This window comes from Pholis gunnellus (genome assembly GCF_910591455.1).
Source record: "Pholis gunnellus genome assembly, chromosome: 22".
Classification (NCBI taxonomy): domain Eukaryota; kingdom Metazoa; phylum Chordata; class Actinopteri; order Perciformes; family Pholidae; genus Pholis; species Pholis gunnellus.
The window spans coordinates 9,948,836-10,070,731 of NC_136549.1; the positions used below are offsets into that span (position 1 = coordinate 9,948,836).

The 121,896-nt window shown below is 43.6% G+C and overlaps 8 protein-coding genes across 12 annotated transcripts; 5 read left to right on the forward strand and 3 right to left on the reverse strand.

Annotated features, from left to right (window-relative positions):
- Positions 1-747: 747 nt before the first annotated feature.
- gpr37b (G protein-coupled receptor 37b) lies at positions 748-12,374 on the forward strand (the record flags this gene model as incomplete). The annotated part of the gene is made up of 2 exons (XM_079183604.1): positions 748-1,809; positions 11,559-12,374. The coding sequence occupies 2 exons, from the start codon at positions 748-750 to the stop codon at positions 12,372-12,374; spliced, it is 1,878 nt and encodes a 625-aa protein (XP_079039730.1).
- A 53,214-nt stretch (positions 12,375-65,588) lies between these two features.
- Positions 65,589-68,731, forward strand: tmem229a (transmembrane protein 229A). The gene has a single exon (XM_079184182.1). It carries the CDS (start codon positions 65,684-65,686, stop codon positions 66,770-66,772), a length of 1,089 nt encoding a protein of 362 aa, XP_079040308.1. The 5' UTR covers positions 65,589-65,683; the 3' UTR covers positions 66,773-68,731.
- Positions 68,732-70,984: 2,253 nt separating this feature from the next.
- On the reverse strand, positions 70,985-76,183 carry LOC306713860 (hyaluronidase PH-20-like; the record flags this gene model as incomplete). Its single annotated transcript, XM_079183699.1, has 9 exons — positions 70,985-71,422; positions 72,109-72,198; positions 72,648-72,806; positions 72,898-73,116; positions 73,211-73,379; positions 73,472-73,638; positions 73,861-73,915; positions 74,100-74,305; positions 76,178-76,183. The coding sequence occupies 9 exons, from the start codon at positions 76,181-76,183 to the stop codon at positions 70,985-70,987; spliced, it is 1,509 nt and encodes a 502-aa protein (XP_079039825.1).
- A 3,246-nt stretch (positions 76,184-79,429) lies between these two features.
- Positions 79,430-96,795, forward strand: LOC306713817 (actin nucleation-promoting factor WASL-like). Of its 2 annotated transcripts, XM_079183656.1 has the most exons (11): positions 79,430-79,807; positions 85,181-85,315; positions 85,560-85,646; positions 86,308-86,404; positions 87,741-87,764; positions 91,013-91,196; positions 91,720-91,762; positions 92,510-92,663; positions 93,323-93,867; positions 93,954-94,059; positions 94,459-96,795. In XM_079183656.1, exons 1-11 carry the CDS (start codon positions 79,703-79,705, stop codon positions 94,518-94,520), a joined length of 1,542 nt encoding a protein of 513 aa, XP_079039782.1. In that variant the 5' UTR covers positions 79,430-79,702; the 3' UTR covers positions 94,521-96,795. The 2 variants fall into 2 exon arrangements, with proteins under 2 accessions (XP_079039782.1, XP_079039783.1); XM_079183657.1 differs by lacking the exon at positions 87,741-87,764.
- A 1,376-nt stretch (positions 96,796-98,171) lies between these two features.
- Positions 98,172-103,421, reverse strand: lmod2b (leiomodin 2 (cardiac) b). Its single transcript, XM_079183883.1, has 6 exons — positions 102,864-103,421; positions 102,088-102,591; positions 101,463-101,723; positions 101,166-101,384; positions 100,609-101,061; positions 98,172-99,176 (listed from the first exon to the last, which is right to left on the reverse strand). Exons 1-6 carry the CDS (start codon positions 103,137-103,139, stop codon positions 99,150-99,152), a joined length of 1,740 nt encoding a protein of 579 aa, XP_079040009.1. The 5' UTR covers positions 103,140-103,421; the 3' UTR covers positions 98,172-99,149.
- A 442-nt stretch (positions 103,422-103,863) lies between these two features.
- asb15b (ankyrin repeat and SOCS box containing 15b) lies at positions 103,864-109,723 on the reverse strand (the record flags this gene model as incomplete). Of its 3 annotated transcripts, XM_079184275.1 has the most annotated exons (14): positions 103,864-105,593; positions 105,684-105,837; positions 105,957-106,059; positions 106,205-106,360; positions 106,458-106,602; positions 106,821-106,981; positions 107,403-107,574; positions 107,689-107,827; positions 107,973-108,079; positions 108,383-108,550; positions 108,658-108,789; positions 109,002-109,054; positions 109,282-109,390; positions 109,653-109,723. In XM_079184275.1, 14 exons carry the CDS (start codon positions 109,711-109,713, stop codon positions 105,445-105,447), a joined length of 1,809 nt encoding a protein of 602 aa, XP_079040401.1. In that variant the 3' UTR covers positions 103,864-105,444. The 3 variants fall into 3 exon arrangements, with proteins under 3 accessions (XP_079040401.1, XP_079040400.1, XP_079040399.1); XM_079184274.1 differs by lacking the exon at positions 109,653-109,723 and having other exon boundaries at positions 108,383-108,547; positions 109,282-109,496; XM_079184273.1 differs by lacking the exon at positions 109,653-109,723 and having other exon boundaries at positions 109,282-109,496.
- A 1,036-nt stretch (positions 109,724-110,759) lies between these two features.
- Positions 110,760-116,468, forward strand: LOC306714292 (uncharacterized protein). Of its 2 annotated transcripts, XM_079184276.1 has the most exons (7): positions 110,760-110,899; positions 111,838-111,945; positions 112,069-112,125; positions 112,220-112,378; positions 112,527-112,686; positions 113,070-113,170; positions 114,098-116,468. In XM_079184276.1, exons 4-7 carry the CDS (start codon positions 112,286-112,288, stop codon positions 114,260-114,262), a joined length of 519 nt encoding a protein of 172 aa, XP_079040402.1. In that variant the 5' UTR covers positions 110,760-110,899; positions 111,838-111,945; positions 112,069-112,125; positions 112,220-112,285; the 3' UTR covers positions 114,263-116,468. The 2 variants fall into 2 exon arrangements, with proteins under 2 accessions (XP_079040402.1, XP_079040403.1); XM_079184277.1 differs by lacking the exon at positions 110,760-110,899 and having other exon boundaries at positions 111,419-111,945.
- A 305-nt stretch (positions 116,469-116,773) lies between these two features.
- LOC306713653 (uncharacterized protein) lies at positions 116,774-121,534 on the forward strand. The gene is made up of 7 exons (XM_079183425.1): positions 116,774-116,910; positions 117,622-117,830; positions 117,947-118,039; positions 118,142-118,234; positions 118,487-118,597; positions 118,692-118,815; positions 118,903-121,534. The coding sequence occupies exons 1-7, from the start codon at positions 116,886-116,888 to the stop codon at positions 120,609-120,611; spliced, it is 2,364 nt and encodes a 787-aa protein (XP_079039551.1). The 5' UTR covers positions 116,774-116,885; the 3' UTR covers positions 120,612-121,534.
- The last annotated feature ends 362 nt before the right edge of the window (positions 121,535-121,896 follow it).

Consider the following 121,896-nt stretch of genomic DNA (forward strand, 5'->3'; position numbering starts at 1 on the left):
GTGATGGATGAGGAGTGACAGATCGGGGTTAGCCGCCAGGGGAGACCATTTTTTTCCTCCAGCGCACGGTCCTATACCCTCCTAGAGAAAGCAGAGGAGGTGAGGCACTGGACGCAGAGGAGGAAGGGACGAGAAACGGAGCGATTTCAACCCCTCCTCTCTCTCCTCTCTGCCACTCTCTCTCTCTCTCTCTCTCTCTCTCTCTCCACTCCCGTGCATCACAACCTAGGGGGGCTTTACCCGGACTGCACCGCATTGACGCTGCTTCTGCTGCCAGCCGACCCAACCCACCAAACTAAGGCACTGACACACAGCGCGAGAAGGAGACGGTCTCTCTATAGCTGCAGTTACCCACAGCTGGAACCTGGGTGAGGTCCGGATTGTGTTTCGTGGACATGCAGCGATACCCTCTCCCACCTCTCCCTGCTTCTTTCTCTCCGGATCGGGACTCTGATTCGCTGTCCTGCTCGGTAATGTCAAGACTTTGGAAACGGGAGTGACCCCTGGGAGTGAGCCGGCGATTTTGAGATTACTGCATAGTGGCAAGACAAGGCGTCGGGATATAACTTACAAGTTTGCAGAGCTCACCGAATGGATGGAGCTGTATTCCTTGAAACCGTGAGCTCCCCACTGTGCCGTTTCCAACATGGGTGTTGACTGAATGGAGGAGTGTATTCCCCGCGCTGCCACCGAGGTATGAAGATGCACTTGTGAGGATTAAAATCTGCGCTCAACCATTCCTGGACCATGCAGATTCTGCCGCCTAGGGCGTTAGTTGTGTTGTTAGCCCACGCGCACGTATTATTATCTCTGAGAAACAATGGAGAAGTACGCGCTAAAGAGGACAGCAAAGCCGGCGCGTACTCTGCGAGGACTTTCCACGGGTCGCCACGGGAGAGTCGTCAAAACAAAGCCTGGGACCGCGCGCTCTCGCTGGGGCACGCCACAGGTGCGTCCTCGGCGGAGCCTCAGGCGCAACGGGCAATTATCCGAGGGCCCCTTAACTCCACTCATCCCTGGAAGAGGGTGATGGCAGGAGAAACGAGGCGAATTGGACACAACAAGCGCGACTTCAGCAGGACCGTGACACCCGTGGAGGATCCCAACGCCGTCTCACATTGGGACCCGACGCGCCACCACAATAAGAGGATAAAGTTGAATGGCGCTCTTAGTAGTACGGGGACGCCAGCAGGTGGACACTACAATGCGGCTAAGCCCTCCTCAATGGGCCGGGGAGACGGAGGAGGGGGGCCCGAGGACGGCGACAGGCACAAGAGGGGCACAAAAGACGAGCAGAAGAAAGCCTCCAAGAGGGGGAGAAGCCGGCTGAACAAAAGCTCGGGGGTTTTGTCTCTGCCTCACGCGTCGCCGTGGGAACCCATCCCCAAGCCGGTGGCCCTCACCTCCACCGACCTGCCCTTTGACCTCTTCACCAGGAGGACCGAGTTCTTCACTTTCAGGGAGGAGAACCCCTGGGACGCCACGCCGATCACCCCTCCCAGCTCGCAGGATTTCGGGGACGAGATCAAGAACCCCTTTTACCCGGTGACAAGTGAGACGTACGGCGCTTACGCCATCACGTGCGTCTCCGGGGTTATTTTCCTGGTGGGGATTGCCGGCAACATTGCCATCCTGTGCATCGTGTGCCAGAACTATTACATGAAGAGCATCTCCAACTCGCTGCTGGCCAATTTGGCTGTCTGGGATTTTGTGCTCATCTTGTTCTGCCTGCCCATGGTGGTCTTTCATGAACTGACAAAGTCCTGGCTGCTGGGGGAGTTCACCTGCAAAGTGGTGCCCTATGTGGAGGTAAATTCACTCTAGATTTGTATTCTTCTCTCATATTGTAATGCATACAGGCGGCATTGCCATCTGGAGGGATGACAGATGATTAATACGGCTCAATCAGTGTCATTTACACACCATCCACCTGAAGTTTCACACTCGTGTTACCTGAGTAAATTGACTTAAAGAGTTGAGTTTCAGGTTTTAAGCCCTGACTGGCCCGATAGAGTACAGGCATGGCTATAGGATGTCGCCTCAGCCAATAACAAGGAGACTCTGTTTGTCACTTGTTGTACACCTGCTATAGAGAGAGAGAGCCTCACCTGACCCTCAAGGCGTGTAGTCAACATATTATCTCCCATTCAGTCTGACCTATACAAAAACACTCTTCTCCTGTTGCTTTCACTGTATACAGTCGATGAAACGTTTTATAGCTAACCCATATTCCTGCCCACACACACACACACGCATACGCTCTCTCCTCGTCCTTGTCTTTATTCTGTTGGTTCAGTTCATGAGAAATGGATGGAAGCTGAGATTGTTGTTTTTTGTACACCATGTTGATACCTTTCCCTTTGTGTGCTCACCGTAATTACACCAGTGTCAGATTCACCAGCAAGGTGAATGTCTTTTGTATGCAACAGGGGTTTCCAGCTCATGGGTCTTAAGCTTGTGTAGCCATTGTCCCAACCTGGCTGAAGGAGGGACAAAGAGGGGAGGCAGCACACATGGTTTTTCTTTTTTTTTGGGGGGGGGGGGGGGTTAACCCAAATACATCATGAATTAAACATCGAACCAAATTGGAAGCAATACACTTACAGTACGGGTGGCATCTAAGGTGCATGAGTAAGTGAGGGGTGTGCTGTGCGGCGGAGTAGAAAGAGGACAGCAAATGTAATCAAACTCAGAAGAGACTAGATGTCAGGGGGGAGAGACGGGCAGTGAGCCAGAACAGGTGACGCCCTCCGGAGACCACAGAGCCGGCAGACGGGGAGGGCTGCCACATCATGAAGTGATGAATATGAGCAGGTGAACCATGTTATTATCTTCAAATCAGATTTGATGCAAGAATGTCCATGCCTGAGTAATTTGGGGGATGTTGAGGCTTTGAGTTTCGCAAATTGTGAAGCTCCCATCGCTTCTAATTACAGGACAGATGTGAAGACCAGCTTCTGGAGGCTGCATCGTATGTTCATATTTATTTCACCAAAGCCAATCCTTTTCTCCGTTCTTTTGAAATACGGCGTCTTAGTTAAAGAATGATACCACTGATAGTTCAGCAAGAAAATAGGTCACAACTAGAAATATGAGTATGCTTTGGAGTCACAACCTCAAGTCTGCTCATATTCACATAACAGTGGGGTGGAGTTATTCAGCTGTCTATGATTCCAAATTACTATCAGTTAGAAATTGCTTGCATTTGCACCTTCGTCTCTTCTTTTCTGCAATCTTGCTAGCCAGGTTTTGTCCTCACTGACCACTTACAGTAGTACAGACTGTATCTCATTTGCTATTTCTTTCTTTCTATTGCACACGGTTCGTTTTAACGATTGGGGGAGAGAGAGAGAGAGAGAGAGAGAGAGAGACGGAGCCCCTGCCTGTGTTATTGCATATGAGCTGCCCAAGGTCTACAGGATATTATTCAGTAACTTTAATAACATACTTACACTGCATGGACCGATGGCTATTCTTAATGCAGGGTGTTTGTGGAGGGGTGGTGTTCACTTGTCTCCGTGCATTTATTACTGCATGTGTGTTCTACAGTGAAGATCTATCAGGACGTGTGCACTGGGGCCTGACTGTGTTCACAGTGCCTTCGATGTGTGTGTGTGCGTGTGTGTGTGTGTGTGTGTGTGTGTGTGCGCGGGCATGTGTCAAAACAGGCCGTGAGTAATGCAGCCTGGGGTTCACTCTCTCCCTGTGGAACATTCAGAGAAACACACACACACACGGTCACCCCATGAGTGACTTTATTCTTCACTTAACCCAAATTCAGTCATGGGGAATATCAACATTAGGCCTGAAATAAAGACACACTTGCTTGGATGTACACACAACACTCTCACACAAACATGAAACCTAAACTTCACGTGTCCATGCATGCATAATCAGAAGATGGCACAGATAACGCGTCACCGTCCCCTAGGAGAGCAGCTTCCCATCGTGCTGCCTTCAGTAAACCTTGTTTTATTCAGTGTTTAGTAGAGCATGGAATCGTCCAAACCTCGGAGATTAAGCAATTATAGGTGTGAGATGTGACAAAATGTGACAGTAAAATTGAAAAAGAATGCTGCACAAAATAAAGATGTGGGTTACAGCCCGTCTGCATCATTTACGACACGCTCCTGTTTCATGCTGCCGTCGTTGCAGACAACCTTTCGAGGCAGTGGTGCACAGAGCAGCAAATTCAGGCAAAACTAATGGGCAATAATTAGCTTTTTGCACCTGGCAGTTGATTGGAATAAGACTGGAAAGTAGGCTAAAGTAACAAATAACCAGTGCAGTAAGCATTTTATAAGCCAGAGGGGGGAACGAGTCATTTGTCAAGGTTCGTTCAGAACGGTGCTGCTGTAACGCAGGGATTTTTGTCTCATTACCCCTAAATAAAGAGATGCTTACGAATCACTGTCTAAAAAGGCAAGAATAGAAGGGTGTGCTTTCATAGTAATCCAAATTGTGCTCTTTATTGGCGGATATCTATAGTTTGAGTTTACTACAGCATAAAAAAGAATATAATGATGCTGGTAGTAAATGACACATACACTGCAAATGTTGAACTGAAAACATTTGTGTATGAATTATGCAATTATGCATAGAACGTGTAGATGTAAGTCTTAAAGTATGAATATGTGATATGTAATGCAATGTGGAGAATTTAATTGCTCTACGTCAGCGATGTAAAACCCTATTCATATGGTTATCATGCATGTCTCTCAATTATTAATGACTATGCCCATTAGCAGACAGAGATGGCTGTGTTCACGGCACACCTTCTTTTTCCAAACCTGATTAACAGCTAATTGCAAATCCCCATCATGGGACATAAATCTAGTGACTCTCTACAGACTCATTGTCTCCTCAGTGGTTTATTGGTAATTCCACTAATAGTGCTGCCATATCACTGTTATGCTATAAAGTGTGAAGAATAATGCCTTTGCTCATTGATAGTATGTGCAAAATATTTTCCTTGGTCGTAATATATGTCCCCAGTGTAGGAAAAAAATAATGTTATCGCAAACATTTTCTCTTGTGCATTATTCTTTTCTGTAATACATTACCTTATTAACTGTCTGGGGACTCCTTTAGCTTGTGCACCATGTATACATCTGGCTTAATGTAATGTACAACGCCCTGTAGTCTAAAACTAATGGCGGATTTTGCCGAGGGACTTCAGCAGGCAGAGAGAAAGAAACGGACTGTTGGAGCAGAGAATGAAAGCGGCTGAGGAAAGTGAGAGAGCCATAGATTGGGAGAAGGAGAGAGAGAGAGAGAGAGAGAGAGAGGGGGCTGCATGGAGCCACAGAGGGCCGGAGGTAGACCCATTGAAATCAGTGGTAATGGCAGGACATACATCAACTTGACACATTCACTGTTCCAAATCTGTCTCTCACACACACACGCTTTCAAGTTTGTAATCAGAAATACAAATTCGGTCACTCTGCATGGTTGTGTAACATCCAGGAATATATGGCCATTTCACAGGACCAGGAGGGCCAACGTCTGAACACTGTTTTCTTTCTGGTGTTCACATATTCCAAAACTATAACTTCCCAAATCACCAGATAGAATTACTGTCACTTTCACTGAGATTTCCACCTCCTTGTATCAAGAAAGTTGTTGAAAAGAGATCCAGTCTCTCTCTCACCATGTACACTTATATACATTCCTTGTCTGTCTATATATCTAGCCTGTACACAAACACACACATGCACAAAGTCAGGGTGTGCTGATCCACCAGATGGGTGGGATGGCCTTCTCTCTACTGGTCACTGCCTCTCTCCCTCTCTCTCTCTCTCTCTCTCTCTCTCTCTCTCTCTCTCTCTGTCTGCATCAGCTATCTGTGATTAGAAGCAAGCCTCGGGGGAAGACACACTCACACCCACTTACATACAGTATGGGAGCATTTTGGCACGCACACATTTGTGGTAAAACGCTGAATGCACACATGCAGTTACAGCATAGACACCACGGTAGCACATCGACGCAAAGCAAGTGCACAAACACATACGGCCTCACGCCCTCTCCGCTCCTCCGCCCGTCTATCAGACATGCGAATGATAGTTAATTGGAAGATGTGTAAATGTGTCAGGGTATATAATTAGTGTCTCTACATAATGCATGATGGCGAGGGCATTCAGTCAGCTGAGTAGATATTGTGTTTTGAACGATGAGACAAGACCACACAACAGCACGGAGCAAAGATTAGGCTTGCTGTTGGATGCAATTAACCAAATTGGTAATTATCCACGTAAATATGAAATATTCATCGGATGATTACCATTATGAATTAGGTATGTTGGTGAAATGAGTGTGGACTGCGTTTCAGTTTCGGATCAACACGGAACAGGCCGGCCGGTAGCCAACCTTAATAGAATATAGTAGAAGAGAAGATAAGACTTTTGGGCGGGTTTCCAGCAGCTGCTGTACACTGAGAGAGCGGAATGAATTTTGAAATGTCCGGGGGAAATCTGCCACAGGTCAGGATATGATTTAATGGAAGAGAAATGTATTGTGCAGAAGAAACTCCCTCAGACACACTGTAAAAGACTTTAAATAGGCAAAAAGCCACAGAATAGAGTTGAACACTGTAATGGATGGTTGCTATTAATTGAATTGAAGCAGGAAACATGATGATTTATGAGTGCCCGCCCTACTTATTGGTGCATTCTATGGATCTCCGTTCCCGGCTGGTAGAGACTGTTCCTTTTGTTCATGGAGTAGAATAGAATTCGATTGACTGAAAGTCTGATCTTTACTTTGGAAACACTAGACACATTTAGCACAAGGTCCATTGTGGAGCTTTCGATCACATCACACAGTCGTTCCCGGCCGGGTTGCCTGGCAACCTCCCGGTGACAACAAGACTCCAGGAAGTTTTCGACACATCGCATTATCTCCGAAAAGACGCTTGCACGATGGTTTCTGGGAGGTGACGTTTGTGGCCTTTGGAAAGAGCCAGGCTAGCTGTTGTCAGTCAAAAGTGGAACTTGTGTTGAGAATGTTTTTGACAGAGTACAATACAAAACAAAACATAGTGTAACAAAGAGAGATACAGGCTTTTAAAGGTCTTTGCTCTGACATAATCACAGAAGAATCTTTTTCAGCCCACAACGAAGGATTTGGCCATGTGTCGGTTTGCCATAATCCCACACACACACACACACACACACACATCCACCAACCACACTTCATATGCACACGCCCACAATGAAATACACATTTTAATAATTCTGCATGAAGGTGGACGCGCATACTTATAACTGTGCATGCAAGCTCACATACATCAGTGTCCTGTCTCTCCCAGACACACAGCCCAGCTGTTAGACGGATGGTGGTTGTCAGTGGCAGGGTCTCTCTGGTTAGAGTTATGGTCTGCTGGAGCCTGCACTGGGTCACACACTCAACCTAGAAATAGGACTGCAGCTGGAATAAGCCTTTGTCTCGATCGGCTCGTTGTTATACGACTGTAGGTGTGTGTGTGTGTGTTGTTTTTCTGTCTCCACATTCATCACCTGATAACACCCATTACCCCTGACAGTGGCTGTATAGTCACAGTATGGCCGCCCAGGCTCCACCAGTCCTTGTTAAAACCCAATTAATAACACGGGGTCTTTGTGCCACCAGCTCACGGGACCTTTAATCAGGAAGTTAATGGGCCGTTATTAAAAACAGCACATGTGGAAATGTCTCTCTCACCTGCTGTGCAGATAGACGGCCAGACATGTGTTGTGGATGAAAAGCCTTTTTATGTTCTTTTTTTCCCCCCTTGGAAGTCCAAGGTTGAGAAGAAATGTATCAAACATCAAGTGGGAAAACGGTACTTCACAAGCGTTTATTATCGTTTTATGAGTTGGTTTGAATTGAGAGTGTCAAAAAAATTGTTTTAATGACAACACAATTTACAGATAATTCACAAAACTATAGTAAGGGCATATTTGGGAAATACACATAATTGCTGAGGGTTAGATGAGATGATGGATACCACTCTCATAGCCGGTTAGCTTAGCTTAGCATAGAGACTGGAAACAGGGAGAAGCAGTAAGCCTGGCTATGTCCAGAAGTAATCGTACACAAATAACACCACAACAAGGAATGAAATCTGACCTGTTAATAACTAAGCTACTGCTATGCTAAGCTGCCTTGTATTCAGTTTACAAACATGAGAGTGGTATCTTCTCATCCAACTCTTATAACTTAGAATTCCTAAAATGGGGGCGTAAAAACCATGAAAAGCAAAAAAAGAAAACTCACTCTGGAAAAATGCACACATTTTTTTTAGAACCATCTCTTCCACCCTGAGGCAAGCATGCCTATCATCTTGCCAGCAACTAAATTGAACATGACGGGGTCAAGGTTACTTTTTGCAAGAAATGCCACGTTAACATTGTTAATCATTCCGAAGATGTTGGCATATTTCTCTCTTCCTGTCACATCGGACCGTCTCTAACTCACTGATGTGTTCCCTTGCTATTGTCTCCCGTTCACTCATTCCTTTCTTTCTCCCACTCTTTTTCCTCATCCATTCTTCTGTCCCCGTTTCTCTGTCCCTCATTTGCATAACCCCCTTCCACAAACACACAGCTTCATCACCCTACCAGACCTGACTCCTGGACTCTCTCTCTTTCTCTCTCTCTCTCTCTCTCTCTCCTCCCCTCTAGTACAAAGCTATGCTTGTTCATCCTGCCCTTGCTCTCCACCCCATCACGCTGATCAAAGCTGGGTTTCCAGGTCCTCCATGACAGCCTTTAAAACTGTTCCAGCACTGTTGTTCAAGCTATGAAATATTCACTATGTGCAAGAAGCACCTGTCCGTGTGTACTGGATTGTGTGTGTGTGTGTGTGTGTGTGTGTGTGTGTGTGTGTGTGTGTGTGTGTGTGTGTGTTCCCTTGAAGCCACCATATGAGAATACAGATGTGCAGGTGTACAGGGGAAGAAATGGGTCACAAGTAGATGCGTAATATGATGCATGTTTAACTATTATAAAATAGAAAACTATTTTATTTCCTAGGGATGCAATGCCACTCTACTGATAAGAACCAGCTGTCACAAACACCTCATTGTTCTGCATGAAATCACAGACATGTATTCCTAGCATGCAGTGTTATAGTGTGTTAGCTGTGGAGTGGAGTGGGGAAATAAATAGAGAGCAATTTCACTGAATGGTATATACGGCAACGTGTGAGTCACGCGAATGAAGTGAGTAGAATCTCCATGTGTCGGCATCAGCAGGTTTGTGTTTTATTCATGATGGAGATGAGCTGATGCTGTCAAAATCCTGTGTAAACGTGAGTGCCATAACGGCTCCAGACTGACACTTCATGGCTGTTGCACTAAACACAATTGGATTGGATTTTGATCTTTTTCTCGAGGTCAAGGTACCAGCAGTATAAAGGGTTCATTTGAAACTCTATGTTGTAATCAATTCAATGTTTACGACATGTCAGATAGTGACAAAAATGACTGTTTACTGCAATGCCTACATGCATTAATGCATGATTTAATCAGGAGGAGGCTTTGTAACAACCGGCCTTACAGGATTTCTGTCACTTGTGCAATCAAAACGAAAACAAACCCTTTACCTTAACATGAGCGTGATTGACTCTTAGCTCTTTATAAATTACCTTTTCAAGACTGCTGCACAGTCTCCGGCATTTGTTCGAGTTTTGGTGCCTGACTTTCCAAATGCACGGGGTAACGAAGTGTAAGATGGCAACATCTGCGAAGTGCACTCAATATGTTGACACCTGCCCAAATCACCTGAAGGCTTAATCCGATTAGTGTGAATACACCACTCACATAAATATGCTTGGCTTAAGTCTTCTCTCTGAAAAAAAAAAAAAAATGCATCGCTTAAAAAGCTATTGAATAACAATAGTACTCGCTTTGGCTAAATTTCCAAACAATTAACTACAATGACAGCTACAAGATTGTGGCGTAATGGCACGTAATACACACCGTTACATTGATAACAGCTACTGTCCATAGTGCTGGAGTATGTTTATCTACCCCACTTACCCCTCACTGTTTCCTTCATTAGTCTGATTAGGCAACCATGTGTGTCAGAGGGTCAGTGTGTGTGTGTGTGTGTGTGTGTGTGAGAGGCCTAGATACACAGAACATGTTGCAGTGTGTACATCTGTATCTGTCCAGGCAGTATGTGTTTGGAGCACTAAACCCGTGGCTCACTGGGGCCATCTGGAAAGCTGGCTGTTGTAATTAAATTTGATATGAACAGAGGAAAGGAAGGAGGGATGTATAAGGGGGGCACTGAGGGTGAGGAGCTAAAGGAGAGTAAAAAGGAGGAGAGATAAGGGAGAGTCAGAGGGAGAAAAGGTAAGCAACGTGAGACAGGACGGAGGATGGGGGGGGGGGGTCAGTGGCTGTTCTGGCAGATGTTGGTGCTGGAGGCAAAACCATTGAAAAAACACACATACACACATGTCACACACACTCCAGCTGCAGAGAAATGTTTTGCACTCTGCCAGAATGACTGATAATCCAACAGATGCTTTCCGGTGCTGAGAAATGTTGTGAGCTCCCTCACAAGTTGCAGATAGTTTCACTTTGAGAATGCGGAGGCAATTAGTTTGATAGCATGAAGGTTTTGAGTGAAGCAGGAAAACAGTGGAATGTTTAGAGTTTGTTCATTAGTGAGACTCATTGAACAGGAGGTGTGAAAACACAGGAATGAGTGAGTGCAATGCTTTTAATCCACCCTGTCGCTCGCTCGCTGCGTGTGTGGTCTCTGTTTCTGTTTGTCTGCTTTCTCTTCTCTCTCTCACACACACACACACACACATTCAGGGATGCTACACAGTGTTAATAGCAGCTTACAGCCTGTGCATTGTGCTTCTGTTGCTGCACTGCTTGTAATTACACCAGTGTCAGGTGCACCCGAAAGGCCAACGCCACTCCTGTGTGCCCTGACGTTTATTTTTACGTGGCGTTTGGGCGACTTGACAACTCGCAGAAAGGCCTTTGTTTGCGTTTGATGCGAAGGAATCTTCTTGTTTACTTCACCGCCAGCCCTTCCCTTAAGATTCTGCAAGACACTGTCAGACATTTTATTACACAGGAGATCGTTTTGTCAGTGCCTTGTAATTATTTTATTCATTTAAGACGGGGGACCTGACAACCTCGACATGCTCATTTGGCAGTTGAAGTGATTATAGTGAAGTTTATTTATAGAGCAGATTTAAAAAAACGTTGACCAAAGTGGTTAACTAAGAGATTAAATGAAACACAGGAATGGACATTAATAAGAGATTATAAGTAAACTAATAAAATCCTAGAAGATACAAATAATACTAGATTATCTCTAGTATTAGACTATTGTTAGAATATCAGCTCTCTGGATCATTATTCTCCCTGACAGTCCTGTGCTGTTTCATAGAGTTTAAGATACAAACAGCATTTTTAAGGCGCAATGATTCAATCAAGTAAAGCCTCTGCAAGCCACCAAGACCTGTACATTCATTGTACGCAACGACTAAAAGGACGTTGATTCTGATGAATGATTGTTGTAAGAATTTGTCTTTGTCTGTTCCCTCAGGTGGCCTCTCTCGGCGTGACCACCTTCACTCTGTGCGCTCTGTGCATCGACCGCTTCCGCGCGGCCACCAATGTCCAGATGTACTACGAGATGATCGAGAACTGCACCTCCACCACTGCTAAGCTCGCCGTGATCTGGATCGGCGCTCTCCTGTTGGCCCTCCCGGAGCTCCTCATCAGGCAGCTGGTGGTGGAGGAAACGGGAGTCCCGGACGAGCCTCCCGTTGAACGCTGCATTATCAGGATATCCACCTCACTTCCCGACATGCTCTACGTGCTGGGCTTGACCTACGAGGGCGCTCGGCTGTGGTGGTGCTTCGGCTGCTACTTTTGCCTCCCCACCCTCTTCACCATCGGGTGCTCTCTGGTGACGGCGCGCAAGATCCGGCGCGCAGAGCAGTCCAGCGTGCGCAGCAACAAGAAGCAGATCCGACTGGAGAGCCAGATGAACTGCACCGTTGTGGCGCTGGCGATCGTCTACGGTGCGTGCGTGGTGCCTGAGAACATCTGCAACATCGTTTCGGCGTACATGGCGGCAGGTGTTCCCGAGCACACCATGTCGGTCCTCCATCTCCTCTCCCAGCTGCTGCTCTTCTGTCGGGCCGCCGTGACGCCGGCGCTGCTGCTTCTCCTGTGTCGCCCGCTGGGCAGAGCCTTCCTGGACTGCTGCTGCTGCTGCTGCTGTAACCACGCTCCCTCCTCGGCCACCGCCAGTGACGATAACGAACACGAGTGCACCACCGAGCTGGAGCTGTCGCCGTTCAGCACCATCCGCAGGGAGCTGAGTAACTACACACCTGCTGGCTCCAACTGCTGAACAGACATTCCTCAGCGGGGATGAATTTACTAGCCTGCTATTAGCCTTTGGCAGACTCAGCTAGGAGAGATTTGCCTTACCTAGTCTAGTCACGTTTTCAAATGGGTGCATGAAGGAAGTTGGACACTGAATAATCACATTCAGCCAGTGTCCTCCATCCTCAACTTTCATTCCTTCCAATAATTCTGTACACTTTACAGTAACTTTATAACCCAGGAAATCTAACAAAGAGCAAACTCTTCTTTCATTCGGGCCCTGGTGTGCTCCTAACACAGGGTCAGTACATATTTTTAGCAATCCTGCCTGAAACCTTTAAAACTGACAAACCTCCCTGCTGTAGACCTTGTATGCCTAAATATCATTGGACAGTTGGGATGGCCTCCTGGCCTGTCTCATGTCTGGGTCCACACAAGAATTTGAATCAAGTTAGATTCTTTAGATTACATAAAAAATGATTTCCCACAGGCCTTGTGCTATGAGCGGCAGGTAAAGGTACTATACTGTACAATAAACACATGGACATGATTGTACAGAATATGTCCCAATATTATCTGTTGAAATTAACAGAATAGTTTAAGATGATAAGTGGGTTTGGCCGCCATAAATAATATGTATGTACTGTACTGTACCTGTATCTCAAGGGAGATATAATCAATGCCAATCACCTTCCAAATGTGTCACGGTTGAAATGATGGGGACTTGGCTAGTTAATCATAGAGTGCAACCTTGTATAATAACTCAGATACGGCATCCAGCCGTACGCGTGGGCTGATAATGCAGTAATCTGCAGTAATGACAGTTTGCAAGAGGGAAACACAGAGAGGTCGGCGGATTGTAGGAAAAAAAAATAATGTACACACCAACACTTACACTGCATATTGTTAAATATTGCAGGTGACTTAAACATAACTGGGCTGGTCTCAGAGATACAAAAACACGGACCTTGAGTGGAATTGAAAAGTTTGGAACGGACGAATTGAAATTAAATTAGAGTTGAATGGAATCGAATGAAACACTACAGATTAAATTGAATGGAGAGAATATGAATACAGTGGAAAGTAATGGAACATCACACCGTGGAATATAATTGAAAGTGATGGACTCAGCGTGGACTGGACTGAAAATAAATATCTGCACTACACTGTTGCATCATGTCACGCCTTACACTTTGGGCTGTATATATATCTACTTTACACTTTCTTTGGTGCTCGTATGATGAATGCGCTGTAAACAACAAATCCATCTGTTCGACTTAGATTCTCAAGTAATTGAGCTGCACGCTATTTTTTTTGGGGTCAAGAAGACAGATTGCAGTTGTGTGTTGAATACATGAACAATGGTGGGGTAAAAGAATAAAAAAATAAATCAATGTAGAGTTTCACACAGCTGCCAGACAGACAGTTTGGAGAGATTGCCTTTATTAACAAGGATGGTAGCACTTTATTTTACAGTGCAGTAATTACCAAGTCCTAATAAATCAAAATCTAATCAACTGATATAAACATTGTAGAGACTTGAATAGATTCAATAATTAAGTTGCATTTACATATTTTTATTATTACATTGGTACAGAAATATGATTACTGGGTGATTTAATTATTATCACAGCAAAGTGCCAATGCTGCATTGTAACAACTGCAACTGTGCAACTGCTGGACTGTCATTATAAAGGGAATTTATCGTAAATACAAAGTAGCTTTTTCATTTTCAAGTTATTTATTTACAAATTCCTGTAATAACTAGTTACAGCTAGCTAGCCAATAGTTGTCGAAAGTTGTCATCCGGCAAAATCGACAGTCGCCAGCCGGCCATCTGTGGCTGCTTTTGTCTACTTCTGTCTGAAATGAAGGACCCACTGTATCAATTAGAATTTTCGAAAAGTGGTAAATCTGCCACCGTTATCTGCAGGCGTCGTTTGAGAAAAGAAAGCTTCACAGGCGTGACGGTAACCTCAGGGGGCGGGGCTTTACGGATGCTCAATTTGACAGTGTTGTTTTTTGACCTCTAACACCCTTTGCAGTTTCATTACTTGAGTTTTTAAGGAGAACCAATGAAGTGTTTTTTCCCAGTGTATAAATTTACAAGTGTATTGTACTGTAACTCTCTTTTCTTAATCCTACCGATCACATCTGGGTCAAATCAAGGTTCAACCCACTATTACAACGTAATGCGGTGCAGGTAATTAAAGTCGTACTGAAAACTGAACTGCCTAACCATTTAATACTTACGATATCACGGCAGAGGAATTTTGCTTGTTTAACCGTCATAAAAAAATCCAATTTCTTTTAATGCTTATGACAAAAACGAATGGTAGAGCACTCTGTAATGACCCAGGTGTGATGTTCATTAGTATTCTGTATATTGCGATGAGTCTTTTGCATACGATTCTGCACTGCCAAAACACCTAATCTCTGTCTGTCTCTCGTGCTCTTTGTGGTAGTAGCACACTATCTCTGGGTGTCTTCTCTCAGCGTGGAGGTCAGTTTGCCCTCAGAACCATCAATACAGGAAGAAGAATTTTACTTAAAAAAAAACATAAATCACAACAGGTTTGACAGCACCCGGGGCCAGTCGTACTAAAAATATATACGCATAGGGAAAAACTGTGGATGAAGGGTGTTCCATGCACACAGCTGCAAGCAGCAACCCTTTGGCTTTAATGAACTACAGTTTATGAGCTCCAAGAGATTTCGGGTGGATGTAGCCTCTGGTTGGCGCTGCGTTCAGTTCTTCGAGTTAATAGAGGAAATGGGCAGAAACAAAGCACCAGTGCAACATAATGCCCGGCAGCCTGTTTGACAACTCTTTTTATTACCAACACTATCAGGCTATCGTGGGCCGGCGTGTAAACCCGTCCAGGGATCTCAGTTTGTATGCCCTTGCACCAGCTCAGTTTTTAACCATTAAATGACTTCAAGATGTTTGGGTTTTTTTGTATTTAGTTCGGCGAGCGTAAGTCTTTATATCCCACGTGTTGTTGTTTTTGATGTGACAAGTGTAAACTGACCTCCTGAAATGTGTCCTCTTTCTCTGCATCTTTTCTGGGAGTATAGCTCATTCTAAATGGCTCAGTGTGTAGTAACGTGGTTCAAACTATTGATGAAGTGATTCTTGTAAATCAGTCAGTGAGACGTTTATTCTGAATTGTGTGAGTTTCCTCTTCACTCTGAGCAAATTGTGTCTGTATTTGATACCTGAACATGTAAGCACACAGCCACTATTGTCTCTAAGTCTAGTCACTGGTTTCTAAATAGCTTTTTATATAGCCAAAAAACTGTCCCTTTGTTTATCAAAGAACTTTATCTTGAAAACTGTATATTAAAAATCCTAAATGTACTATTGCTGTTGTGTTGATTTATTGTGTGCATTAAGGTCATCTTTGTCTGCTGAACTATTTCTGTTATGAGAGTATACCAAAGAAAAGTTGAGCGCTAAGAGTGCCATCGTCTTTAATCTTTTATTGTTCCCCTTGACTAAAACAGAATCCCATCATCTCCTCCGGCACAAAGCAAAGAAAGAATCCAGACTCCTGCCTCGATGCCAAATGGTTGTTGCCATGGATATAAGTGTTGTTAAAGGGATACTCTGGCAATTTAATATTGCTACTCCTTAAAAGCTCGAGTTGTAGAGCATTGAAGCTGACACATTTTTCCAAAGTAGCATTTGTCAATAAGTGTTGCTCGCTACTTTAGACTTAGCTTCTCAGGTCTAGCTTCTCAGGTCTAGTCTGTCCAGGATTCTCTTTGTAGTATTATAAATAAACCAAGATGAAGTCACATGGACGGACTGACAGGTGACACAATGTCTGGACAGTTTTGGTGACCTGCCAACGAGTGTACACTTAGTTATCTCCTCATAGTGGTCTGACCTACACAGGGGATGAAAGAGCTAGATTGTGCATCAGTGTTGAAATAACAAAGAAGGACGACACACAGTGACCACAAAGAATTAAAAAATTCTATAACTATGAAAGAGGTCATTTCACAGTGCAATAAGTGCACAGGTTTTGAGTCTGAGTATGACATTTTCGAGCAGAGGTCTCAAAATAGGCCTAGGGTTTAAGAGGCACATTGAACATTCTGTTTTTAAAGGTGCTATATATATATAAAGTTATTTTTAAAGGGAAATTTACCGTTTGAAACATGAAGAAACTCTAAACCGGTTCCTCCTTGGGAATATGTCTCAGTGTGTGTCCTCGTGTCCTGATTTCTTTAAGATCCTCCCACTACAGCTGTACTACAGCGAAAAAGTCTCTCCATTTCCCTTCCTCTTCACATAACAGAGGACTCCCTAAAATATTCATCAGCGATGTATCACCCTGCTCTGTTCTCATCCAACACATCCTACACACCCTCTCTCTCGCTCTCCTCTGTGCTGCCTTCTCTTTGTCTGTTGCATCCAAAGAGTTATACAACGATGACGATAGCGGCCGACGTCCTGGGTCTGTGTTCGAGATAAGGACGCAGACCAGAATTGTTTATACCTCCAGTAACAGCATTAGCTGTCGTGTCGGAACACTGAGCAGATGCCAGAAAGCTTCCGCAACCACCAAAGACGTCCCCCACCCACCCCACCCCTCCCGCATGGACGCTGCGCACTCCCACTGCTTGTGAGGAGGTGGTCCCTTTTGTTTTCTCTCCATTTTTCTCGCTCTGTCTCATGTCAAGGCAGAGAAGAAGTGAGGGGTTGGAGGGATGTGGGGGATAAGTAAGATGGAAACAGAGCAGTAGATAAAAGGAGATGTTGTAGAATTTGTCTCCAAAAACAACACTTTTGTGACATTCAGAAGAAAGCATAATTCATCCTTACAGATCTAATAAATAGTATTATCTACTTGAGGTGAACTTGGTTAATATTCTTCAGCACCCTGTGAGCTTCAGTTGGGCACACGCTGTTACTGTGTGGGGAATCTTGGAACAGAGGAAGGATCTAAATGCAGTAGACAGTAGGAGGTGGCAGGATAAATTAGATGTTTTATTGTGGAAGAACGGATAGCGGCTGACAGGCATCAACAGCCCAAGCTGGAGAAGGAGGTCCAGCAGACAAATAGCAAGCGAACAAAACGCCACATAGTAACAGTGACAAAAAAGGAACTGGGCTGGTGTATGCAGAGCTGATCTAATCAGAGGGAATGGAAGGCAGCTGGGTGATTGGGAGATGCAGGCGAGCAGGTGGGCAGGGACGGCCGGGCAGAAGCAGATGAGGAAAGTGGAGTCAGGTGTGCAGAGGGCTGAAAAGTCCGAGAGCCTAGTGGATGGAAGTGAACAGGAGAAGATAAAAGGGCACAGGGAATAGGGGATGTGGCTGGAGCGGAAGCACAGAGACACAAACACAATATATCGAAATGACACGTCAAGCACATGATTTTAAGAGTCTAAAATGCATTTGGGATGTCTTATTTTTAGTCCATTCTTGTCAAATGAAGCGCTCATTTTGCACTTTGACTCAAATCCACCAACTCTCCGTGATTTATCTCTCAAACAGAAAACGAGAAAGCCCAATTATGAGAGGAATTGTTCACTTTGAAATGCATCATAGTTCTGGCTTTTGTCTGCTCTCTCCCCTATCTCCTCCCGCCTGTCACAAGAGAAGCACTGCATGTGTGTTTTCTGTGTTCCAGTGTGTGTGTGTGTGTGTGAGTGTGTTACGGGCATCTCGTCCCAGAAAAGGCTGGCAGGCAATGTGCCACTCATCTTAGTAATTTCCCCAAAACAGTTGGCCTCCTGCCAGTGCACTCGCTCACGCTCAATCAGCCTCAATCAGCAACATACTTGTTAAAGTGTGTGCAGCCCCGTCTGTGTGTGTGGCTGTTTGTCTGTCTTTTTTTGTTGTTTCATTATGCGATTGTCTTCAAACGCCCTTTTCCCCCCAATTCAGCTTCCTATTGTAGTCTTTCCATGATCAAACACCGGAAAGTTCTGATGCAGCTTTTTCACTTTTACTCTAAATCTCCGTCATTGTGCCTCTATTTTTGGGCTCTGAAGGACTAATTCTTCTCCTTGATTATAGCAATAATTTGCAGCAGTGTGGTTGCAAACTGTCTGGATTGTCCCACTGATGTCCTTGTAGTGGGATTGTGAAGCATACAAAATATAATTTCAATTTTCAGAAAATGGAAGAGAACATTTTCCTTTTGGGGGTTGTTTTTTTTTTGCCTGTAAATACACTGCATATAAATCATTTAATTATTTCGACCACTTTCATATTGAATTATGGAATGAAATGAGTCAACAGAATTTACCGTCAGCATCAGCTGCTGCAAAGCAAAATGGGGATAAAAGAGCGGATAGGGTTACATAAATGAGGTGGCAGGTTTAATAATCTGTAACTGAGCACCTTCCTTCCACTGAAACCATCCGATCGGAGTATTCAACCCCATGATGATGTACAATGTGTTGAAATGATTGTTGCCGATATACAAGTCAGTCATCCAATTTTCCGCTTAATATCCATGTTACAGTATTTTCTGCTTTCGGAATTAGACCTGTGCTGTGGAATGACAGACTAGGAGAGCAAAATGGCTATACATACATACATACATACATACATACATACATACATACATACATACATACATACATACATACATACATACATACATATATACATATATTTATTTACCCAAGTACACAACATCAAAACACAGTCCCCAGTCCTGCTGAGCATCCCTGCACAGCTTGTGTGATCTTGTATTTGTTGTCTCAGTCCACAGAGGGAAGAGTCCATAAAGACTATTTTAAGATTGCTGTGCTGAGATTCTTCTTCTCGCTGTTGTTCAGGCACACTCCCGCCTTTCTGTTTCTCCAAGTGTAACTGGGCATTCATTATAACAGGAAGTCCCAGCCAAGCAATCTGGCTGCGCTAAGGTTTTTTTTTCTGGCTGCGCTTTATGAATGGTTGCTAGGTAACGAGTGAGAAAAGTTACCATCTTTCTAACTTTCTCCTATTTTCCTTTTATCTGTCGTGTATATTGCCTTGAAACAGGCCCAGCCGTTCAGGAGCCATGCATTAGTTATCCATATATGACAGTAATGCTAGTCTTTTCGATGTTATGTTGTTACAAATCAAGGTTACGTCACTTTGAGGTATTGTAGTATTAAAGCTGCACGAACCAATATTTTTATATCAACAACAGAATGGATGAATATATGTTTGACTAACCAGTCTTCCCCTCGGCTATATGGAGTGTTTTAGCAGACAGCTTTACTGCTTTGGTTCACTCTCACCGCTTTCATCAACCTTACTTTCAGACGCAGCAGGCAGCTGTTGTCAGCGAAAAACATCGGATAATCTACACAACATGCCAAGCATCAAAATGGCAGACAGACACACACACAGATACAGCAAGCTGTTGGCGGAAACCAAAACAGAGCTAAAAGGAAAGTGAATTTACAATTTTAATTTACGTTTGTCAGGGAGCCAGAAAAGTGATTTCAGATAAACGCTAATGTTGCTCTATGTTTGCTGGATGCATGAATATGTAACCGTTAGCTGTAACATTTACATTGTAACATTTTGTGGTGATATTGTGACAAAAATCAATTGATACGGATTCAAACAACACAGAAATAAACTGTCACAGACAAAGAAATGCAGTGATAAAAGTTGTTCGAGTTTGGGCATTTTGCATGCAAACTGTTGATACATTATGAAACTCAAACTAACTTTAAATTCCATCTTGTTTCCCATCCTACTGATCTGTTTGTAAAAACACTAGAGGCAATGGAAAAGTCAGCCATTGGAAAAGAAGTAACTCGTAGAAAACTCTTCCTTTTTATATCAACCACGCACACTCAATAAAGAACCGGCAGGGCATGCATGCACGCAAAGACAATCATACAGACACATGCAGACAGTCAGGCAGTAGCAGGGACAGATACATGCAAAGACAATCGTACAAAAACATGCAGACAGTCAGGCAGTAGCAGGGACAGATGCATGCACACACTACTCAGGAGATGAGGGTTTAAACCGATATTACATTTCAGTATTTACGAAGCAAGATTTTGCTATTTGGAAAATTGTGTTATATTGCAAAGATATATTGAGATAGTCCATTGGGAAATGCTCAATAATACCCCGCCCCCCTTCTCTCATCCTCCCACTCCCTCTCTTTCTATACCTTTCCATCTCCTGCCCCTCCATCCATTCATTTGTCATCTTCCCTGAGCTTTATCCTGCCCTCTCATACATTTTCATGGCAGCAGTTTGATCCGCCTGGTCAAAAAAAAAAAAAGAACATTCAAATGCATCCGCTCGTATTGAATAAATACATAATTCAGCAACACAACGCAGCCACTGTTCAGCGTTGTGGAAAAGACAAGATTAATATTGGGTAGAATGGGATTTAATCAGAGATGAGATGCTGAGTCGTGTGCGGTTGCTAAATGTGAGAAGTGTTGTTTTTTTTAATGCAAGAGAGAACCACTGTTGGATGACTGCTCATCACTTGTGTCACGGATACAATTTTACATAACAGGCGCAAGAAAATGGTTTAAAATAAAAAAAAGGAAAACGTGAGCATATGGTAGATGGAAATGATGCCATTCAGTTGGAAACTGCACCACCAAGATGTATGCATGCATGTGTCAAACTGAGGAACAGCAATACATTAAAATAGTGTTCGAAACAAACCGATTACATTACAGTAGCTCTGTCCATCCATCCACACATTTTCTCACTGCTCATCAGGTCCAAGCTAAGCGGAGGTAACCCATATATCCTTCAGCTTTCCTCCAGTCACTCCCTCCTGGGGGATCCAAAGGCATTCCCAAGCCAGATGGGATGTATAAATCCTGGAGCGTGATCTGGCACTGCCTTGAGTGTCTCCTCCTATAGCTGTATGGGAATGGAATACCTCTGCAGGGGATCAGACACCCCAACCACCTCAAAGGCTCTTTACAAAGCAGTAGAGCAGTTCTTCTATTCCATGTTCCTTCAAGATATCTGAGCTCCTCACCTTTTACCTGAAGAGGGGCCAGGAGGACACCTCCGTCCATCAGTCACTCTGTTGTTCTTTTTCTAAACTCTCCACATGGCAACTTGCTCAGTTGAAAAGCGTGTGTATTCACATTTTAGTTGATTAGTTTTATGTACACATGATGTGTAAGCTTGTCAGGTCCATTAAACTCAACATTTTCCATTTTTACACTGCATAATTACCCTTTTTCCAAAAAATGCACATGTCACATTGAACAAACTTGAAAACATGAATTTCCAAAATAACATTGATTCTCAAGTTAACACGCAACGTAAAACTTAGTTCCTCAGTGTGCAGTGCAGCAGCACCCTTACACAGATGAGCACGTGCACAAAGCCGGTTCAGGTCACACACACACTGTCTGCTCATCATCTTTATGTATAAGACAGAGCCAGGCGAGATGTGACTCGGTGGGTCGAAACCTCATCTCCTGCTCATTTCCAGTCGACATGTCAGTTGGATGTAAGTTAACGCGGGTGAGAGCGAGAGCAGCGCTGTGTCACTCTGCGCAGTGTGTCTCTTGATTGTCCACTTTGTTCAGCTAAAGACAATCTTCCTGTCCCTTCAATCTTGTCCTGAACTGAAAAGAAAATGCACTTCATAGAGCAATATATATGGACACCCATCTTTACATCTGTTGGGGTATTCACATGCCGGTGCATGATATTCATAATTCATTTTTTTATGAGAACAACAGCTGATAAACCTAAAGAGAAATGTATAACAGACGCCTGTGCTACAGTCATTACTATAAAAGAGTGGGGTGACGGGTCATAATCACAGCCACCTACTTTCTGCTTTTGGCACCTGATTACTCTTGTTGCTATGGATACTATTCAATGCTGTAACCACTACATCTCATCCCAATTAAGGATATATTCAAGAGGCCTCGACTCGAAGCAGGTTTGTCTCCCAGTTCAGTATCTCTTCTGAAATTGAACTAGAATTGAAAACACAGGCAACTGCATAATATTTTTCTTTTTGTCAGTTTGAATATCATTTTGCTTAATATCTCCACATATACACAGTCTTTGCTTGATGACAGACTTCTTGACCCTCAAAGAGGAAGAGAAAGGAGTGAGCTACAGTAGCTTTTGTTTGCCTTGTCATTCATTTCTAGGTCACTGGGAGAACTGAATGCTTGGCTGAGCTGGAGACGTGCTCAATGAAGGATCTCCACATCACCATTCCTGTGTGTGTGTGTGTGTGTGTGTGTGTGTGTGTGCGCGCGCATGTGCGTGTGCAGTGAAGCAAAGGACCTTCACCCAAAATCCAAAAGGCTCAAACACTCACACACAAATCTCTCTGATACACAATTGGGTTTTCATGTCTCACGCTCGTCACACACGCCGCCTATCAGCCTTTAGTGCAATAAAAAGAGCTCTTTCTTCACCTGCATGCTGTCTCTTTCCATCTTAGAGCTTTAAGCTGTTACTTTGTTAAAGCACTGAGGCTGATGGGGCTCCGTTTCACTTCAAAGCTCTTTTCTCTTCCCTCCTCCTCCAGGGCCGAGGATGAACTGCATGTCAGCACATCTGGGACGGCTTGTTAGAGAGAGGGCATGATGGACAGCGACTGAGAGAGTCACGGTCAAATGAAATGTAAAGACCTACTGGCATGGCATTTCCTGTAGCTCACACACTGCAAACATGCATGTTCATCTTGACTGGCACATTTAATATCAACGTTATGCTGATGACACTGAAGACTCTCTGGTTGTCTCTGTTTGCACGGTGAGGTGAAGAGACGTATCAACCGCAACGTTATTCGATTCACAGACAGCTAGCCCCCCTCCTTTGTGTAATGCAGGGCGAGCAAGCTAAGCTAACTAGCTTCCACTTTCCAAGCAGAATGCACACTTGATGCAGGATGGGTCCTCCCAGATGGTGAGATAAAATCGCTAACGGCACACAATATGTGCTATGTGAACTTAAATTCAAATTTCATTTTAAAAAAAAAAATAATTTCATTATTTTAAGTCTTACATCATTTATACAGTATATTCAGTGGCGGGCCGTCAGGGCCTGCAAAGCCTTCTCTAAGTTATAGCTATTTTATAATTTAATATTTTTTCGTAAATACATTTAATTTTTTCTTATATGTATTATAATTTATAAAAATATTTTTCCCATTATCTTATTTTCTCATTGCACAGCTACTGTGCTCCTCAGTTGCTCTGCTTCCAGTGCAGCTTGTTTTAAGTAGAGCTTTTATCCAATCAGATTTCACCTCTGTGTCTCTAGTAAGAAGAGAGGCCCCAGCCTGCAGACTCACCCAGTGTTGCCATGTGCAGTTTAAATTGAATGGGGACGATATTGTTGATTCAACCAATCAGATCTTTAGTTTGGGATTCATGGCCCCACCAGAGCAGTTTGCAGGCCTAGTTACGTCAGCTCAGAGTCCAGATGCCTCTCTGCCAGCAAGGTGCAGAGTGTGCTGTGATTGGTCAGTGGGCGGGCACGTGATTATGTGCCCGCGAAACATGATTGCTAGCAGAGCTTTGTAGCAGACAGAGTTCAAGTGGAAATATTTGAAAGACATTTTACCTAGCTTTGTTTTTTTAATATGAAATGGCGGAAGGAGGAGAAACGGATTTAGTGGCGGAGTTACTGGGAACGCTTTTCTCAGGACATTTCTGAACAAACTGGACATAGTAAGAAACGACCCCACAGCTAGCAGCCCTGACCCAGCCAGGAAAAAGATTTATATGCAGCCAGAAGCGTTGCACATGTTATGGCTGTGAATGTGTTTCATTTTAACTGAGCGTCGGTACTTTTGGAGAGACTCGAGTGGATCTACAACTCACAACCGCGGCCCGCCCTTCGCCGGTCCACGGCCGAAGACGACCACCGAACGCGGTCGAAAACGGACCACCGACCGGCCGCGGAAGACGGACAAGCGACCGGTAGCGGATCCGGTTGGACTTCTTACTGTAACTGATGCACTGGGATTAAACTCTTTGTCAGCATAGACAGCATTTGGTAAGTGAACTTCGTTTGTTTACCTCTACTGTTCATTTGTCTATCGTGGCGTTTTTATGAATAGTATTTGAATGGCTCGTGCTCGTGTGGTGGAATGCGTGGATCCGCTGCAGGTCTGCTGGATTGATTTGTTGCGTTGTTGTCATATGAATATATGCGACTGCTCTTGTGAGTTTGTCATTGTGTTACATTGATTTGGACTATATTGTCCGTTAATGACGCAGCGTCCCGTCATGCTCGTATTCATGTATCTGCACATTTTATTTCATTTGTCAAATGTTGCAGTGTTATGTGAATATGCGGCTTTTACACGAAACAAATAATAACCCGTAGCTGTGACGTCATAATGAGGTTATTAGAAGTGGAGAACAGCACTGAAGGCCCAGGTATAAAATCCACGGCCCGCCACCGAGTATATTCAATACAGTTGCCCATAATGTGAATCATAAAATCGTATTGTCTTGAAGCGAGAAAAGTACTAAAGAAATATTAGTATATCTTATTAGTTTAAATATGTTTTTAACATGAAACAACATTATTTCTAGAAAGAACATGTGCCTTCATCAGTTTAAGATGTTTTAACGCGTCGCTTTCCTCCAGCAAGGCACAATACCACATTTAAATTCTGGCTGCAAATGATGGAAGTCCAGCAAGCAAGTTAAATATGCAAGCCTTCAGCACGACAATAATAGATATTTGAATTTCTACTCAGCCAACATTTTATTGGTTCTCATGTTGGAGTTTTAAAATAAGAGATATCTGCTGAATAACAAAAACACTTCTTCAAACTCACTGTGACTCTTCCTGGGATGACTCCTATTTCACAAAAGCACGAATAAAAACGTTTAAGACAGGAAAACTGAATTTCCTCCTGCTAAGGCACAATGTTCTGAATACGTACAGTTCTGAAAATGATTCCAGCTGAAGAACGTGAGGAGAAAAATGGAAAGAAAATGCAAATGAGCAGCTGATTAAGCTCAAAGTAAGTAAAAATACATAAATTCAGCTAAACTAAACAGTGTATTTTTTAAACGGGATTTTCACCCACATTTTGAACGGCTGTTTTCTATGTGATTTTGAGGTATTTGTGACTGAGCCCGTCACACTTCAATGACAAAAAACAATGTCATCCACTTGACCCCGTTTAGATTATGGCAATAGGAAGGACTGCTCTGTGCAAGCAGAACTAAAACAAACTACCTTGAAATCGTCATTCCTTCAGCAGATTATCCTTGTTTAGCTCAGAGGGTTGGCTCAATGAGAGCTTTGTCTGGTTTAGCTCCAATTAGCTGAGGTATTCCAGATTAAGAGATCAGAGGACAAACTCCCCATAATATACCCTGGTTTTATGCCAAAGGCAGAGACTAGGTTGTGCACGAAGTCTCTCCAGACAAAATGCAGAGATTCTGGAAAGCCTCTTAGAAGTAAGAGAGTAAAGTTTTGGCTGCAGAAACTCTGAATCGACACATTTGGGTCACATCTGTTGGTTTTAATGGTAATGCATTCACTTGAGGGAAAACATTTTGCCCTGCCTTCTAAATTTCCATTAAAACCTTTCTCAGAATTCTTCTTTCTCAGACATTAACATTGTTAATTTGATCATTTTCTCAGCGTTCTTAATATGGATGTAATAATAATGTTGATTCAGAAATACAGGGCAAATTGTTTTTGGTTTTTTTATTCTTCCGTATCAATATACCTGTAATTGCTGCATTCAAATTTGGGGCCCTTGGTGTTGATCCAATGGCACGGTTTAGTAACACACCTGAGTGGAGCTGAGTCACTGTTCATGTTTTGACTCACGCCTGTGCTTCCCCTGCTATGACCGCTTTTTGATCATCAAATTACTTATGAGCCGGTGACCGCTTCGTCTTGAACGTAAAACGGATTACTGTAATCAGCAGACAAGAAAAATAGTTGCACTCTCTGCTATGTGCAAGTCAAAATTAAAGAGGCAGCGCACTCTCACCGTGTCAGTGTACCACAGTGGGCTAAAGTACCACGTCAGCAAAATATGGGAAAAAGATCCAAATCACCCCCAGCAGCTTGAATAGCTAAATCTAAAGTGTGGGTCCAAATGGTCGGTGTTTAACGACATTTAGCTGGCAGATGCTGCCTTCCAGTGCTATCAGACAACTTTGTTTTGCCTCACCATTATAGGAAATTATTTGGGGATATAAATGAATGCACTAACCATGCTTTGAGATGAATAAAATGCACTGCGTTAGGGCAACATAGAGGTGGAAGGGAGGGATGCTGCAGTGTTGTCCACCCCTTCAGTCACTAGAATGTGGTTAAGATCAGCATAACAGACATTATCCATACTGCAGCTACACTTGCTTGCATAGAATAAAAAGCTCAGCACTTGGAGATAAAATGCTGTCTCACACAAACGCTCAAATAATATGGGCTCCACTACCTCTTCAGTGGCAGATACATATACAGAGAGTTGGTGTTTGCTCCTGCACAGCTGGTTCCAGACACATTGATATTTGGTTACTGTGTGCAGCACCGACTCTGTCTAAACTGCATTGCCGGGGAGGAGGGAAACTCACGGGCACGAGCAATAAAGCAGACGTCCATGCATGAAAGCACACTGAGATTACAAAGCACAACACACACGTGCACAAGCAGCAAACACGTGCACACGCACAAAGAGTCCCAGGAGTTATAATTACAAACAGTGTCAGACTACATATACTCATCCCTGAAAGGTAATTACTTTACTCTCCGCAGTCATCTTACCCTTTGAGCCTTAATATAAAACCTCACACTGTGACAAACTACTGTATTTATTGTTTAAGGCATCCCAGCTCAGTCATATAGATAGAGAGCCGTTATATGGGAGGCTTGAAATTAAAGTTCGACCAGTGCAATCATACTGTGTCGCAAACTGAGAAATGGACTTATTGTTCACATGTGGAGTGGCTCTATCATACCCGAAGACATTCTATTGCTATTCCATCAATTTTAAATCAATACAGTGTCATTGTCATTTAAGAGAAAACTGAATTGATTTTGTTTTGACTGCAGCTATTGGAAAGTTATCGTTCAGCTTTTACCTAGAGTTCATAAAAACAACAATACAGAAATATTAGTTTTTCTCTCTCACCCTTCTGTCTTCATTCTGTGTCCAAGATTGCCTGCTACAGTTTGTGTCTCCAATATTTTGTTTGAAAAGGGATGTGGAGAAGAACAGCTGTAACTTTAATTGCTTGAGCAAATATTTGTATCTGTATAGTGAAAAGTCTTCTTGCGGTAGATGTGCTGCGGAGTTCTACCGAAGTTTGCCTCTGAACGAATGGTTGATTACATCTTTGGTGCTTTGCGCCATGAAATTAATTCAATGTAATACTCTTGAGGAATTTAAGTACTGCTGTGAAAGCAATGTGTGACCGTGTAAGAGTCTTTAAGGGCTTGTAAGGTTTGCGGCATCTTTAATTGTACTTGTAGCTGTTAATACACAGTTGGATATTGGCTTTGTGCTGTGTTTTAATGACTCTCTCCAGCAAGCAATCATTGCTGTTCCAGGTCGGTTTTGAGAATCCTGGGAGTCTAACATGGTTACATAAAGACTAAAACAAATCAAATAAAAAGGATTAGGAAAAAAGGACGTCTTGGATGGTGTAACTGTAAGAAAAAATGCTTTTCTTTTAATAGACACCATAACTTGCTATTTCCCAGTTGTTTCAACTGTTGTTTTGAGTCAAATAACTAGGCTGGACTGATCATGTCTGATAAGGGCAGTTCAGAGCAAATAGCTAGTCCACCCACGACTTGTGCATCAATGTGAGGCCGCATACAAACAGAAAATATAATGGACTCTTCAGCTATGATCAAGAATAAAGAAAAAACTGTACAAAATCAAGTTTAGTGTTTGACAATCACATCACTCCGCGCAGAATATCTCTGCTCGCGCGAGCAAAATTGTAGCCGGCGAGGAGAAAACCATGCTGGGAGCGCTGGGACACGCGACTTCCGTCATGCTCTTCTGCTCGCAAAAACTTTCACCTGCTCGCTCGTGACAATACGTGGGCGGACCCAGTCATCATTGTATCACTACATTTAATTGGTTACAATCCTCGTCTTTGTATTGGCCGGATATCACGCTCGAAACAGTAGCTAGGTGACGGTTTAAAGTTGATTTGCAATCCGCCACTTTTTTTTTTCACAACATAAAATACATCATTAAAAACCTCTTTTTTGTGTCTTGAAGAAGGTGGTCGCTAGCATGTGGCTAAATGAGACTGCAAACGTCATCACGCCCAACCAGGTGGTAGACTCTGGTTCTGCAGAGTGAAGCCAATGCAGAAGTGTCTTATAAAACGTGTTATTTTCTCTACTGACGAGCAAGGGGCGAAAAGAAGTCAGATTGTATAGAAGTCTATGAGAAAATGACCCCACTTCTCACCTGATATGTTCCCTTAGTGAACAACAGTTGTCAGTGTATTTATGAAGAGGTATACAATGTCAATGTGAAGGTTCCAATAAAAGTACAGTCAGGTAAAATGCTAAATGTGAATTAATTCTATTCTAGTTTAATTTCATTGGCTGGAGAGCTGATGGAAGGAAGCTCTGCTGCACAAACACACAACCTCCTGTTCCGGCTCAGTTGTCCCCGCCTGCAGTGACAGAGGGGATTAAGGGAGAGTGTGCAATGCTGTCTTTCATGAACTCACACACACACACACACACACACCAATACCAATGCTCATCCCTTGCTGGACCGAGATGGGCTCAGTGTACTGAGAAACTAGTTGATGTCGAAGGAGTGTGTGTCTACCAGTGCTGTTCTTTTGTTTCTTCTATTGCTTTATCTTAATTGGTTCATAAGAACTCAACAGGCTAATAACTTTAACAGCCACGTGCACGTTACAGACTGATTGATGGATATTTGTTTGGAGGGCGACCACAGACGGACACCTGCTGCTGACTACCTGATGGACCCTCTTTAACGAGCTGCACTTATTGCCATGGCAACTCCCCTACGCACATGCATGCACTCACACACATACAGTGGAGCCTGCAGACTGATCATTAGAGTCGAGTGATCTTTCTCCTCTGTGTCCTCTTCTACCCCCACCGGCCTTCCTTTGAGAGCCAGGCAAATTGCAGCCCTCCCTCTCTCACGCCCTCCCTCTCTACCTCCCCCTCTGTCCTTTCTATCCGTCATCAGCCCCTCCCTCCCCACCCCCCGTTTGTCTCTAATGGTCCTTTATCTCCTCCCTCTCACTTTCCATTTTATCCAGATTCTTATCTTGCACCTCCATCCCTCATATCCTTTAAAACTCTCTCCCTTCATCCGTCTATCACTTCCTCGTTTTCAGACACAACCTAAGTTCACCTACCCACCTCCCCTCGTTCCCGGCCTCCCCCTGCAATCCATCCATCATCCCTGCATGTGCCTCTTTTTTTCCCCCTTCCACCCCTCCACCCATCCATCGCCTCCAATAATTACCCGGCTGGAGGTTTTAATTAGCGAGAGAGGAGGAGCCGTCTGGTGCGACAGAGCTCTAATTGAAACCCCAATTAGCCTCCTCTGGTTGTCTGTATGCCGAGGGAGCTACCACTCGGCCGAAAATCTGATTTTCATCAAGAGGCAGATTTTCTGAAGTGATTACTTTGAGTTCTAATAAAAAGTAATAGGGCGGTAAATCAAAAATGCAGACAAGAAACAGTCTCCCTCATTGCTAACGTTTATAATTGTCCAAAGCAATCTGCCTCAATCTACTCTGGAAATTAACAGCAGGAAGCTGTGGCAATTGGGTGAGACAAACAAAAACAATAAAAAAAAGTCACTAAGGTAACTTGTTGCCTTGGTGATTACCATAGTGATGGCAAAGTCGCAGGAGAAAGCTGCCGCTTTAGTTTGGGGAGGAGGGAAGCGTGGTACGAATGCAGGGATTGAAAATGGTTTGTGTGTGTGTGTGTGTGTGTGTGTATGGACCCAAACCTAACAAAATGCACCAACTATGGTTTGTCTAACACACACACACACACCACCTGTCTCAGTCTCACTCAAGCATACAAACATATCCTATAGATCATCAAATCCTGCACACACCTAACGCCTGATTGACATAAAGACAAGCACACACTCTAGCCTTCTCTGTGACACATCCAGCAACACATTTGCATGAATGCTCCCATCCACACACACATACATACACACACACACACACACTTGTTAAGCCTTCCCTCCTCCACCCCCTGTTGCGTCCAGTCCAGACAGACCCCGTTCAGTCCTATCTGCCTCTGGATTCGGCTGCAGACAGCCACAGAGCACAGCACATCCTGATAAGCTCCTATTGATTGGCTTCAGACTGGCTGAAAGGCTGAACACATTGTCGCCTCTCTCTCTCACACACATACACACACAGTAACATGCACACATATTCGCTGGGGCTAAAAGAAGGGAGGGAGGGAGAGAGAGGGAGAGAGAGAGATGAGGGGAGAGGGCTTGATGGAGAAGAAACAAAATTCACAATGACAAAAGCGAGACAAATCAAGACTAAGGGGGAGGCTGACTTGTTTGGGCAGATAGCCTACTGCTGCTGGAAAGACAGGACGGGAAAGGGAGAAATGGGGAGAGGGATGTGAATCTGAATGTGGAAGTTTTTGAAAAGGAGCTGAGGATAAGACCATACGCACATTAGAGCTACAGAGACAGAAAGACGGGCAGGAAAGGAAACAAACAGGCGGATGGACAGCTAATCAGACAGGCCGACAGTCGGAAGATTTGAGTTGAAAAAACCCATTAAACAGAGACAGAATCAAATGAAAACAAACATGTCAAGGCTTACTAATAACGCAAATCTGACGAGCTGGTGAAGCTTTTGAAATGTGTAGTTTTGTAATTATAGCTCCTTTTTCAGACATAAGGTTACACCACTCGATCGTTAATGACTGTGTAACACGTCGAAAAAATTGTTCTGAGCATCAATTAACATTATATCAGACAGGTACGAATACCAAAAATGAATGATCTCTTTGGATTTCACCAGAAGTAGCATTCTAATGTAGCAGCTATGGTCTTTCAGTGTGTGAGAGAGGGGAAGGAAATCAAACGAGACAAAGCCAGACTCAAATCCTCGACCTTGTGAAAATGCATTCTGTGCCGTCACCCGCTGTGTCACAAGGACGCCTCCGATTGGAAAGATGGGTTTGTAGCAGAGGGAGCTGGACCCCTTCTGCTGCCGAGGTGTGACTGCGTGATTGTTCCACTCGGCTGCAAGCTGCGGAAGACAGAGTCCTCCCGGGAAGACGGCAGCTGATGGAGGGACTAACTGCTTAGTTGCACCGGCAGGACAGGGCAAAAGGGAAGCATGATGGGAAACTGGGTAGAAATTCAGGATTTGTGAGTAATTGTTGTAGTCGTGATGGCTTCAACATATTGCTGCAGTTTATATGCTTTTCCTTGAGTAAGTAGAACATTTTATGTAATTTAAAATCAACAAGCAAGTTAACATCCACACTACCGTGGTTTTACAGCTGCTATAATCAATGTTTTTACATTAACAATGGATCAAATTATGAACACCATGGAGCAATTTAGCAGCATTTTAGCCGCTAAACAGATATTTCCCTCTGGAGTTGGGGTAGATCTAAAAATGTCAGGTGAGCACAAACACAAACGATTGCTGATGTTGCACATTGTCTGCTCATTGTGTAAGCAAGCCGCTGTGTGGGAAATCCCTGCAATGATGTTCGCAAATATATCAGATAATGCAGAGGCAGATCCCTGATATCCCTGCAGTTGTGGTCCATACCAGTCTTTAAATTAAATCCGGAGTCCTCATTGTCCAAGACCGAGACCTTAAAGAAGTGGTCTTGAGTACTACAACAGTGCCTACACAAACAACCTTTATCCTCCAAAAACACATCATCACCTGCGTGCTGTTTTCTACGCTGACTGTAACATTCACTTCTGTTACAGTTTTTCAAACTGGTTGTGTGCATTTACAGTCGGTAATTCAGGTTACTGTGGCATCCAGGGAGCCACTGTTCAAAGCCTGTGTGTGTGTGTGTGTGTGTGTGTGTGTGTGTGTGTGTGTGTGTGTGTGTGTGTGTGTGTGTGTGTGTGTGTGTGTGTGTGTGTGTGTGTGTGTGTGTGTGTGTGTGTGTGTGTGTGTGTGTGTGTGTGTGTGTGTGTGTGTGCGCGCGCGCGTGTGATAAAAAGACTCGTACAGAGAGGAAATGTAGCTGTGCCCTGCAGTCAGAGAGAGAACAGCAGGGTACCTTTGCATCACCTCTCTTCCTTGCGTTCTCTCTCCTTCCCTTAAGACATCCCCTCCCTTCTCCTTCCAAATCACCCTCTCCCCACTCCCGCTTACACACAGGTTCTTGTTTTTTTTTTGTTTTTTTCTGGCACACAATGTCTCTTAAAGAACCTGCCAAAAGGTACGAAGACAAGAAATCCCCAAACACTGTCGATACAACCGAATGTAATATTCTGCCGCTCCATGTTGTTTCTGCTACTTTGTGTAGCAGTTGTAGTTGGAGGGTTACATCAGATTGTCCTTGACTGTCCTGCTCAACTGTCCCTGTTTTGGTTCCAGCAAAGCCTACCGGGGGTTTAACTGTTTTATATGAATTGTTAAGCTGGTTTTACAGTATATTCGATTGGTTCTCATGTATATATAATGTTATATATGTATTATTACACTCACACTAGCTGTGTCAGTCAAATACTCAGTCTTTTTACAAGACTGTTGTAAGGTGAAACCAGAAGATTACCTCCAGGCTTTTCAGATTGCAGGTGTTTGAGAAAAAACCTGCGTATTGCTTGCGAAACTCATCCCAGAATGCCTTGCAGCGCCCCTGCAGCACTATGCTGTATTGTAATGTGCTTTATGCAGTGTCATGCATCATAGGGCATGAAGCAATGCTCGACCTCAATTTGGATAAGTGCTTTTTAATCCACTGAAACTTATAAATGCATCATAAAACTCGATATTATGTGCCGTTCCTTTGACCGAGCCACGTTTTTGCATCCTTTGTCCGTATGTCGTTTCTATTAGGAGCCGATTGTAATGCTCCGTTCCCTCGTCACGTTGATAAGGACCCTCTTCTCTTTCGTCGTCACAGTCTGAGGGTTATTCATTCCAAGGCGAAATCGATGTCCTCTGTCTTGCGTCGTCACAATTTCCAGACATGATATGATGGTCTTCAGAGGCATTGGCTGGAATCATTACAGAAGTGATGGTGCACTGATAATGCTAATGGCAGTGATTTTTATTGGGCTGGCTGAATGGCTGTCAATATTACAAGAAGTGCCCAGAGACTGGATTCCCATATTTATTCACAACAGGATACAATGGCCTCAGTTTAAAATCAATGGAGAAATCGGTTGATGAGAGTCCAAGAAATTAATGTCCCATCAAGAGGTTCTATATTTATTTTTTTGGCCACACTAAGGCCATAACCTGGGACAAAGGTTTACGAGCACAGACTATATTTTAAGGAGTTGCAAGCCAAATGGGTTGGGAACTATTGCTTCAACCAAATAGAAATTGTAATATTTAGTGCATAAATATTATATAACACTCTAAAACTGCACTGATCTATATTGCATTACTGTGGAAATAAACTCTAATATTGCCTGGGTTTCAAAAACAGACAGTGAACCGTGACGATGGCGAGTAAGCTCTTAAATTGTCCAGAACATGTGTGTAAAGTAGGACGATGGCTACATCTTTCAGACAGCACGATGTTTATGCCTCAAATAGTCTGTCGTATGTTCTCCCTCCTTGCTCTTTCTTCCTCACTGCTCCCAGGCTTGTGTCTCACACAACTGTCTTCACGTGCACACAAGGACACGCACGCGCACACACTCCCTGAGCACAAATGTCAGCCAATATTTCACATTCTCTTCCCCAAAATGTCAGTGCCTTGGACAAAGCGTGCCTGCCTTCCTTCCTTCCTTCCTTCCTTCCTTGCTGGCTGTCCCACCTAAATCGGTTGTCACTGCCTGACATTTCACACGCTCGGAGGTCACAGGACAAACTTACCGGCTGAATATTCCTAAAGCGTGTCACGGAAGGTTAGGTTGTGCGTACTAAGGCATGAAAGTAAAATAAACTGAATGCATAAACTATACAGACAGTACTTACTGGTTTCATGATGTGCACTGATGTGGCGATCCTTAAGTGATATCCCTTCACGAAATCCACGGCAGTTGCAAATGTAGAAAGAGAGATATTGGTAAGCAGAGCAGAGGTTTTACTTTTAAGCTCTTCTGGGCCAGAATCTACCTGAGAGGACCGAAAAGTACACTTAGCTGCAGGCTGTCAGGTTTTAGTGCCATGCATTGTTACAGCTCAGCTTCTCTGGGGATTATGTTCATATTGGAGGAATCTGCAGTGCACTATTTCAGTCCAGAGCCAACATTTAGTGCATACGCAGGATGTAGTGTGTTGTGTTTGAGTTTACGAGCTAAACTCTGATGTTAATCCTTTCAGTATTGATTCATGTCGTCTATCTTTACTGTCTTTTTCTTCTTTTCCCTATCTCCAGGTTTTTTTTTTGCAGAATCATCCACATTGGTGTTCTGTTCTCACTCCCGACTTGTTAAATATTGTGGCACTCAGAGTCAGATAGTGACGCATTCTTGAGCGTCTGTAGAGGCACCAGGCTTTCGACTAACTCCAATGTAAACTCCATCCGCATTATTATAAGACGTCAGAGCCAAAGACAAATTTCCATTCAGATAGTTGGTTATTATTTGGGTGCCTTACTGTATGTAGCACTTTATTCTTTATTAAACAGTTTTTTAACAACATCAAGTCTATCTCTAAAAAGAGATACGTAGTGTTAATCTGAGAATGTGTTAGTGGTTATGTGCATACAAAGTATTACATCTCTCAGTGTTAACTGAATATTTTCAACACCCAACCAAATTAAGTGCTACACCTAATTTGCCTCCTCTGGGTTGGAATAAAGGATTGAAAACTGCACATCTGATCCAATTAACAGTGTTGCTTAAAGTTCCAGGCCGGCTCTGATCAGGTAGAACTGTCTCCACTGCTCTGCCAATTAGCATTAAGACCTTAATTGAATCAGAGGTGGCGGGCTGCAGCAGGAAGAAATGATGACGACAGGTTCTAATTTTTTGCAGTCCATCTCAAAACAGTACTGACGAGCCCATAGGAACCCTATAAGAGTTTTAGGTTGCTGTGTAACTCAAACCCTAAATGGATGTGAGCCATCATTAGCAACACCTGTGCTTTTCCTTCTGTAAGATATCTGCTGTGAAACGAAGCTCCAGTTTAGGGATTTAATATTATATTAGTCGTCTATGTGTAAGGTCCGACATTACTTTGTTTTGTTTTTTAAATGAATGAAAACGACAGTACTTCCCACAAGGCTGTATTTTTTGAAAGTCATGAGCGATTGTCTCATCATCCGCTTGATTGATTTTCTCTCAGATCATGATGATGATGAATGCTTATTTTTGTTTCCCGCACAGACATGAGATTCAGGTCTAGATCACTCATAACTGTTATGACAGAAGGAGGAGAAATCTTTCTACTCGTCTCCATTTTTTCTCCTCTTTCAGCCTCTCGATACCTCACGCCCACACCCTTTCAGTGCAGTGCTGCGGTTTTTCTTCCAGATTTGGACACTGATTTCTCCTCGAATACGCTTGTTTGATGTACATTTGGCTGAGAGATGCATGACCCTGCTGCAGTGCCTACAGACGCTTTGGCCTCGACTGAGATTTTATTTTATTTTCCACTGTCTGTGTCCCTCTACTCGCATATTACCAATTTTGTTTCTCTCGTTCCTTCTTTTTTCTTCCTCCTAGTTTGTTTTTTAAATAGTTTTGCTCTTATAGGCAGTAAAATAAGATGACAGACAGCAGGATGATGGGAAGCAAACAATAGTGTGAGTAAAACAATTAATTTGTTTGTTCCGTTATCCACCATAATGGTACATGGAGTTTAAACCGGGGCCTTAGCATCAGGGAGATCAAATATAAACCATCATAGCTCAACATTAAACGATTCATTTCTGAGACAAACAATACTGCACACATTAGAAAAACACTGTGAAGTTCTAATTGAAAGTCTGATTGTAATTTTGATGCTAATTACAAAATCAGGATTTTTTTTCTTTTTTATGCATTTGCACAATTCATGCTGAAGTGATTTGGATAATCAGAAACATTAAAAGCCACTCAAAGACAGAAAGCATCCCCTCTATGCCGGGCACAAAGGGGAAATGATTTTAGCCAGAGCCTGGGAAGAGGAACGTGCCATCTTTGCAGGGTTGGCACCAGAACAAACCAACCCTGAGGGTAAGAGGAGCGCCAATGTGTGAGTACAATACAAATGAAATATACAGTATTCTTAGTTCATAGCAGGTCATAGAGTGCTCAGCAGACATCTACTTTAGGCAAACGACAAGAATAAACAAAATGTTAGCTCACTGTACAAACTGCGTTGTAAAATCGATAGCATTTGCGAACATCACCCACTGCATCCATTTTTTTAATTCAGTGTTAACAGATTAAAAATGACAGAAATAACTAACCAGGTTTTTTCCCCCACTGTAAGTAAAAAACATATAATATAGAAAATGTTAGGTTTTTGGTTCTTGGACCATGCCCATGTAGCATCTTTGAATGGTTTTTAAACATTTTAGTTGACACTGGAAAGGCGTCCTTGACTTCTCTTCTCATAATGTTCTTTGCCAACGTTATGAGTCTTAGTGTTTGACATCCTTAGTCATCTAATACGTGGGATACACAGTATATGGAGGCTCTTCTACCTGTAATCATTACTGCATTGCAACCCTTTATTTATATCTGTATTATTCTCTATGCATCCTAGTTTATTTTTTCCCACATCTGGAAAACTGTTAAACTGATGGTTACACTCATGACTAATCCTCCATCGCTGTTTAATTCTCAGGTTTCCTTCCACCTCTACCTTTAAGTCACTGTTGGAACGGATTAGTCTAATCCGAACACACACACACACACACACACACACACACACACACACACACACACACACACACACACACCTCCAACACACTACCACGACACTTCAAAGCACCATCATGCACACACACAGAGACGCACATGTTCACTCACACCCACACATTAGTCTAATCTCCTGGTCATACCTTCCAATGACTCACCTAAAATGGATCAGGGAGTGAGGGACTTTCTTATTTCCTCAGTGGCAGGAGCAATAAAAATCACTTCGTAGCAACACACACACACACACACATATACCCGCTCAGCAAGTCAAGCGGTTATCCATTTTTAATGACGCACTGACAGCTTGACCTAGTATTGCTGGGCTCTGTAGTTTGTGTGTGTGGTGTGTTGTGCCAGTCTGTGGATACAAAATTGAATGTGAGGTCCTGAAAAGTGTGCGTTTGTTTGTGCGTGCCACCTAAATAGCGCGTGCGGCTTGCAAAAGCCATACTGAAATGAGTCATTTCCTGTCTGCTCACGCACACGGGGATGAAATTAAACACACACCAGTGGACAACAACATGCAGAGTGTGTAACCTAATATATCCATATTTCCTTGTTTCCCATCAGCCCCACCGTAATGTATGACAATGTAGGTAGCTTTGCAGCCAGGTAGCTAGCTACCTAGCCATCCTGTCCAGATAGAGGTCATGTACATTCACTCTGTGTCTCACTTCAATAGTATTAGTCATTCACCCAGGCACTCTCACACACTCTCACATGACACACTTTTCTTTCTGTGCCCTCTGAGTGCCCTCGGTGTGTGTCCTCCCTCTGGGCCAGCGTTCGCCTGCGTCGCTCTTGTTCTGTCGTCCATGCCAGCTGTTATAGTAGCAGAAGAGGTCTGCCGTCAGTACAGAGTCAATTTACAATTTCTGATTCGCTGTGATGATTCATTGAATGTATACATTTCTTCAATCATTGTCAGGCATTCTTTTAAATGATGGGTCAACTGTTGCATCATATACTGCAGCATGGTATCCTACATTATGTATCGTGATTGCATCAGTGCTTCGGCAGAACCTGTATATATTATACATGTTGGTCATATGCAACTACCGCAATGTCCATATTTTGGGGGGGATTTGAATGTAGTCTGATGAAATGTATGATGCCAGTGTTAAAGGGAAACACTCCACTCCAACCTGTGAAGCCTGAAAGACTCGGCATGTTGAAAAGTACGATTTTCAGATTCTTTAACTCAACTAAAAACCCGTTTTTTGACAGTGGAATTTTGGGGCTTTCTGAAAAAGATTAACCGACAACTATGTGCAGGGATTGACAAAGTACGGAGAACTGTGAAAGCAAGGTGGGGACTTGAACTTATCTTTTCCCCCCCCATTCTTCACTACGTCCCTCTTTTTTTTAATCTGTTTGACTAAATTTAAAACCATAAATGCCTTCGAGGAGAAACTAAATGGACAGAATAGGATTGGAATGTATTCGTATATCCTGACACACACACACACACACACACACACACACACACACACACACACACACCTTGTAAAATTCATCGAGGTCTCAGATTCAAGACAAATGTTGCATTAAAATTGTATGTCAGAGTACAAGGTTATTTGGTTGTTCAGTCTACTACAGTATGCACATAAAAATACTATTTACACAAGGATTGTGGCCATGTGTGTGGCCATGTGTGTGTGTGTGTGTGTGTGTGTGTGTGTGTGTGTGTGTGTGTGTGTGTGTGTGTGTGTGTGTGTGTGTGTGTGTGTGTGTGTGTGTGTGTGTGTGTGTGTGTGTGTGTGTGTGTGTGTGCGTGTGTCTATAAGCCACAGGAAAAATGAGTCACTGTTGTCATGGGGAAAGCAGAGCAGCGAGACTGGAGGGATTTACTGAACCATGTAAAACACACAGTCGGACACATGCACAATTAAACACAACTTAAATTGAGTATATCGTTAGAATAATCAAACTACATAATAAAGTCCTACTAAACCGCTGCAGCAAGGTTAAATGTGCAATCTGCAGACATGTACACAAGCACAAATAAGAACAACAAAAAAAGGAGAAGGTGAGCTGATGCGCAGGAACATTCACAGACCTGTGAATAGCACACACTCGCTCACACACACTGAGCATCTGCGCCAGGTTGTTTGCAATAGCAGTGAGCAGATCAGAGACGCAGATGCTCTCACCACAAACTAAACAAACCAAAACAACACACACACACACACACACACGCGCAAGAGCATTCAGAAGACCATGTTATCTTCTGCCTGTCTCACATGCGTGAATACACACAGCACAGTACACAGTGATTTAAACAAAATCCCTGAACATGGCGCGATATGAAGACTCACATGCAGCATGGAGGACATCTCATTAGCCAGAGGTGCCAGTCACAGAAACTGCAGAAAATCTCCAGTATTTCCAGTTTAGTGGTGCTTTACCATGAACTAAAAAGGTCTGCATTGCTCTTTTCTGTCTGTGGTGAGGACATTTACTCACCTTATATCTTGTGAAAACAAACCAAAAGCTGTGATAGTTGAGAACTGCATTAATAATCAAAAAATGTTTTTTGTTTAATTTCACTTTCATTGTTAGTTGCTGGCGGGCAGATGGATTTCGACAGACGGGGAGGCTTCAGAGAGTGTCTGTAGTCATGTGATTTGATGTGAACATTGATTCAGAGTGGTACATAACAGAGAGAAGAATGAGAGTGAAGATGGAGGGAAAGAAAGGGTTCATTGTCCGCCATGTTGATGTGAACATAGATATCTGGAAGGAGAGGTGGATGACAAAGGAGGAGGAATGACGCAAAATCTGAGCGCGGAAAAATAACTCAGTCTCATCCAAAAACAAATTATACAAGTTCTGACACTTCAGAATTGTTTTCTTTCGATGCGTATGCTTCCTTAATTCCCTCATTGTCCAGCAGAAGTAATGCACACACCGTCGCAGCCTTTATTTGTACAATTTCAGTGTGTTTCACCATCATAACTCTCCAGATATAGGACACTGGGGAACGACACACTCCTCGCCTGGAGCCTACAGTACAGCAGGAGGGATAGAGCCACACGGAGAGAGATGGAGAGAGAGAAAGATGTGTGATGATGGCCAAAGACAAAGCACTGCGGTACAATGAAGACATAGGCTTCCCTTCATTACAGTGAGCTCATTGTACAACTCTGTGTGAAGTGTTTGTGCAGAAAGACTAACTGAGGAAAGAGAAAGGGATGGAGGGGGTCATCGTTCTGGACATAAAGGAGAGAGAGAGAGAGTGTGTGTGTGTGTGTGTGTGTGTGTGTGTTTGTGTGAGTGCATGGTGGAGAGAGAGAAAGGGAGGGTCACTATTCACTGTCGTCTCCCTGCTGTTTGTGTTCAACAGTGTTTGCGTGTGTGTGTGTGTGTGTGTGTGTGTGTGCGTGTGTGCACTACTATATGAGGCTCAGCAGCATGTGTGAATGAGCTGCTGGATGAAAGAAAGAAAGGGTGTGGTCGAGTGTGTGTGTGTGTGTGTGAGGGGTGTGTGTGAAAAGGATGGGTCACTCTGGGTGTCGTCGTTCATGTGTTGTGAGATGTAAAGTATTCTAACTGAATGGACCAGGCTCATATTCTGCTCCTGTCCTACAATAACGTCTCAGTTCAGATGAAGAATCAGCTGAAGATAAACTAAAAAAGATATTGTCCTAATTTAGCACAGCGGTGGCGTTCCATCTCGCCCTCACGCAGTAGCTAAACCCGACACTCATGTGTTCAGAAGCTAACAGGCATTGTGGAATGATTTGTTCTGAATGGAGCCTGAAATAGAAACATTTAATTAGAAATATATATATATATATAATGAATTGAGTGGAAGGTGTGATGGAAAACTAAGAAAAAAATAATAATTCCACAGAAAATAAAATATGAACTGACTGAGTGAATAAATTTAATATTTTTACATATGAACATGAGCTTATGGATCAATCTGCTGGTAAAACCTCAGAACTCACTGGCAGATGGAGAATAAAGCCTGGAAGAGAAGCAGGATCAGATGTTATTGAATTAATGGAGAAACATCACATATTTCCTGCCCTAATGGTCTGCATGTCCTCCAGATTCACTCGCAATCTCATTCAACCATATGATGCATGTACCACCAACCACGATTGTGAATGTTTGTCATACTGTGCAGTTTAAAACATCATGTTGTGCATGCATTAAAAAGGCAATGTGTTGCATTATGGAAAGTCTGTTTACTATCAAACAGCGCAGTTTTAAATGAGCTGCCTATTATTCTGTAATGTGAGCTACTTTAAAAAAGGCCTTTCATGTGAATTCACACTCGGCTGTAGCTGTTTCTTAAGGTGGCGGAAAGAAAAAGGAGCCATTTGCACGTCACACGGGCAAGATGGAACAATAGTTGCAGTGTGTTTGTGTTGCCTCGGTGGTGTGATGGTGTGTGGGAGTGATACGAATGGACCAGTCGGCTCTGTGTCACAACATCGTCTGACCGGCAAGCTCACCCTCCTACATACACAAGCATATGTGCACACACACACACACACACACACACACACACACACGTAGATATTCAGATTCCATACTGTGTGAACGCACACACACACACACGCACACACAACAAGATGAAGGCAGGCAAAGTTATACAAACGCACGTTCTTTGAAACAAAGTTTGTATAGTTCACTGTGTGGCACACACACACACACACACACACACACACACAGAGAAGACAAACAACAACGGGAAGGAAGTGAGGAAAGTTGGAGCATTCAATTTAGGGTTGGCCAGCCGGCAAGAGTTTCTCTTAGGTCTTCAGTCGTGGCATATATCGTCCTGTGTGTGTGTGTGTGTGTGTGTGTGTGTGTGTGTACTGCCTTGTGTCCTGTGTACGTCAGTGTGAATGGATGAATGGAGGAGGTGCGGCCAAGGTCAAAGTGGGCGGAGTCTGACACGCTACAGCCTTGCTCTCTGTCCCTCTGAGTATCACGCCTCCTCACTCTCTCTCTCTCTCTACATTCATGTGCGTCTGCCTCTCCGGCTCTTCGTCTCCATTTCTCGCTTGTACTGCGTTCTCTCTTTTGTTCTTGTTCTTGCTGTCTTTCTCAGAAAGCTCAGTGGTCACACCGTTTCAGTCGGGATTTCAACTCCCAGTAGGACTACAAATGGCCAAAGTCTATTCCAGCAGCCCCCAGTCATCCGAAGAAATGCCTGGAGCATACAGGCACCGGCAGCATACACACATAGAAAGGCTTTGATGGCGGGCCGTGGAGGTTGTTTTGCAGCTCCTTGTTCCATAAAGGGATGAATAATCATCTAAATATATCTTTATAACTGGACTGAGTGTCAGTGTGTGATTGTAATCTATAAAACCGGAGGTGTTGGTACATGAGGAAAGTGACCTCGACTTATAGTCATCGTGCATTCTGCACCTATAATGGTCATACATATTTTACATACCACTGATTTTATTCACACCAGCAAAAAAGTTCATAAAGAGTTTCTCCATTATTCCACTGAGGTTAGTATTCTAATTAAGATAAAGTGTTAATGAAAGACATATCGAGTGCTGTTTGTGATTATTGACATTCTAAATAAGGGTATTCTTCATCAAAACACGAACATAGTATTTGTTGGTCGGGAGTCCAGTTACCAACAATAACTGGAAACACAATTGATTTTTTGTAAATACACTTAATCTCATATAATATTATTCCGTTATTGAAAAAAATACAAATTGAGACTCGTCTAGCACACATGAGATGCTTACCAATATAAAAAGAATGAACTGCAGAACGTTCAGCAGATGTTACTTCGTAACCAGATGTAGCCAAGCGTGCTTGTATATGTAGACACAAAGACCTTTCCCTGAGCACAGTGATGCGGATTTGACTACAGTACGTTTGTATTCCTCTCTCATTAGACTAATGGAGGTGGAAATACATATGGTCTCCCAGATGGTCCCTCGAACAACTTCAAGGTGAAAGACAGATACTTTAACACTTATGTGTCCAAGTAAGTTAATCAATTAAATGTTTTTTTTATATATTTGGGATAAACTGAGTACATATTTTTCATATGTTCATATGCAAAGGGTTAAATCCATCACTTTCCTTCTACATTGATCATGTCCAGGGCCCCACATTGAGGGCAACTTAACCCAAGGGATGCTGCCAGAGACAAAGTTCTGTTTTGCCTGAAATTCATCTCATTGTGAAGTTAATTACAGGGATGCTTGTCAAGATGGATGAAATCCCATCTAAAGCGCCCACCGATCAGCCCCGGGGCATTACTGCTTGTTCTACAGAGAGGCTCCTCGAGGTATACAAAGAGGTCTTGAGACATAAAGCACTTTAAAAATCAATGCCCGGTCCTCACTGAATGAGCCCTGACATGAAAATTAAGCAAATTATGGTCTGCCGTTGATTTCATGTCTTGTGCAAATCCTGAGAGGAAAGGAGAACAAGCAGGAAAGAATCATTTTATTTTTGAAACATCAACAGAGAGGTTTCAGGTCCTAAAACCTTCTTCATCATATCAGCTGCTGAGAGAATTCAACATTTAATACAAGTCCATTTATTTTCCTGATCCTGCATCACAGGATGAAAGACTGGCACTCCTGATTTGGGTCATGTGCTTAAAGAGGCTGAAGAGGTTTCACTGTCTGGTATGTGCCCTATTTATATTAGATACCACCTGGAGGACGCAACACAAGAGCTCACTCTCATCTTCAATATGTAAAGGAAAGGAAGAGAACCACCTCAATGATGTCCTCTCCACTTTGACAGGGCGACAAAATCCTGAATGATTTTAAATTATTATTTATTTATTTTTTATTCCAGGTAATGCGGAGTGCACAACTTGCTCTGCTATTTGGTTTCGTTGACATAATCCCCGTTTCCTTGACGTGGACGAAAACACCAAAACTGCAAGGAGCTACAACAGCAATGTGAAGCTTGGTATGCGCTGCTTGCTTTTCATATATTGTGAAATGGTCCTTGGCTTAAGATAGCAGCAAACACATGGGTGAAACAAATTCAAAGGTGGAATGTGAGGAATTTCACAAGTGCATAAATGTTGCAATCCAAAACATTTTTACAAGTTTACTAGAGTTTCACTGTAACTCACGAGAGAACCTTAAAATTAGCAGTATTAGGCGTGTTCCCCGCTTTGAATTACCAATTTAAATTCATAAATAAATAAAGATAAAAACATCACTCCAATGCCTTTTATCTCCGGTCTAAATTTAAATTCCCTCCCTGTTTATGCAAAAGCTAGGCGTGTCTGTGAGGGCATATGAGAAAAATATAAAATCATATTCAGATGGCATGTTTGTGTGTGTGTGTGTGTGCGTGTTCGAAAAAGAGAGAGAGAGTGTGTAAGCTAATACAACATATTAAAACTAAAGGTCACTAGCTCTCCATTTTCAGAGCTGTCTTCATTACACTTATAATATTAACTCATATGAACATGGCTGAGGTGGTGGTGTGTGTGCGTGTATGTGTGAGTGTGTGTGTGTGTGTGTTTGTGTGACAAAGCAGCGTGCACAGACAGAGAGAGAGAGAGAGAATAATAGCGCATGGAGAGTCTATGTGTGTTGTGCATGGATTTGAAGTGAGCTCTCAACCCAGGTATAATTACATGGAGATGTGCTCAATCTGACTGCATTTACGAGGAACCTGTCACATTCATATCGTTGTCATTGCCATAGTAACCGAAAGGTCTCTTTTTGAATATCATTCTTTAGAAGCTTTCACGCAGCCGAGACCCACGTCATCAGATCTGCTTAAAGACCAGCAACAGAGGAAGTGTGTGTGTGCCTGTGCCAGTATACCTGCATGTGAATTAATCTCCTGTATCCCCAGTCACAGCATGGGAGGGGGGGGGGGGGAGATGAGAGGGGGCAGAAAGAGAGAAACAAGAGAGAGAAGTGTGCACCGTGCAGGCTGTTGCTAGGTGGAGCAGGGTTGATGCTTTGAAGCAGAAGTGTTTGTAACTGCACACAACCATTTCTCTCTTGCAAATGCATGAAATGTGCACACAGTGACAGAAAATATGACGGCACGCCTATCTACAAACGTACCGTCACTATCAAACACAGCATCCACGCGATCCAATGCGCAAACACACCGAGGCCCTGTGACTCAAACAAGCAGCGTTGAGGATGGAGCGCTTGCACAGCGAAGGAGACGCAGAGCCGGAGAGGTGAGGTGAGAATGAAGAACAGGAAGAAGTCCAAGACAGAATAGCTGAGGGAGCCGATAAAAACAGTGGGAGACATTAATAAAGAGGAGATAGTGAGAAGACAGTGAGGTAGATAAAGTGAGCGGATGGGGAAAGATAGCTATTCACTGGAGAGGATGGTGGGGAGAAAAAATGTTTCAGACGTTCTCACAGAAAAGGGGAATGGAGAAGGATTGGAGAATAGGGACGAGCTTAGGCTGTGTGAATATAACAGAGGGGGAGAGTAGGGAAGGAGATATGAGAAACTGTCTGAGTAAAGTGGTAAAAGGAGAAGAGGAGAGAATTAAAATAAGGTATTAAGAATAAGAGCAGGTGAAAAAAAAAGGATGACAGAGAGCTCATTCAGCTCCCAGAAAAAAGGTCGAGTCTGTGCAGAATAATACAACTGCTCCGAGTTTACTATTGTTATTAAGGAAGTAGAGTCCAATCGTTTTTCATCCCAAATTAAATACGCTGTAGATCTGAAAATATGACAAGAAAGTTAAGCAAATAAATAAACCTGGTACAATGTATATACTACAGCAGTGGTTCTGAAATTTTTTTTTTTTTTTATGTTGGCCTTCTCCAGCTGTTTTCTCCATTTCTTCCAGGTTTGTGTGAAATGGTTATGGGATGTTATCTCCATAGGAAGTCCTACGTTGATGGTGAAATTCACAGCTATCTTCACTGTGAGCATAAAGGTTATATTTATTGCAGCGCAGGCCTATAATCTACCCTCAGCCTGAGCCTCTCAGCCCGTCTGCCTGTCCTTGTGTCATCTTCCCAAGTACCTGCATGACTTGGGAGTACAAGTGTTCAGACACGTGTTCACAGGATTCAGACTAGTGGGACAAAATGTCATCACCTGTCAGTCTTCCTTTCTGCAGCCTCCTCTGCTTCCTGAAGCGACTGCGCCTCACCAGCTGTTTGTTTTGCCTTCAATAACGACCAGTTCTCAACGGCTGTGTTGTGAGGACGCCTTTCTGAAATGATCGAACAAATGATAAGTTTGTCCGTCATAATTGTCTTTTTCGATCGTGTGACGGATTAGTGAGACGTCATTCAACCGCCTGGTTATTCATCCACCGTCTTTGTCAGCTGTGGGGCCTGTGACAATAACGCTTTGCTTTAACAGTGATCAATGCAGTACTTCATGCCAAGAGCCTGTGTAAAAAGAGAATTTATTTGAGGAGAGACAAACAGCCCGACTGAAAGAGGACAAGGACCTCTTACCTACCACAATCTCTGAGTCATCGCACCCCTCCTCCCACATCTGCCCTAATACCCGATCGCAGAGGACGCGTGCACACAATAAAACACAGGCTGACACTCTCGATGCAGAAGCACATGTGTGCACGTACACAAAGCACGTGTGCACGTACACAAATGGTCACAGAAGCACTTGGACCTGCGTAAGTGCACACTGCTCTATACAGCCATGGATACACACACACACACACACACACATTTGTTAAAAGCACAACACGAAGTTGTACACACGAAGAGAGACGCCCACACACACCTATGCACTCGTTGTAGGCCAAAGGGAGTTCACCATGGCAACAGGAGAGTGGGGCAGCAGGATGCAGCCTCTGACTGACACAGGTGTGTGAACGGATAACACATGCACGCATATGCACGCACAGAGGCAATAAGGGGGGGTATGAAGTCAAACTGCCGGATCAGTTCACGATGTCAGTGAACAGTGGAAGCCCGCCTCTCCTTGTCTGTCTGTTGTAACAAGTGTGAAGACATGTTCAGATCTCTTTCGGCACAGAATAATGTTGTATAACTGCTACACAGCCGTATGTGAATACCGGATTAATGTAATTGTCAGGTTCAGTCTAGCCACACTGGGATATGCAGAAGAATGGTTCTTGAGAAAAACAACTTCCCAAAGGCCAAAAAAGTGCCCAAATGTGGCAGTTATAGAGACTATAGAGCCTGGAAGCTATAAACGTGTCCGATATGTGACAGAGCAACATATGGGCTTACATCCAAAGTCATCCTGACTAAACGTGATCGTGTTGTCACTCAGTGATCGTCAATCTATTTCCTGGATATCAGCCAGGTCTGTATGAGAGAGACAGAACAGCGAGGATTAAAGGTGAACTCACAGCGGTGTGACGTGAATATCAGTAATTAAATAGAAAGTGGAAACGAGGTGCTAGGTTTCTATCTGTCCTGTGCTCTGATTTGTGGGCACCCAGCTGTCCTAAACGTGGAGATCTATCCTGTTAGCTGCAAGTAAACTCCACCGGTGACATCATATCAAGCAAATATAATCTTAGCAACCGATCTCTGGGTGTTCATTTTTTTTTTAAACGTGTCACAGAAATGGTGTTACGGTGTAAAGGAGTCTGTGAGAATTACACCGGACATGATGCTGACTTCAGCTCCCTTTTGGCTGACTCGCTTACTTCTTGCAGGCAGATAAGGAGGCAGTAAGGAAAAATGAGTCTTGTGCGAGGCATGCATTTTGAAGGAAGGCGTTTTTATCTATTTCAAGAGAAATATGTACCGAAATAGGAATCTCCGATATGACACCAGTATTTATGTTCTCACCACCGTTGTAATTATGCAGTGTGTACACCAAAAGTCCAGTCGGGACAAAAAGTCTCACGAATGTAAGGTTTTTATTTCGGGTTGTACTTTGTTTTCCTAAGCGCTATAGAGCAATTCATTTCATATTAAAGGAATACACAAATTCCCTTTATTGCCCACTCGGGACAAATAATAAATTGACTCGACCAAGAATTAGATGAGAAGCCCACTTTCATGTCTCTGAGGTCTTCTGAGATAAGGCTACCACCAGCAGCCGTTTAGTTTAGCTTAGCTTAGCACAAAATCTGAAATCTGTCCTAAGGTAACAAGCTAATAAGCATATTTCCCAAAAGTCAAGCTATTCTGTTAATGAACAATATTCAAAAGGAGAGAGAGAGCAGTCTCTTTGACCCTGCATCCCTACAGGGACCAACCAATAGAGCAACGCACAAATGAATAGGAGAAGATAGAAAAGGTGCCCAATAAGGAAGTCAATATAAGTACATGGTCAGGTTTCAGTGATTACTGCCATAATATGAAGTACATTTAGATGTTAAAGATACTCTCTATAGTTTTAAGAGAGAAACATGAATGTATAAGTGATGGTACTGCTAAAAGAGCCTGACAATCTCATACTTGGAGATTGGATGTAAGATACATGAATTTACTAGTTATGTGTATGGATGTAACCACCTTAAAGCCACTGAACATATCGGTGTCAGTGGAAGAGCTCCCGCTTCTGTGTGCGTGTGTGTGTGTGTGTGTGTGTGTGTGTGTGTGTGTGTGTGTGTGCTGATAGGGGTCAGGTCCACATGTATTGATTGAACTCGCCTTGGTAAGAGAAGCGTCACGTGCGAGTTAAGTTGAGTGGTGTTCCACTGTAATGCAGACAAGCAGATTGGATATGATGATAGAGAGAATCCATTACAACCACACGGTGACTCTGAGACAGCCAGAGAGAATTGGGTCACTAGCTAATTGGACAGAAATACATCAGCCCGCCTTGTGAGTACACCTACTGGCACATACGCACGCACTGTGCACACGGCTGGCGCGCTCACACATTCGGACCTGCATGAATACACACGCATTTCAAAAGACTTGCACACAGATAGCATAATGGTAGATCAGCATTTAATAACCATTTAATGAATCGCATCCCGCGGCCCAGACAAGACCCGGGGATTTTCATTATGCATGACCAAGTCTGACACACAGAGAGATACACTCTATACCATTAACCGCATTGATTATTACCTCATATACAGGATGTGCATGCACACACACACACATGAATGACATTTCTATACACTCAGACTTAGAGGCTATAAATAATATTTCGCAGACACTATCAGAATTCTGAATAAATTCAGGAGGATTGTTCACCCCTGAGTTTCTCTGTTGCAGGGCAGAAGAGAGTGGAGGGGCGTGGGGGAGAGGAGAGAAGGAAATGAATGGAGAAAGTGTGGAGCTATATCAAGAGAAGGGAGGGAGATGAGGAGAGCAAAAGATGAGAAAAGGCTTGGAGTAGAGGAGAAGAGGGGAAAGGGAGTTCATTATATCGCCCGGCGTGACGTCAGAGTGTGTCCGAGCTTCAAAGGGGCAAAGAAAAGGACACGAATAGTCCCTAAGACGCACATTTACTGCCATTTGACTCATTCAAGGTATTTTGCATTCTGCTGTATCATGCTACTCATTACTGAGTGAGGAAGGAAGAGAGAAAAGAGAGGGAGCACACACACACACACACACGCACCTCGACTCACACTCGAGCCTTGATGCTGAACAGCACCGAGGTTTGAAGCGGCGACACTTTGATCAATCCGATTTCTGAGGATTGTAAGATGCCGACGATAACTGTGAGATGATCACTGAAAATGACGGCGTCAGTGTTCTTGCCTTATTTGTGTGCCTCTCCTCTATTATCTCTTCATCTCGCACGGTCTGTCAACTCCCTGTCTCCCTTCTTACATTTCCTACCTCTTCATCCTCTCATCCTGCACTTCCCTACTTCTTTTCGGCATTTCCTTCCTCCCTCTCCATTTGGATTCCACGTTTTGATAAATCAACGTCGTCCAATGTTCTTTAAAGCTTGTTCATTATGGCAGCAAACAGTACATTTGTACGGCAGTTCATAAATAAATAAGGCATTATTTTGTGATTGCATGCATAATTTATGGAACACAGACACATTAGTTGATAGTCTCTCTGTTTTAAGTACCAAAACAAGCAACAAAATGATTTAAAAAGTCGACCAGAAGGCAGTCGTGTTTCAATGAACCTGCTGCATTTACTACATTTGGAAAGAATTTCACTCGGACGTCATATTGTCACAGAAAGCTATAGATCACATATCTGCTGTGCTTTAAGACCTGGTCGCATCAGCATTTAAAACAGAAAATCACACCGAGTATATATTCATTGTAATGGGAGTTCATTACTGCTGATCTTTGAGGAGACAGAGGAAGCAATTAGTCTGCCAGTGACAGTATTCACCAACAGAGTAGTTTATACATCACCAAATTCTTTGAACCGACTGTTTTGCAAAGATGTACAGGTGGATTTCATTGTTCCACTTTCTGGTGTGACCAGGTCTGTGTTCTTTGTTTCTCACTTTCCAGACTTCTCAATTATGCAGCTTTAAAAGCTCAGAGGCTGAACTTTGAGAGTTGAAAGACGTGTTTCTCATTTACTTATGCATGAGTGAGTGAGAGAGTGAGAGAGAGAGAGAGAGTGAGAAGACATGCAGAAAGGGAGAGAGGGGATAAAAGATTTAACAAAAAGCAGAAAAATGAGGTGAGAGAGAGAGAATGCTAAGACAGATAAGGGTCAAAGAGACAGCGGGGAAAGAAGATGAGAGATCATAATGAAGAAAAGAAAAGGGCAGCATGGAGGGATTTGGATTTTTTCCCCTGGATGTCTTGTACAAATTAACAGCAGGGGTTGACAGCACACCGCCGGTACCACTGAGATGGCAAAGTGTGTGTGTGTGTGTGTGTGTGTGTGTGTGTGTGTGTGTGTGTGTGTGTGTGTGTCTGTGTGCATGAACAAGACTGAATAATTCAGAAACAAGCTGGGTCTCACTGAGTAAACATTAAGTCAACATAGAGATGCAGCCTCACACACACACATACTCCAGCTCCCCCGGTGTGCAGGGAGACTCTTGCCTCCTCTGGGTGCCACAGACAGATGGGACAGGAAATGTGTCACTGGGTCAAACTCAAGGCAGCGGTGGCCATCTTGGTACCTCTGTGCCAACTGTCACCTCCGTTAGCTTCGGATTTTTTCGATTTATAGAGACAATTAACTTCCGGTCACGGAAATTTGTCCATCTTCCTACTATACTGAGTGTTAAACCCTTGCCTGATGATGTCATAAAAGATGTGAAACCGAAGTATTGACTGGATTGACTTGACATTTATAATCAGAATAAGGGGAAGTGAAGTAAATCAGACGTGAGAAATAAGAAATTAAAATCTGAATTTTAGTAAAATGGAAACTCTTCTGACTCTACATTTATTTCAATTTAAAACGTGCAAAATGTCCTCTGTGGCTCTCCAGGAGCTTTGTCAAGTCTGAGAAATTGATGACACCACTTGAGTTACCTCAGCTTGAGCTCAGAGACCACACGTTTTTAAAGTAGATTAAATCTTGCCTTCTTACCAAGAGTAAGACAAGATGAATGCACTCTTATGTCAGTGCATTAAGTAGGGAACTAAAGCAAGGAGGAAGCAGGGGTAAACAGCCGAAGTGCCTCTAAAGCTCACCAATTAATGTGTTGTATTTCATTTTTTTCACTCATTCACAAATAGAAATGTAAAACAATAATTTGGGATTTAAGAGGGAGTTAGGTATGGAACCGTTTCTTGACAAACAGATGTTCCGGCTGTTGTTCGTTAAAGAAATACAATGCATACCTTGAATTTATGAACTTTAGAGTTGCTTTTAAGGATCAATCCTTAAGTGAAAATGTGAGTTAGTGTGTTTCCCAAAATGTTGAAATATCACTTAAGCATAAGGGAGGATTTGACAAAAGTAATGGGAAGTGCAGGATTTGGGGTTTTGGAGCTGAAGTCCAGCATCATGACAGTGCACTATACTGCTGGTGTTCCCGTTTAAGTACATATTAAACCACAGTGATCGATATTAGCAATTTGGCTAGAACCATTTACTATTAAGGTTGTTCGTGCTTTCTTAAATTCCCAATGTTAAGCTGTCACATTAGAGAGTCGTACTGTGTTGGAACATGCCAACATTTTACATAATCCGTATGTTGAGGCAAAAATAATTAGCTCACAGTGACTGAGTGACACGTTTAAACAAAGCTTTGATCCGTACTTTTTATTCTTCCTTTATGCATGAGTGACAAACGGTTTCGCTTGCAGGCTCACTTTGATAAGGAAATATCCTGAGGTTCAGACTAATTAAAAATGAGTGATTTTGCCATTAATTGTAATGTTCCAAGTAAATGAACACCGCCGTCTTTATGCTTACCAATCCAGAAGTGTAGTGTCTTCTGTGTCTGTTTTGCAATTTATTTTCCATCTGTATTCCATTCCATTGATAATTTCTAATTTATATTAATGATACTTTTTTTCTCATTTCCATCGTATTTCTTGTAATTTCATTTTTGTTTAATCATTGACTTTTCAGCTCAACTCCTCCTTCTGTGTGCGACTCCGAGAATAAACCATCAGCTATTCTTTATCTTGTGTTTTTTCCGCTCGGGTCTGTTGGAGCAGTGCAACATGGGGCGGCTGTCTAACCCCCATCACCTGTCGAGATACGCGGGATGGATGCACCCCGTGGAAATTAGCGCCAGGATTATGCAAATCCAAATTGAACTGTGAAGTTAAGAGGCTCGGCCCAGTGACCTCGTCATCGAACACAGGCAGGGGATGGGTGTACAGACAGATCAACATACAGTATTCGCATGCATGCACACACTCGCACATCAATGCGGGTGTGTGTGTGTGTGTGTGTGTGCACTAGTGTGAGTCCATTAGCCTGTACTGCCTGTGTGCATGGGCTGAATTAGAATTTGGTTATTAGTGCTGTGTCCTAAATTACCACACACACACACTCACAAACACAGACACGGTCACGTGTATGCACAGGCCACTGGTTTCTCCAGCTGTGACTGCAAGAGTTTATTTGCACTCTCCAACAAAGAAGAATTCTATTTATTTATTTTAAAAAACACATACCTTAAACCATTTAATGAGGCAGCACAATACCATACAGGGACTTCAAAGTATGTTTTTCCAGTCTCCAAATGGAAAACCACAACATTATACAAAGACTCCAGATTTAAATCTACGTTTGAATCTTGTCCGATCCAAAACCGAGTTTGTTATGCTTATCAACCTGTGCCAAAAGTCTGTGCTGCAAATCAGGACCCACTCTGCATCCGAGCATGTAGGCAAATAGATAACAAAATATGAGCATAATCGTACTAAACTCAGATGTAATTGGATCATTTATGGCAGATCCAGGCTCAGTGATCTGTAATACATTATTAACATTGTTAACATAGAGTGAATAATCAGGCTGGTTTCAAATCAGCGCCGTAACATTTCACTGTCGTTGGAAAAACTGAATTGATGAGTTTTTAGATTACACAAAGGGCTAAATTATTGTACAAATATGATCATTATTGTGCTAATACTACTTCAAAGATTCCTCAACACATAGATTAGTTTTAGTCCGACGAAGAACATCAATAATATTGCGTCAAGCTCAAAAGGTCCTAAATGGAAGATAAGAATATAAGAGGAAAGCATAAGAAAAACCGAGAGATGGGATGAAGAGGAAGACATCCTTTATGTCTTCCTCTTTCCATCCGAGATACGGTCCTTCTGCCTGACCTCTGTGACAGATGATGGATCACAGATGACAGATATTTATATACACACACTGATACATTCACAAGTGTGCTAATGCAATAACACTCGCATTCGCACAATCATACCCATTTGCTCACACATCCTTATCTTATTTAAGGTTCACAGAGTCTGCCAGGTTTCCAATGCTGGTAGAATGTAATGCTTGGCATTAGCTCAGCATTCCCCTGACATTTCACTGTAAAAGGGCTTCAGCTGCTAAGTGTGTGTGTGTGTGTGTGTGTGTGTGTGTGCGTGCGCACAGGCAGACAGCAGTGAGTGTGGGTGGTGTGAGGGAGAGAAAGAAAGATGAGAGAACGTTGGCGGAGATGGAGATGGAGACAGGATAAGAAAGGGAGAATTACAGTCAGATAGCAAAACTGAGAAAGAACTAAAAAGAGCAAAGGTAAGTCATAGAAGGAGAGAGAGAGAAGCTAGGACAGTGTGAAAGAGAAATATCTATCCATGCTCTCCCAGCGGCAGCTTGCGACCATCAGTCGCCATCATCAGCATCGCCATAAGCCAGCCTGCTAATGTCAAGGTCCGTGTCTCAAGTATCCAATTGATTTCTACTGTCGCCCCGCTGTGCATCACAAGTCTCTATTGCAATTTTAGGAATTATTGTCTGATTTTATTGTGAATAAGGAAGTTCCTCCTTAAAGAATAATTCCCGTTTATTGCAACTTGAGTTCAATTTACATAGTTTTGCCCTAGACACAGAAATGAACCATGATACGATACTATTGTACACCTGTCACTGATGATGCAAAATGACAAAGATTCATTTTGCTCCAAAATCTCAATTTACTCGTCGCTATAGAGTAAACTACTACCGAGTGTCTTTTATATCGAGTTTGCCATTTGTTTAAAACCTGTACGATTGTTGGAATTATTTCTTCTTATCGTAGACTTTCAGGAGTCTGTGATATGGATTAAACTTTTGGGGTTTTGTCTCGACATGCGTGCGCATCAGTCTTCCCTTCATCCTCTGCAGGATTTGCTCATTTGATGTGACACTCATGTCTCTCCCTTCACATGCTGATTTTTTTTCTTCTGCCTCCCTCCCTCCCTCTCTGAACCCCCTCCCATTTCTTTGCCGCTTCTCCTCCCCCACCACTTCCGTTTACCCTTCATTTTCCAATGACACATGGGATCATATCCTCTCTCTAGGGAAGGCGGTGTAACTTAATACGGGTCAGTGATACACAGAGAAATGCCCGGCCCCACCCCTAACCCAGTTAGTCACTGGCACTGAGTGTGGAGCTCGGGGTGTGTTTGTGTGCCTTTGATTCGTAGATATACTGCATGTGTGCATGAGTCTGTGCAGTTGTACGTATGTCTGTATGTATGTATGTATTTATGTATGACGCCTGCCAACTGCTAGCATTACTCATAGACAGTCGATACTGCCTTCCACGGCACGCTAAAAGGGTCATTATGACCCGTAGCGCACACTTCCTGACCTCTGAAACGCTTCTTTAAAATGCTGACAGCGTGATGCATGATAAGGATAATGATGATAATGATGATGATAATGAAGCCCCCCCCCCCCCCCCCCCCTCCAGTTCTCTTACATTTGCGGTTGATTAGCTCAAGAAAAAGCGGAATTTTCAAATTCATTATGTCAACAAAAACACCATGTCCTCACCTCTGTCCTCTGCAGGGTTCAGGGCACGCTGCTGAGGAGCGATAACTGAGTGGGTTCGTGGGTTTTTCTATTCAGGCATTTTCCACTTTAACTGAAGGTCTGTCATTCAATAGATGAATGTTGTATCACATGGGGTTTTTCTCTAGTATGGATGTGTCATTCTGCGCTAAGGGGAATGCTGTCCGCCACGCAACAAGCTGCTGAGTGATCCCAGTCGATTGAGATTAGCAAACATCACGATGACCTTGATTGGGACTGGCCCGCATCAATACCGCGTGTCAATCGACCACGAGTCTGTCTTCACCGACAGAGGCAGATAAACAAAAACAGCAAACAAAGCCGAGCCTGCTTTCGAGCTGCCCCCCTGGTCTGAATTAAGTTTTCTGTGTCTGAACATTTATCCAGGTCATTAAACTTCAGTCGTTTGGGTTGTATGGAAACATTTGCTTATCCACCACAGGCAAAGAAGAGGCCATCTTCAATACTGGGAGTTTTCTCACAGGGCTCGACAATGAGTCATGCAACATTAATCAAAATTCTGGGTCAAATAGTATCACGCTATTGCTCGGTTATATCAAAGGGTATAAAATGGTTCAAGCTCATCTTTTCTCCTACAACGATCTCATCTTGGTGTTGGTGTACTGTAGCTTTCACAAGCCACATTCAATAATGCAATTCTTATGCAGAAATGATTGCAATCGACTCATCCAACCGCTTGCACATTGTAGTATGAGAATAATTATTAGTGTAATGTGCATTAAACACAACGGTCGAGTGTCTGTGGGTTGGTTGTAATGGGCCAGACACTTTTACCGGTTGTTAGGATATTTCAAATGCACAATACAGACACTTCATTTTGATATTTGAAGCTGTTATGCTGGTCACCTTCGCAGATAAAAACAGGTGGGAGCCGAGTAGAAGCAATGGGTTAATCTCATTCGTTTCATGTTTAATGACGCAATTGAGTTAATGGGTCTATTAGCACTCAATGTGAAATGTTTCGATTTTGTGAATTCTGTGCAGAAGTCGAAGCTTCATCACATGGTTCATCTCACTGATGAGCAACGAGCAGTACAAGACACTGACTTGTATAAAACAGATGCGGTCTCCTCAAGCGTAGCCTGCAGCCAGTTTTTGCTGCGCCGGTCTCCAAGCCGCTGTAGCTAGATGAAGCTTTAATGACACTCGTGAGGAAATTGGGCTTTTTTTTGTTCATGCGACATCTTTCTCCCTTTGGAAATTGATGTGTCCCTTGTAGTCAGAAATAATGGTTTAGCTCAAGAGCCAGTCACGGTTGATTTGGTTTTCTGCTTATGCTTATTTTGAACTGAAGCCATGCAGAAAACAATAAATAGGATTCATACGGCTACAATTTTAACAGAGCGAGTTCTCAACTGAAGGAGGATGACGGCTTTATATTGTGTTGGGTGTGTCCGAGTCAAAGGCCACAGATCGAAAGCACAATTGTGTCATCTCAGTAAGACAACCTGCGTTGTCTTTGGTTATGAAGTAAACAAGTAGATGTTAAACTGAAAACTTCCCAATATTCAAACATATTTCCTCAATGTTTGTGTCCACTTGCTATTGACCTCTAACGTCAACAACAACCTAACCTCCAATAATTAAAATGGCAACCAAACCCACCCTCCATGTAAATGTAAAACAGAGATTCGCTGATAGAAAATGTATGAAAGTGACCATTTTCATACAAAATGTATGTAGATGCAACCAGAGCATGCAACGTTCAGCAGCACTGCTCATTCACTCATTCATAGTGGAGCCGGGGGGGGGGGGGGGACTGGAGGCAAAGAAAAACAAATGAGGAAGAGAGTGTGTTGCTCTCATAAGCACGTAGAAGGCATAAACGTTAGTTCCTTGGGGATAGTAACATTTGAGACGTGTCATGCTGATTATTTATAGATTGACAGACGCCTTTAGGCAATCACCTGTAAGGAAACACATTAGAGTGCATGCCGGTACGATTTACATTCATACTGACGCAATCGTTTCGAACGATCGGCCCCAGTGATGTATGTAAAAGCAATTGAAAAAGATATTCAGTCATTTGTGAATAATGTTAATGCAACGAGCCTCTGTTGGAGACTCGCCTACGGTCACTCATTTATTTACATCTGACAAGAGGTCAATTTTGATAAATGGGAGGCCAAAAGAAAAAAAAAACACTACAAGTTGCATTTTTAGAAGGGTGTTTTGGTGACTGAAATATTATTAATTTAGTGATGTATTAATGCTAACGTTGACTGAAAAGCACATGCACAAGTCACTTGCCTGCTTTGGCACGAGACCATATATAAAATACGGGATGTATCAGTTGTGATAAATAAATAATGTGTTAAGCTGTCTACAGTAGTATGACCGCTGCCTGACCTCAGAGGTTTTCCCTCAGAACAAATAAACATCCAAGTTTCAGCGTGAAACACCCACAGGGGGGATTTGTTTTTGTCAACCCGTGTCGGCAGGCCACCACGGGACCTCATTAGGGTTACGGTTTTGCTTTGTGTTGATTTGCTTTTCCTCGTAGAATTTTTCCATCGAGAGCAAAGTCGAATCCTGAGATCCATCTTTATTTATTGTAGCAACTTTATTTTAGGATTGTGAGGCATTTTGACATCATAAAGTTGAACACAGTGTCATATTTCCATATCCAAGCTTTTATGTTTACCAAAGACACACATTGTGCTAAGAATAGGCTTTAAGGCGCACGAACAAGAGGTATGTTTTGCTTGTAAAGTGACACTTTGTCTTTGAAAGGGACTGAGTGATTGTGTCTGTGAGGGTGCTTTTTTCTGATAAGGTCAAATCAAACATGAAATATTTTTCAAGCATGTAAGAGACAGAAACCCCCCATCCAGGTTGCCAGTCTGTCACAAAGCTAACACAAATTGACAAATAAACGTACAATTTAGCTTCTAATTCACCTAAGCTGCCACTGAGCACAGACAATGACAAAATAGCCATGAGGTCAGAGGTCAGGGAGAGCTTTTTATTTTCCCCGTTTACCTCCTACTACCACAGTTAAGAGACAACACCCTACGCTCTGCTTCCACTGGATGTCTATACATCAACACATCCCACTGATAACTCTCAATCTCCTGCGGTCACTTGTTTCCTCTATATCCCTTTCAACAGTGTTCTCTCTCTCTCTCTCTCTCTCTCCGTCTGTGAGTGGACAAAGAAACAGACAGAGAGGTGTTGTACTGTCGACAGCTGAGGGGAATACACAGACAGACCAAAGAGAGACTAAGGGCAGAGAGAGTGAGAGACAAGGAGCATCATCAATGATCCAGATCCAGATGACTACAGGTCTAATACATGCTCTAGCTAGCTGATGGCAGGTTGAACCAATCAGAGATCAGTGATATGACGTTCATGTGTGTTGGTATCCCATGGCTACAATCTCCCAGACGCCCCCTGGGGAACTACAGAGGATGGTAAACAGAATGGATGGAATGCAGAAAAGAAGCCCACAATACACAGCCCATAGTAGTGTCGGTCCACTCCTTACTTTCTTCCATCCTTGCAAATTAACACAGTCGTTTTGTCCCAATATGAAACACACACACACACACACACACACACACACACAACACCAGGTGACCAAAATTGTATTATGCCATCCTCTGCTGCCTTGGCTGTCTAGACTAATACAGAGAGAGAGGCATTGAGGGAGGTTGAGAGGTCCACACACACACACACACACACACACACAAAGCCAGAGGCAGGCAGAGGACAGAGACTGTCTGGCAACAGGCACACAGAGAGAATCTGGACTGAGTTAACTCACTGGGTTTAAGGAGAGGCAGAAAAAGAGGAGGCGGTTTGCAGCAAAGTAATTGGAATGAGCAAAGGTCAAAGGAGGAACAAAAGACTTGTAATTGTCACAGTACGTTGACAGGAGAATAAGACAGGGGGTAGAATGGGGTCATACAAGTGTGGAGGATTACGATGGGGGGGAATTTTAACTATCTGACTGAAGAGGAAGGAATAAGTCAAAAGGTAGAATGGGCTTTGGACAGGAAAAAGGTGACACATTTGAAGTGACCCTGAGAAGAAAGGGAGATGACACACTTGATATAGCTCAGAGACGTACGAGAGGTTATATGAAAGGCGTACAAAGTTCTGTTTCCATCAGAATTAGCCTTTACAGGAAGTTTATATCTCATACTGTGGGGGAAAAAGATCTAACAGTGAGCTAACACTGTATTGCACGCATGAATCGTTTCCTGAAAATCCCTTGTGCATGTAAAGGAAATGTTCCATCCAACAGTGAGTTTTGAGAGAACTTCTGAATCGTTACGTGTTCTATCTAACCCGTGGCTATAATGCAGTCATGAAGCAAAAAGCTCATTTCTTTTTCCATATAAACAAATTCAATTGGAGGAGATTGTCCATTTATGTGCAACATGTCTAAATTAACGTGCATCACAAAAAAACACAATGATGAGAAAACAATACAGAACAAACTTTAAGTGCAGGAAGAAAAAGTTTGAGGTGTATAGGAAGGGGTAGAAGGAGAGTAAAAGGTTATGCAACTGGGAGGGGGGGGGGCATGAGAAATGACAGCACTGCAGTTGTGAGAAGAATAATAGATTCTGCTGAAAAGTGGGAAAAGATTTTTTACTGAAGACAATACAAGCTGTGTGGGGGGCAGTGTGGGGGTTAAGAGGTGAAGGAAAGGGGAAATGAAGGTTAGAGTGAGGCTGAAGACGTGTGAACGGATGGAGGAGGTGGTGAGAGGGTTACTTAAGATGACAAGGTTAAAGGGAGGGTCACCAAGGTTACTGCAGAGAGGAGTGCAGAGATGAAAGGAGAGGAGGAGAAGATGAGCGGGAGAGTGAGATGGGTGAGTGCAGGCACAGATTAATTATAGAAGTAGATCCACCGGGACGTACACAGGAGAATAGAAGAGAGAAAAGAAGTTAGAAAATATAAATGAGGAGAGGAAAAGGGTGAGGACAGTTGAAAGACTCCAACAATAGCATTATCCAGTATCAAATGAATGTATCATATTTAAACTATTGCCATCAGGACTTGGAGAAGATGTGGCTCATAAAATCATGCTGGCAGAGAGGCAGTGACTGAAGACCAGATGGGAAGGTGTGAGGGGGAGGAGGACAGGAGAGGAGAGAGACGAGGGGAGTAGAGGAGGGTAAGGCGAGGTGAGACGGGGGAAGTCAGGGTGTTGTGTGACCGGGTGAGCCCCGGAGAGCCCCGGGGTTGCACAGAATTCCTAATGAAGAAGGAACTGCACACAAGAGCCTGAACTACTCACGGGAATATTGCAAACCTCCTGTTGGGATGAGTGATCTTTATGCCTTCTTCATCCTCCCCCTCTTCCTCCTCCCATCTCTGGAGGGAAGACATGTTTACACACACGTGCACACGAGACTCTCTCACATGAGCAACAGGCACACTCGCATTATTTTATGCATCAAAAATGCATACATTTGGGAAAAGAACACAGACATACAAGCACAGCATGAGCTTATTGGCACACACACACACACACACAACACAAACATTACCCTCTCCCGGCCTGACCATATGAGACAATGCGAGAGCATCGGGCCAGCGGTCCATTCAATAATGGCTCATATTGGAGGAAATGGGTTCTGAAATTACATTTTCAGAGGTTCTCATTTTAAGTGCATGACAGCAGATTCACATTAATTTCCTGCGGGGCTCGGTCAAGCGTCACATCAATCAAACATCACATAGCTTCGTCTTACAGCCATTCACAGGCTGTAATGAGCCTAGCAGGAGATATATCTGATTGGAAAATGTTTTTGTATGCACCTGTGGAGAGACTGTCAAGCACCTAATATGATATATCTGTTTTAAACCATGCAAAGAGCCTGGGTGGATGTACAAAGAGCCTGGCGAATACATTGTACAAGCCTTCAGAACCCAAATGAACATGTTCAGCCTTCAGGCCTTAAACGGCGCTCTGATATAAATGACACCAGCAGTAGAATAAGCTTGAGTCCTCCATTGTTAACCTTTCAATCGGCACACGGTGATGAGTGTGAAGCAGTGCAAGGCCACAGTACAGACACAATCATGTACCATGTCTATTCAGGCCGCACATTTGAAGTCTGTTTTTTGCATTGGCCACTATTAATGCACAAATATAAGCACTGTGCATTTAAATGTGCTCCATGCAAAACAGTATTAGTATTTTGTTTCTGGGAATTAACAACATCCGAGTCAGAGGGGCCCACCCAAGCCACGGGCGAGTGTGCCACACTGCTGCCATCTAGTGTTAAAGCACCACAGAGACATAAACAGCCTTCTTGGGAAAATAATTCTAGATCAATTTGAACACTTTTAAATTGATTATATGAAGTGTAAATGGGATGATATACTTGTATGGTCTGGTGTAACAAATGCTTAACCAGGAGTTATTGTGCCGCTACATTTTCTGCGCCATTGTCACTCCTGAGCATCCATCATCTTGGCGTACAAGAATCCACCAAAACACATTCAAATGCATAAAACATAGGCTACCCTTGGAGACCCAAAGAGAACAGACCGGCTGCCTGTCATAAACTCAAGGTCCACACAGTGTTTCATCTGGCGAGAGCGTGGAGGCTCAAACTCACAGACAGGCAGATGTTTCACTGAGGGACTCACTTAAGATCAAAGAAAGTGTGGAAGCCTAACGATTGCATGAAATATCAAGATCGTAATCACACAACGGATCAAGTCTTTTAAATCTCCGGGGGATTTGTCTTGGTGGCACTGGCACACCTCACACAGAGATGATCAGCACAAAGGAGAGACAATGACATCAAGCACACGGGGAGATGAGACAGTTTCATTGTGTGACTGCTAGTCAGTGAATATTCCACCGTTTGCCCGCTTCATAATAAGAAAGCCATTGTGCCAGTCAGGTAGTCATCCGAGTGGAAGACAGGAGGAAATGATTAATCTGTGTCGCTATACGGAGACATCGGGAGATCATTCACCGTTCTGCAAAAGCATTTGTTATCATCTGAATTACTAATGTATTCGCCCATCTAGTTGTCTCATTTCACTCTAATACAATAATAATGAATATTAATTTGTCAGGGTCTTTGTGTCCGTAGATAAATGAAACTATAGTGAGAGATAGCACACAGTGATACAAAGGGAATCCAATATATGAGACAGCATCAGAGATAGAAGAGGTCAGAGCAGTTTGATGCGGACTGGCTTCACACCACAGATTATTATTTTTTTTATTAAAAGGTTATCGACAAGGAAACACATTACTTTCTGTCTGATTCATCTTAGTCAGGTCTATTGAGTGTCATACAATACCTTGCCTTTCATTTACATACAATATTGATAACTATGTTTTTCAATTATTTATTTATGTAACAATTTATGTGAAATAAATTGCCATTCATTCATTGAGGTACAATGATATATGTGGCAGTGCAAAAATCAGCATCTTCTGAGTTTTCTAATAGTTTTTAACTTGTGTAAACTACGATGACACTCCCTCTTCCATCTCATTCAACACTGCTGTGCAACTCACGACTGCTATTGGAGGGACATGCAATAGTCGAGGTGTGCACAGTAAACAACTGCATCGTAAAATGACAGTATTGACACTCAATATTCAAATAGTAGATTGTAAACATAAAGCACAACTAAAAGACTCCTCCAGCCAGAAACGCTATTTTCCTACCTCTGAAAATTACCTTTTAGATTTTGTTCAGCGTGCACCGTTTCTATCAATGATAATCTCATTTATTTACAGTAGTTGCCTCATGTCCAACAATAAACAGTGTAGTCAATTATTGATTGTCAAAGACTAGTGTCTGCGCCCTGAGCATGAAGAATTATGGCTATTTTCTGTAGCAATCAGTCCAGGTTGAGAAAATGCACTACAGCGAGGAGGTGAAGATGTGCACGTGTGAGAGAGGGTCAGGTCTTGTCAGCCGGCATATAAAATGTTGTATTTGACCTGAACTATTTGAAAATGAGTCTTGCTTTTCTCGTCTCTGAGTCGGCTGTGCGGGCTCTGAGTCACGACTGAGTGGGTTCAGACTCGAGTTCAATCTGTGCTGAAGAGATTCTGATGGTTTTAAAGCATGCAGAGACACACTGTTATCTCTGTGGCCCAGAAAGACCACTGATATCTCTACACACACACACTATATGCTTATGCATTCACAACCAAATACAAATAAACACATAGACAGCCCACAGACATTTACAAAAGCACACATGAATATATTCCAGAAACAAACAACTGCATCCTGCAGAGAGATGCTGACACTCACAGAGCACTCAGAGTGCAAACAAATGCTGTTAACACACACTGTGACACCATGAAAGACTGTTCCAAGAGGCAGGACACAAACGCACACAAATTCATACTCTCCTAGTAGGCACACAAAACAAAACAAACCCTAATGCATTGCATTCAGCACACACTCCTCTTCACAAGGTGTCAGTCAGAGCTAAACCAATAAGGCACGTCATAAGAAAAGGTGAATGAGTTACCAACGCCAAACTGCACCGTGTCACACATGCTGCCTGGGCTCATTTAGCTTCCGATGAGTTTGGTGAAAATAAGCCGGATCTCTCACAGACTCAGTAGTGCCCATCTGTGGCCGTCCAGTCATACTGCAAGTCCTCTCACCAAGGTACTAAATACTGTATACGACCGACCGCAGGGTTTAGATTCACATAAAATGTATATGTGCAAATTCTTATGTGCCTCTTTTTGTTTGCACTGTAAAGTACTGCTGCTCCTGCACCATATTGTTATCTCTGTTCTGCTTATTTATACAAAGCAAATGCAACACTTAAAATCATAGTTCGTTATGTGTCATCGTTAAGCTTTCTCCATCTCTTTCACAATACTTCGTTTGGTTAATTTAGAATTAAATGACTGTACTTGTTCAGTATCCGTTCGGCATATTATGGATAGTCCGGCTGAAATGGTGGCTGATTAATAGCCTTAATCTTATCATTGAAACCATGGTCTCATATTGAGATTAACAGTATACATATTAAATATGGTTGAATGTTTTCAGTTCATAACCGCAGCAATAGCAAGATAGGAAACAGGAAACCAAAAGAGGAAGTGGAGATATTGTGACTTGGCTGTATCCATTTCATGTATCTATCAACGCCTGTCACTTTGAACATAAGATGTATGATACAGGCCATCATCGATCCGTTTCCTCTTAAGTCACACAGGTCTATGTACCTGTGTGATCAATTCATTCTGATGAAAGATGATGGATTAGTTTACTACAGGATTAGTTTACTATCATATTAACAGAGTAATCAGCTGTAATTAGAATTAATGAATCGTAATTAAACCATCAGGACGTCGCCTGGGGATGAGAGTTCAATTAATAACTGTGTCAGAGCCAAAACGTCCCGTCTCCACCACAGCTCTACACCTCCTCCTCCATCAGATTCTCTCTTATGTTGCCTTCAGGTGCTATTGGATATTTGTAAAACATTGTTATGACGATGCAAATGACGCGGTGCACAGCAAATGACTGTGGTGGGCGCAGCCGATTTAAATACCTGCAATCCTCCTTCTTCTTACTTCTCTACTGAGTCTGTTAACCTTTTGACTTCATTCACATTGGACCAACATCAGATTTATGATGACACGTGTTTTTTGTTGAGCTAATGTGTTGACCCCTATAGAGTTGTGTTTTCACAAGGACACACATGCACGCTCGACAGTTGGTGAAGGTAACGTGCCAAAAATGTTGTCCGTGCTCCCACAAAGGCAGGAAGAAGACCGCTTGCTAGTAAACAACGTGGAAATTAACAATGCACATTTCAATAATTGGCTGCGTTTCATGAGAAACTAAATGTGCTACACATGAGGTTGCACACAATGAGTTTGATGAATGACCACAACACGTAAACAGAACTTGTCTTTGTTGTTGTCGGGTTCACAAACTGGTTTAACCAAAGCAGGTATTTCCGGGGAACACGTGAACGCAGCAGCCACTGCACAGTTCCAGGGAATGGTTGCAGACGCAGCTTGCTTCAATGTGCTGGAAAAAAACAATGTGTAGGAAGAGGGAAGCTGGATCTCTCTAGAGAGAGTGACAGATCATGGCCAGTCGGTGGCGAGACGGTCCTCGCGGTCAATCAGGAAACTCCACCGGTGGCCTGAATACGGCGCGAATGCCCCGCCAACAAGAACCGGTCGGAGAGACGGAGGACGCGGTGGAGTCGCTTCGGGAGCTGCCGCGATGGATGCGGCTTTACTTCTACGGGATGCACGGCGTGGCTCTGGATGTCCTGCTCTCATCGGCACAGGGGCTTTTTAATCATCGAGACCCTAAACTGGTGGGCTTTTCCTCTCCGTATCTTTGCATTATGCATTCACTGACCCACTTTGCGCTGGAGAAGATTTACTCACAGAAGAGGTGTTTCCGAGGTCGGCCTGTGGTGTTTCATCTTGTTTTCTACCCGTCTGTCTACATCGGGCTGCAGATCCTTATCGGGAACATCAACACTCTGACCGAGCAGGTGCGGGTGGTATCTGGCACGCAGCTGGTCGTGCACTACCTTCTGTCTCTCTATTTCGCCCTGGTGTTCCACAGAGGACTGTCAAGGCTGCAGTACCAACGCTCCTGCACCCCCGACCGCCCGAGCGAACTCGGCCCGGAGGAGAACAGAGGTCACGATCGGGGGCCTCTTCCCGGTCTCCCTGGCTTTGTGCGTTTCTTGTTCTTTGGGATGCACGGCTTTCTGGACGAGGTGATTTTCACCTCTATTTTCAACCTCGTGGAGAAGTCTGACCGGAGCCTCAGCGGCCACACGTCCCTGTGGTCCTTCCTGATGTACGGGAGCTGCAGCTTCGTGGTGGAGAAGCTCTACCATCACCTGCTCATCAGAGGCTGGGGGACGTGGCGGCGGCTCCCCATCTACGTCTGCTTCATCTACACCTGGGAGTTCTCCTGGGGTCTGGTCCTGAGGCAGTTCGGCGCCTGCTCCTGGGACTACTCCCATTATCCTCTCAACTTCATGGGACTCATCACCCTCCTCTACCTGCCCGGCTGGGCCGGCATCAGTTTGTACCAGGACGTGCTGTCTCGTGTCATGCAGAGAATCAAGTGCACCAAAGATGTGAATGGTTTTAGTGAGGAGAATGGAGACTCCAATGGACCGGTGGAGTCAAAGAAAAAACGACTTTAAATTTGTGTTTTGATGTTTTCAAATTCTAGGAGTCTAGAGTCTGGTTTACAATAGACTGAAGAAACAAACTGACATTGTTTTGTTCCAATTAATAAATGAATCACTGATTTAACGGGGAAAGACATACATGTTGGTATTTATAAAGAAGTGACTCTTTTGGTCAGCAATGTGACAACAGATGTTGAGATGTTGGATGATTCAACATTTTATGCAGCTCATGTTTTCAGTGAGTTTAGAGTCGTGATACTTTGGAGTCTATACTTATTACCAGTATGCAGATGAGACAGTTGTTGACTCTGCAACGCCTGATATTTCTGGGTCCAGTGATAAAGATAAAACACAACTGCCATTTTATCTCAAATATAGTTTTAATATGAATATTTTTCAAGTCTACAAGACTTTGGAAGTTTGGAAATTCCGTTTTTTAAATGATTGCAGTGGCAGACTTACCATATTATACATTACATTCTTATACATGACATGCATTGTAGCAGGTCTAGTTTGAGTTGCATAGATTATGTCATTTACATAACCATTGGCATGCTTTAACTGTAGCTCATATCTTGCATGCTGAAAATAAAATATGTAAGGTTTATGGATTAGACATGATGATATTCACAGTCAGTGTTTCCAAGACAGGAAAAGAACTGGGCATTAACCTCTTTTTCAATGTTAATTCATATTTTGAAACAAACTCCCTATTTTCACCCGTCTTTTTAATATGACCCTCGACCATTGCATGACTACTATATTTGCATGACAACTAATAGAGTAGAAATAAACCCGGCAATACATGTAGCAAGAACACCTGTAGCTGAATGGATACGAGGAGCAGAGTGCGATTTTACTGTGAATCTTTTATGAACCAAGCATTACTTTGCTGGAGTGCCTTCCTTTGCATGCAGACTCAAGAAACAAGGCTCGGTGTTCACGAGGCTCCTCTTGATAGATTAGAAGCACAGCAGTGATTTGTAACTGATTATTATAAAATGTGTTAACCTTCAGCATTAATGATGATCATTAATACCATTATCAGAATAACTGGAGACACCAGAATGATGCACATTTAATTACAGCTGATCAAATTTACAGATTTCTGTATCCAACACAACAAAAACAGGTGTTTAGTTAAGTATTCCCTAAATATACTCCAGCTGTGACATACAGAGCATATTCTGACACCAACATTTGCTTTAAAGTGGTCTTATGCCTTATTAACAGACTAATCTAAGTACCTTGCACTGTGACCAAGCAAATGGTGGTACATTTAGCCATCTTGTCTCCTCTATACAAGTGACCGGTTTCACTCCCACATTAGCATTTTAACTTTGTGCTGGAATCAATCCGGTTATTTATGAATCTGCCCTTTAATCATGTCTTCATAATTAGAAAATATTTTGTACTAATCACAACTCTTAATTCTGATAATTAGTTTTTAAGATATTGTAGGAATGAGTAGTATTTTCTGAATGTTTGGATACGCTTGTGATTTGCTGAATGCAAAGCTTGAGTGCATTTTAAAGCGTTTCTGCTAGATTTGGGTCCGTTTTGAGGGTTCAGTAAACCGAGTGAAATACTTAAATACAAGGCAAAAGTAATCGTTAAATTCCCCTGCATGTTGTCAGAGCAACCTTGACATTTTTATCAAATATAAATACCCTAATAAATACATATTTAGAAGGGTACCTGGCAAAGATTATAGCTCATCATTTATTTATCAACAAAAAGATGTGACAAAACTTATTTTGAATCCATGTCAGAACGTTAGCAGTGGTTAGCCCTGCCTGTGGCTGCTGTTTAGTTTTTTTGTCCACCTTGGCAGCGAAAGAGGTTCGTCAACATTTTTATTCACTGAACCGCAGAATACATCTTTAAGATTTTTCACGGCCAACCTGTTTTAACCAATTAATAAATAGACCAAACTGCTTTTAGAAACATGAATTGCATTGGCATGTACCGTACGACTTCATTAAATCTGAAATTTTCCTGTGACATGACTGCCATTCCTTCATTCCTTTACTTTAATGTTGGTAAATACCATTTACATTATTCAGCAAAGTTCTGAGCAATACCGTCTCACACTGTATCGCTGCAGCAGAGCGGCCAAGCAAGTCTGATGGGGGAAACCTTTGGTTTCACTCCCTTCTCATTTGGTCTCCTGGGTGTTGGCTCTGTTAAAACATGCCCCATCATAGGCTACCAATGAAAAAAGGTCCGCAACCTGTTTTCAGGCGGACTCCTAACTGTCAACATATCTTATCTCAGGCATGAAACAATAGCCACAGCAAAAATAAAAGTGCTACGACACAAACATGAGGTCATGTTGGCTGTACGTTGTGGTGGGGAAAAAAAAAGAATAGTTTACCTAAGTATTCTATGCACATTATCTTGTATCCCCCACCTCCCTCTTCGCATATGTCCTCCTCGGTCCACCGATGCATCCACCAAGGACAAGTTCCCAGCCTTGGTATTGTTTTCATGGGAAGATTTGAAATGATAACGTTTATTATTTGGGTTTAAAGGAGTCGGGATGGTCTGCAATATGCAGGTTTAAGCAAATTATAACTAAAAGAATAATATGATAAATGTCCACAGCATACGTCTGTAAGTTAGTTGCTTGAATACACTTGCATTGGTCCCTGGTTCACACAAAAGCCACTTGTGCTGTCTACTTCCCTGTTGAGATGTTGTTGTGATGAACGCCCACGCCTTAAACCTTTAACAGATGTCTGCATGTGTCCTGAACTTGCACGCTCACTGTGGCATCACAAGTCGTTGTGAGAGGGTAAAACTGAGCCGCATAACCAAGAATGTATCAACCCATCCTCTCTCTCTCTCTCTCTCTCTCTCTCTCTCTCTCTCTCTCTCTCTCTCTCTCTCTCTCTCTCTCTCTCTCTCTCTCTCTCTCTCTCTCTCTCTTTAAACCACCTCGGAGATCACTGACACAAGCAAGCTCATGAGTCCAGACTCACCTCACACACTTACCGCCCAGAGGACACCGTCAATACACCAATGGCCTACAGTATTCCCACAATGTGAATATTATACACCAACTCCTCCATGCGGACTCATTAGCACCCTCAATCAGCAGTTTACGTCTGCTGTGTACAAGCTGAAAACATGGTTTCATGCAGATGAAAATAGAGAGTGAGAGTCAACCGTTTGCCTTTTAATTAGTTCATTAACGTTAACCCCAAACTCACGAATACAACACCTGTAAAATTTGACTTGAAGTCATGCAGGTTGACCTGTCCATTAACCTGTCAGGCTCCCTTACTCAATTGAATTAATGGTTAATATATGCATCTAATGTGAAAGTTGCGACTAATTGTGACAAGCACACAAAAATGTAAACAAACTGCCATCTTTTTTAAGAAAAAAAAAAGCTCCAATAAACACTTCTCAATACCAAAGACAAAGCAGAGTTCGCTATTAGCTGGCCAACAACCTGGCCAGCTGAATGGACAATTATTTCTCTCGGGTGAAATAAAGATTTAATTTTACTAGTTAGATTTGCCTGGTTGACAGAAACGCATCCCCAAATGAATGCTGATGTTGCTCCACGTCTGCTGGATGTGTGAGTAGGTAACTGCTTGCTACCAAGTTAGCTAACAGCCAAAACAGCCTGTCCATCTGGTGGAGCTTTTCTGCCTCCTTGTGGCCTACAAATCAATGAATTCAGCTGATGAGGCGATGAACACCCACACAGGTGTTTTCAATTGTCTGATTAGGCATCTACTCAAGGCAAAGTTGGATGTGTAGCAAAGCTGGTAATTACAATATCTTGATTAGTTACACCTGTGCTTTTCCTACCATGTCCATGACAAAGACAAAGTAAAAAAACAACACTCCTGCCTCCATGTCTCTTCATTTATTTACATATACAGTCAAATCATAAACAAATACCCAGTGGGATTAATATTGTCACACAGCTAATAGTTACCTGAAATAGCACAGCATTCGTAAGTTTGGTCTTAGATTATGAGCAAACCCCTGTTCTTTGGCAAGACAGAACATGTTTCAGTATGTCACTGATATATAATGCACACATTATAGAGATGAAGTGATGCTTCCTGGGTGCTTATTATACTGCAGATGAACTGTCCAACAATGGATTGCGACGGGACGGGTTATTCCCATGGTCTGAATGTACAGTGTTTGGTTTAATTGGTGTTTTTTCAGAAAGAAGAACTTCAGCTCATTCATTACAAGCTACATTTTCAAGTTCTTTTTAACATTGTCCTTAGTAATACTGGCTTGTTGCGCATCATCTAACATGGCTTTATTCAGCGTGTGAAACTTCTGGTACAGCCCTTGTTTCACACTAAATACCAGGGCCTTGGCTAGCTCTTTGTATGTCCTGGGTGAGCAGCTCAGTCCAGTGTAGCACTGACAGGTAAAACTCCTGCTCAAAGCCTTCAGGTCTGAGAGGCTAGGTCTCCCCAGGACGAGGTAGCGGTTCTGAACATGCAGGATCCGGAAATTCTCGGGGTTTAGATGGAGGTAGTGACCGGAGTCGTAGCTTTTGCGGACACAGCGGCCATTCCCTCGACACAGGAAGTTGCTGCAGAGCTGGGCGGCGACGGTGACATTGGTGATGTAAGGGTTGAGGGTGGAGGTGAGGTAGGAGGAGAGGGCTGCACAAGACGTCTGGGGAGATGAGAGGGGAAGAAGGAACAGGAAGGGCAGGAAGAGAAAATTATTCAAAAGTACATATAGTTTGTATATTTATATAATGTACTCTACAACTGTATGTCTGAAACAGGACACCACAGCAAGTCAACAGCCCTGAAATATGTTGATATGTACTTAAAGGAATAGTTTGATATTCAAGGAAATACTCTTACTGGCTGCCAAGAGTTAGAAAAGAAGAACAATAGCACTCTCATGTCCATTAGCTTAGCTTAGCTTAACATAAAGACTGGAGACAGGGGGAAACAGCTAGCCTGTGTCTGTCCAACATGTCCGTTTTAGGAAAAATGGATGCTCAAAAACAATCATAAAATAACAGCCTAATGCACTGAATGACACGCAATAGCTGTAAGACTATTATTTAACTTGAATTTAGAGAGGTATCTTTCAGAAGACTTTAAACCTCCAGTGAATGTCACTATCATCAAGCTCATCCTGTCTTCCCTGCCATGGATTAACTAATACTGCTACACTATACCAACCAACACAATCCATCAGTACCTGAGCCACTGACTAAGGTATTGTCAGTCTCAGAGACAAGCGGACTCCTATATCATCTAACTGAACCCATTGTCTCCGGTCTGACCCCCGGTACGCTGTCATGTCTTTCAGCAGTGCGGTGGAGGTCTGCCGGGTGATGTTACCTGGTCATCATAGTCAGCGCTGGCCCCCCACAGCACAGCGCCAGACACTCCCGCCGCTGCACTCTCCCCAATGGTGCTGACCAGGTCTCCCTGGACACAAATTGTATTCTTTATTGCCTTTGTTTAGATAGGCAATAGACAAAAAGCATGCATGGTCCACAGACTTTTACACTGTTTATTTCCTCCCTAAAACACTCACCCTACGAGGTGAGAAGAGAGGATAATGATTACGTGCTCAGGTGAGGGTTACCACCTGAGCAGGGTGTTGTTACACCAAGAAACCAAACTCCTCTTAAAACTGGAACCTCATGGAAACGCCCCACTGCAAGGATGAGGAAGTAACCCAAGATGCATCTATTCTAGTCGAGTATGTGGTCGCTAACTAATGAGTTCTTTCAAAAATGAAAGAATGTTTGTACAGCAGATTTAGTCACTGACTTATTTTTAGAGAGTGGTTGTCAGTCATTTCTCCCAAGGACAAGCTCACACTTCCTCTCACATTGCTCACAACATTTGTTAAACAAATTACCCTTGTTTACCTGGCTGAGGAAGCGTCTGTTCTGGTCAACAAAGACAGGTCGCATGTAAGCAAACACGGGCGCAGTGCCACTCCGTCTGGGCAGGGCAGATACTCTGAAAGCTTCCTGGACACGGTTTCTCACCATCAGAGCCGCCTTGGGATTGTCTGCCAGAGAGACCTGAGAGAGTGCAAGGATGCAGGGGGGGGAAATGAGGACTTGAAATTTTGGAAATAATATTAGAGATGCATAAATAGTAAACGTTACTAACCTGCAAGTAGACAGAGGGGTAGAGGGCAGTGCTGGACTCCCACAGCCAGAGCAGCTCATCGTTCTGCCTCCTCACCTCCTTGGAGCAACGGCCTGTGTAGCCTGGCTTCTCCCAGCCGTAATTGTAGCAGTTAGGAAACAAGTAGAAGCCCCAGAGATAGTTGGGTCTCATGGCTCTGCCCATTGCCAATATCCCTGACATGAAACTCTTGGCTGCCACCTAAAAACAGAAGGCAGAAGGAAGAATCGATATCTGATAGCTGTTCAGAACAAAAATATTTGTTTTATGAATTTTTACACAGTCAGTTTTTCACCTGGAAGTGTTGTTTGGCTTTCTCTGTGGCCTCATGCACTGACAAGGAGCGGTTTGTCTGCATAAGGTGTGCCACAGATAAAATCTGGTAGATTCTCTTAGTGCCCCAGTTTCTGTCCCATAGGGGGCGCCATTCCTCCCAGTCTATCACAGCCAGGCCTCGGCTGGTCCTGCAGGGAAGACAGGGGGATGAAGAAGTATAGGGTTCAAGATCAGCATCAAATGTGTGAAACAATAAAGGGCGAATTGTAAGTAGGCTCACTTGGATGGGATGTAGTAGTTGATATCTTCTCTGGCTTTGTTCATACTGGCTTTCGGGTTCGCTCTCTGAGGGATGCCGCCATTGAACTGTTTCCTACGAGCGAGGTCTACATGTGGGTACAGACCCAACCGGTCTGTGTAGAACAGAGACAGAAACTGGCCTGGGACCTGCCGCAAGACACATGACAAGGTGAACACAACATTTAAAACATGTAGCAACCAATCAAATTTAGAAAACAATTGAAATGTTCTTCCAGCTGAATGTAAAGTAATTGAGCATGTCATTTGATTACAGCATGTGCTACGCAACCGGGGATTTGCATGTGAATAGAATAGACTCAATGCTAGCAACTCAATCATCGCACAACATTCAAATATGTGTCCCCTTACCTTAGCAGGTGTGGCCACGCCTTTAAAGGGCGAGGTGTCCAGTGAGATGTTGTGCCTGTTACACACCAAATCAGGGATGTTCCAAGTAACGATGAACGGCTGGTGCGCAAACAGCGGAGCCGTGGTGTGGGGGAGGGGGGGAGGGGGAGGCGGAAGTGGTCCGGGCGAGGGGGGAAATAGAAGTTTAGCAGTGTGACGAGGACGTTCTTCAGAGGACACAGGAGTCGTTTTAGACAAACGGCATAGGTTCTTGTGCAGATGTGGTCCTATAGTTTTGAGGGGTGATGTCAGATGTTTGCAGGGGTGAGGTAGCAAGTAAGCTGAGGGTGAGGATGTGGATGTGAGGAGGTCTCGAGCGGATGTTTGGCCGAGGAGTGACATCGTAAACGTAGCTGACATTGACTTTGAGGGTGTTGCGGTAGAGGCTTGTGACGAAGACGTTGGGCTGAGGGTGGAGGCGGATGGTTTTAGGATCGCAGGAGTGGAAGGAGAATTGGTGGATATGTTGGTGTTACCGACAGGAGGGGCAAAGGTGTGTGGTGTCGTCAGGACAGATAATGAGAAAACAGGCCAGACAGCGATGGTTAGAGCAGAGAGGACACGCAGCAGCACGCAGCTTTTGCTCTTCTGTGTGACTGAAACCATCCTTTGCCGTGACTGAAGACAGCAGAATAGAAAAGTAAAAAATCCAAACAGTGCCAATCAAACTCTACTGTGCATATTCCAATAGGCTTATAATATGTACATATTTGTAGCCAATGTTGCTATAATGAAAATATAACGAAGACAATGCTACATTTTCAAGGTATTCAGATCACACTGTTGAATAAGTATAATTTACGCAAAGAAGACCTACAAGCTAACGCCCCAAAACGTTTGTTTCTACCTCATCATTTACATTTAAATGAAATGCACAACCGAACTCTGTGAAGTCCTTTTCTCTTCATTCCAACAGCTCTCAGCAGTCTACTATGATTTCACTCTCCCCGTCTTCCCAAACACAAAAGCTTGATATCCCGGATGTAAACCGGTCTCCATATCTATCCAAGCATTTCTAAATCAAGACAAGGCCACTTTGACAATCATAAACCACAACATACCACCTCAAAACTATAGCCGACAGACAATGTAAAAAAAAGAACACAATACCTGGACATGCCTTCAGTGGACCCGTCTCACCATGAGATGTGTTGACTGGAGCACAGAGGGTGAGAGTGTCCTCACAATAATGACTCTGTCTGATATAGGGGAGGAGAGGCACGGTGGGCAGAGCTGGGAATGAGGATGCTCTCGTACACAGGCTTGTTTTGATCGCACGAGTCTGACTTGGAGCAGAGGAGGAAGGCACACCTGGGTGTGAGGTTATGGAGCGTGCACTGTCCTCATAGTGAAGCGCACTGGGTGGGGCATTAGTATGGAGCTTGGATTGTTATTGCACTGGTGTTGATGCTATAGTGGTCGTGTCGCGTCCTCTGGCTCGAGGTCCGTCAACAAAATAGTCAAATAGATGGTTCAAATTTGTGATCAAAAGTTATTTATTTGATCAAAAGCAAAAAAATAAAAGTGCAGAAAAAGATATCTCATGAGATAGAGGTCTATTGCATTCCACTCGACCGGCTTCCAGTGTGCATCTCCCTTCTGCAACTGCATCCTTATCTCAAGAATGGAGCCGCCGTTCTTGTCAGTCGTACCCTAACTATCATCCGGTTATCTTCATTTGTTACTCCAGGTGGACATATCACAAGGCGTCATTGTTGCACCACACATTCATTCAGTTTCTATTTGGCTTTGGCCTTCAACAAGTAATCATATTGTATCACACTGATCATCGCTAGGAGCAGTTTAAGGCACATTTTTCTCACAGTTGTCACCTGGGTTGGGATGAATAAATAATTAAAAACAAAGGCCAAAGTGATTTTGTGAGGGTTGTGGCTTCAACCCTTATGTGGAGTCATAGCACAGTAAAACGGATTAAATCCACGTGGTGGCTCATCAGATCCATGACCACCTGTTTTGGTGCAATATTTATTTCTGGCTGCCTTTTCTCGCCCATTAAGGAATCAAGCCAATGGAAGAAGTTGAAGATTGTAGTAATGGGATAATGGCAATTGCGTGGCATGTTAGCCTGGTTGGAAAGAATTGCATAATATGCCACATTCTATCAATCAGCAAATTCTCCCCCATAGGAGACAGGAAGGTTTGACACCTAGGTGGCGAGAGAGGAGTCGTGGCATTTATAGCAGGCGTCTAACGTCTGACACAGTGAAGTTTAGAGACAAAAATAACCTCACATATAACTAATAATAGCATGTTTTACCTCCATGTTACAAGTAAATGTAAATCTGGGATTTATACATTGGGCTGTTTACCCTGCATGTGTTTATTTGTCTGGTCAGGGACATTTAATACCAAATGGTGGTGGTCATGTCACAGGTTAGTGGCACAGTGTGAACAGAAGCTGTTTTTAGGAGGCTGGTGTGTGTTTTGCAGAGGATACTACATGTCAACTTTAGTAAACAAGATTTGTAATGTGACAGTTGCAGAAACAATGTCAGTGACTGAAAATACAACTTTAAATTGTATCCTGAGAAATTGGTTTATTTTTATTTCTTAATGATAAGAAATCAAATCCTGGTAGTGGTAGCTGTTGCTGCCCACTAAGCCTAGAAGGTTAGGTAACAAACCCTTTAATATCTTTTGTAAATCATGGATTAAAGCATGTTGGGACAAAACAAAAATCTTTTATTCTTCCTCTTCTCTTATCTCTTCTTGCATAGCTGGTCATCGTCAGACAGTTTCTTAAAGGAAGTCCTAACTAAGTTCATGTCTGCTGTTTTGCAGCTGCATGAGCTGCATTTGTTTTCCTCCCATCCATGACACTGCAGCCCTCCATTGTTCCGACAGATTGGGCAGAAGCTCTTCCCCACATCCCTCTCATCACATGGTTGCATGACGATGTGCATGCAGGCAGCATTAGGCACAATAGCACGGGGATGGTTATTGTGTTTTGGCCTACATGTTGGGCTAATGTAATTTGATAGAGTAACCAATGTGCTGAGTGCACCGTCCAGCAGCATCATCAGTGGCATAATATCTGGCATAATGCTGCCATCTTGTGGTTATTGTGTACAGATGGTGCACACGTCTAGCTTTGGCAATAATTCCCAAACTTTTCTGACTTTATTTCTGTGAATCAGTATGCAAACCTCTTTCCTAATCGCAAGGCAAAATGCCACACTTGGCACTGCCCCATACTTGCCCGTTTGAATATATTCCTGTTGAGTTGACCCCCACCGTGATGTTTCCCAAAAAAGAATCCACGTTGTAGAACATGATGGTGAGATGTGAAAAGGCCAACTTTATTAAATATTCATACAGAGGCCTTTAGGGGATGTCTTCCTCCAGAATTCAAAATATAATATTCATGTTGTCCTCTTACCTCCTTCCCTCATAACCTCAGTTTGCTTTTGCTGTGGAAAGTGGGTCAAATGAATGTTTCACAAGGGTGTAGCCCCAGAAGGTTCGTCTGCATAACCCCCAAAACACACACCAGCTAGATAATGCAGTATTCCATTCATTAAATACACATTCACATATATTAGAAACACATACAGGCACACTGAGACGTACTGTGCAGCTGCATGCACTGGAAAGACATCACTGCTAATGCTCACATCTTGATATTGCTCAGAAATGTCAGTTAGGTGATCTTACACAAGCCCCAGTATCTGTTTCGGAAATTTGGTTTTCATGCACACACTGCTTTTCTTCACCTTCCCTCACTCCTTTTTCCCCACTTTCTGTCCGTTTTCTTTTTCCCTCTCTTCTCTTTCTCATTCAATGCCCTTTTTTTTCATGTTTGTGCATGACGAGCACATGTGTTCTCATAACTACTCATTCAGGATGAGTCATTTCTAACAATGCTAAGCCCAGGCTAGGTGGAGTAGGGCAGAGTTTCGCTAGGTGTTTCTCTGCCTGTCTGTCAGGTTTTTCAAGTTTGACAAGATTTCTGTTTAACGGCATGGAATTAGGTTAAACCAGGTGGAAGTAGGTGTGAAAGAGCATGCACAGGGCTCTTAACAGTAGGAAGCTACAGTTTATCGATATGTCCACACTTCCCTCAGATATTAACCTGCCCTTCACTGAAAAAATATAACCTCACTACCAGCTTTGCTTCAAGTGATGTACTGGAATAAAGACATCCCTTTTCACTCTTAAATGTGTTGTCTGTCTTTTTTAAAGGCAATATATTGTGGTCTTTACGGAGATGAAGGATTAACCAAATACGGATTGTGCTTCTCATCACGAAAAGCTGAATTTGGTTAATGTGCAGTGTCATTCACGACAGGTTCTACTGACATTTGACTTCATGTCGTCATCTCCGTGAGCTCCACGGGAACTTTCTCTTCCCCATACTGACCCGGCAAAGAGAGGAGAAATGGCTGAAAAACCCACACATGATCATGCACATATGTTCATGTTTACATGCAAAGAAACAGATCAGAATCACCTTTATTTGCCACTTCTGGAGTGTATTTATGACAAGCGAAAGTATTTTCTTTGAATCACCTCTCAAAGACGGCCATCCTGCAAACAACACCCATTTATGAGCCTGACTGAGCATGTTGCATGAGTATTACAAACACCCTTCGGCACATTAGTAAAATATGTATGAGCCACCGTGTATGCTGCCCTTGTTCAAGGCTACTCATAGTAGCCTCTAAGCGTGTCTGCTTGATGGCTGAGCGCTGTTTATTGTGAAGAATAAAATGTCTGATGCAAACAGGCTCCTGAAAGTGGTGTTTCATTATGTGGTCTCAGTCAATTGACAAAAATTCTGGAGAAACACACTGAAGTGTACTCGGTGAAGCATATGTTATACCCCAGAGGCATTGTATCGTAACTGGAGCAGTGTTAATCGTAATTCACTTTTTTTATAGCCTATTTATAGTGTCTTGCTGTGAAAGAAAGAGACCTGTGCAACATCCCAGAAGCGTTTCAGTTCAGGGGGCAAATTATTTCATGTCCCAGGGAATACTTGTGGTCTGGGAAATCCTAGGGCCCGGATGACAGCTCTGTAGCTGAACCATGACCTCTCTGACATCGACATTAAAATAGCGCGTTATTATCATGACAGGGAAATTACAATTTCCATGATTCTTTTGATCCCACTTATTCAGTATTCAACAATTCCTCTCACATGGAGTATTGTATGCCATTATCTTCACAACTTGCACCTTATTTCTTATCTCCTCCCATTCTGCACTCGCACACATTCCTGCCATAAAAGCCACGAGCAGACGGGACCAAACCATCTCCACGGGGAGTGCGCTGAGAGTTGTGATTTTATTAAGCATTATTTCATCACTCGAATTTTAAACAGAATATAGTTTCGTGTTTAAATTTCTTAACCAAAACAAAAGTCTCACCATTTGCCGTGCCAGAATGGGCTCTTGGTAATTATGTGGGACACAGCTGGGAAAGGTGTAAACCCTATTCCCAAATAGTGGACTCGTCCTGACACTGCCATGTTGGATGGAACTGGCTCAGGGCTCTCTGGCGGACGGACTTCCCAGGAAACTTTTTACTGTTTTCCGTCTTCGCCGAGTCGCTGCAATTGTTTTACCTTATTTTAAAGAGGAGCGGGACGTTGCACCGCTTCCTTAAACGGCATACGTTTCTCGGCACCCCAATATCCGTGGAGCTCCGGCACAAACCACCGGTGTGAGGGGGGTCGGAGCAAGGCCACGGATGACCGAGGAATTGTTTATGTATCTTTTTTTTGGGGGATCTCACACAACGAGTTACAGTCGGTGCACACTTAACACATTGATCCCTAATAATGAGTGGACATCCGTCGCAACGGCGACAAGCAAATATCGGTTCGATACAACTGACACCGCAGGAAAATGAATGCCTTTTCAACCACCTTGGCAGGAAATGCATCGTAAGTTTTTTTTCCACCCAATCAAATTGTTGTATAATAGCTGGCTAAGGTGAAAAAGAAAGCTAATAAAGCTAACCGCTGTGTTTCTTGTCCCGAGACGACGTTAGCTACGAGGTGTACCGGTGTGTTTGTGGCCTTTTTAGTTGTAATGTTGTGATATCGCAGGTAAACGTGTCCGTCTTCCCTGGGAACCACTAGAGACGTCTAGCTGAAGAGAGGGTGGTTTGTTTTGACAGTGACTGTGTCCGGCGTCCCGTTTTGGGACGGTGACATTTTGGGCAACAGCAAGTTTTCATTACTGGCCTCCGCTCGTGCGCCCTTAACTTAAAAAGCTCGACACACCTGGATTCACCCAGGAAATCCTAAAAATCCCGCTGCCGCCTAGCCTGACTGCACTCAGGCTCGCGCTTGCAGAATTGAGTTAGCGTTGTTTTTTTGGGGAGGGGGGGAGGTTGGGGGCTGTAAGCGCAAAGTAATTATATTTATGTTGTACTGGCATTACATAACATAGCTGAACCTTGGTTGTTTTTCGGGAAGTGTGTATCCACCGTGAGGAATGCGCCGACCAGACAGCGCTGACTAACGTTAGCTAAAAAGTCCCGCTAATGCCAGTCAACACAATCTGAGGGGGGAACGCAGTGGACCGAGACCAGTAGTGCACTGTCACGACTCAACTGTTGTGAGATAGTCTGATATTACGTCACACGTGTAGCATCCTGCTGACTCATTTTTACGTTCTTGTGGAATATGGAATAGTCTGCTCTGCTAGCCCCAGACCCCGCAGATTGTAGCCACATTTTAAGTAAAGACATTTGCAGCTGCATCAAGCACCTTTACTCAGCATAGCTTAATGTCATGTGTCTTTTATATGTTTGCTTTATGATCTCGCAGGACAGGTTTTTTCCCCCTTAAGCCTCATCCACTGGGTGACGCATCTGAATATTAATAAGCTACACACACAAATTGGTGCAGATACAACTAAATATTAACAGACGGCATCAGAACAAAGGATGTTTGCCTTCCAGAGTGGTTTTAATTTGCACTCCTTAATATAAATGATGTCACCCAGCGTCGCACCTTCACCTCTTAAGTAGCCTTCAGATAAGACTTTGATTTATTCTCAGGTCACTTCCCCATATTGATCATGCTTTCCTTTTTAATGTGCATACTCAAGGTGGCGTGACAGAGTGACAGAGAAATGGCTCCTCACCTCCTCATTCTATAGTGAACCTGTTTTTTTTGGTGAGGTTTCCGTGTTTGCTTTGGAAAGGCTACATTTCCTGTCCCTGTGACATGGGATGTCAGGCCTGTATGTGGTCACCATGTGGCAGGGGTGGGGTGGGGGGGTGAATTCCCGCCTCCCGCTCTGCAGCAGTGTTCCTGTGGCGTGTCCTCCCACACCTATGTGACCTGTTTTTAAAAAAATCCAATGACGTCTTTCCTCTGGCATTCTGGCAATTGTGTCATTGGGCATGTGACGGAGAGACGTGGAATCGTGAACATTCCTCACAGTCCTACGCTCTTGTGTGTCCGCACACGTCCTTGCATGCAGAGAGAGTTTGGGAGAGAGGCGGACTGTGTGTGTCTTTATGTGTGAGAGAGAGAGTGGAAGAGGCGGACATTGTGCGTCTTCCCCCAACAGTCTAATTAGAATGCCCACCAGTGATTTAGTGACCGAGTGATCGCGCCTTATGCAATGTGTGCTTATTGTGCAGAAAATGTGAGAGTCACGATCACCTTTACTTTGTCTTTTTTTATTGTCTTCTTTCCAAGATGCACAGCCATTAGTAGGCTCAGTGCGGCTGAATTAGACTCGATTTATTCGAGCAGTAAAGGGCTTGTTGTGTGCTCGCTTGAAAAACAGCGATACAAAGGGGCAACTTTTTTGCACTACATTGTTTGCAACATATATATATATATATATATATATATATATATATACACATATACACACACACACACACAGAGAGTACACACATTTATGGTCACCACGTTTGGCGCGACAGTTCAAGGTAGCAGGACCTATTCCTGTAAATGTGTAACTACCTGGATCATATTTTAGGAGTAGTCCAACCTGTTTCCTGGCTTGTGTGAATAATGCGCACACACACACACACACACACACACACACACACACACACACACACACACACACACACAAAGAGACTCACACAGGTACACACACACAGTGGTCTTACTCATTTGGTTTTACTCATTGGTATTCCTTCTGCTGTTTTTGCCATCAGCAATGCTGTCTGACTGGGCAAGAGGTGGAAGGGGTCCAATTCACAGTGTGTGTGTGTGTGTGTGTGTGTGTGTGTGTGTGTGTGTGTGTGTGTGTGTGTGTGTGTGTGTGTGTGTGCGCAGACTGCCTGATCAGCACTCCTGTCCTACAGGAAGTCCCGTGGTCAGCCTCCTCTGGTGATTTGTGCTGGAGAAGTGCAACATGACTCCTCTTTTGCTTCACTTTACTTTCTCTCCTTCCTTTCTCCTTTTCATTCATCTTTCTCTCTTCAAGCCCGTTCTTCCTTCAATTTTTCACATCACTTCCCTCCTTCCTTACATTTACACTGTCCTTCTGTCCCACACTGCCTCTCTACATCAATAACTTGTCTTCTGTTTCTCCTCACTCTTTTTAATCTAATCCGAATATGTGATTACTACTAGCAACAATGGCGTGTGTGGCTGTATTGTTTTCACCTCGGAGTGTGTGGGTGGGTGTGTGTGTGAGTGAGATCATGGTAAAGTGTGGTCCTCATTGGAGCAGGAGCTACCACAGAAGCCGTTTTGAGTACTTTGCCAGGTGTTTATACGTCTGTGTTTCTGTCCGCCTGTGGACAGATATTGTCACTAGTTGAGATCAAGATGAAGGTTGTGTTTGAAGATGGGTGTGGTCCGAGCAAGGGCGCTGGAAGAAGGGGGGTAGGAAGTGGGTAAGCCCCCCCCACACACACACACACACACACACACACACACACACACACACACACACACACACACACACACACACACACACACACACACACACACACACACACACACACACACACACACACACACACACACACACACACACACACACACACACACACACACACACAACGCCCCATGGTCCAATTTGGCCTCGCGGCTGGTGGGATCACATTGAAAGATGGTCTCTAGCTTGTCTTGCTTTCACAAAATGTTAAGTGAACATTTTCTGTGCTGTATTTCTCACATCTAACGATTAATGTTGTCCCAATTTTAAAAAAAAAGATTACAAACTTTACGACTACAACCCCTTAGGCAAATAGTTAATAATTATCTTTCAGAAACCTTAAGGAGTGTTTTCACCTTCAAGCACTTGTAATGTTGTGAGGTGCCTACTAATCTCTTTGAAGATCTTATTGTGCTGTTCAGATGATGGGCGTCCTTATAGTAGCAGAGAGATGTAGAAACCGAAGGTGTTTGAAAACGAGAGAGAGAGAGAGAGAGTGAATGTGCAGGACTGTGTATGTAAGAGTGAGCGAGTGTTTTTCGATGGGTTCCGATGACGTCACAGACAGAGCTCCACTTCCTGCCGCCTTTGGCCCCGTCGGGAACAATCAGCGCTCCACGGGCAGACTGAAGCCCCGGGCCTCAGAGCCTGGACACCGTCACAGTCGCTGTTCAGAAGAAACCCCGTCACCAAAACGCTCTTCTTATTCTCCTTTTGATCCAAATCCACACGATCCAGAGCTGTGACGCTGCTCTGAGAGTGAATGTATAAATATGATTACGAATATCTTGGTACTATCTATGATGGAGATAGAGACAATTTCTCTTAATGTTACTGATGTTTTGACTACAGCTGTACTGTTGTTGACTTCTTGAACAGTCTTAAAAACGAGCAAGATGAAAAGAAACAAAAGTGTGGAAGCAGAAAGACGACCACAGAACACCTCGCTGCTTTAGAAATGGAGTGACTTGCTGTCATTTGTTGTTTTGTGGGCTCCGATGTTGTCTCGCAGTAATTCCTGGAGCCATTGAGTTGAAAAGGCCCCATAAGATCAGCAGGTATTTCCCGTCTCGGTGCCGTCGCTTTCATCTGCGCGGTAATGACTGTGAACCGGGGCCCCTCGGTGTGAGAGAACCCCTGCAGCAACCTGTAAAACCAGTGTGAGGCTGATCTGGTCATGTGATCATGGATGTGTGTTTACATGTGTGCGCTACAGGTGTGCTCTTCTCTGTGTGTGTGTGTGTGTGTGTGTGTGTGTGTGTGTGTGTGTGTGTGTGTGTGTGTGTGTGTGTGTGTGTGTGTGTGTGTGTAGTTTAGTCTCAGGCATTGCTTTTTATACGTGGCATTGATGGACCCCCCCCCCCCCTTTTCAGTCAGTGTTTAAATCGTTCCACTTCCACCACACACTCGTAGTAAAGGCAGCGGTCCGAGCTCCCGTTTGCTTCTCGGCCCAATTCGGACGGTTTCAGTTTCAAAATGTGCTCTTGTTTGCCAATTTCGACCTCCGTTATGAAAAACACTGACTCAAGCTCAGGCCGTTTAGCTGGAGAACATGTGTGAACAGCTGTATTTAGCTGACTCCACAGACTCTCTGAGATTGTGGTCGGGACTCAAAGAACAATTCTTGTTCTGAAGCTATTTCTGCGTAAATGCGATGTCAACAACCCCGTTCAAACAGTGCCACTAAATTGCACCTTTATTGATCTCCTTCTCATGTCTTCGTCTTATCCTTACTTAGCTCACTGTGGCTGCAGCTGGAAAGCACACAGCATGTTGCTACCACTTCATTTGCCATGGTGGCAATGTTGTTAGGGGATGGCGAGTCCAGCAAGACATCGGATTTGGAGGAATGTTATTACTGAATGGATGGGCCAAGAGCCATTTTACTATTTTTTTTTACTACCTCTCTGACCGAGGACGTCCCAACATTTTGAGGCCGCTGTGGTGTTTTTGAGCCTCGGTGGAGGAAGTTCTACTCTGTCCTGTACTGAAGCAGCAGTGTTGTATCTCCACCATCGCAGCTCACACATCTTGAGTTTTGCAAACATGAGCTTTACAGATTTAAATAGTTTATTAGTTCACAGAAACCTTGAAGTCCGTCTGCTCTCCTCCTTTTGAGGCAGACGGGTTAAATTAGCCAAATAAAACGACAAACATCAATCAAAAAGAAAACGAATACACAGTCAATCGCCAACACATTCGTCCAATAGCCCAGCCCTATACAGTATGCGTTTCATTTCATTACTGTCGTCTGGAGTGCTGGCTTACAACCCCTGTGAGATGCATTAACATGGCTACAAATACACCCTGCTTGTGTAGTATAAATTAAGCAACACAGGATAAACGTGACTCTCTCTCTCTCTCTCTCTCTTTCTCCCCTCCCTCCCTCCCTCCAGGCATTGTCTGCAGCAGTGGTCCAGGTGTTCACGTCAGATAGGAACTCCAGCTGGAACAAGAGATGCTGCGGGGTGGCCTGTCTGGTCAAAGACAACCCCCAGCGATCCTACTTCATCAGGGTCCTGGACATCAAGGTAAGTACATAGAGAGCCGGGAGCGGTCCTGCACTTCACATCACTGTGGTTCCTCCCTGTAGACTCCGGCAGACGATGCTGCTAGTGGTGTACCGCAGTTTGATATTCATATTATATTTTTATAGCCACACAATTAAATCTGTGGGACGTCTTTTCATTTAAGACCTATATAGCATTAAGCTGCTTGTTGTACTAACTGCTTCCTACTCCTTCATTCAACTTCCGTTGTGGTTTTCCCCCACAGGACGGTAAGATACTGTTTGAACAGGAGCTGTACAACAACTTCAACATCTACGTCCCCAAACCGTACTTCATCACATTTGCTGGAGACGTGAGTTTCCCTCGCTACAGCTTTCTATTTTTTTATGTATGATCATCTGTTTTCTTCATCATCTTCATCATAGACGAGTCATTTTTCTGCTTTTTTATTGTTTTTATTTATTCAAGAAAAATGTAGCAGGAGGGGGAAGAGGAGGGGAACAGTATTATTTGAGATAATCAGTGTTTGCCGTCAGAGATCTGTCATTGAGTGTTCAATGAGTCTTTGAACCCAACCCTAATAGAACCTGTGTTGATTTATGGAGAAGATTTTGTGCAACCAAATAGTCTTAGAGCTTATATTCTTCTCCAAAAAAACTAAATCCCCAAATCCTATTAAATCAACTGCCATGACAAGCACTTTTTGAGTCGGTGTCCAGCTTTGCCCACCAAAAGACGGTGTGCCTATTTGCCTCATACGGCCTCAAACTAAATAGTGTGTCGGACTCTTAACTCTATGTGACATCTAAAGCGCTTCTTGTGGAAAGATGTCTTTATTTGTGGGTCAAACATGGTAGCTGGTGGGAACAGTGGCTCAGACTGCAGCAGACCATGAGGTATGTGGGACAGCCGGTTGTGATGATGATAATAATAATAATAATAATGCTGGGAATGAGGCAGTTTAGGGAGGTCCTTGACAAGACATGCATTGAGTTCTGTGTGTGTGTTTACAGACATGCCAAGTGGGTCTGAACTTCGCCAGTGAGGAGGAGACCAAGCGTTTCCATAACCATCTGGTGGAGCTAATTGGGAGAAGACAGAGGAAATCTGGTACCATCTTACCGCTGCTGCTCTCTTGCCTACAAACCTACCCACTGATCTAACTCACTGGAAAAAATGACATGTTTAGTAAATTCATATCTCGTGTTCAAAATAATCCAGCAAACCATGTTAACACAGAGATGTTCTGTAATGTCCGCTTCTGTGTTTGCTTTGGTTCGTGTGTCTTTAAGAGGTGAAATGATGTGTTATATAGTATTAGTGTGAGCACGAGATACGTTTAATTTCTAAACATGTCATTTTTGGAAAATGCTCTGAACTTTCCCATCTTGTTCTTCTGATCTCCTGCGATCTCTTTTCACTCCTTAGAACCTTTGATGACACACATGGCCGTTTTCACAGTGTCATTAAGGTGCTCAAATCACCAAAGTAAACAGAAAGATTTAACAATTCTGTCTTTTAATGACGTATGATATTAATAGTCATCTGGGATGACTTCTCAGCAAATGTGCTGACTGGTCCGGGGGGGGGGGGGGGCACTACAGTTTCACGTTCAATGATCAGCAGTGAGAAGGACTTCATCCCTCATGAGTGTACTATGTCCAGTTGGCAGAGCATGAATTGAACATTTCATTTACCATTTTGCTCTTACATTTTTTTGTATTAATTAAGATAATTCATTAGTAGTACTCAAGAAATGTATTGTTAGACTCCGAGACTGAGGCTTCAATTGCAAACACATTGCAAAGCCGCTCGGACGGCGTCTTTAACTAATTAGTGCCACTCGGTCCTTAAGGTTCATCCTCTTCTGCTTAAGATCCGTCTTCCCTCTTCTGCGAGTCATCTCCTGACCCTTCAGTTGGATCAATCTGTAATCTTTTCCCCCTTCAGCCCTCTGCACATGGTGCCTAATCTTATCTCCGACGCTTCTTCTGATGGAAATCTCAATGTGTCAATGGCATTCCTGTTTTAGTGTTTATATTCTTTATAGTACTGAATGAAAGATGAGTGTACCTCTGCAGAGTTTAGTTTCTGCAGCGTTGAATTAATATGTATATGTCAGCTGCCGTGTGTGTGTGTGTGTGTGTGTGTGTGTGTGTGTGTGTGTGTGTGTGTGTGTGTGTGTGTGTGTGTAAGAATGTCTGACTAACGTCTCCTAAACACGCTAACCAAACACTTTGCTTGGCGATCTTTCCAAATAACTCTCCGTTCTGCGCAGCACGTGCACAATCCCGCCGAGCCGCGCGCTAACAAACCAATGCCCTCTCTTCTCTATCTCTGTATATCTGTGCGCTGACGCACTTCCATCACACACCTCTCACTAACACAACCCACTGCTGCCCGCTAGATAAGATTGTAACGACTTCATTTGTCTGTGTGTTCACAGAGAAGAGACGCGACCCTCCCAATGGTATGTTTTCCACTGTTTCCTGTCAATTTAGCTTTCAGAAATACACAGAAGACGTGTAAACCAGAGTCAGACCTCCATCTGACGGCATTGGCAACATTTCTGTCAAACATGGGTAGCATTACTTATTTATAACTTAAAACATTTTTTTTTTTTTAAATCATCTAAAACAGCTGTCCAAAAACTATGTTTTCACATCAGCTGTGTCCCATTTCCCTACAGCATACAAACTCTTAAGCGGGTGTGTTAAAAAGATAACGTTTTGCCTTCTCTTCGCAAATAAAAGTCATTCTAAAATTTCCGTTTTGACTCATAGACACGACCAAGCTTCCTATACATATCGCTGACACGCTAATGCAGGATTGAGAACTTCTAGGAAATAATTTCGAGGTAAATAAAGAGCAAGCTCATAATACCATCGCGATACGATTACGCGTGGAGTCTTGATCCGTGAGCTGCATGCCCTTCATGGCCCGACCCTCGCTCAGTACAGTCTGATGACTAAGCATTTGTGGATATGCACACATTTGTTTGTGGACACACGGCATAGTTTACACCGGAGGGAGCCAGCTTTGGACTGACAAACGGCATGATTGGATGCAGCTGGCTTATTGATATATCTGTGTATGTGTGTGTGTGCGTGCGTGCAGAAGACACAGATATGACCCATTTTTGCGTTCAGCTGATGTTCCTATCCAGAGCCGCTTAACATCATTGGGCCTGTGGATGCTTAGTTTTGGGTCACATGTGGTCAGACGCCACATATGACGTGTCGTACATGACGTAATCCGCAATGTAACTCCGAGCTACACGGTGAACCAATTTTTGGGGTTAGATTGAGAATTATTTTGGCTTTGTGTTGGTATACTATGATGCCGTTCACTGGGAAGGAGAAAAGGACGAGCGTTCTCTCAAAGGGATGTGTTCCATTTACCTGCGCAGAAACGTTTATACAAGTTTCTGTCTTGGGATCTTGTGTTTTGAATTGCTTCCTTTCCAGAGGAAGTCATCCTTCTCTCCTCTCCGCCTCCATCTGTCTCACTCTCACTTCCCATTAGCGCATCAGAGCTCTGTTGCCGTCTGTCATCTCTAGCCTAGTTCTTGTTTTCCATCTGTTCTGCCCTTTCCAGCTCTTCCCTTCTCATCATTTGTCCCCTTCTTCCCACTGTCTTCACCTTCCTTCTTTTCTCTCCTTCTCTGTCTGCCTTTTTATTGCTCTGCCTTCTTCATGTTTCCTCCTCACCCTGCGGATTCATCATGTTTTAGACCCCCCCCCCCCGGAGATTATCGTGGGATTATGCGAGGATGGGTTTTAATGGTTACGTAAAAACAAAAATCCAGCGCTAAACCCAGAATGATTTGCTGGGATTAGGTCCACGCGTGTGTTTTTGCCGGGAGAGGGAGGAGACGGTAGCGGAGGTGGGTGGAGAGATGTCCACGGGGGAGCCAATCCCAGCAAGATAATCTGACGGTGCTCCCCGCTGTGATGGAAAGTCAACGGAAGAGAAAAATGATTGCAAAACAGATGCGAAATATGCAGAGCTCGGGCAGACGGATAAAGCAGGGAAGCAGAAATCTGGTGAACAATTTGCACAGAAGAAAACTGTTGCTGTGATGGAAGGAATGTATGAGCGACGGTCAACTTTGGCTGGCTGAGCGTCGGCTGTCTCGTCTCCCTTCTGGATGGCAGTGCTGGATGTCTGCCTTCACAGCTCAGGCGGTATGCGCGTTAACCCCACCAGATGTCGGATGAGGACATTAATTGAGTAAACGCAGACTGTTGCGCCGTCATAAATTGGCTTATTTTCCCGTGCTGGTGTTGTGGTCGTGCTTTTGGAAACCTTTGGGATCATCTTGGCTTTTTAGCGAAGGAGAGAACTGGAATCTGAAACCAGAGAACAAGGAGGGTCGTGCTTACAAAGTCGTATTGAACCTCCTGGATTCGGTACTTCCAACAGACAACATTTCTCTGTTGACTGAGGAAGAAAACCTCTGTGGCGCCGAAGACGCAAAGCTGTATCTGAGCCACAAATCTGCATTCAAAGCACTTGTTTGACCCAGGATCTGCCTTGGTGTCTCCATCTGAGCTTGTTCTCGCAGTCAGCTGCAACGATGATGTTCTGCACCACCTTCCTGTCTGCTCCCTCTGAGGAACTTAATTGTGAAGGAGGAGGAGGAGCAGCAGCAGCAGCAGCAGCAGCAGTAGGGGGTGGAGGTCTGAGCCCCGGGAGTTGCCTGTCCTCTTTACACTGCCTGGTCCTCCCTCAGGACGAACTGTTCCCGCCTCTCTCCGACCCGACCCACCGTCTCTCCGCGTCCCCCGAAAAGCGAACCCACGACTTTGTCGGCGAAATGCTTCTCGGTGTCGGCATGAGCGCCTGCGAAGCGAGAGGCGGCGGCTGTATTTGGGACCGGGTGAGAAGGCGACGCAGCCGCTCGGCCTCGCCTTCGCCCAGCAAAACGCCCAAAAGTCTCGGTAGTGAGAGCGCCAAAGGTATGTGCTGCCGCTGAGGCACCGGTACCGCTCGCTGTTGATCAGAAATCCACGTTGTCTGGCTGCACGTGTATGTTGGAGTTACTCTTGCTTGGACCTTTTTTTTCCCCTCAGACATCATTTTGTTTTGTCTTGTTAGTTTGCTAACTCATTGTTATTTCTGCCTGTCGAGGCATAATTGAGATTAACATCTTAATAAGGGCCTGGTTAAATAACGGTTAAAGTAAATAAAAGGAAATGCGTTTACATAGAGGATGATTAATCGAGACTCACCCAACTGACAGAACCAGTTTGACAATAGATTTAAACCGTCGTTGCCTGAAAGACACTTGTTTAGTATCGGTCTGTAATTTAGTTCACATAACCCGAAGTAATGAGATGATGCTATAATCCCACATATTCCCTCTTCACACCCACTAACCCAGATCAAGAAGCGAGACCTCTCTGTGCCAAACAGTCTGTAACAGCTGTTAAATAATGACTTGCATAACTGATGAAATACTGCTGACCCTGGAAAAAAACCCACGCTTGGTTGTCAACATTCATGAAGTTTGGAACAATTGCCAGAGATATCATTTGTAGCCATTTATTGTAAAGACAGTTATTTAAAAAGCACTCTCACTCGTTGAGCTCTCGTGGAAAAACAAACCACAAGTTTGTCTCTATATATTTCCTCATCCGTGCATTCCGGTGCTGTGTTGTCCTACAAACCGTAACGTTGTCGTCTCTTGTCATTTTCTTTTCTTTTTTTTTAAAGGCCCGACGTTGCCCATGGCTACTATCGACATCAAAAACCCGGAGATCAGCAATGCTCCACGTTTCCACAACAACTCTCAGGTGATCAACATCGTGCACTCGTCCTTCCAGAAGAGGGAGAAAAAGGGAAAGGCGAAGAAGAAGAGGCTCACCAAGGCGGACATCGGCACACCGAGCAACTTCCAGTGAGTCGCCACCGGCCTCTCGTAGGGTGGGGTTCAAATCAGGTGGTGGATGAACACCGTCACAGGTGGCGCTACATGAACTGATATAACCATAACTCAGAGTTCCTCCTTTATTAAAGCCCTGATGCTGCCAGTCAGGATGAGTGTAGATGCTCATGTGATTCCATGCAGAACAAGATTAAACATTTGTGTATACGCACCTCCAGTTGAACCGTAGGTCTTTAAAGGTTATTGTAGATGTTTCCAATAAGACATGTTGGCCCAGAATCCCTCTCGTCCACATAAGGGCTGGTGAATCAGGCCACGGTATTAATCCAGGCTGTCTTTATTGAGAATCTAATCCGACAGAATGTGTAGTGTGATTGGTAATCCAGGAAAATCTGTGCTGTGCTTTCAGGAACAGTCAGCGGCAGCTCTCATAGTCTGTTATGAGATACTGCAGGTTACAAACGGGCTATCTGGGTAAAATGTACTCTTCTCATTTGATCTCACACGCTCTCTCTCTCTTTTGCTTCTCTCACAGGCACGTTGGGCATGTAGGCTGGGATCCAAACACAGGTTTTGATGTAAGTGCAATAGAAGAATGCAACGTTAATGCTTGTTTATACGTCTCTCTGCACACGTTGGAGAATGTCACCTCGAGATATTCTTAAAACTTAGCACCTAGTATCTGTTAGTCAGTCACACATCCCTCTTCTAGAAAGATTTATTTCAAAAACATTAAGCGGAGCCGCGTGCCCAAGTCATCAGGAACGTTGCACAGGGAGATTCTGGAGGGAAGAGAATCAACTCATTTGCATAATCCATGGACTCGTTCCCCCCCCAAAAAAAGCATAATGAGTCATGATGGACTCTGGATGATTAGTATGAGATCATGCAGGTCAGAGGACTTACTCTGTCGGCTAATGAAAAAGATGAAATTCAGATGATTTGCTTTCATAAGTTAATGCTTTCAAGGACTTATTTGAGCGGGTGACGTCAGAATAAAGCTCGCTCACCTCTCAAATCCTCAGGCTTCAAACTGGAGCACAAATACGTGGATTCACAAATGAGCAATAGTTATAGTCTTACCAGCGAATATTTTCTTTCCTTACTCCCACTTTTTTAAGTGATAACCCACCAAAAAGTAGTTTCACTGTTTTTCCCCCTCTGTGTCTGCCTGTAAGTGTTACCCCACACCACCAGGTGGCAGAATAATCACTGATATTTTGGTCTCATTTTCTTTAGTTTATTTAATTTGACTCCTTTTGTGCTGATTCCGTACAATAAACCCGAGCCACAGAGTGAAGTTCTCCCTGTTTTTCTTTCTTCAGTTGAACAACTTGGACCCCGAGCTGAAGCATCTCTTTGATATGTGTGGCATCTCTGAGGCTCAGCTGAAAGACAAGGAGACCTCGAAGGTCATCTACGACTTCATCGAGAAGAAAGGAGGCGTAGAAGCTGTCAAAAACGAGCTACGGAGACAAGGTGAGGCCGATGCACCGTCTGGAATACCCTAAAATAAAAAGTGTACTGCCATAGAAGCAAAAAAAAAAAAAATAATTGGTGGAATTACAAAAAACATCCCACACGTCCACAGTAATCTTCACTATAATGTGGTATGCATTTCAGAGGGTGACTGTCAGTTTAACTCATGTGGTGGTTTTATCCCCAGGTCCGCCCAGGTGGATTGGTAGGTTTCTGTGCATGATCTGTGCACGTCAAGTTGAACTGTAATTAACAATTCAATGATAGTGAGTGAGTTTGTTTCTGAAGTGAGTTGAGTGTTTGCTCCGTTACACTTGTTTGTATTTGAGTTTTTCTTTTTATCATTGGCTGACTCTGGGGCATCATGACGACGTCTGGAGACACTAAAAAGCTTTCAATAGTGAACTCCTCGTGAGTTACATGGGGGAAGGCTGCCCCCAGTGGTTTGATTGTATAACTGCATGAAGCATTGACACTAGCAAGAATTGGGCAACTGATTTTTGACAGATGTGCCGTGAAATAATTTTGACAGATATGCAGATATTTTTTGGACTAAATGTGAGAAATACATGAAATCTGCAGTGTGAACTCTGAAGGATCCGCAGTGATGATTACAACTTTTTTAACTTCTTTTCTTTTCTCTCTCTCTCTCTCTCCAGCTCCACCGCCCCCTCCATCCAGAGGCGGCCCCCCTCCCCCACCCCCGCACCACAGCTCAGCCCCACCTCCCCCCCCTCCAGCCCGGGGGCGAGGTGCCCCGCCACCTCCTCCCCCCTCCAGAGCTCCCATCTCTGCACCCCCTCCTCCCCCTCCATCCCGACCGGGCATGTCCGCTCCACCGCCTCCCCCGCCCAGCCGGGGCTCTCTCCCGCCTCCCCCTCCGCCAGCCCACGCCTCAATTTCGGCGGGGCCTCCCCCACCGCCTCCTCCTCCCTCATCCTCCGCTCCGTCCAGTACCGGAGCACCGCCTCCCCCGCCTCCGCCTCCACCTCCTCCCGGCCCTCCGCCCCCTGCCCCTATGCTGCCCACGGAGGCTAACGGCGGGGACAGCGGTGTGCCCAAGTCGGCACTGCTGAGTCAGATCAGAGAAGGCACCCAGCTGAAGAAGGTGGATGCGAAGGATGCGAAGGAGAGGCCGGGGTCCACCAGCACCGGCCGAGACGCACTTCTGGACCAAATCCGACAAGGAACCAAACTCAAAGTGGTCAGTAAACATGCGTCACACGCGACACGCCTCTCAATCAAACATGTATTTATCCTGTGCTTTAACGCGTGCCGTCTTCTTTACAGAGGGAGGAAACAGATTCAGCCCCTTCAGCCCCGGGCCTCTCGGCCGGCATCGTGGGGGCGCTGATGGAGGTGATGCAGAAACGGAGCAAGGCCATTCACTCTTCAGGTACACAGAAACAGTCACCGGTCACTGGCACTCAGACTATGCATCATTGACTGTATGTCAGATGACTGCTAGATATAGATTAGACTTTCACCACTTCCTCATCAGTCGTGAACAACCTCATAGTTCCTTTTTTTTTCTATTTTGAGACAGTGGAGGAAACCTTTCCTCCCTTCATTCAGAGAAAGTGAAGGTTTACTGTTAGACAGAAAAATATAAGCATTCTTGCTACAACAAATATATACAAACTTCATCTGGAAAAGTAAGTGCTTTAGAAAATGCCATAGTTTGATTTCCAATGGGATAATCCGTTCAGTGAATTTGATTATTTCATTGCCTATAAGAACATCACTTCAGCTGTTTTCGGTATTCTTCATGTGACCGTCTTCTTCTCTTCCACAGATGAGGACGACGACGATGACGATGATGAGGACTTTGAAGATGATGATGAATGGGAGGACTAGCGATATTTTCTTTTCTTTTTTTTTTTTTCTCCCCTCTCCAACCCGTGGATGTTTATGACACTAAAATAACTTTTTTCTTTCTATAAAGAAATCTTTAATTTCAAAATTCTAAATGGAAATGTTCTATCAATTTGCTGTATATTTTTGTTGCCTTTATGCTTTTTTTTTTATTATTAATCTGTGCAATACCTCATTTAATCTGTAAATGTTTGTCATTCTCATATTTTAGGCTTTTTCTTTATCTCTCCGTCACGTCTGTCTCCACTCTGTCTCCTCCATCTCGTCTCTTGATGGCAATGTGTCTCATTTTAACTGTGTTCGGCCTTTTCCATCTCTCTGCATCTCTTTCTCCTCCTCCCACATTCCCAACCTCGCCTCCATCTGTTACTCAGCCATCTTTCACATCTGCTGCCTCTTATCACTCATGTTCCCTCCCTGTCACTCTCCCGTGTTCCCATTCCCCAGATTAACACGTGCAAGTTTCACATCAAATTGTCTCTTGAACCTTAGAGTTAAATGTTGTTTTGTTCTTTTTGGTCAGTGATTGAAGGGAAGGGCTTAGTCGCCATCAATCGTGTCTTCGTTGTTTGTCAGGAGGAAAGAAAAAAAAGAACTATTTTCATACCCTATTGCTCTCTAGTTTATTTTTACTTATTCAAATGAACCTAGTTTAGCACTCATATTTTCTTAAAACTGAGAAGAAGAAAAATGCTCTTTTTTGGAATATTCAGCTTCGTTTGCTGTCGACTGTAAATTTTCTCCAGAGTTTGAGTCTTGTTATATTTTTGCACAGATTGAAAGAGGAGACTCGCTGCATGAATACAGGACATTTTCAGGTCTGTATCGTTATGGAACGTGCATATGCTTTAAGTAATGAGGCACTTGGATATTAAGCATTTTTAAACCGTTAACCCACCACACTACATGCCGTACGTGCAAGGAGGTAGCCCACAGTTTTATGGCTGGCTATCTCTTGTGGATTTTATTTTTTACAATAGCAAGCAGAGTATTAATAAATGTCTGTTTGTTGGAATCAGGTCATTCATCATGTAAAGCTTAAGTAATAAAGACATTTTAGTTTTACACACCTGATGCTTATAATGGGTCCATATGCTAAGTTGCTGTACAGAGACAGCGGGGATAACGTAGTATTTGTCCTGTTGTAGACACTAAGTGCTGACAGTTTAGGGAGAAACACTAGATTCATGGAATCATTCAAACAAGTATCCACATGTTCTTGACTAACTAGTAAATCATGAGGTGTAATATAGGAATAGTTCAAATGACTCGGTGGTCAATTATTCTCTACAAAGACCAAATGGTCCGATGTCTTATTTAAAGGTGGATTTTTCACACGGGACAAAACTTTAAATGCTAAATTGTTCCATCAATGTCAAAAAGGATTTTTTTAAAAATCTGCTTCTTTTTGACAAAAGTACAACTGCAATGGCATGACTTGTCCTGGGGTGGTTAAAGTCTTGACTCAAAAGTAAAAGTAACCTATTAGGAACTGTTATTTACGCAGTTATTGCGACTCTGTACTTATGGACTGCTCGCTAACCAACGAGACACTAATGCAGCCACAAGTGACAATTGCTATAACCATACTGTAACAGTAGCACAAATGGAGATATATCTGTCTAAGGTTAGCTAACATTAGCCAGCATATGCTAACTGGTCATATCAGGCCGAAAACAGCAGGAGCAGCAGCAAAACCCCTGAGTGTATTGAATTTAAAGCGAGACTGCATTTTATTGCTAATGAATTCTACTTTAAATTTGTAAGGGGTAAGTCTTTTCCAAAGTCTATCTTTAAATCCAGAGCCGGTTAACTGCTAACCCCGTTTTCCTTTTGAGCCTTCCAGGTTTTCTCAACGGCTGCCATGTTAGCATTTTGCACAGGCTAACGAGTAGCATGCTAACATTGCTATCATGTTTTGGCTTATAGGGGAGCTAATTCCGAAATGTCTTACCCTCAGTGTAACAAATATCCAGAAAAAATTACATCAAAATGTTTTTCTTTTTTTGTCACTGTTTGCCAGTTTGCAGAAGAGGAATGTTTAAATTCTGTCTTTTAGAGACAAATTGCCACTTGTTTGATGTAAGAACTGACAATGTCGAGATACGTTTTTGGGGGGAAACCTTGCCATGTTTTCGCTGATGTTAGCTTCTGTAGGTGACTCGGTAAATAAGGACGCCAGGCCTTCTCAATGAGGCTTGACAAATCATGAACTCTTACATTGTACACTCCAATAAAAGGTTGATATTTACATATGTTGGCTTTTGGGCTTCCTTTACCTTCATAGCCTGTTTTTTTTATAGATTTTTCATCCCAAAGCTTTTGTTTTTTTTGTTTACGGTTTTGAAGTTAAACTTTTTATGGTTTAAGTTGATTTAAGTTTGCAGATTTTAACTTTAAAAGAGACCTAATACCTAATGTTCACAGACTTTGTTGCACTTGTCTAAGAGAGCACAATCATGTCTGTCAGGTTTGTAATTTCAGTATGTGCATCTGTTTGTCCATGTGTGTGTGTGTGTGAGGTGTGATGAAAACAGGCCTCATCACCTGCAATAGACAGCCAGAGAGGAAGTTGGACAGATCTGGGAACAGCTGAGCAGAGGATTATCACACCCTTTACTGCTACCATTTCACCCACTGAGCCAAGTAGAAAGGAAAACTAGGTGAGTTAGGACAAAGCATAAGTTTGGCTAGTAATTTCCAGTTCACCCGTTACACGTTGTGTCATGTAACAGACCCGAAATAAGATGAGAGCATCCTCCAGGAAATTAACCTTTCAACAATAGTTTTAGAGGCCACTACAAGAATTGACCCTGTTATTTATTGTGACCATCACAATAGCGACCACAACAATTCTATGCCTCCACCATTTATTTTTAGTGTACGGTCCACATCAGCTAACACCGCACCCTGTATTCTCTGTGCTGCAGAGTTTATGAGAGGGATTAGAGCAGGTATGACACTTTCCACTTGTGTGGCTGCTTGCTTCCATAGAGATCCCGATCAACACAAACAGTGGACGCATGCACATAAACAAAAGCATTAATAGAAGCGATGGAGCACCGTTTTTTCTTTTTTTTTTACAAAAATTATTGTTGCTGTTAAAATTCAGCCAGATGTCCTTTAAGCTAAATAGAATATTAGGTCCATTATTGGTGAAATTGCCCTTTAATGCACTTGATGCTAGGTTTTGCATTTTAGGATCTATAGGAAAGGATAGTCGGCTTAATGTTAGCACAGTGGAATAGATTGTAAATCGGCAACAATGCATACATCCGTTGGGGAGGAATGCAAAGGTCAAAGGGCGCGAGTGCTGTGACTGAAGAGGCTAGAGGCTTTTCTGTCGGTCCGTGTTAAAGGAATACATGACCTAATGGTTTGTTTTGTGGTTAACAGACAGTGCATGAAAACCTCTGTCCATCCTGTGAGGATAATGCAGAGACCGCATTTACAAGCAGGAAGTCCTTCCATATTATGGAAGGATCCCCTATTGACAGTTTGACAGATATGACAAAGTGCTGCGCTTGAATAGAGGAAGCTTTATTCTTAGGACACTTAGGAATGAATTATGCATACTGAGCCTATTTACTCGGCAAGGCTATTTAGTGTACTGCTTTTTTGGGGGGGGGGGGAGTATCAAGCAATATACCATCTCATATCCTCAACCGTACTGACCACCATTTTCCTGTGCATACCACAGTTTTTAGACTAATGGACTTAATTAATGGAATGCCTTTGAAGCGAGACATCGCTCTAAAAGGGTCTGGAGATTATGTAATTAGTAGTTTTCTCATTGTTGCCACCCTTGAGCCCCTGGCCGTGTTGTCTTTTGTTGGATTTCGGAGTCGGGGAACATTTCCAAGAAGCATAAAACAAATGCAGGACCAGGATTAGGATGCTGATAGCTCACATCCCTCAGTCTCTTGCTGTCAGTCTCTCATCGATCTTGGGATTCTTGTTTAAAGTTGATGTCTCCTTTGTGATGTCAGTGGAGCTAGTAGTGGGTGTCTATTCCTTCTCTTCACTTGTCATGCATTGTGAATTGTTCAAGCAAAGTGCGCCAAAAGCCTTGCTCTAATGCGTGCTGACTGGCGTGGGCGTGTTGTGAGTGGGAATATGCATCAGTGGCACTTGACCAGTAAGATGACTCACTGATAAAAACACTGCTGCACAACAGCGTGACCCTTTTCTTTTGAAGTGGAACTCATCCAGAAACCAAAGAAAAAGAGAAACAGTCCACGTACACGGAAAAGTATTGTAAACACCAAATGGCTATATTTAGAAATGGACACATAATTCAACCAACATCCGATCATATTTACAATTTTACAAGAAAACAGTGAAATAGAAAACGTATCAGTAAACAGTTCAGTCAACTAATTGCAAAATGAATATACAAACACCATTTCCAATTATGCTTAAATTCTTAAAAAAAACAACTTGTAAAGCTATAACTGCTGTGCAAATTTCCAGTCAATTTTCTTTTTCACGAGCCAGAATTCAGTTTTTTTTTTTTGGCTCCTCAGCAATCCCAACATGCTTTCATCACTCGAGCGTCGTCATTACGCAGACTCCATGGCAGTGAGGAGCCCTCTTTTACGTTTGCTTTTATTATCGTAGATGATGTGGGACTTCCACCTGGAAAACGACAATGCTATGTCAGTTTTAAATACAGGCAATGGAAAAGGCATGCATGCGTTTTAAGGGACGTGATGGTGACAGCAAAGATAGGGACGAGAGGAATGGACATAAGTCGGTGGTCAAGTTATGAGCTCTGTGGTCTTCAAACCACATTCCCCATAAAATGGCCTCGTTTCATTATAAGGGAAGAAGCTCATTTATTGTTGCTATTTCTTTCTAGTTGTTGGCAGTAGTACTTTAATTGACTGCAACATTGCTTAACAAAAGTTCAAGCAACTTAAAGAGATTATTTTACATATTAAAAAAGTTAAATGAAAGGAATGATACAACCACGATATGATGCTGTAGCCAGCAAATGGTTAGCTTAACTTAGCTTAGCTTAGCCTAACATAAAGACCAGAAACAAATCTTGTTTGTTTAACATGCACAAATGCCAAAGTGTAAAACTAAGAGGTTGTGGTTTTAATAGATATAAATTCATTTGTAAGCGGTAGATGGATTTTATCACCTTTGTACGGAACCAGGCTAGATGTTTCCAATCTTTATGCTATCGCTAACCCACTGCTGGTCGCGCACACTTTTCTAACTTTTCAGATGATAATATTTGAGGAATCATGGTTGCGGTATGTTATTTAATATAATCTTTTGAATACAATCTTTCCTGATGAGCTCGCAAACCTGAACATTGCATCCAAATATGTGCGTGACGATGTGGTGTCAACAGATGAAGTGTTAGTGGGCTGTGGTAACAACATGTCATATCTGTCGTTATCAGAAAGCTCCTCTGGACGGTTTCTATAAATACCTTCACTAAGTGGCAGGAATTTCACAGCTAGGAGACCCCGTCATCTGAGGGCAGAGCTGATTTTCCACTCTAACAATGTTACAAGCTGTGCTAAACTTCAGCCAAGGTAATGCTTCAGTCTCTTCTCCAAGATAAAAAAAAAGGATTAATTCCCTTTACAGTAAAAGTAACATACTGCTTAAAGAGAATTATGAGATAACCCAGAATGCTCTCTATTTGTTTGTCTCATTTTCTTTGTTTAAAATCCTTTTTTTTGTAACTTTTTTGTTCAGCTTATATTGGCTTTTCTGTATACCTTTCTCTCTCTCTCTGGCTGTAATTGTGATCATAACACAGTGCTGGCTGGTGGTGAGCAGCCTTTAGCCTGCCTACCCCCGTGTATAGACAAAACATACCATGACTCAGACACCACTGACTCTGTGTCACGCTCATCTAAATTAAACCTCCTTGTTGTTCAGTTTGCCTGTAGGGGCACTTAATGAAATTTGCATTTAGGTCCATTGCTCCACTGTTTATTTTTTCCACTGAACACATTTCTAAATAACCCAGCTTCAATCTGATACAGTATTTAGGGGATAACAACATCAGGTAACAAACTGTTGCTGCTCACATCCTTGAACTTACTCGTTTCAGGGTGCCGGAGCTTCTGTTGCGAATGGACTCCATCAGCTGGTCGTGGGCTGACCTCACCGGCGTGGACGGCCTGCTGGCCTCCTCCCCTCCCCTCTCCACCATCACGGGCCTCAGCGCGTTCTTGAGCTCCCTCAGGATGGTGCTCGTCGTCTCTTTCCCCGTCTCCTTCCCCTTCTTGCCCTTCTTACCTTTCGTCTTCCTCACCTTCTTGCTGCCCGCCTCGTGCGCCCTGATGAACTCCGCGATCATCCTGGTGGGCTTCTTCTTCTCCTCCCGCTGCGGGGGAGGCGGTGGCGGAGGAGGCGGGGGCGGAGGTGGTGGAGGGGGTGGAGGAGGTGGAGCAGGAGGAGTCTGTTTTTTCGCCAGGTCACTCCTGGCGAGTTTGGGTGAGGACCAAGGAGAGGCTCTGGGTGAGCTGTAAGGGGATGAACGAGGAGTTCCTTTCTAGAGACAGAGGGCAAAGTGGATTATTACAAATGCATTGAGAACTAGTACAGGCTAGTGGGATCGCAGGTGTAAACATGTCATAGTGGAGCAAAGTGACATACCAGTGCGCTGGTTCTGGGGTTCACAGCTCCCTCTTGCGCCCCCTGTTGGCCCTGCTGCTGCAGCTGTCTCTGCTCTTGTAACCGTTTCTGTCTCTGGCGGTCCTGGTTCCTGGTGAGGATCCCCGTCATGCTCATCCTGGGACCAGGCAGGTTGAACTGGTAGCCCAACTTGATCAAGGTGTGGTTTTCCCTCAGTATCTTCACCATCTCCATCTCTACCTGAGGGGACGGGAGGGAGACATTGTTACTCCATGCACATGCAGATAGACGGGAAGAACCTAGTTGTGAAGAACTCACCTGTCCTCCGCACATGTGTCTCTGATTGTGGAACCGAAGCTCAGTCAGGGTGTTGTTTCCAGGAAGTGCTTGAACCATCGCCATCACGCCCTTTCCACTCACATAGTTGGACTCTATATTCAGACTGGTGATGGACGAGTTTTCCCTCAGCATCTTAGCAATGGCCAGCGCCACTGGGTCGTCGGCTCGGGTGTTGGCGACGCTAAAGACCCTTACGTATGTGTTGGACCTCAGTGCTTCAGCAAATCGGATGAGGGTTTCCTAAAAAGTAGATTATAATATTCTCAGCATGAAACATATAGAGTATGATTCTATATTCTTTTCACTTGACACCAACCTCCCTGAAGATATTTAACACTAAGTAAGGCCAGTGTTTACCAAGCTGATACAACGGTCAATTGCCATTGAGTAAACCACGAGATGATGTAAACTTTCTTGTGAGAACAGAAACAATGTCAATGCTGTTCATTTTTCTAGTTGTGAGAAGTGGTCGTGCTAAATATATAACTATAACCCCCCCCCCTTACATATCATGGCAAGCAGCCTGGTTCCAAAAATAAGCTGGCTTACAATCAACAGTTACTCAACAGTAAAGAGCCGGATGCTAGCAAGCGGCTCTTCGTACCTGTGAGATGTCGTCAATGTTGTTCAGATTAACCTCCGTGAGCTCAGGGTCGTTGCCAAGAGCTCGTTGGAGAGCGTCGTCGACGACAATTGGGTTTCCCATCGCATTCGGGTCGGCAGGTGGAGGGGGAGGAGTCAGTCTCACAGGCTCCACCCTCTGTGGCTTCAGTAGCTTTGGGGTGTCGGTCCGTGACTGCGCCCCAGAGTCCATTGAGGGCTCAGGTTTTAATTTATTATCTTGTCCCTCCTCATCATCATCATCATCTTCCTCATCATCATCATCATCTTCCTCTTCCTCCTCCTCCTCCTCTGTTACAGCTTCCTCCTCTTCCTCACTCTCCTCTTCTTCTTCTTCTTCTTCTTCTTCCTCCTCCTCCTCCTCCTCGTCCTCTTCTTTCTTCTGCATTAGCGCTTCATGCTTTCTCTGTTCTATCTCATTTTCAACATCTTTTTCCTCCTCTGCTCCGCTGTTTTCTTCTGTCACACACTCCTCTTGTTCTTCATCCTGTATTGTGATCACATTATTCAGTGTTTGAGATGAAACGCTGTAATTATCAGTATTTGTGTTCTTAAAAGCTACATTGTAAAGCTAATTAACGCAGATGGTTTTAAGGCAACTTTGGTAGAAAGAGTGATTTATAATGATTTTCCTTTCAGTGAAGACTACTTTTAAGTAATTTGTTTTGAATTCCATTTGATAGAACTTCAAACAAGCTGGCTTCACCTCTGCCACATTGTACAAATGCCAAGCAAATCTAATTAAATATCATTACTGACCGGTTTGGGGCTTCCTCCACAAATCTCGTCCTCCATCAGTCTCTGTGTCTCGGTTTCCCAATACTTCATGAGGGCCTCTCTGTTGAAGGTGCCCGTTGAGGTCTTGTCCGTCTGGTCTCTCTGTCTGAGTCCTGTGGGCACGTTGGCGTCCGGATCGATATCCACCAGCTCCTTTTCCAACTCAGCCAGCTCTTCGGGGGTGAGGGAAGCCAAAAGCTCGTCCTCATCAACATCTTCGTACTTACTCAACTCTCGGCGGTACCCAAAACAGCTCATGGCCAAAGTGAGATTGGTACAGATAAGTCAGTTTAAACTGTACCAGTTATGGAGTTTCATGCAGCCTGGACCCCCAAAATGAAGTAATAATATGGGGATAGAGGTTCAAACAAAAGACTAGGTCCACCGTGAGGATCCACGGACATAAGAGGTCCAGTTGAGGTGATCCTTGACGAGTGAAGCTGTTTGGATGTACCCAGTCCAGTCTGAACCGGATCTATCCTGGCCGGCCGCGTTGCTGTGAGTGTGTTGTGTGTGTATGTGTGTGTGTGTGTGTGTCGGTGTCCTCTCCTCTCTAATCTCGCCAGCTGCTGTTTGGGCCTTAAGAGAGGGATCACAGGGGAACGTACCAATGTGTGGGCCCCATGATGCAGCGTCTTTTTTGGGAGGCACTGCCCTGAGAGACACAAAAAGCATGTGAGCTCAGAGACTGTGGCCTGTCGACGTAGCAGCCTGTCGCCACAGCCTGAGCGTCGTCGTTCATGGCCAAAAAAAGACCAGCGGGACCCGACAGAACAGAACTAGAAAGATAAACAGAGATTATTTCTCCAAAATCTCAATCTGCATGTCCGTCAGAGGTGTTGGCATGTCCTCTGTTGTTGTTGTTGTTGTTGTTGTTGTTGTCAGTTGATCATATGATTTCAAAACTGCCATGACATGGCAGAGATACATATGAAGGGGGGAGCAAAGAAGTTAGTTAAGGGCCGATTGGTTTATGAATGTGTTTATGAATTTTTTGCAATAGATAATGTGACTTCAGGGCTAATATGCCATGCTAGCAGCTTGTCTGTAGGGATGGTGATGGTCTGGCTGTTCCACTACACAACAACAAAACTAATGACGTTACTTTGAAGAAGCTTTACTTTGTGTTTGGTGCTAATTAGCAGATATTAGCATGCTAACACACTAAACACTTGATGGTGATTTGCATGCTGTCTTTCCGTTAGCATTTAGCTTAAAGCACAGCCTCACAGAACTGCTCTTGGTTAAACACTTTCACTGTATTTGACCTTTCAAATGGATTACAAAGTGTGGGATCACAATTATTGCGAGACTTAACCCGTGTTGCATTAAAGGATTAGTGATATAAAGTAGCTTGACCTTACTAGTAAGTTCCTCACTAGTAAGTTTATAATTGCTGGTGTTTTTAATTTTCTCTTTTTTTAGAATGTAGATCTGGTTCAGAGCATATTTACTTAGCTTATAGAATGCAAACCTGCTGCAAAACCTCCCCTGTATCTCTCAAAAATATACACACTCCCACATGCAAACAAGACTAGCTCCTCATCAACATCAGTACTCCAAATCTTTCACTGTGGCGCAGAGAACACGATGAAAGAACCAGCATTATGCTGACATTATTGAGCGCTTTAAACAGCTGATAGGTCTGTCTGCGCTAACCTGCTGTTGAGTCACAAGTTGTGGTTACACTCAGCCAGGCCCAGCACAGAATGGTTAACACACAAAGAAAACAAAACATTAACGCTGCTTTGTTGATTTCAACTTTCAGTAAACTTTAGTAAACATGAGTACTCCACAATTACTCCAGTTTTTCATTGTTTATTACAAAAAACTTATAATAAATCCAATGCAATATATGTGTATATATATATATATATATATATATATATATATATATATATATATATTATACAATATGAACACTTATAGCCAGCACAAAGTGAGAATAATGTTGTCCACCCACACAGGTGTATTCACTTAACCTGCCTGATTAGACCTCGTCTCAGGGCTGCCCTTGATTGACATTTCTCTCCCACTCCTTTGCACCTGTTAGGGCGGGACAACTCACACTTACTCTGATTGGTTGACGCAGTTTGGTGACCTCATAGAACTTCTCCTTGAGCAGAGGTCTAATTAGCGAGAAGTGAAGACACCTGCATGAGTGTAAAGTACATTTAAACTACACTAGACGCAAATAGAAAGAGAGCGGTGAGGCTACACAAAATGTAATATACTGCATCTGTTCAGGGGTAAACTAGGATGGATTTCATAGTTTATCATCTCAATATTTATTAGAAAATGGGAGATAATGACAGTGTTAGGACATGTCAATGCAAAACAAGTAGACTCCATAAAGAAAAGAGACATTTTAATGCCAGGGAGGAAATTCTTTTGTGACACATAAAATAAATGGTAGACATAGTCACACACTGCAAGGCACTCCAGCTCATAATATATAAAACGTAACAAATTAAGTACAAAAGGACTTTGAGGGACAATATATTCCCATTGGCTATTTTTAAAATTAGTGTTTCAATCACACAGGAATAAAGAAACACGTGTTTCACGTAGAGGACTGTCTGTAGGTCAGGTAGTTCTTCAGTCGTGGAGGATAAGGGACAGCAGCCACGGCTTCAGGGTCATTCAGCACCCTGAGGCTCATGTGACCTCTGATTACCAGTCGACACAACTGCTGCAGAGGACGTGGCTTGCCTGGGAACACAAACAAACACATTCTTAAAAATACCCATGGCTTTTAACGCCGTGTAACTGTTTTTTAAAACGCAGGATTTGAAGTTTTACTCAGTATGTCGGAAATCTCGTCCCACTCGGGCGTCTTCTCCAGGACTCGTTTGAGGACGGGACAGATGTCGACGTGGCTGACATACTCCAGGAGCATCCTCACAACACCGCCGATGAGATGTGTGAGCCACGACACCGATACAAACTCACAGAACTGAAAGAGAGAAAACATGTTGGGTTGTTGGTCACTTGATGAGCTGACTGTGTGTTACTCTTTATTACCAAGGAGTCTACCACAGACGTGTACATATGTCTGCCTGGATTTACTCTTACTGAGATGACGTCAGGTTCGCTGTAAATCTGGTAGGCTTGGTTATGGAGGTCAATCCAGGTACTTTCCATTTCTTCACCGTCACCGTGGAAACAATGGAAGCATCTACCACAGACGGATGAAATGTTAAAATGGAAAACGATTTTAAACACAACCTCTCAATCATCTCAGTGCTTGAACGTGTTTTACTGAGATTCCTAATCACAGAAAGCATCTTTAAACTTTAATCTTTAGAGTTGCTAGACTTTACCTGTCAGCTTGATATCCACTGTTGAGGAGCAGTCGCAGCATGACCGGGTCCCTCAGGCTGTACTGCAGGGCAGTGGGGAACACTGTGTTGGTGATCACTCTGAAGTAACAATTCACCTCTGCTCCGTAGGACAGCAGCAGCTGGACCAGTTCATGCCTGGAAATGGCCAAACATCAGACCAGACCAACTGTACGTGAGCTATAAAATGAATGCCTTGTGTGCCACACACACACACACACACACACACACACACCTCTTGGCGCGTATAGCGACCAGGATGCATTGCAGTGGGTCCAGGTCAGTGCTCGCTCCAGCTGCCAGCAGCATCTCGGCACAAGTCACATCACTGTTGGAAACGGCAAAGTACAGAGGAGTCTTTCTGTGGTCGTCGTAGTTCTCTGCAACAAGATTTACAGATTTTTCAGTTTGAAAGATTAATAAAGTCATGATGTTACACTTTTCTCTGAAAGACGATGCCAGTTGAATGTAGTAGGCTTATTATCTACCACAAGCATTTATAAAAACAATGACCACAGCAGGAATATCAACTTTTAAAATGTTCTCATCATAGTGAACAGTTAGACATCTTGATTCTTTGGTCAAAGTCTGTAATGACCAGAGATGTGTTTGCCCAGCAAGGCGTTGACATCATATCCGCTCTGGAGAAGCAGCTCAAGACACTCGACCTGTCCCCCATCAGCTGCTGAGTGGACGGGGTTCTGGCCCGAGAGACGGATAGCTCTCTTTGCAGTGATGGGGATGAGAGTCCTCAGGACTCTACACAGAGAGAGAGAGAGAGAGAGAGAGAGAGAGAGAGAGAGGGTAGCGGACAGAAACAGCGAAAAACAAATGCTAAAAGAGGAAAACAGGACATCGAGAAAAATGTTCATTAGATTGCGGTTTGAGCCACAGTGTTGTTCGGTGACAGAACTGCAAAACAGCAATAAACAGAGGGCTCTGTGGAAATGACTACAGTGACAACACTGCAGAGCTGTGAGGTGCAGAGAGTGACGTGTTACAGTCTAGTTTGATCAGGCTGCAAAGAAGCAGGAAAAGAATGTTAATTTGACTCCAGTAATTTGGAAAATGGATTATCTTTTCTTTCAAACCGATATTCTCAAGCTTTAGGCATGACAATATGCTCATATCCAGGGCTTCAGGATGATTGGGGTGCTCTTTTGCATGGAGGTCAGCTCACAGTATGTGTCCCTCATATGCAGCTCTGTGGATGGGCAGCTGGCAGGCGTAGCTGGCTACGTTCGGGCTGGCTCCGTGCTGCAGGAGCAGCGCCACACAGTCCAGGTTTCCTGATCCAGAAGCATCATACAGCACCGTGTCTCCATTGCTGGCCTGGGCGTTCACGTCACCACCTAGTGGAGCACGGGGACCAATACAACACGGTGGGGGAAAATGGTTGTGTGGTGTTACTCCTCATACAAACATGACAGATGTGAAGCAGTACACAATATATGTTGGTGTTTTACCTTGCTGTATCAGTACATCCATAACTTCAGGGTTGCCATATTCAGCTGCGATCCCCAGAGGAGTCACCTCGTGCTTGCTTCTGGCATCTACTTTGGCTCCGTGTCGAAGCAGCAGCATCAGAATGGCTGGACAACCCACCTGGCGCAAGCGATAGGAGGCAAGGACATAAAGAAGGTAGGAAAGATGGTATGAGAGGAGGCAAGGAGGACATGTGGACTTTATCCTGGATGTTGAGTTCTGATTCGCTCATTGTTCCAGCCCGTATCACTGCAGCGCTGTTCACCTTCGCAGCTTCATGGATGGCCGTCCACTTGGTGAGACACACCTGCTCGACAAAGGCCCCGCCCATGACGAGCGTTACAACCATGTCGTACGACCTCTGTCTCACTGCTACAAAATGTCGACAAAACAAGGTGAACAGCCATAATAATGACAGATGATAATGAAAGATGTCTTATTAATGACGGAGTTGATATTAAAAACTTTATTAGGCTAATGTCTACAGCAGTTGCAGATGTTTTAACAAGGCTTAGACTACAGCCAGCGGCTCTGTGCGGCTGCACTTTAACAGCATGTTCCTAATAACCTGCTGATGCTTAGCAGGCATAATGTTTGCCATCTTAGCTTTAGCGTGTTAGCATGCCAACATTTGATAAATGTGTGTGTGTGTGTGTGTGTGTGTGTGTGTGTTACCAATCAGCAGAGGAGACTCGTTTCTGCTGTTGGTGTTGTGTGGTGAAGCTCCGTGCTGCAGCAGCAGCCTGACGTTTTCCACCTGGCCGGCCTCTGCTGCCAGAGTCACAGATGTGTCCCCGCCCTCTGTCCGCTCCTCCAGGGCCACATCTTTGGACGTCAACACTGCTACGAAGACAACCGTAACGTAATGTTAAAGTTGAAAATATGTTCACTCCTATGTACATTTTTTTTTAAAGTGCAGATGCCGAATGGTCTTCGGTTAAGCCTCTCACCCTGCAGCACCACATGCAGGATCTCTGGCTGCGGCTGCGCAGCTGCAGCGTGCAGAGGCAGCTGGCCGCTGCTGTCGCTCTCTCTGAAGGCAGACGCGCAACCTGACAGCTCCCGCAGCGCACACACATCACCTGTGGAGACACAAGCACGATCCACGCAGGACTCCCAGGGAAGCGTTTGTAACATTCATGGTGTGAACACAGCGAGTTCATGCACACAGACGCGAACACAAAAACAAACGTTTGTATTTATTTGTAGGTTAACTTTAGTACGAATGAAACTTCAACGCCACGTGCACATATTCTTGTGCTAAAACAACAATAGACACATTTAAATATCATACCTTTGTGAATGGCTGCCATGATCTTCATGAAGCTGTCACTGTTTGGTTCCTTTCTACTGAACCAAAGGAGAATAGTGAGTCAAATAAAAGGAGTTGATTACCCTTATATTATTTAATTCAGGATTTCCTGTGAATTTAGAATCAACACATCTTTTGTAAAAGTGTTCCTTAGCCCATCACTAAATTTGTATCAATAATAAATATTAAAAGAGTCCTTTTGGTCGCCCCATCCATAACCCTTTTAGTTCGAGCACTTTGGACATTCTTGACTCTCTCATACCCGTTAGTTTGTACAAAACATGGCAGCTTGTGGGCATCTTGAATGCTCTCTCGAATGGCAAACTTGACAAGTTCCTCATTGATGTCTTCCTGCTCAAAGACATCCATTTCTATATCAAGGGAAAAAGTGAGCATTATTGTCATAAAATCAAAAACTTCTATCATGTTACGGTCACATCTATCTGTACTTTGTGCTTTGTCCACGGCTGCAGGCATGCAACTTGTTTATCAGCAGGGGGCTGCTGGCACAGTGTCACCTCTGCTCGAAGTGGTGTCATATGTGAGTACTTAAGCGTGAATCTGTTACATCTGAGATGACACCACAAAAAAGAATGTAAGTTGAATTGTGTTAGTCGTAGCAATCCGTCTCACCTGACGATCTGAAAGTGCACCCCAGCTCGCAGCCCGTGTGTTTTTGTGTTGTGGGGTTCATAAGCTTGTCTGGGATATTTTTAGACGTGACCTGCTCCACATGACATGACACCGGCCTGTTGTGTTTTCTAATTCGGGTTAGGGTTAGGGTTAGTTCTCCTTTCTCTTAATGCTACACTGTGACTTCTTTCACATTCGGTTTTTTTTGCACACGTGAACACAAGACACCACCAGCCGACGCTTCACTTGCAGAGCATTGCATGTCAAAAATATTCGTACTATTTCTAACACATAATACATTTTCCTGAATCTTCTCCTTTGTGACTGCTATTAATTTGATAGTGGAAATCAATAAAGAATATCGACTATTACTTCATCAGAATGTTGTAAGTCAACAATAGCAAAAGTGTGTTTGAGGAAATAAGCCAATGTCAATATATAGAGCTCATGATAATAAACAAATGCTGAAATATTGAAGCAAAACTGATGGCTGAAAATCAGCTACCCTCATATTGGGACCCTACCTTACCGTCCTACATGAACAAAGCCTCTTATCATCTAATTTTCACTTTCTAAACAACAGCTTTAGGAATAGCCTTGACATATTCGAAGCGAAATATTCCCTCAAGAGAACAAGCGCCCACTTTCTCCTGACGAACAAATTGATACGTGGGAGTTTGTGGAAAAAGTCTCAGACAGCGTCAGTGTGTGACACAGTGACTCAGCCTGTAGGCGGCCGCTCTCCACCGCGTCAATAGACTTCACCAATCTGTCTGGGGTGGAAGCAGAACCGCCAGCCCCATCGTCAAGTTTCACTACACGCTCGGACATCACACACATGCACACAATGAGCTCTGTCTCTGAACTGGAAACACTTCATTTAACGCACCGGATTTGAGCAACCACGGATTCGTGCTCCATATGAGGAAGAAAGTAAGTCGTAGAATTTCCTTTCTTTCTGTTTTTTTTTTTACACTAATTGTGTGTTGTAAAATTGTATAGACTGATATACTGATGCAGCTATATCCCATAGCTTAATTCCCACTTCCCACATTGTGCTTTTTAAATAGCTGAATGATTATTTGTATTTGGAGTAAGGAGGATATCAGAAAGAATTACAAAGCATCTCATTGTGTTTCCACTCTAGCTTCTAATGGTTAAATGAAATGTTGCCTATTTGATTTATGAAAACTGTCTTTCACTTTTCAGTATAGGAATAAACGTACTGAAGTACTGAAGATTAAGAGGTATTTTAATGTGTCCCTTTTAAAAAGGGTACATTAAGTGAAAGCACACATGGACACAGTTTGCTTATGTTTAAATAGAGAGACTAGCATGTGTGCACCCAGAAGTTCATCTGCATATTATCTTCATCCTGCTGCGAGATAATATTTTACGAGAATGAGAATCCCTTTGAAGCGAACCACATTCCTGCCTGTCGTCCCGGCAACTTTGAAGCCTGATTCCTCAAATTTGAGCTCATTGCATGTTTTGCTATTTAAAACCATATAAGTCTTTATAGATGCAAAGAAACAGCTGTCAGATAACTGTTACTTTTTATTCCTGTGCATTTGTTCCTCTACTGTAATGGTGCTGAAGTGGTTCTTTTGATTATGGTAAAAGGGGTAAAATGAGTTTGTATTTTGGATTAGGGCTGCAATTAATTCATTTTTAATGAATTAAACTGATGAATATTTTCTTGATTAATCGTTACAAACGGCAAAGGTTCACAATTGAGTATCAGAAAATGTTTTTGCTGACCAAAACCAGTAACAGATTATCAAAATAGTTGTAATTTTTAGGTTTTTTATTCATTTAATTGACCAATTGATACTAAGAAGTAATTGTACTTTTGAAAGAAAGTCACCTGCGTCCAAAATAAACGTACTAAATCAAATTAGATCCTGTGAGAAATACATAATGCTCAGTTTTTAACATGTATATTATTTAGCGTTTCATGTCAGCATGCACAATGCATGTGTAAACTGATATAACAAGCCCTAAAGAAGGGGCTACTGTGATTGATGCTCAGAGAATTGATATGCTTCACAAAAATTGTTTGCATGTTTAACAACAAAATCAGACAAAGAAAAGCATCCTCAGTCAAATTAGATGCACTACTTAAAACCCTACTTTATACTAACTGTACCCTGTATTAATATACTGTCTCCTGTTTTTCTTTTAGATCTTGAAAGCACCTTGTCTCCTCTTGAGTCTGTTCACAAGTTTGAATCTCTGCTCCGGAAAATTTGGGACGCCGATAACTGATGATGTAAGCAAGCTGTCATTATTGGTGAGTTTACTGAATTTGATACAGGCCTCATACATATCAGATTCATGTGTCACATGATCTGTGTGTCCGTATGCTAAAAGATTGTCCCAATAAAACCTTTTTCTGTCTTGATCTCCGTCGTAGAAGCAGAATATCCCCTCCGATTATGCGATTCCTGTTAGTTACATTCCCAAAGAAGTGGTGCGTATGAAGATGTGAAAGCAGAAATAATGTCAAACAGATGATAGAACTTTGAACAAAATAACGCTAAAATCTCTGGTACCTACATCTTCAGGCTGGCACGTGCTGGGTGGTGTTGAATATCTATCCTTTGGAGCAAAGTCTTCGGAAGCTGGCCGGCATGTTTGGTGCCATCTCTTCCAACAGAGAAAACATAAGTGTCTTCATTGCAATGCTGAAGAGTCTACGCTTCACCTTTGACCATGAGGAACTGGTAAGTAAATCCTGATGGACTGTGCAAATAGGCACTGCAGCTCAGTTTTGGGGAGGAGTGCGTCATATTGTGGGCATTCGGGGACCGTTCTGCGCATGTAATTGCACATTTGAGTTATTTCAGGACTGCTCGTTGTCTGATTCCCCAGGAAACAGCGATGCAAGTCTTCCAGTGTCACTATCAAGAAGGGAGCTTAATATCTGGTCTTTACTTTGACTACATCAAAGACGTCTTACATGCCGCCTCTCAAGGAACATCCGGCTTCTCGTGCAAACCGCCACCGTGCCTTAATCCACAACAAACACCAGGTACAACCATTCATTTGCATTTACATTTTAAATATTTAATGGCTAAGGCAGCTTAGCGGCCTATTAGAGGGCAGATATTGATTTAGGGTCAAGGACACACAGCTGGGGATAGGAACCAAATCTGTAAGCTCGAACACACAGTCAATTCAGATAATTTAAGGAATTATATAATCATTAAAAGCCTCATGCAGCGAGTACGTGTGAAAGCCTGCTTCGTAAGTTCTTATTATGGAAGAAAAATAAGTATTTGGGAGTGATCGAACCGTCAGAATCGTCTCTACTTGTTCAATAAATTAACATCAAGAGGATTGGTGAACCCGCTATCGGATTCCTCCAGTGTAACTGTAGTCTGCGAAACATCCAATAATATTTCTGTCTTCCAGGGGGTCGGGAGGAGGGTCGGGAGTACAGCTGGTCCAAGAGAACTCCCTTGCTTCTGGCTCTCATCCCCTTCACAGCTTGTGTCGTTCTCATCGTGTACCTGGTGAGTAAGTGAACTGAAAATAACGACTATAATATAGATACAGAGAGTATTTATTTCATGTAACATGAAAAGCTTTCAACCAAGCACCATCATCAGGTCACAACTTTAAATTGTCCAACACTTTGCTTCATGGTGTTTGGTGCTTATAAGCAAACTATGATTCTTTAGCATCAGACTAAGATGGTGAAGACGGTAAACACACCTGCTCAACGGGTCCATATGTTAGCATAGTCATTGTGAGCATTGGAGCTGCTAGCCTGTCAGCAGACAGTTGTCCTGCAATTATAAAAGCTCCTTTTGTGTTCCTTCGCTGAGTACATTGGAACACAGTCATCACACTATTCAGGCGGATAATTGCATGTATGTATAAAAGGGCAATAATGTCAAACTCATAAGGCCTGATAAATCATACACCACAATGAGCTATTATTGCAACTCGTAAAACTCTCTATTTTCAGCGTGGCCTCCCGGCTCTTCAAGAATGAGAAGTTCTGCTGGAAGCCATTTCACAACAAGTTATTCAGTTTGTGTACAGCTCAAATTATAGTCGTTCTCTTCTTCTCGTTTTTTTAAGACCATGAGAAACCTAAGAGCCCCCATCTAAAAATGTCCGTCCTTGGTGGTAAAATTCCCATCAACTACACTCTCTTGTGCCTTTTGGCTTCTGTGGGTCAGCCAAATAACGACCACATGTTAATGTGACTTCACTTTTGTGAGCACTTCCAGGAAGGCAATTATTGTAAAAAAATTAACAACTGCTCATCAAATATTCAGCAGTACTTTGAGGCTGTTGTTACCTAATGTAATGATTTCCGCTTTGGAGATTTAGTATCTGTCATATGTTTATCATAGAAAACAGGATTTAACACCACTGTTCAGATTGTGAGTGTGATTTCTTGATCATTCTTTTCTACTTTTTTGTTTTAGGTCAAGTCTGGGAGGCTTTTAGCAGTGTGCAACACTGAAAATAGCCAAATGGCCCCTTCTGACATGATCCCAACTGTGTCTGTCTCCATCCCACTTCAGACACTCACCCACGCTGCTGACACTCAGCCAGTGGGGGAGGCAATCCCTGAACATGAGAGCGGATGAAGCATGATTAATACAAGAGGGAAATCTGGACCGCAGCATAACAACTCACTCTCCAGGTTATTCTGTTAGTGGCAGGAGCCTGCTGGATAACCCAGTGTGGTCTGACAGTCTTCCTCTGCTTTCACTCATCTGAGTGCATGGACCCGAGCGACGAGAGAAAACTCACCTGCTGTGAAGGCAGCTTGCCCAGGCACTTCTAGCACTTAACCATCCAAAGAGGGTTTTTTTTTTTTTTTTTTTGGGAACCAGAAGAAGAACTCAGTACACAATGGCTGGTTATGTCCCCAAATGGCTGGTGAAGTACATTAATTGTCTCGTCTTGGCCAGTGTTTAGCAGCATCTGGCTTGCCTTCTCTGAGCAGACCAAGTTTTTTTTTCTTTTTTTTCTCATTGCTGCCACTCTGAACCGTTGCCAATTCTCCAGTTTTGAGTTGTGATCAAACGTACCCGCTGGAGCCTCACATCCAAATGATACCACACTGTTTTGGAAGATTTCATTCTGAGTTTGAAATCCCGTCATCAATTTGTTGGCTGTGTCCCGATGGTTATAGAGACCTTTGTCCTTTCGCTGTTGTAGAGTCAAGAGTCAACACACTGTTCCCAAACCTGCTCCTGTGTTTGGGCTTCTACTGAAACGCATTAGCGGTAAATGCAAAGAAGTACATGCATAGGAGGTAAAAGCGTGATTAAAGAAGCTGCATGTGATCTACTGCAGCTTGTCTTGTACTTGTTGACATTACTCTGATCTGTCACAAATTGCAAACCTTCTCGTCGCAAACAACACGCCGAGCACTTCAACAAGCGTCCCACTTTGTGTATCAAAGATCTGACCAGATGGCCGGTAGCCACCAGCAGAGGCCCTTTGAATCCCGTCATTGTGTCTCAAAGCTGTTGCCCAGTGATCTATAGCTGCTGGCCACAGCGAGTGTGTTTTTAATGCCTTATTCACTGAGTCAATCATGTTCAGTCATGAGAACATGACTCCCCGAGTGAGAGCGCTCTTGTGCTGTATGTGTCAGAGCGAGGGATGGGCGGACAGGACGAGGGAAAGTGAGGGAGATAGGGATAGATGGATGGATGGACGGATGAGCTCAGCGAGAAGCATAAGGAGGGCTTGTTCTTGCCACAAAAGAAGTGGCCGTAGGCTGGAGGAAATGCCAGTTACAAACACGACTGATGTCGGCAGATCCCTATGAATCAACAGGCTAAGAATCTTTCCAAGCCGCACGCAATGTAGCCTCATCTACAGAGGATGGTTAGTATTTCGATCAAGGTTTTCTGTATTCGAAAGATTTACGTTCAAAACTCATCAATGAAATGTGGGAAGATGTACCTTTTATTAAACTGTTTTCATGTCTTAGACCAGGTCTACAACTGTTTTCTTGTCTTTCTGGTGAACAATTTGTATAATTTGAATGTCTGTATTTTTGTGAAAATGTGTATTTGTATTGTATTTGAGATGTTTAAGTTATTTTGTTACAAGATACACCACTTACAAAATATAACTAACTTTTTCTACAATTCAAGTTCAAGTCACGAATGTAAAGGGGGTGGACAAAATACTGTGAACATTCTGTGAAAGCACGTTAGGACCTTGAAGTAACTAAATCAGCATTGTAAAGCTTGCTACAATAAGTTGTAGCAGATTACAATGGTGATTTGGTCAATGTCCCTTTATGTGAAATGTCTACATTATTTAGTCTACCCCCTGCAAATGGCCCATGAGCAAAATAATGTCAGTATTATATGTATGTTTTCTGACTATTTGTCAACAATGTAAAAAATATACGGTATATATTGGTACATCATATTGTTGTTGTCGGCAAAACAGTGAAACGTCAAGTCTGAATGTGTCCATGACATCATTTTAATTAAAAGAATAGAATAGTACACAATACTACTTTAAATAAAAGAATGTTTAGGTTCAGTTAACCAGACAAAAAGGAGCTTGATAAGTCTTTTTCTTGGTTTTTGAAGTGACATATTTGTGCAAATACAGATCTCAGAACAGATCAAACTTCCATGTATTCATTGTCAGGTCATATACTCAGTTCTCCATGAACTTTTATGTCATTTCAAAGACGATGATCAATAGTGTTAATAAAATGTTTTGGTGATATTACAACTGCATTTGTGTTTGTTATGCAACACAAGGAGCAATGCTTTTGAGCTGGATATTGTAGTACTGTAACTCCTTTTCATTGGACATTTGACTACTTATTTTTAGTAAAACTTAATTTAGACATGTAGAAGGACGAGTGCATACACTGAACCCCTCAACAAGGCAGGAATATCATTATTATAGGTCAAATACGTTATGAACTAAGTCATAACTATCATAATTCATATGACCAATTGCTTTTCCGTGTTTTTTGCGCCATCGCAGCAAATTCAAAACTGTGCTTTTATTTTATATACAAACATCCGCCGGAAGCACTCCGGCTTTTGTTTTGGAAAGCCGCTCCCCAGCGGTCGCCATTATTCTTCCTGGCTTGACTGTCAGGAGAAAGACGGTTATTTACTTTAAAACATTATATTGCGGGGTAAACTGCAACATTGCCTGGCCTATTAGTGCAGTCGCTTGATTATAGCTCATGAATTAGCTCCACACCCTGGGCTCAGAATGGAGAAACGATCCGACACCGCGGGTAAGTTGCTAAGCTAACGTTAGCACGCTAACAGTAGCTGGCGGTGAGAAAATGAGCCGCAACGAACGACATCTGCTGCCGTAAACTGACTGCTTGCTTTTAATCACAAGTCAACGCGCGTGTATTAAAGTCTTTTTGGTTATTTTGGCGATGTTTGGTGGTTAGCTAGCCAAAAGCGGGGACAGTACAGGCGGCTTAGTTTTTTTTTAAATTAGCCCATCCTCCCCTCCGGATGTCCCGATCGAGCGCTCCACCGCGTTAAATATCAACAGTGATGAACCGGTGACAGCACACAGCCCCGCACCGTCTGCTGAAAGTTTGAATCTTAACTCTGCTAACGTTACACTTTGGCGCTCGTTCTCCCCACGACTTCGCGTGCACACGCAAACGTGCACACTTTCAACCCATCTGCACAGCTTATCTGCACGCGATCAAAGCAGGTTTTAGCATTGCAGCGCCCCCTACAGCCGCTAAAGGCTCCCCCTGCAGAGCATGATCTGTTGCTGGTAGTTTGTATTAAGACACCCAGGGGACATTATCACTATTAGAGGGGAATATTTACAGTACATTTAACTGTAAGTTAGTTGCACTGCATTGAAACAGAAACACACCACGCTCAAAATAGAAATAAGTGAAATAGAGTGTACAAGTTAAAGCTAATAAACACGTGTAGGTGTGTTGATGCTACCTTTTGTGTTATGTTCCACACAGGTGTTGGAGGTTCCCTTCCCCTGTCCTCCCTCCGGCTGATGGCGTCCCCTCTGCAGCTGACGTACTCGTACATATGGCAGGTCATACGGCAGAGGAACGTCAAGCAGTACGGCAAAGTGGAGGAGTTTGTGACCATGGTGACTCAGACGGTTCCCGATCTCATCACCTTCAAGCAGACCGCACAGCTCGTCCTGGGGCTGCGAGCCAGGGTGAGACTATCGTCTGTGTTTACAGCAGATATGCCGCATACATATTCTACTTTCTGCTCATTTGAAGTCTGCTGTGTTTGATTCATCAGATTCATAACGTGTGTTTTCTACTGTAGATCATTTTGGATCTGCTTCACAAAGACGGACCACCAGATTCCAGGGCTATTCAAACCCTCATAAATAAGTTGAAGGTCTCTTCATCTTTAGGGGTAAGAAGGGGAACTTTGTTTTAAACACGTCTGTTCAACACACTAGGCTCTACAATCCTAATGTGTGATTTAAGTATTAGCACAGTATTTGCTGTGTTACAGAAGGACGCAGAAGTGGAAAAATCTCAAACAAACTTCATGGTGCTGGTCCAGAATCTGCTTAAAAACCCGGCTGAAAGAAAGCGCTTCTTCCAGGTATCAGCATCTTTTATTATCATTCTTACTTAGTTGTTTATTCCAGATGGTGTGCATTCATTTTATTGTTCCACATCTGTCTTAATGTGGTTGCCGGTTGCCATTTTCCTGTTTGAAGTACAGGCTTGCAGCTCATTAGGATGTGAAACACCGAGCACGTGGAGATAAAGCACATTCAATTCCTCTATCTCATTTTCCTCACGGTTTCAGTCACAGTGACGTGAAACTCCCAACACATTTCTCTCCCTGCAGGATGTGTTCCCTGTTCAGTACGGCACAAAGTTTGACACAGCGCTGCAGGCCCTGACCGCAGGTCTGGTGTGCAAGCTGGAGCAAGTCCTTCCTGTTCCCAATCTCTCCCAGGTATGTATAAACGCGTGATCCAACCTAAGAGGTAAAAAAGAAAACTATACTGTGAACTCATTCGATGTTTCCATTTCCTGCCTCTGTACCTCAGCTTGGTGCCATGATCTCGGCGGAGCCCTCTGTCCTGGAGGCATGTGGAGGCTTCATCCCCGACACCGGGGACCTGAAGACGCTCCTCCTGCACCAGCAGTCCAAGGGACTCCTGGGTGTTAAAGGTACACTTCAGGTTCATGATCACACACAGAAAGAAAAAAGGTACGGTGAAACTGAATTTGACGAAGCCTTTTTATCCATTTGTGCAGCAACAATCTCGTCCTCGGTGGGAAACTGTGTGCTCTCTTCACTCGCCTTCCGGCCCAAACCAGTAGAGCCACCGCCTCCACCTCCTCCTCCACCTCCGCCTCCGCCGCCGCCACCGGAGTCATCAAAGCGACTACAGGTCACCGAACCCACCCCGGCCCCCCTCAGTGACATTGAAGACCCGGGAGTGATGTCGGACGCCTCCGACAGCCTGGCAGACCCGGCTGCTGGACCACAGGGGAGAGGGCGACACGCTCATAAATTAGCCGCCGACGCTGCTGAAAAGGAAAAGAGTGTCCCAACAGCAGCTCAGGGGGAGAATGTGGTGCAAGAGAAAGGTTGTGCACAGGAACAGCCTGCCACGACTCTGCAAAGCACAGGGGAAGGCGCGGCGGCGGCAGAAGCGGCAGATAAACCAGAATCACAGCGGCCTCCCTTGAAATCCATCCCCTTCCGGGTCGTTCAAATGCCGATCAAACCCGCACAGAGTGCAGGTAACGCGGGAGGGAAAGACGGCCAAAAGCCTCAGACCCAGCGGGTCACGTTGCATCAGTGGGTGTCGCAGATTGCCACGAACTCGCTGTCCCTCCCGGCCCTGCCGCCGCTCCCGCCGGCCAGGTTCGGCGCTGGGGACGACATGAAGCCCAGCATTCGAAGAAAAAAGCAGATCCGGCCCCCGGCGGACAGATTCACCTGCGGCGTGTGCGACAAGAGCTTCCCGTATCAGTCCAAGCTCATGGACCACGAGCGCATTCACACGGGCGAGAAGCCGTTCGCGTGCCCGGCGTGCAGCAAGAGCTTCCGAACGCAGGCGTTCCTCAACAACCACCTGAAGACCCACAGCACGGCGCGACCGTACGCCTGCGGCCAGTGCGGCAAGTGCTTCAACAAGCTGCAGAGCCTGACCAAGCACATGCTGGCCCACAGCGGCCAGAAGCCCTTCTACTGCAACATCTGCAACAAGGGCTTCACGCAGTCCACCTACTTCAAACGGCACATGGAGTGCCACACGAGCCAGATGACGTTCCCCTGCAAGCACTGCAGCAAAAGCTTCCCGACGGCGTTCAAGCTGTCGAACCACGAGCGCTGGCACACCCGAGACCGGCCTCACATGTGCGAGCGCTGCGGGAAGCGGTTCCTCGTGCCCAGCTTGTTGAAGAGGCACATGGGCTACCACATCGGCGACCGCCAGTACCTCTGCTCCCAGTGCGGCAAGACCTTCGTCTACCTGTCCGACCTGAAGAGGCACCAGCAGGACCACGTGCCCAAAGCGAAGATCCCGTGCCCCGTTTGCCAGAAGAAGTTCTCCAGCAAGTACTGCCTGAGGGTTCACCTGAGGATCCACACCAGGGAGCGGCCCTACCGCTGCTCCATCTGCGAGAAGACCTTCACCCAGGTCGGGAATCTGAAGGTCCACATCCGGTTGCACACCAACGAGCGCCCGTTCAGCTGCGACGTGTGCGGGAAGACCTACAAGTTGGCGTCCCACCTGAACGTCCACAAACGGACTCACACGTGCAAGAAGCCCTGGACGTGTGAAACGTGCGGGAAGGGATTCTCCGTCCCGGGCCTCCTGAAGAAGCACGAGCAGCTGCACCTGCGGGACGCAAACCCCGAGTTCGCCGGTAAGCGGAGACACCGGGGTAAGCACAAGAAGCACTCGCTCAAGAGGAAGTACGATGAGGAAGACGAGGGCAGCGACGATTATTAATCAACGAAACACCATTTTTGTATTGGAGTAGGGAGGCTCGGATTAGGAGTTCCAGAGCCGGCGCAGATCACTGATGTAATCAAGATGAACTAAGTCAGATAGCTACGGCGTACATTGTCCCTTTGGACCGTGTCATTTTCAAAGACTTCAAGTTATTTCAAGGTTTGTTAGCTTGTGGTGGAGATCAGGTCACTATGATGGTCTGCGTAGTGAAAACACATTTAGAATGATGTTAGAATCATTTTTCTTCTCATCGGCAGTTTGAAAAGATTACTTTGAGTTATGATCGGTGGCCTCAAGTCATTTTTCCGGCCAGCTGGAGCATCTCGAGTAATCTGCTGTTTTTCACATGTGACAAAATGAATTCAAGTTACCCAAAGCTGTCACATTTTGAGAGATAGAAGATCATCTCCTTTATCATCTTTGGAGTTGTTAATTACTGGTGATCATTGTAATAAAAAAAACTATGACAACATAGTGCTACCTGAATGTAGCATTTAAAAAATGTGCATCATGTTAACAATACAACACAAAATATGTCAGTGCATGTGACTTTAGATACTTTGTATAATGTAACAGAATGTTGTCGTGTCTGTAGGAAACATTTAATCTTTGGAAACTGTAGAGATTCAAAATGACCTTTGTCGCTCTTTGTATGAAACCCTGAACTGTAAACCTTCTAACTCTGCTTTAGTTTGAGAGTGAAAATAGGCTGATTTGTGTTTATTAGGATTTTCACCTTTTCTTTCCAGCCGTAGGTGCCGTGATATTGCTGCAGCACATGAAAGGATGATAATTTGTATTTTAGCTTGGACACAGTAAACTTTATCTACTCCATCACCTTCTGCTATTGTGAGCTGCCGTGTATACAAGCCATGAAGCAAATATAACTGTTTTTGATGTTTTGCAGAAAAATAAATGGCAGCCCATAACAAAGGACTGGTTTACTGGTTTGTCTTGTGGAAGATTTAACTGCTCAAAGGTGACGATATAAGTTACATAGCATCCGTTTCGTCTATACAGACCAATTCAGCATATCATATTCTGATTGGCTCCAATAACGGGACGTCAAAATAACCAAAAAGTGAAACGGGAGTACAAGAGAATCAAAAACTGTCAACGCAAAGGAAGGAAGCAACAGCACAAGGGTATACAGGACTGTCTCAGAAAATTAGAATATTGTGATAATCCCCATACGTGTGATTTAGTTTACTGAACCAAGCTGAGTGTTTTTCAAGGCTCAGGAAACCCTTGCAGGTGTTTCGAGTTAATTAGACGATTCAAG

Excerpts from the sequence above, each read along its gene's own strand:
- tmem229a (XM_079184182.1), top strand. The coding sequence starts at position 65,684 with ATGGCCAGTCGGTGGCGAGACGGTCCTCGCGGTCAATCAGGAAACTCC.
- LOC306713817 (XM_079183656.1), top strand. The coding sequence starts at position 79,703 with ATGAGTGGACATCCGTCGCAACGGCGACAAGCAAATATCGGTTCGATA. Across the intron at positions 85,647-86,307 it reads TCATCACATTTGCTGGAGAC|ACATGCCAAGTGGGTCTGAA; the intron begins GTGAGTTTCCCT and ends GTGTGTTTACAG. Across the intron at positions 86,405-87,740 it reads GAGAAGACAGAGGAAATCTG|AGAAGAGACGCGACCCTCCC; the intron begins GTACCATCTTAC and ends GTGTGTTCACAG.
- LOC306714292 (XM_079184276.1), top strand. The coding sequence starts at position 112,286 with ATGTTTGGTGCCATCTCTTCCAACAGAGAAAACATAAGTGTCTTCATT. Across the intron at positions 112,379-112,526 it reads CCTTTGACCATGAGGAACTG|GAAACAGCGATGCAAGTCTT; the intron begins GTAAGTAAATCC and ends CTGATTCCCCAG. Across the intron at positions 113,171-114,097 it reads TCGTTCTCATCGTGTACCTG|GTCAAGTCTGGGAGGCTTTT; the intron begins GTGAGTAAGTGA and ends TTTTTGTTTTAG.
- lmod2b (XM_079183883.1), bottom strand. The coding sequence starts at position 103,139 with ATGAGCTGTTTTGGGTACCGCCGAGAGTTGAGTAAGTACGAAGATGTT. Across the intron at positions 101,385-101,462 it reads GACACATGTGCGGAGGACAG|GTAGAGATGGAGATGGTGAA; the intron begins GTGAGTTCTTCA and ends CCGTCCCCTCAG. Across the intron at positions 99,177-100,608 it reads GCTCCGGCACCCTGAAACGA|GTGGAAGTCCCACATCATCT; the intron begins GTAAGTTCAAGG and ends GTCGTTTTCCAG.
- LOC306713653 (XM_079183425.1), top strand. The coding sequence starts at position 116,886 with ATGGAGAAACGATCCGACACCGCGG. Across the intron at positions 118,040-118,141 it reads AGGTCTCTTCATCTTTAGGG|AAGGACGCAGAAGTGGAAAA; the intron begins GTAAGAAGGGGA and ends GCTGTGTTACAG. Across the intron at positions 118,598-118,691 it reads CTGTTCCCAATCTCTCCCAG|CTTGGTGCCATGATCTCGGC; the intron begins GTATGTATAAAC and ends TCTGTACCTCAG.